This window comes from Hyperoodon ampullatus (genome assembly GCF_949752795.1).
Source record: "Hyperoodon ampullatus genome assembly, chromosome: 2".
NCBI lineage: Eukaryota > Metazoa > Chordata > Mammalia > Artiodactyla > Ziphiidae > Hyperoodon > Hyperoodon ampullatus.
The window spans coordinates 2,289,895-2,430,062 of NC_136915.1; the positions used below are offsets into that span (position 1 = coordinate 2,289,895).

The following is a 140,168-nucleotide window of genomic DNA, read 5'->3' on the forward strand; positions in this document are numbered from 1 at the left end:
CGGGGCAGCTCCTCCCCCTGAGGGGCCCCCTGCGCAGGGCACCCCCCGCCCCCGTGAATGGCCGAGCCCCTTTCCACAGGGGTGCCCACAGTCCTGCCCAGCACGCCCGTCCCTCCCCCAGATGCAGGGAGAGCACGCCGTGACCGACAGAGGCAGGGACCTGGAAGGAGGCAGCTACGAGGAGGAAGAAGGCCTGGAACGGGAGGCCGAGCAGGCGGCGGACGAGGGGGTGAGGGCCAGTGCCAGCAGGAAGGAGATTCTGCAGCAGAAGCCAGGCGAGGAGGAGGAGACGGCGATGGTGGTGGCCGCGGAGGGCGCCACGGAGGACGCCGCGGAGTGGGAGGCCGCGGGCGGGAAGAGGGCTGCCTCCGTGGCCCACACCTTCGAGGGGGAGCTGACAGCCCAGCTGGAGGGGTACGAGCAGCTGGTCCAGGAGCTCCAGTTCCAGCTCGAGATCACGAGGACCAGACACTCCCTGGCAACAGGTGGGAAGTTGGAGGATGATGAGGCGGGGCCAGCAGCGGGCGTGCCCAGCTCTGCCGGCTTTGCCCCATGTTCCTCTCAGCCTGGACCATGTGGCGGCAGCGCTGGAGCCCCGGGCTGGGAGCCAGCAGCCCTCAGCCTGCAGTCTCAGCCTGGAGCCCTCGGGATGACGCGGTGACCAGCGCCCTCTCCTCCCCTCTTGCTCTCGCCTCACCCAGGAGCCATCATGTCTTTACAACGACAAGTGGAAATCCAAGAGTCCCAACTGCAGAGCTTCAACACGGAGAATGAGGCGCTGCAGAAGGAGCTGCGAGAACGGAAGCAGCAGCTGCGAGCCATGTCCGACAAGGTGGCCGTGTCCTCTGGCACGTCACAGGCGTCCTCCCTCTGCGGCTCTGTGACCGGTGCCGTCCGTCCCATCCCCCTGATGGAGGCGCTTGACTAGGGAGCCGATAGTGGCGGAGCTGGGGTTCACACCCTGCCCCGCCATGCTCTGCACTGCCCTGTGTCCCCAGCAGTCATCTCTGTGTCCTGGGCCACTGGGCTCCTGGCCATTTCTCAAGCATCTCCTGGCCCCTGGGTCCCAGGGCTGAGACCCCCACGGACCTTAGGGAAATCGCCAATGCACTGAAGCATTTGTATTTGTATTTTTAAATTTGATTTTATTTTTTGGCCACGCTGAATGGCTCACAGGATCTTAGCTCCCTGACAGGGATGGAACCCAGGTTCTCGGCAACGAAAGCATGCGTGGAGTCCTAGCCACTGGACCGCCAGGGAATCCCCTGAAGCATTTTTAGCTTTTATTTTTATCCAAGTTTTTCGTGCACAAAGCTACATAGCTTAAGGAACCAAACAGTTCCACAGGCTTATTGTGCGAAACAGGAGTCTGACCCTTCTCTTTCTCATTTGCCCATCCCCCAAGACAACCGCTTTCAACTCTTCTAGCTGATTCCTGAAGGCTGGCTCTTCGTATCGGGATTGCATGCTTACAATGCCCATTCTAGACGTTTCTCCATCTTGGCATCATCTAACGCTTCCCTCTTTCCTCGCTTGCCTCCCCAGCCTGGGAACTCCTCCCCCTCCCCATACTATTCCATCACAGCGTCAGTGAGTGGACGTTGCATTTACACCATTGAGACGGTTATCAGGTGCACACGCACGTGACTGAAACACACGTTTTGTGAAAGAGTATCAAGATCCATAAACCACATTTTAAAGCCGCTGCCATACACATCTTTTCTCTTTCTTGACCTACTCCCATATTTTTACTGGAGCACATCCTTCAGTAGTTTTTTGAGAAAGATGAGTGAAGGTAAAATTTGGGGGACATCATAAGGACATTCTGCCAATGTCCTTCTTCTACACATTAATAGAATTTGGTTGGGATAGAATTCCGGTATGGCAAGCACTTTCCCTCAGCAGTGTGAAGGCATTGCTCCATGTGTCCAAGCTTCTAGGGTTCTTGGTGGGAAGCCCAAACTCATCCTGACTCTTGTGCTTTCTTACAACATAGTTTTTGGTGGTGCTTGGTTTCTCTCTGGAAAGTTGCAAGATCCTGCCTTTGTCCCTTGTGTGCAGAAGCTTCCATAGTTGGCTCTTATTAAGGGTCTGTTTTCATTTGTCCTGGGCGCTCAATGGGCAACTGGAAACATGTGTCCTTCAGTTCTAGAATTTTTCTTTGTTTATATAGTTTTTATTTCGTTCTCTCTGTTTCCTCTGAATCCTCCTTCTGGCATCCCCATCAATCAGCCAGTGGACCTCCCCTTCTGGTCTCTTTTTTCCTTCCTGTCTGTTCCCTCCTACCTTTCATCACTTTGTCTTTCTGTTTCACTTTTAAGAGATTTCCATAACTTTGGCAACAGCCCTCCTCCGGAGCTTTAATTTTGCTCATTTACAGTTCCCAAGATCTTGCTTTCGTTCTCTGAATGTTCCTCCCCCGCTTTTTTGGAAGCATACTCTCCTTTTGTTTCTCAATTGCAGTATGTCTCTGACCTGGCTGAGAGTGTAAGTAAGTGATAATTATGGGTTTTGGCTTCTTGTGCCATTTCTATCTCCTATAAGCTCCTTTTGTAAGTCTGTTTTTGGTTTCTGTTATTCCTGCAAGAATCTTGCTCCAAGGTCAGAGCTGCCTGGAATCTCTGAGCCCTTGAGTGATAATTTTGTGCTTCACGGCAGAGAGCTGGTCTTGGGCGTTTCAGCGGAGAGTTAGTTCAGTGGGCATGTTGTTGGGTCTCTCCTCTTGGTTTGCCCAGATTCTCCTGGAATCTGGGAAACGGAAAATTCCTTTCTCGGAAAGTAAAGTCCCAGCTGCCGGTGTTTTAGGACCAAGTCGGGCAGAGGCTGCAGTCTCCACATTCAGCCCCCACAACCTGCACCTGGAGCTGGGGGTCTCCACCAAGTGAGCCTGGCATCTCCCAGGCCAGAGACCCCCTGCGGCCCCCCGGCATCAAGTCTCCTGTCAGGTGGAAAAGGGGCGGGCGCACGGCAGCTCCCGGTCAGGGACGAGTCTGCGGCTCCTGGTTTCTGAAACGAAGTGCCTCGTCGTGTTGGTCTCCGCGTCCCGAACAGCCCAGCACCGCCAATTTCTGAGATTCCCAGGGACCCTGACAGCTCTCCCCACTGCTGGCTCTGGAGCCAGCTTCCCAAGTGTGTTTGGTGCCGCCTCACCGCCCACCCCCACCCCAGTCCAGAAGAAACCAACCGCGGAGCTTTCGTCTTCCTGAGGTTCAGGGAGGGGGCTGTCTCGCCCCCCAGCCCCTGAGCGAAGCGCCCTCTGCCTTGCAGTTCTCCAACCTCCGGGAAGACAAGAAACACGAGCAGATGATGGGACTGATCGAGAAAGACAACCTCCTCCTCCGACAGGTGCCCGCGGGGTGGCCAGGGGGCAGCCGCAGGCCCGGAGGGTGACGGTGGGGGCAGAGGAAGCTGGCAGATCCCTCACCGCTGGGCAGCACCCCATTCAGCAAATCCACAAGCACAAACACCCACAGGGGTCCCTGCCACGGCCGGGGCCGGGCTGACTTGAGGAGCTCAGGGAGAGGTGGCCGTCTTCAGGGGAAGGAGGTGGGGGCAGGAGGGCCTACTGCTCTGTCTCTCCGCCCCCCAGCAAGTGTCAGAGCTGGAGAAAGAACTGGTCAAGCGGGAACGGACCATCTCGGAGTTGGAGGCCGAGGTCAGCCAGCTGCAGGCCCAGGTGAACCAGAGCCAGGACCATCTGCAGAGGCGGAAGCAGCTGCAGGAGGAGATGCAGAGCAAGAACGAGATGATCCAGGAGGAGAAACAGCAGGCCCGCGTGGCCCTGGAGAGCGCCCAGTCCAGGGTACGCCCGGCTCCCCGCTCCTGAGGCCCTGCTCCGGGGCCCTCACCCAGCGCCGCCCACCGCCCACCCCGGGGACTGTGCACGGGTGCTCTGGCTCACCCCCACCCCTTGTGTCCAGGAATGCTGGTGGAGGTGGGGGCAAGGCTGCAGTGGGCGTGGCAGCCTTAGACGTAGGAGCCGGAGGGCGCCGGGTGTCGGGGCTTTGTCTATGGAGGAGCCCCTTGGGTTGTGCTGTGAAAGGGACCCAGGGGTGAGGGTGGCCAGCCAGGAAGGAGAGAAGCAGTAATAATGCCATCCACGTATAACTTAGAGAGCACTTGCTGTGGGTCAGGTGCTGTTCTGAGCATTTATTAAGGCATTCAACCCTGTTAACAAAGCTGGGCTGTGGCTTTCATGAGTGTCCTCACCTGATAGATAGGAACCCGCAGCAGAGAGGGTAAATGGTCCATCCGAGGTCCCAGAGCTGCGTGGACGTGGTGCTAGGGTGTGAAGGGCAGGGTCCGCATTCTGAGCCCCCCATTAGATGTGAGCAAAGGCATGGGCGGGGGATTTAGGAGGGACCCGTCAGAGAAGATCTGACTTGATTTAGATCCAAAACCAGCAAAGGTAAAGGCCCCGAGCGTGCAGGCTTTTGAAATAACATTTTCCCCACTCACCCACCAGGAGTGCCACCTGTAACCAGCCGTGTTCTCCGTCCTGTTGGGGCCGGCCTCCTGCTGGCCAGCTGACAGCATCACTGAGCCCCTCCCCCTTGCCTGTTATCTTTTATAAAACTGTGTTTCCCATCCAACAGCATTCCCAGCTAAATCGCTAGATGGGTGACGGTGTATAGATGGTTCCATTTCTAGTGGGTTTGGTAGAGCCCAGAATGCTGTGTTGAGGAAGATTCTGAGGCTCAGTCTGGGGTTGGCAGGAAGTAGTGCCATGACCGGTGAGTGATGCCTGAGACAGGCCCGGGTGTGGGGCACTGTGGATGGTTGCCCCAGGTGACTACCACCCCTTACCCAGCAGGAGCCACCTCTGGTACAGAGGGCAAGCCCCCGTTTCCCTCATGAGCCCTGTACCTAGCGTGGTGCCTGGCACAGAGCTGGCATTAATCCATGTTGGAAAGAAGGAAAGGAAGCCCTCTGCCCCCTCAAGGTCCAGGGGCTTGTGGCATCCCTGTCCCAGAGGCAAAGTGGACTGACTTGCATGGCGTTAGGCAATGCCACATCTCTCCAGTGTGGCTCTCCCTCAGCATTTCTACATCGGCAGGGCTCCCGGACACTGAGGGTGAGAAGCTGGAGCTGAGCTTGTCACTGTGACTTGGGGGACACTGTGTGAGGGCTTCTGGGGTGCATATCGGAGGAGTTTATTCTGAAATTACTGGGAGGCATGATTCGCTCACCTCTGGGGAGGTGGGCTAGGGCCCTGAGCAACCACAAGGATGCTGATGGCAGAAAAAGACTAGACAGCCTTAGTGGTCCATTCTGCTTAACTGCTGGTTAACGCCTGGTTAACGCCTGGTTAACGCCTGGTTAATACAGATGCCCACAGCATGGAGGAAGGGAGGGAGTACAATGACCAAAGGGGGGCTAACGGAGTCTGCAGGACGTTTTCTGCGCCACTGACAGTCTCCTGGGGGTCAGCAGGAGACTGTGGCTGAAGCTCCTTCAGGGAAGGGGGGAAGGTCTGGGGGTCATTTGGAGCTTTTGTTTTGTTTTGTTTCGACCACATGCAGGTTTTGCTTTTTCAATTAAAAACAAACGAACAAACAAAACTTGGTGTGGTAGAAAGTCTTTGCACTTCGGTGTTAAGCTTCCTGGGTCCAGGTTGTGATCTGGCACCTTCTAGCTCTAAGGCGACCACGCTGACCTCTCCCACCCTGATTCCAATTCCTAAAGCCAGGAAAAATGAGGCCAGGTCTACCTTCCCTAGAACCTCAGTAAGGTGGCAGGTGTGGAGGATGCTGCCTTCCTCCGTTAAAGGCGAGCTTGGTTATTTTCCCTTTGCTCACAGCTCGAAAGACTAAGGAACAAGATCATCCAGGCCACCTTCAACACCATAGGATTCAAGTCCTTGGCCACCGAGATCTCTGACAATGACATCCTGGAGGCCTTGCAGGTATATCCAGCCTCCTTGTCCCCGGGGCCATGTCTCCACGCCAGAGCTCCAGGGTCTGCAGCTGGGGGCAGAGGGGAGAGGCCTGGATGGGAGGCTAGGGACCCCCATTCTTGTCCTGGTGGTGTCACCCTTTTACTGTGACCCCAGAACAGTCCTTTCTCTCTGCTTAGGCAGAGGGGACTAGGTCTTCCTAACGGGTGGCAATGTCCCCGAGCTGCTCTCAGCATTCAGCGCCCAGCAGCAGCTGCTGCAAACCCACCCAGTGCAGTAGCGAGGGGACCAAACTGCTGGGTCCTGGGCATGTTCCTGCAGCAGGAACCCATCCCCAGGCTCTGCCCAGCTCAGCCTCCTCCAAGGATGCTACTTTGCACCTCAGCCTGGCCTCCGCTGGAATCCCTGCGGAGCCAGGAGTCTGGCACGGACCCTCTCCCCGGCCTTAGTCCATGCCAGCTCCTCACTGACAGGCAGAGGCCTCAGAGGCGCAGGGCGGTGTAGGGGCAATAGTGCAGCTTTGGGGCGGCAATAGTGAGTCACCACCTCCTGGACCTTAGCTTCAAAGCTGCGGGCCGGTCACTTGACTTCGCTGAGCCATAGAGCTTCCCTCTGTACCCGGGACAGCGTGCCTGCCTTCCAGGGGGCATCACGGGGCCCACAGCTCCGGGAGGAAAGCACCTGAAAGACAGGTGCTCCGTGCGGGGCCTCAAGCCTCCTTCGACAGCACAGCCTTAGACCCCAGCAGCTACCCATGACCTGCCACCGGCCCACATTTCCCTGGGGCTTGGTTCCTTCCCTCTGTGAGGTGGGGCGGGGCCCTAGTCAATGGTGCTCTTGTAGGGTGGCCACAGTCCTCAGGGCAGAGGGGACCTCCGCATGGGGACCTGAGGAGAGGTCTCTGTTGTTTGGGACCTGAGGCCTGGTTACTGTTATTTGTGGGAGGGGAAGAGGGAGGAAGGAGAGAGAAGGTGGGAGGGAGACAGAAGGTGGGAGGGGGATAGGAGGAGTCATCACCATCACCATCACCAAGTAGCCAGGGAAAAGCCCCTTCCTTTGCCAATGCCCTACTCAAACCAGCAATGGGCCAGGGAGAAGGAGGCTGACGAGGGGTGGGACAGCTTTCCCTGCGCCCAGGACAGAAGGGATTTGAGGTTAAGACTTGACGGCCTCTGAGGTCTCTGGGAGTCTGGGCTCCCAGCAATTCCCAGAGGACTAAGAAGTGCATTTGGGGCAGACCCCAGGGGTGAGCTGACCTGGAGCTGGTGGTGGGCATCTCTCCCCAGCTCCGAGTTCTGTGGTTCCACCCCTGTGCCTGGATCAGCCGTGGTGGGAGGGATTTCGGAACAGAAATTGGCAAATGCTACAAACCAGAGCTTTTTATTTTCCCCTGGAGAACAGGTTGTAAATATTCACCAGCACAGCACTGAGGCAGCAGGCTCTTCTCGGGGAGGGAAGGGTGGTGTCCCAGGAGCCTGCAAGGACTGGGCTCATGCTGCTGCATGTCTTTTCTAGAGGATCATCTCAGAGAGAACCGACTACTACAACCAGTTGAAACAGAAGGGGGTCAAAGTGCCCCCCCTGCAGCAGTCGGAGATCTTATCCTCGCCCAGCAAGTCCAAGAAGATAACCTCCAAGTAGGCCCAACTAGGACCCCAGGCGCAGCCAGTCCAGCGGAGGCCAGGACCCAGCCTGGGTGTGCCCTGTGTGCCCCCGCTTCCCCTCCGTCAGCCCCCATGGCCTCACCCTTGCGCCCAGATTCAGAATTACACCTGCTGTTGGCCACCGTCTCACCTTCTCCTTCACTAGGACACACAGGGGAGCTGGGGCTACATGGACACCCCCATTCCAAAACTCACTCGTGGGGGGTCAGCACAGCAGTCTGCACCCCTGGCTCCTTCCTGGGAAGACCCCACGCTGAGCAGGGTGCCCTCTGGTGGTCCCAGGTGTAGGAGGCCTGAGACGGCTCCTGTCCACCGCATTCGGTTCAGACCCCACAGCGGTCCTTCTCTGCCGCACACACCTTTGGGGGTTCCCCTGTCAGGGGCTCCCCAGCTGGGGCACTGTTTTGCTGGTGCGACCCCGTGGAAGAAGATGGGTCGGGCTGTGGCACTTCTGTTCACATCCATCGCTCCTGAGATGAAAGATCTGCGAGGACAGGCACGCTTGTCAGTGTCGTTCACAGAGACCTGTGCCCGGCACACAAACACGTGGTGCACCTAGTCAGGCCTCGGCCTCTTCCCTTTGCTCTCCACCCTCACCTGTCCACGCATCCTTTCATCCTTTCCTTCGCGCAGCGCCCGCTCGCGCATGGCCGCCCCGGCCAGGCCTCTGGCCGCTCAGAGCGAGCGGAAGGCCGGCTGGCGGCTGGGGAACCCGATGACTGGGCGCCCCCGAGAACAGTCCGGTGTCTCGGTTCTAACCAGGCGCTCTCGCCATCCCCCCTCCCCGCACTGAGCCCGCTTCTGCGCTCGAGCCCGGTTCCCGGAGGGGAAACTGCCACAGTTGGGAGGGGTCGAGGCCCTGGAGAGAGGCGCGCTCTGCGGCTCCGGCGGCCCCGGCGGCCCCGGCGGCCCCGGCGGCCCTTGCTGCCCCTCGCCCCTGCAGCACGCACCTCCTGGAAGGCGTGGGGACCTTCCTCTTGCTCCGCCCCTGCCACGCCCCCGGGAACGGCCCCGCCCCTCCACCAGGCCCCACCCCCGTTCCCGGAGTCCGGCGGCCGCCGACCCACGGCCCCAGGCCCCGCCCCGTTCGTGCCCGCCCATCGAGCCCAGGCCCCGCCCCGACCTACCTGCCCGGCCCCTTCCCCGGGCCCCGCCACCCACCGCCTAGCCCCGCCCACGCCAGCCCTGCTCCGCCCCCGCTCAGGCCCCACCACCCACCAGGCCCCACCCCCTCCAAGGCCCCGCCCCCCTCAGGCCAGGGACACGTCCGCGGCGCGCGGAGCGGCCAGGGGCTGTCGAGCCAGGTGAGACACGGGGTCGGGGTGCGGTTTCCTCGAGTAGAAGGAGGTGGTGGGCTTGGTTTCGGCAGCCCCCCGCCCCGCTAGGCCGCGGCCTCTGCGAGCGGCCGGCCCGGGAGAGAGGAGTTGCTGGGGTGCGGGCGGGGTTGAGGCTGTCCCGGGCCCACAGACCCTGAGACTAACTGCCTTCGCCGCTCCTGCTGGCCGCCCGGGACGCCCCAGGGCCCCTTTCCCTTCCCTGCCGCTGGCAGCGCCGCTCGCTCCTCTTCACCTTTTCTTTATTTTCTGTCTTTCTTTAAGGTTGGAGGCATCTGAGGCTCCTCAGATCCCGAACTGCGGGCTGGGAGGAGGTGAGATCCACTGGCCGGGCTCTGACCATCTTCCTGGACCACAGAAGCTTCGACCCCCAACGCCAGGACTCTCCCCTTGTAAGCTGTGGGCTCCTTGGAGGCGCATTGGGGGTGAAGGGGTCTAATGTATATGCAGCCCCTGTGTGCCAAGGACTCTCTGTCCCCACACACTCCCAGGAGGCGGTGGTACCCCTGAGGGTCCCAGGGCTTAGCAGGTGTCCCTGCCAGGCAGCACAGCCCCAGGGTCCTGTGACACTGTGTGACCGTCGCGTGTGGGTTGGACAGACCATTACAAGCAAGTGAATGAAGCCCTCAGAAGCTCAGCTCCAGCACCTCACCACCTTCTGGTGGCTTTCTCCAACCAGGACTACTTGAGGGCCACCATCCATGTCAGTCAGGAGCTTGTTCTGCTGCAAATAACAGGAACCCACTGTCCCAGGCTTGAACAGATTGAGCTTGACCTCCTCAGATCGAGAAGCCCATGGGTGGGCAGTTGGTGTGGATTTGGAGACTCAGCACCATTGGGCTGGTGTGGCAGGATATCCATATTGCAAAGTGGCTGCTCAGCTCCAGCCATCACTTCAAGGCAGGAAGAAGGAAGTGGCTGTTCTTTTATTCATGAAAGCAAAAGCCTCCTGCCCCCCGCTGCACCCCAGCACCTTGCTCACATCTGGGTGACATGGGAAAGCAGGGGTCAGAGTATTAAGCTTGTCTTAGCCCATGACTGTCACTTTGGGCTGGCACACTGCTGCCTGGAACAAGATGGGGACTCTGGCCACCGGAGCGGGGGGGTGGACATTAGGTAGGTAGCTAACAGAGTTGGCCCTTAGCCCCTTTCCTGGACACACCCTGGGAAAGCAGAACCCACGCTCAACAAATGCTTGGCCTCCCCCAGGCCTGAGACCCGGCCTGCATGGCTACCCCAGAGCACAGGATCCCACAGGAAGGACAGGCTTTGTGGCTTTGAGACAAGCTCCCTTCCTTTGTCCCATGGGCCTGGGATTTGGGAAAGGGCAAACGTGGAAGCATTTTGGAGGTTTAAGAACTGCCTGAGTTCCTGAGTTTCTGGGTTGGCTTCTTGCTAAGTGGCTCACTGTGCTTTTTAAGCCTCTGTGTCCCAGATTCCATGGACAAAAGGTCAGGTTTTCCCAGGCTGGCGGGAGCTGAGCAAAGTCTCAGCCCCTGGACTCCCAGCAGGGCACAGCAGTGGGTGAGGCAGGGGCTGCAACTCGGACAGGCCAGAGGACACAGCTGCTGCTGCTGCGCAGGCCAGGCAGGCCGCCTCCCCCTACTGGACAGGCCGTACCAGCTGCCCCCGGTCCGGCTCCCCCGGTCCGGCTGCCCCGCTTGCCCCGCCGCCTTCCTTCCTAGCCTCCAGGGATGGCTCTGGGGCCTTATCTGGCAGGAATGGGAGGAGGGAAGGCCGTTAGTTATCAGGCTTGGTGACCTGGCCCCAGCCAGGGGCCCTCCAGGGTGGCAGCAGCTGTGCCTGGAGGGCCCCCCCGCCCCTGGGGGAGCAGGCTGGGTGGAAAAGCAGCCTCTCGCATTCCTGAGGGCAGGGTTTGCAGACTTTCAGACTCCCGGTTGGAATTCCCTCTTGCCTCCTCCCACGTGACCCTGGACAAGTGGCCTAACCCCTCTGCATCCTGGTCACCTCCTAAGCTGGCTGAGAGGATGCGGGCAAAGAGCCAGCCCACCTGGCCCGTCGCGGCCCCCAGGCAGACCCTCACCCCAAAAGCAGGGCCGCACGGAACCCTGCCCCTGGCCTCACCGGAACAGGGTGTCTTGGGAGGCTCAGCCCACCTTCTGACCCTCCCGCCAGAGCCCCGTGGCCCCCAGGATGCAGCCCCAGGAGAGCAGCATCCAGTACAGTAGGTGGGAGGACAGCAGCCGGGATGAAGTCAGCATGGCCAGCGGGCCCGGCGCAGAGGAGGCCTCGGGCTGTAAGAGGTGAGGGGCTGGGGAGGAGGGGCCCCCCTGGCCCTACGCAGGCCCCTCCCATCCCTCCTGCCAGCCTCTGCTCTGCGCCCACTGGGCGCCCACCCCAGGCGGTCTCGGCAGACCCGGGCCCCACACCTTCCCCGGTGTCTCCGCCACTCCCCTCCCTCCTGTCTTCCAGTCCAGAGAGCCCGGGCTGCCCTCCTCTGCAGCCCACCTGCCCGGGGCCCACTCCTTCTCCTCCCCCAGCCCCACCCCCGTCGCCCCGCACGGGGGGCCACCTGGGGGCTCACGTGCCTGCGGTTCTCACTCTAGGGTCTCCTGGAAGCTGTGCTCGGGCAAGCTGGGCATCTCCTTGAAGGTGCTGGGTGGAGTGGCCCTCTTCTGGGTCGTGTTCACCCTGGGCTACATCACCGGCTACTTCGTGCACAAGTGCAAATGAACGCTGCCCAGAGCACGCGCCCAGGGGCATGGGCTCGGAGGGACACCCGTGTGCGAGAACCCCTCCATGTACACGGACCCACCGGTGTACACGGACCTCAGTGTACACAGCCTCCCATATTCACAGACCCTCCTCTCTATGCACAGGCTCCCCTCTGTGTACACAGCCCCTCACCATGCACACAGACACTCTCCCCCCGACCAGTGCACAGACTCCAGGGGCACACGGGGCACACATATTGGCCTCAAGCTCACGGGGACACCACTGTGCACAGCTGTCACAGGCACCCACAGGCGTACAGCTGAACAGGGACACGGGTACACAAGGACACACACGTGCACGCCTGGCACACACAGCCACCCAGGGGCCCACATGGCTGGGAGACCGGGCCTAGCCTGAGCTGGGGCTGCAGGACACACCCAGGCTAGGCCCTCAGTCCAGGGCCCCGAGAGCTCCGCTTCTCCCCCCAGCCAAGGGCACAGGCCCGGCAGCCCCAGGGTGGGGTCCTCCCTGGGTGGGCATCGAGCGGAGCTGTGTGGCCCGGACCAGGCCCCTGCCCTCTCTGGCCCTTCTGACTCCCGTTGTGAACGGATGGCTCTGAGGGGGTGTGTGTGTCCCTCCGTCCATCCACCCTCCCCGGGGGCTGAGTCATTTCCTGGGTGGAGTGGGGAGAGGGGCCTTAGCCCTCGTCCCAGACCCACCACTGCATCTTCCCTCCAGGAAGGTGGACACGCTCCCCGGGGCTGTCCACCCCACAGAGTGGGCCCTGCAGGAGCCCTGCCCTCCGCCGGCACCCTGTAGGAGGCCCAGACCCTGCACACGGAGGTCGTCATTAAATGTCTGTTGAATGAAAACACGGATGACGGTGTCTCCTGTGGGTCTCCGTGGCGAGGTGTGACTCACGGCCCCCGATGTGAGGGCAGCTGGAGGGCATCTGGACAGCGGCCGGGAGGCCTGGCAAAGGGCCTGTGAGCCTCCTGCTGGCTCCGGGCCTTGGGATGTGCCCAGTCCTGGCCAGGCCCTCTGCCGGGAGGTGGGAGCACAGGGGCCAGCCTGCGGGCCCGCACGTGGCTGGACCTGCCCCTCCTGACCACGGACAGCGCCTTGCCGGCTCCCATTCGATTGGCCCTCGCCTGCTGTGAGCTCACGCCCCGGGCCCCGCAGACCCTTTGCCAGAAACACCTTCCTAGGGAATTGGTCCTCACCCCAGAGCTGCCCAGAACTGAGGGCAGGAGATGAGGGACAGTCAGGGTCCCTATGGGCTCACAGCAAACCTGGGTGTCAGAGGCCGAGCTGGCAGGGAGGGCAGAGACCCCCCGGGACTGGCCTAGGGCACGGCGGGCCCACTCCAAGTCTGCCCGGGCCGGGCGGGCGTGAGGTGGACTGCACCCCCCGGGTGATCCCTGGCTCTGAGCCCGCTGCTGGGCTGCGGTCTCCCAGCAGCGGTGCTTCAGCAGGGCCTGCTGCGGGGCAGGGGGCAGGGGAAGCAGGTTAAGGGGCAGTGGTGGAGGGTCTGTCCCAGCCGCCCTGGTCTCTGCGCCTCAGCACCCGTCTCCGGAGAGACTGCCCCCACCTGCTTGGCCACAGGCAGGGAGGGGCCCCAGCGGGCCCGCACCTGTCTGGCCTCAGCCTGGCACCCCAGTTGGAGTCCCCTCTGGCCATCTCAGGACGGGCACTGGGGTGGAGGGTGTGGGGAGGTGGGCAGGGGCCACTGGCCTGGCATGTTTCGGCTGTGTGGCCTCCGGGGTCTCTCGGCGGTCGGCGGTCCTCGCTGGAGGTGCGAGGGCTGGCCCTCCCCGAGGCCCAGTGCAGCCTCGGCCAGGAGTGGGGCGACGGCGCGGGACAGAGGGAGGAGGGAGGAGGGAGGAGGGAAGGGCCCCCGCTGCCCCTGCCCCCCACCCCCTCCGAGGCCTCTTTGGCTCCAGGGTCGCATTCCCCGAGTAGCCCCTGGTGAGGGGCAGGTCTGCGGATGGACAGGTCAGATGTGACTGGCCTGGGGCAAGGCAGGGAGGCGGGACCGGGCAAGGAGGGGCGGCGAGCCGGGGGAGAGGGAGTGACCTCGGAGCCTGTACGGCTCGGTCCGGCTCGGTCCGGCACCGCTGGGTGACGCCCAGGGTCCTCACGAGGGCTGCTCCCCAGGATCGGGGCGAACCTTACGGGCGGCCGTGGACGGCCACGTGGACGGGGCTGGGGTCTGGCTTGGATCTGGCTGGCCGCGCCCTGTGTGCCCCACGGCCAAGCAGGTCTTAGTATGGAGAGCTGGCTGCACCGGCCCGGAGCCTGGGGGAAGCACAGCACCCCCTGCCCCAGGCTCTACTGGCACCGGATGCCTGGCCCATGCAGGTGGGGGGCTACAGGCAGAGGCACGCGGGGCACACTCCTCCACGCGGGCCACCTCAGAGACGTGCCCCGGGGCCCCAGTGGGACCCGAGTGGCCGGGGTGGAGGTGGTGTCCCGACAGCCCTGGGAGGGTTGGGAGAGGACGGGCCAGGACCCTGGGCCTCTCCTCCCGCAGGAGGTTCAGGATCGGGGCGGCCGGCTGGAGGCGGGTCCCAGGAACTTGACCCCTTTGGGAAGGCCCCGGGGTGGGGTCCACCTGGTGGTGCTGCAGGAGCAGGTGCCCAGGGGTCAAGGGCGGCAGCTTCTCTGGGCCAGGCCCGAGTGACAGGAGATAACTGCCTCTCGCTCTCTGCTGGCAAGAGGGTCCCAGGTCCTCAGTTTCCCCATAGACACTTCCAACACGCACCTCCAGAAATCCCAGGAAGGACTCACAGGGAAGGAGCCGAGATGTTCCTTCTAAATGTTTTAATTAGAGGGTCGGGCTGACAAAAAGAAATGTCAGGGGGGTTTTCTGCTGTAAGTTGAATACGTTTCCAAACCCCGCACGGAATCAAACGGCACCAAAGAGCAGCAGGGCCGGCGGCTTCCCCAACATCAAGGAGGCCCCCCACACACCTGGTGCCACGCGGCCGCTGAAGCCATAGCCTGGTGCCAAGAGGGCAGCTCAGCTGCGGCCCAAACCTGGAGCTCCCAGCAGGCCTTCGCCATGACGCCCACGCCATCAGCCACAGCATCTGCGGCCTTGATGGCCCGAGGGTCATGACGTGACAACCTGGAGCCAGCGATGCACACAGATGTCAGGTAGGTTTGGGGAACACCGCCACCTGGTGTCCACCTCAGCCCAGTTAAGCACGGCCGCCCCAGGGCCGACGAAGGGCAGTCCTGGCAGTGGCCAGAGAGCTGGGTCAGGTGTCAAGGCAGCCCCACCATGTCCTTCGAGGAGGGCTGGCCGGGCCCTGGAGAACCCACGTGGCTATACAGCAGGCCCAGCGCGTGGGGTGTGGGCCTCACGAGGGTCTGGCTCTGACCGCTACGCGCCTGGGTCCGGGGGGGGCTCTCGCACACGCCTGCCAACCGCCTGTCATTTTGACAAAACACATAAACTGTCCTTTGCAGGTCAAAGACCACGGAACACACGTCACTCCACAAGAAAAAGCTGGTGGGTCAGTTTTTCCTGTGCCGGCTGCTCCTGGAGCAGTGAGGTCAGTGGAATGCCAGATGCTGAGACCCCCTTGTCCGGCACATGCTCCGTGATTCCTGGCATCAAACTCCCCACGCCTCCTCCAGTCACCGCCACCCCCGTCCTGGAGCAACGTGACGACGGCGGACCGTCCTGAGTGTGGAAGCCTGTTCTGCAGTGGGAAACCTGCACACTGACCTCCAGACGCAGATGTGACACCTCACGGCCCTGGTGCTGGCTGACAGATGACTGGCGCCCCCGCCCTCCCCCAGTCCGGCCAGTGCAGCAGGCAGGCTGGGCGGTCGCTCCCGGATGCCCTGCCTCCCACCCCCCAAAGCATCCTACGGCAGCAGTAAGAAAAATGATTTTGCCAATCCTAAGTTCACGTTAAAAAAAAGTTTTTATAAAAAGATTACGGTTTACAACAACTGGAAACCATGACATCCCACATTTCTAAGCTGCAGTGCTGGAACCGTAGGACTTTAAAAGATATCGTATTGTAGAAAAATAACTGTGCAGCTCAGTAAGATGCATGTTGTTCAGCTTCTCAACTTAGAACTAAACATTCACACCAATTATATTGTCCTTTCCCCCTGTGAATACAGTGATTTGCTGTGTGGCTACATGATTTCAGAACCCTTTGAGCAGTCAGTTCCAATATTCAAGTGATTTCATTAAAAGCACTGGCAGAGTCAATTCGGTGCTGTAAAGGTGAAATGACTTCAGCGCATGTCAACGTGGCACCCCCTACGACACAATCGACTGGAAAACTGAACAAAGAATGCATGTATCTTAAAAACTACCGAGGTGAAGGAATAATTTAATGTCACCACACGAAAGCCCTGCAGAGCCGGTGCGGCGGACAGTGCCTCCCTGGGAGCCTGGGGCAGTGGCCCGGCCGTCAGCGGAGCACGGTCACGTGGGCGGCGGCAAGGTCCAGGTCCGTCTTGGACGGGTACACCACCTTCAGGTGGCCCTCCTCATCCACCACCCGGACCTGCTCCACCACGAGCGGGGCGCTCCCAGCCTGTTCAGCACCGGGAGTCGCCCTGGGGCCCGGGACTTGTCCAGGAATGGCATCGACTTCGTGGTCGGAGAGGGAACCTTCGTCTTTGTTTTCCAAAGTATACTTGTTGATTTCTGCCATTTTCTACAAATGAAAAATATCTTTTCAACCAAGAGATTAGAGGCAACCCAGGGAAGACAGGCTGCCGTCACCCAGATGGCAAAGGGCAGCGGACGCGCCGTCTGTCCCGCGGGGCCAGAGCCTCGGTGGGCAGAATGGGCGGGCAGGACGCTCACCAGGATGAGGGCGTCCATAATGTCCTTGCAAATCTGCAGGCTGGCGGCGCTCGTCACTTCCAGAAACAGGTCACAAGTGGTTTTCTTAATCTTAAACAGAAATTAGAAAGATTTCAGGAAAGAATCAAGTTATCACAAGCAGACACCAGCAACTGCAAGGTCTAATCTGCAGAAGACCCTGTAAGACGGTGTCACACAAATCTGGACTGTCGTGCTCCTGAGGGGAGAGACACCGGGGCGCGGCACACGCGGCGAGTCACGGGCAGCAGCGAGCACACACAGCCACATGCGTGAACACGACACGTGACGCGGTCTCAAAGGTGCCAGACACTGGCAGACACCGCCTACCTTCGTCTTCTCGCTGTTTGTTATGGGCGGGAAAGAAATCACGTCGCCGTTTGCATCCACGAGGCACGGGTAATGCTCCTTCCCATCCAGCAGGTGAAGGTACCTGGGTGGGAAGACAGACCGATAACAGGCATAGCTGTGAAAACACACCTGAAGGTGAGTGGACGAATCGCAGTTCTCTGGACACAGTAGGTGTCACAGGTCAAGGGCACGTGACACAAGCCAGTTCAGAGGAGATGTGTGCAGGGCCTCCTCAGTGCCCGAGCCAGCCGAGCCTGGCCTGGATCGAGCGCAGCAGGCCTGGCTGCCCCTCATCCGTGGCGCGCTCTCCCTGTGCACCTGGTGGACATGCCGAGGGCCCCCCTCTGAGACAACACAAGCCCTGCACTCCTGGCACCTGCTTCTCTGAAGCCACGCGACACGGGGCTACGGCGGATCCTTCCCCCCCACCTGAGGACCCGAGAGGAGAGTGAAGGAAAGCTGGGGAGGTCTCCGGAGTTCGGGCAGCGGTGGGCGCGCCCGCGCCGGCACAGGCTGACGAGAGGGGCCCCACCTGTGCAGGCCCGACACGTTCTGCCTCTTCTTCTGCTTCCTGTGCTCCTCCGCCTCCAGCTGCAGCTGCCGCACCAGGTCCTTGGCGTTGACTTCCCGGCGCCCCAAGGGGACGATCTACGGGGTGGACACCGCACGTTGGCCTGTCGCTGGGGGTCCCAGCGGGAGGCTTCTGAGAGCTGACAGTCCTCCAGGCGGACATCCAGCGGGCTGAGGATAGAGGCTGTCCCCACGTCACGAGCAGACATACTGTGCCTTCAGAGGTCACCCAGGCGGCTGAATCTGAAACCCTCCTAACGCACCGCCGCGGCTCCACGCCTGTGGCTCTGAGGAGGCCGAGGGAAGAGGTGGGGCCAGCGGCCGGAGCCAGTCCCCTGGGAACCCTCCTCCGCCGGGGGCCCGAGGTGCCTCACGCGGAACCCGAGAGACCAGGAGCGGGGTCTCGGCAGAACTCACACTGCGGTCAACCCCAGATCAGGGGGTTTGCAACTGGGATATAAACCACAATTTCTGGTTAAAAGTTAGCGAGCAGGTGAAGGAAACCACTTTCAAATCACCACCTCCTTTGATGAGTTTACTTTTGAAAGTAACTGTCAGCACAACCTGTTTTATTTATGTTCCTGCTGGGAGCAGAAAAGGGTCAGATTCTACCCAAAATGCTCTGACTCAACCACCTGCACATGTATTTTTTGAAAAACACACAAGGAACACTCAAACTGCAAACACCGGGATGCGTGGCCTCACCCTGAGGTCTTGCGGGGGGCGGGTGGCATACAGCAGGGGCCCCCGGATGGCTCTGAGGTCGTGGGTTGCGATGGTGGCTGCCGTCCTCTTCTCACAAAGGTCCTCGTGCAGCTTTGTCTGCAATACAAGTTCAAGGACAGGCAGAGCTCAGTGTGCCAAGGCCAGAGGGCAAGCCCCCCGCCACCCCAGCCCCCCCGGAGCAGCCTCCCCAGCCAAGTATTTATTTCGGGGAACCTCCGCAGGAAAGCTGGTATCTGCTTATCAGCAGAATTTCTTCTCGCCCTAACTCTACTGTGCAATGCTTGAGACTTCAAAGAACCCACCTCGAGCTAAAATTTATGACTGAATAAACAGAAGTGTGACTTAAAAAGAAAAACCACCCCAGCAAAAGCTTTTCCTCGAAAACACTGATGTTCGAGTTCTGAGCTCCCGGCTCGGCTTCCTCCCTGTACGTACAGCCTCAGCCCCGCAGGCCACGCTCGGGGTTGCCCACGTGCAAGGATGTGCTTTTTGCTTTAAAAGCTGGGCAGACTTCACAGAACAACGAACTCTGTTTGCCTGGCTGAAACTTCACAAAAACTAAACAAGTCACCCGAGAACACGCTGGCAAGAGCTGACGATTTTAACTCTCTCTCATATCAGACTGGACATGTCACCTACTGTGGAAGTCAGAGACCCACCCGCACAGCAGAGACTCAGGGACGCTGACTGCGCCGGGTCCCCTCCCCACCCCACCCGGGCCGGTCCCAGGCGCTCGCCCTCGGTAGGAGCGGTGGTCGCCCCGCCCGCCCACGGCCCGTCCTCCCCGCCCCCATCGCGGCCGCGGGCACCCACCTGGGAGGAGAGGAACCGCTTGAGCGCGTTCCCGGGCTGCAGGTCCATACCCCGCACCACGGCGCCCACGATGAAGGGCCGCACGTCCCCGACCCCGGGGCTCACCCTGACCATCAGCGGGGCCGGGTTCTCGGCCACGTGCAGGACCCGCAGCAGCAGCCGGCTGGCCTCGTCCACCCACGCCTCCTCGCCCTCGCCGCACTCCCTCTTCCTCCGCTCCCGCCGCTTCCTCCGCGCCTCCTCCCTGTCGGGGCCCTCGGCCTTGCCCCGGCCACGGCAGCACCCGCGGCCCCCGACGCGCAGGTACTCCAGGATGGACCTGGTCTGGCAGCCGCTGACCATCTTCTCCAGGCGCTTGTCCCGCAGCTTGTTCCCCCGGAAGTTGATGTCCTTGAGCTTGGGGCAGTCGGCCAGCTCCGCTGGGATCTCACTCAGCTGGTTGTTGGACAGGTCCAGCGTCTGCGAGGGAGACCGGGACGCATCAGAGCCCCGGGACCCGCCCTCCTGCCGCTTGCCCCGCCTCAGCCCCACGCCTCTCCCCCAGCCCAGCGCCCAGCACGGATGCAGTGACGGGGCTCCTCGGAGGGGAGGCGCGAGTGGACTGCCAGTCGCCTCTGTGAAGTGCTGGTCTTGCTTGTGCTGCTTGACCACCGTGTCCCCGTAGTAACAACCACGGTAGAATTTCCCATCGATGGTTAGGTTAGAGGGAAAAAAAGACAACAAGGAACGCGGGGAATGTCTGGTTATAAATAAGGACTTTACAGGAGAAGTAGGTTCCCCACAAAGTAGCGCTGAGATGTCTTTAATTAAATGAGCAAAAAAGCAAGAACAGAGCAAGAGTAACACAGCACGATGCTCTCGTATCCTGCGTGGGCGACAGACAGCGAATCAGCGTCAATGCTGGGACGGTCCTGGGCCCTCGGCGGTGACACGGGAGGAGGGAGCGGGGGCTACTGCTCCTGCGCCACCAGGAGGTTGGTGAAACCCTGCGGCCCGAGAGAAGGAACCTTCTATGACTACCATTGAGGCTGCCATCAGTGTCGCTGACGCGGTGGAAACGGGCCAAGTGGCCACCTCACGTGGTGGGCAGCAGGCAGGGTCCTGTGCCGCGGGAGGGACTCGGCTGGTGGTGAGGAGGACAGGGCCCCTCCCGGGAGGCCCAGGCGGCGCGCAGCCCTGCAAGTCAGCGGCTTCTTCCTCGTTCTCCTCCAGGGCCCGTGGGAAGCTCTGGATGGGCCCCTCTCGGCTTCGCTTGGACCTGACACGGGGCCTGGGGAGAAACCCTATAATCTGGTTTGGTGGCGGTAAGCACAGGGGACCGACATTTGGACAGCGAGGCAGTGACGGGCGGCAGGGGCCTCCCCAGGGGCTGCAGATCCGCGAGCGCTCGGGCAGGCCCCTCCTCGCGCTCAGGGAGCAGCGCCCACAGCAGCGTGGCCAGCGAGGAGTCCTGGTCCTGACGGGGACACCACGGCCCCGAATGACCACAGCTGGGTCACAGCGGGTGGCGGATTTGTCACCAGCTGGGAAGGGGGGCAGGGGCCCTGACTATCCACAAGATGCTGTCTGCTGTGGCTGGCACAGAGAGGGTGGTTTTTAGGGGAGCTTCACAAACCCCGGTTATGAAGGAAACTCTGGCTCATGCTGCGAGGCCGCAAGAACCAGGGTGGAGGAGGGGTGTGGCAGGTGGGTGCCCGACAGAGGGTGACAGAGGAGCCTCCGCGCGCAGCAGGCCGGAGGCTCGGGAGGGAGGGAGCAACTGCAGAGCAGACTTTGATCCTGCAGTCGACCCAGAAACGGAGAAAGAGAAGGTGAGGCTGACACAGTCTCCAGTCACCACTGGGGACCAAGCACTCAGTGGTCACGCGGGCTGTGGGTTAACCGGACGTCACACACCTGTCACCGTTTGGTGCCTCTCCAGGCCTCTCCCCGCTCTCAGGTGAGACTGGACAGGCGGGTAGATGGGCTGAAACGTGGCCCTTCCAGGCTTCTCTATGTCCTGCCCGCCCCCCCACCATGCTCACGCACACACACACACCCGTGCACAGGACTTGGCGGTGCCCCTGTGCCCCAGCCTGGGGTCCGCTGGCCTCCTCACTCACTGCTAACTGGCAGCATCAGCAACAGCCAGTGCCGAGCCCAGGGCTGTGGAGCTGCTCGCCCAGGACACGCCCAGGTGTCAGAACACACCTGGACGGGAGGACGGGCCGGGGCCACCTAGACCAGGTAACCCTGTGTGCACACTCAGCCTGGCCTGGGCCAGAAGAACCGGGTCCCCGCCCACTGGCAGGCTGTGAACAGCAGACAAGGGCTGGCGTTTCGAGGTCAGGTTTGGACCTGCACACCCAGCCTGGGGGTCGCAACAGCTTGAACTCCACTGGCAACTCTGACTGCAGCATGAAAACACAGCCGCCGCGAGTGGAAGGTCTGTGCCTCCACGAGGAAGAGACCCACAAACAGCAGCGGAGGAAGGGCCGGCAAGAGTCGGGGAGGGTGGCCTCCAGCCCCGACCGGAGCAGTGTCAGGCCAGCAGCCCGCTGAGGTGGTCTCCTCGGAGGACAGGTGCAGGGGTACTGGGGCGGGGGTCTGTCAGGGGCAACAATCGCCAAACACTGGGCATTTCGGAGCAGAGGGCAGTGGCAGCAGCCAGTGCCACAGACAGCAGCCCAGGACCTGCCCCGGGGCCCTGCGGGAGACAAACAGGGGGCAGGGCAGGCAGCCGACAGGGCTCTGGGGGTGCCATATCCAGCAGAGGCGGGGAGACCACCGACGGGTTCAAAGCGGCCCCCACAGCAGGACACGCCACCCGGCGTCAGGCACGCAGAGCCGCAGGTTCGATGGCGAGTGGAGTCCACGGGTTTCACGGCCGGAGCGTGAGTGGCGGAGGGAGACCTGCAGCTGAAGTGATGTCTGGATGGCGTAAAACTGCGCAGGGCAGGGGGCGGGGGCGGGAAACCCACAATCGCCGAAGGGAGAATGAAGTGAATTGAGTGCACGTGGAGGGGCCTCCAGGCACCTGCCCAGAAGACACCCAGGCACTCCCTCCCTGTAGGTAACACAATAGTGACACTGGCCAGGCAGGGCCAGCCTCTGACCCTAGACTGTGACTCGACTGCTGGGCCGAGCTGCGGGGAAGGGACCCTAAATCCCTGGTTGTGAGACCCTACAGACACACACGCTACCCCTGGGGGTGTGGAAGGACCCCTCTGTTCCAGCTGATGGTGACCAGGCCGAGGGGACCTGAACCCACCATTTCCAACAGCAACTGAGAAAATGATAAGATGGAAGGATTTTTTTTTAACTTCAGTTTTTCGTCACTGGACAAAGGTTTCATGGTCAAAGTTCCACTTCTCTGTGAAACGTGATTACGGGAGGAGTCCCCTAAATGAGCGACACCAGACGACATGAGTGGGCATGAGTCCTGGCAGGGCTGGGGAAGCCCCGAGTGCCGCGGCTGTTCAACTGATGAACGTGCTGGCCCGGAACGGTTCATAAATCTGGGGGCACATCTGGCCTGCCCGTCCCTCCAGCAGTCCCCGGTGGCAGTGCCATGGGCCTGGGTAACGGTCACGTACAACAAGGGCAACCTTGGAGCATCACAGCCCTGCGGCTGAGCCCCATGGGTAACAGAACCCCAGCGGGGAGAAGCCCAGCTGAGTGGGTCCGAGGTCAGGACAGTGATGAAGCCGGCTCTCCAGGCAGAGTTAACTGGGGAGGGAAAGGACAGCTCTCCCTTCGGCTTCCTTGTCCCCAGCAGCTGCAGTGGGGAAGAGGGTCCGACCTTCATGGCTCCCAGGGGAGTGGGCATCAAGCAGCTCTCATTTGCTGGCTCCCGATTGGGAGGTGAGTGGGACAAGCAGGGGCCTGTGTGCTGTCACCGTGGTGGCCCCCACAGAACCACGCCTCCAGGTATTCACCTCCTTGTGTGGCATCTCCCACAACTCTGGACTGAGCTTTACTTACTCAATCAGCAGGATGCAGTGGATGTGGCGGGCTGCTAGGTCCAGGTCTGTGCCTCAGGAAGGCCTGGCAGCTCCTGCCCTTGTGCTCTAAGGAGCCCTGAGCCGCCATGTGAGAGGTCAGACTGTCCGGCGGGGACGGGAGACGTCCCAAGATGACGTGGAGACAGGAGTCAGCCACGCCGGCCGAGCCTGGCCCTGAGCCCACGGCAGCTGACCGTGAGCAAATAAAACGACCACTGTGTTAAGCCACAGCCTTGGCGTGGTGATGCGGCCACGGAGGACCTGCACCAGTGCCATCACTGCGCTTTCTTCATGGCACCGTGGTCATCCTCAGAGGGGAGGAGATGGGCAGGAGCCCAGGGCGCCGCTACAAGACACTGAGCTGAACCCACACTTTCTGGTTCTAAGCGCATCTGTCCGACTCCCACTGTCCCCCCACCTCACAGGAAGGACAGAGAACGCCTCTGGCCTTGGAGCGCCAGGGTGTGGAGCGATGCTGCTTCACCCAGTTCTAGCAGCTGTTCCTCGTGAAGGCATCATTTTAGGAAAGGCCCCAAAAGGACATCTAAGTCCAAAAGGAATTCCAAGTAGCTCTGACATGATACTCTCCAAGAAACAGGTCTCTTCAGGTGAAGGAGAGCAATGGAAGTCTAAAAATGGGGAACAGGATGGACCGGGCGACGGGGGACTGAGCAAGCAAGACTTTCTCTTTCACCTGAACGAGGGTGTTCTGGACACAATAAGGGCTGCTTTACTGGGCGGGCAGCCAGAGGCACTACAGAACATTAACAAAACAAAACGAAACCCAAAGCTGAATACTGCTGAGACATTACAGATTTGAAGAAAAATATAAAAACTGTACACTCACATGATGCTATGTTAAGCTACACATTTGGTACATCTACCTTCTGGGAAACCAAGAGATGTATGAGATGGGTGATGGAGTAGAAAGGGCTTATATCATGTGTCACACCACAGCCCTGGAGGGAAGCTACAGCCCTGGGACCAGCATCCCAGGAGTCGTGCCCCACGGCTTCTTCCTGGAAATGCCAGTTAGCGCGTGTCACTCGGCAGGGTGGCCTCCTGTTTTTCTTAACTATAAACACACACACGTACACATGCACACAGATACATCCTGACATAAAGACATTTGTAAAATGAGTTGGCAACATCTTAAGAGTAACTCCCGCTGCTAAGAGGTCAGTTGCTAAACTGCACACACGTTTTATTGTTTTAAAAGTCTGCAATGGGAACCTACCTCAACATCATAAAGGCCATATACGACAAACCCACAGCAAACATCATTCTCGATGGTGAAAAACTGAAAGCATTTCCTCTAAGATCAGGAACAAGACAAGGATGTCCACTCTCGCCACTGTTATTCAACGTAGTTTTGGAAGTCCTAGCCACGGCAATCAGAGAAGAAAAAGAAATAAAAGGAATACAAATTGGAAAAGAAGAAGTAAAACTGTCACAGTTGCAGATGACATATTATACACAGATAATCCTAAAGATGCCACCAGAAAACTACTAGAGCTCATCAATGAATTTGGTAAAGCTGCAGGATACAAAATTAATGCACAGAAATCTCTTGCACTCCTACACACTAACAGTGAAAGACCAGAAAGAGAAATTAAGGAAACAATCCCATTCACCATTCCAACAAAAAGAATAAAACACCCAGGAATAAACCTACCTAAGGAGGTAAAAGACCTGTACTCAGAAAACTATAAGACACTGATGAAAGAAATCAAGGAAGACACAAACAGATGGAGAGATATACCATGTTCTTGGATTAGAAGAATCAATATTGTAAAAATGACTATACTACCCAAAGCAATCTACAGATTCAATGCAATCCCCATCAAACTACCAATGGCATTCTTTTTTACAGAACTAGAACAAAAAATCTTAAAATCTGTATGGACACATAAAAGGCCCAGAATAGCCAAAGGAATCTTGAGGGAAAAAAATGGAGCTGGAGGGATCAGGCTCCCTGACTTCAGGCTATACTACAAAGCTACAGTAATCAAGACAGTATGGTACTGGCACAAAAACAGAAATACAGATCAATGGAACAGGACAGAAAGCCCAGAGATAAACCCATGCACCTATGGTCAACTAATCTATGACAAAGGAGGCAACACTATACAATGGGGAAAAGACAGTCTCTTCAGTAAGTGGTGCTGGGAAAACTGGACAGCTACGTGTAAAAGAATTAAATTAGAACACTCCCTAATACCATACACAAAAATAAACTCAAAATGGATTAGAGACCTAAATTTAAGACCAGACACTATAAAACTCTTAAAGGAAAACATAAAAGAACACTCTTTGACATAAATCACAGCAAGATCTTTTTTGATCCACCTCCTAGAGTAATGGAAATAAAAACAAAAATAAACAAATGGGACCTAATGAAACTTCAAAGCTTTTGCAAAGCAAAGGATACTACAAACAAGATGAAAAGGCAACCCTCAGAATGGGGAAAAATATTTGCAAACGAATCAATGGATAAAGGATTAACCTCCAAAATGTATAAACAGCTCATGCTGCTCAATATTAAAAAAAACAAACAACCCAATCAAAAAATGGGCAGAAGACCTAAACAGACATTTCTCCAAAGAGGATATACAGATCGCCAAGAAGCACATGAAAAGCTGCTCAACATCACTAATTATTAGAGAAATGCAAATCAAAACTACAACGAGGTATCACCTCACACCAGTTAGAACGGGCATCATCGGAAAATCTACAAACAACAAATGCTGGAGAGGGTGTGGAGAAAAGGGAACCCTCTTGCACTGTTGGTGGGAATGTAAATTGATACAGCCACTATGGAGAACAGTATGGAGGTTCCTTAAAAAACTAAAAATAGAACTACCATACGACCCAGCAATCCCACTACTGGGCATGTACCCTGAGAAAACCATAATTCAAAAAGACACACATACCCCAATGTTCACTGTAGCAATGTTTACAATAGCCAGGTCATGGAAGCAACCCAAATGCCCATCAACAGAGGAATGGATAAAGAAGATGTGGTACATATATACAATGGAATATTACTCAGCCATAAAAAGGAACAAAACTGGGTTATTTGTAGAGACGTGGATGGACCTAAAGACTGTCATACAGAGTGACGTAAGTCAGAAGGAGAAAAACTATTATCGTACGTTAACGCATATATGTGGAAACTAGAAAAATGGTACAGATGAACCGATCTGCAAGGCAGAAATAGACACAGATGTAGAGAACAAACGTATGGACACCAAGGGGGGAAAGTTGGGGGGAGGTGGGATGAATTGGGATATTGAGGACTGACATATATACACTAATGTGTATAAAATAGATAATAAGAACCTGCTGTATTAAAAAAAAAAAAGTCTGCATAAAAGGATGGCAATGAGGAGGAAGAAACAGGGGCCTGCCTCTTTAAGGACAGGGGCCTCTAGACTGGATTTAGGCCATGGTTACGGCAACTCCTGCCCTCTGGTCTCTTCCTCAACAGACTTACTGGGCCCTTGTTCCGAGTCAAGCATTCTGTTGGGACCTGGGGTCCCCGGATGAATAAAATAAACAAGACAAGAGAGCCTAGACAAGAGAGCCTAGACGAAACCCCAACCTATTTGCTGCGTACTTTGGGCAACTCCTTCCGGCCTTCTGTAAGACAGGAATAACCACCCCTGCCTTGGAAAGCCGTTGTTGGGGTCAAGTGAACTATCACATGTGAGATCACACGCGTGGCCTTACGCAAATTCCAGTCATTTCACATCTCCACGCCCTGCCTGGGTGGCCCCACGCACAGGGCTCACCCAGTCCTTTCACAAACATTTGGAGATGCAAAAATTTAGATACCCGTACCCGCTGTTAACCTGGTTCCGACCTGAGCGGGAAGCCCAATTAGTCCACGATCACGAAACAGTGTGTTGCATGTTAAAGCCCAGTTGTGAGCAGAGTGTGTGGGGCGAGCCGAGAGGACCACCCGAGGACAGAGGCAGGCTAGTTCGAGGGGACCCGGGGGTGGGCCGGCTTCCCAGAGATACCGACGCTGCGGTGGCCCTTCCCGGCCGAGTTGGGACGGCTCGGCACCGGCAGGAGACCCCCATCCGTGGCTACCACAGGGCCCGCCCCGCCCACCCCGCTGACCGCTGACCTTGAGCGAGGCCAGGTGGGCGATTTCGGGGCTGAGCTCCCGGAGGCAGTTGTCGGCAGCAGCCAGTTCGCTGAGCAGCGGCAGCGCGCCGGGACTGAAGAGCGCGGCGGGGAAGGCGTCCAGGCGGTTGCCGGTGAGGTTGAGGGTCTGCAGGCGAGGCGCGCAGCGCGCCAGGTCGGCGGGCAGCTCGCGCAGCCGGTTGCCACTGAGGTTGAGGCTCTGCAGCTGCGGGAGGCCCGGCGGCTCGGCGGGGCCTAGGCCCTGGCCCGGCGGCAGCGCCTCCAGCGCGTTGCCTGAGAGGTCGAGCACGCGCAGCGCGGGCAGCGGGCCGAGCTCAGGGATCAGGCCGGGCCCCAGCGCGTTGCGCCGCAGCACGAGGCTGTGCAGCTGCGGGAGGCCCTGAGCCAGGCCCGGGCCCGGCTCGCGCAGGCTGCCGCAGCCGCTCACCTCCAGGTAGTGAAGCAGCGGGAGAGTGAAGAGCCGCGGCGGCAGCCGCCCGCCCGCCGCGCGCACCCGCTGCTCCAGCCCGGGCCCGGTCAGCAGCAGCTCCCGCCGCCGCTCCCGCTCCGCCAGCTCCAGCTCCGGCCAGGCCTCCGACACCGCCGCAGCCGCCATCGCGCCGCCACTCCCGCAGCCCCTACCGGGGCGCTTCCGGGGCACGCGGCGCTACTTCCGGTATGGGCCGGAAGGAGCCGTCGAGAGCTGCGCGGACGCTAGAGCGCCGCAGCGAGGGCCATAGAGGAGCCCGGTGGGGCGTGGCTCGAGGCCGTCGTCGGCGGGGTTCCGGTCCTCACCGTGGGCGTGTGGGTGGGCTTCCGGAGTGCCTAGGCCCACGTAGGGCCGTGAGTGCTGGGCCGGAGATGAACGGTCCCCGAGAGGACAGACGGGCGGAAGGACCGTGTGACAACGGGTGTGTTATCACTTCTAGTCCCTCCGGGGATGAGCCCGTCTTCTCTGGACGGTTCGCTCCCGGGAGGGGGTCTCTGACGACTGAGTTCCTTTGGGAGGATGTGTTTAGGCAGAAGGGGAGTTCAGACAAACCTCTCCCTGCGTTTACTGATATCCAAGAGCACACAGCTCAGAACAGTCAGTATACCGAGGTGGTACATTTCGGGGTGGTATGACCTGAACTCCTAGTCATATTTCGGGGTGGCATCGTCTGCTACCCTTCAAAAACCTAACCAGGCTCCTCTTCATAATTTCCCATCCGCTGGCTCCCTCTCCCTGCCCTGTGGCTATAACCCCCCAGCCTGTATTCAGAGTTGAGTTCACTGTCCCCTGCTGCAGCCTTGCATTGTCTTCCTTGCTGGTTTTTAACAAGCATACAGTGCACTTTTTTTTTCTTTCTTTTAGAGGTTAGTGATTTGTGTATGGAATCACCAGGAAGTTACAAGTGACTGATGCCCCAGTCCCTGGTCCAGAGATTCTGGCCCAACAGTGTGGGCTGCAGCACGGGCATGGTTTTTTTTTTTGCGGTACGCGGGCCTCTCACTGTTGTGGCCTCTCCCGTTGCGGAGCACAGGCTCCGGACGCACAGGCTCAGCGGCCATGGCTCACGGGCCCAGCCGCTCCGTGGCATGTGGGATCTTCCCGGACCGGGGCACGAACCCGTGTCCCCTGCATCGGCAGGAGGACTCTCAACTACTGCACCACCAGGGAAGCCCGGGCATGGGGGTTTTACAAACTCCCCGGGTGTTCTGTTGGGTAGGCAAGGTTGAGAGGCTGTTAGGGATCAGATCGTTTCCATGTGTTAGGACCCACTCATCAGGGCTGTTTGGAGGAGGAGGGTGGGAGGAATAGTGCTGAGGTCGGCTGTCCTATTCTCTGCCCCTGTTTTTAACTCCTCACCCCAGCAGGGTTTTCAGTTTTATTTTGTTTTGAAATTCCTGAACATTGTATTGAAGGGTGATGTACATCCAGAAAAGTGTGCACGTAGCATAAGTGAATTTTGTCCAGACTGAACACATCCGTGTAGCCATCACGCAGAACAAGAAACCAGTGATCACCAGTCCCCCCAGACCCCCTTGTGCCCCGATATTGTGGTTTTGCCAGTTTTTGCACTTTGTGTATAACATGCAGGGCCGGCTCTCGGTGCCTGGCCTCTTTCGCCCCATGTCATGCTTCTGGGATCACTGTGTGTGGGAGGTACTTGTGGGTTGTTTGCTGTCTGGCATTATACGTGCGTTGTGACTGTACCATGTTTATTTCTAGCAGGGCCTTTGTGCTGCCCTGACTTCGCCCCCGTCAGCCCCAATGACCCCACCCAGGAAAGACAGATTTTTGTCTCGGTTGCTGTTGTGACCAATTCCATCTGTGAAGGGCAGGCAGTGACTGTCCCCAGGCAAGGCCGGGAGAGGTGAGAATGGGCCCCTAGGACCTCTTCCACCTCTGCCTTCTGAGCCGGCTTCCGCTGCCCCCTGCGTGCTGCTGGGTCTCCTCAGTGATTTTTGGAAGGTTGTACACACATGCATGATATCAGCGGCTTTCAGTTCCTGGGACCTGGGTGTTGTCTTGCTTGCTTAGTTTCTCGTGGTAGATTTCTGGGCTGCTGTCCAGCAGCTCATGCTAACACACATCATCTTGACAGGCTACGAGAGTAGTAATAGTTTTACAGTAGCCAACACTGGAAACAAACAATGACCATCAACAGGAGAATGGATAAATAAGTTGTGAGACGTTTCTTCAAGTGGATGACCCCATGGAGACCGTGTCTGAGCTGCACGCAGCAGCAGGAATGGCGGACAGTCAGGGTCATGATGGGGAGGGAGGAAAATAAATCACACAGTGATGCACGCGGTATGATTCCACGTGCACAGCTTAAAGATATGTCAAACTCGATTCTTTTGTCTAGGGATACATGCCTGTGTGGTGTCTGTGAAGACAGCCGAGGTTGATACTGCAGACAGTGTGGCCAGACCCCAGTGCCACCGCTGTCTCTTCTCCAGCTGTGCCGAGCTGCTTGGTCGGCCTGCAGGGTGCAGCCGGTCCATCCAGACCCCCTCTCCATCCCCTTCCCTGCCCCAGTCCCAGTCCCCATCGCTGTCCCCGCCCTGGTCCCCGACCATGTCTCCACCGGCTGAGGCTGGGAGCTGGAGGCCCTGGACACCTGGCAGTGCTTGCCCTCCTGCCACTGTCCCAACCTCCGGGGTAATTTGATTGAGGATCCCTGAATTTGTAAACTGCATTCCCAAGCGTTGTCTCCTTACCCCGTGGCGGGAGAGAGATCTCGATCTAGAACCCTAGCAGTGGTTCCAGCAATGCCTCCCACCTTCAGCAGGACACTGCTCCCCTCCATTGCCAGGACTGGTCCCGGGACACCGGGAGGCACCAAGAAGGGGTGGCCAGGTGACCGGTGTGGAGGCAGCGCTAGGACACTCCTGGGGAGTCCTCAACCTTCAGGACGAGGGCCATGAAAGGGGGCTTTAGGGACGAGCTAGGCCCCGGGACGCCTGCTCACAGGGGCACCCACCCTGCTGCTCAGTCTGACCTCACTCTCTTCCCCGCTTTCCCTGCTGGGACATCTCTTGATGGGGAAGGGGCCGCACGCCTCCCCTGCACCTGAGAGCTCAGAGACTGGGGGTGGGGAGGGTGGTGGTGGTGTCCTTCCTCCTGCGGCTGGATCCCCGCCCCCCACCCCCCCACCCCCCGGGAGGCACCCCTGGGGACCTCAGAGGCCAGAAGGAAGCTCGGGAGATTTTGAGGCCAGCCGGGCAGGTGGCGGCGCCACACCTTCCGTCTCCCCCCACCCCTGCAGGCTGATCACCTTCCCGGCCTGAGATGAAGGGGTGGAGGCTGCCTGGGCGGAACTAATCTGGGCTCGGGCGCAGGCGCAGGCGCACAGAGGGCGTGTGCTGGGAACCAGGCTCAGCACCTCCCCCTCAGCTCCATTCCGGGGTGTTGGGGGAAACAGAGGCAGAGACAAGCGGATCTTGCCTCCAGTACCCCGAACCTGCTCCCAGCAACCCTCACCGCAGGGTTGACAGAGGCGCAGAGCACAGGGTTCACATCTGGGCACGCTGCCTTCCGGTGGTGAGGGCTTGGGCTCTGAGCCAGTTTCCCTGCCCGCAGTGGAGGGTAGGACCAGCTGCCCTGCAGGTCCTCTGACCCTTCCAGAACACGCACGTGGGGGCGTGGGGCGCTCCACTGAATTGCTCCCGTCCGCCCTGCAGCAGCCGCTCCGGGGGTCACCGCCCCAAACCCCGACCCCAGACCCGGGGGGCTCAGCCCCTGCCCAGGGCTTTCCTGCCCCTGGTGGCAGCAGGCTGGGCGGAAACCCCAGCGCTCCGAGGATTCGGGGCACACGCTGCTCCACCAGGCTCTTGTTTTTTTTAGCACTGGGCTAGTTTTTAAGAGCAAATAAGCAATGGCACTAACGAACACCTAGTTGAAAGTAGCGCACTGAAATCTCTCGGGGTGTCTGACACTAGCAGGTGGAATCACACTCTTCCCTTTGGACAGCGAGCTCTTTCCTCCCACGTTCTCCAGAGCACACACTCACGCACACACCCCACCTACAAAGTAAGATAAGTAATTTTGCTGTTTAAACTGTAATGCTAAGTTTTAAGTTTATATATGTGTGTGTGTGTATATATATATGTATACATAAGGGAAAAAACTATAACTTCAAAATGGAAACTTATAAAACCATCAAAGGTAATAAAAGCTTAAAACCACTCTACAAATCAACAGAGAAAATACTGTATTTTTACTTATTTGAAAAGCAAAATAGCTTTGTTGGCTGGTAAAAATGCCCTCTTTCAAAAGGGATAAAAAACACAGGAAGAGACTAAAGTATAAACCTCTGATGGGCACAACTGGAGCATTTATAAAATATTCTCATTTTATTCCATGGGATAAAATTGGTAAAGAACTTTCTCTAATTTATATGTAGCTTAAAATCGTTTAGCTTCTTCAGTAGTAAACCCACAAATAACTTATTTTAGAAACCATACTCTCTCCTGGCAACTTAATACCCACTGCCCCTTTCTAAGCAAATCTCAGCAATTCCCTGGCATTTCAGGGCTGAGCTACACCTGCATGTTTACGAAAGGAAATGTAACTTACCGATTGCTTTTTTCTTTTTGCGGTACGTGGGCCTCTCACTGCTGTGGCCTCTCCCGTTGCGGAGCACAGGCTCCGGACGCGCAGGCTCAGCGGCCATGGCTCACGGGCCCAGCCGCTCCACGGCATGTGGGATCCTCCCGGACCGGGGCACGAACCCGTGTCCCCTGCATCGGCAGGCAGACTCTCAACCACTGCGCCACCAGGGAAGCCCTGATTGCTTTTTAATTATAATTTTAAAATAAAAGTGACAAAACATTTAGTAATCTTTTTATTATATTCATATACTCAGGGTGAATTAACGTCTAAGCCCTCAAACAACAAAAATATATTACTTATTTTATAATTTTGGTACATGAAATAAAGACAAATAGAAAACTATGTCAAAACATTAAAAAGTTGCAAATTTTCATTAAAAGTATTTACGCTTGTACTCCAATGCCAAATTTATAGATACAATTCTTTTAAATTAGAATATTTTGAAATATGAAAGTAATAGAAATAAATATTAAGTATCCACAACATATTCATGAGTGAAATTTCAGTTAAGCACTGTTCCAGGTTTCGATACTTATGAATGGCTGAGGGAGCTTATAGTTTCCTTTTTAGTGTTTTATCCTTTATTCTTGGTTCCTTAGTAGTATATAACTCTGTAAAGATTTTAATTGCCACTGATCACTGCCAGGAATCATCTGAACAGAAACACATGATTGTTCTGTAACCAGCAAGACTGATCTGTTTTTAATGCACTCAATTTTGTTTGTCAATCACTAAAAATTAAGTAATTTTACAAATATCTTCTTTATGTTACAATACATAGAAAACATTAACTGTATATTTCTTAAAAGTTTTGGAGAGAAAAGAATACTTTCTTGGTTAACTTTTTTCATCGTTCTGTTTAAAGAAGAGTTCTATCTGTACTTCACTCTCGTGGGTGAGAGACCATGGCAACACCTTTTTGAAACCAGGAAGGATCACTTTATAATTATCTTGGCATCTGTACTCTGCTCTCTCTAGTAAAGTTTTATGTTATTTCTCCCCCCATACTTTTACATTTTTTTATAGAGTATATTTTTGAAGGTAATTCTCTTGGTCACTCTTATTCCGGCTCAGTATTTTGAGTCAACCATATGAGAAAGCATTAGCTTCCCAAAAATGGAAATTGATCGACTGGTACAAATTCATGGTCACTAACATACCCAGGGAGCACACTGCTCAAATAGCTATTAGTTTTTAAATAAATATTTTGTTATTTTACACAGTTGGGAATTAAAAATATTCTTACACTAACGGTGTAGTACAAATTTCATCAATCCCATGCATTTCTAGCCGTCATCCTGGAAGCCTGCCTGTATCATGCTCAGGAGGAAAGCACACCCTGGGCACGGGGCCAGGTGGGGCGGGGAGGGACATCTTCTTTCGGTCTCTTGTGGGCTGGGCGCCTGGGGACCCCAGGCGTGGACGAGAAGGCAGCCTTTCCAAGCACATTCTGGACGGACACTGGCTCCCCCACAGCTACCTGGCTCTGAAGCCAGGTGAGCCACTGCCACGGGCCGGGAGGGTTGGTTGGCGGCTGGTCAGGAGACTGGATTCTGAGGTTTGGTTTCATCATTTTAAGCGGTTTTTGGTGTTGAAAGTATCATACAAAGTGTTTGAGAAAAGTGAACATACAGTTGCAATTCCCACGCGGATCCGAGCGGGACAGGATGACGGGCTGAGCAGAGGCTCGGAGGCTCCTCTGAATGTTACACAGAGTGGGAGTCGCTCTGCCTGCCCCAGGGGTTTAGGAAAGGGCTATTTCGACAGACACACCTGCTCAAGTGAGCGCAGGATCATCGGGGAATGTCGTCTCATATTTTTCTAGGGCTTCATGCGTGTAAAGAACTTGAAGCCCCGAGGAAGGGCCTGACGTGGAGCCGCCAGCATTAACCTCCACTCCGCCTGGTGTGGGCACCGATGCGGGGGTCAGGTGGGCTGCGCTCCGAGCGTCTGGCAGGTGAGAGCCGAGGGGGCCGGGCCGGGACCTTAACTTCTTGACCTCGACCTTACTTCTTGCTGCCGTGGACATGCAGGCTTTGCAGGCCAACGGCCCCCCTACCCTGGGGAGGAGGGGCACAGGGTGACTGGCCCCCCCATCCCATCCCATCCCCCGGCCTGGCGAGCCCTGCAGACCTTCCACCACGGCTGAGAGAGACCCACATGCAACAGGTTTGGAGCAAGGGCTTTATGGAAACCACTCCAAGCAGCTGCGGAGAGAGGGCGCTGTGCTCAGCCAGTCCCTCCGCAAGGGCCGCCCGGTGCTGCTCCTCCAACAGGACTGTCTCCTTTTTTGGACCCCGGGCTCTGGAGGGCAGAGACCTGCGAGCCGGAGCCACGGGGAGATCAGGGCCTCACTCCGGACGCAGGGGCCACGGTCGGGACGGGCGCAGCCAGGAGCCTGGGGGCAGCAGGGGTGGAGCGGGGGTTGCCACGTCTAGAGATGCTTTGAGGTAACACGTCCACGGCCGGGGAAGCTGCTCGGTCCCTTTGGAAACGAGGGAGCAGATGGGGTGTTGTGTCACCGCTTTGTGTACGTCCTGCTGGAGCTTTTACTCAGGCCCCCCTTGGGGGTGGGGATCTTGCTTCCGACCTTGGATCCCGAGGTCCCTGACTTGGTTGCGGCTGGGCCTTTACCTGCAGTGGACACACAGAGCACGGGGGACAAACGTGAGCCAGGGTGCAAAGCCGCGGTGACAGTACGAGCGGCCCGGGGTTGCCACACACAGGGAGGATCTGAGCACGAGGGGCTGGGATGCTCCCGGTCACCCAGCCCACAGGTGGCCGGGCTGGACCGGCAGATGTGAGAGGGGGCTGGGTGGGCCACCCTCGAGGATGCATATGCGACGGCAGGAGAGGAAGAAGGAAGAGCCAGAGGAGGAGCCTGACACACGGTCAGAGGAAAGAACTGAGCCGCTCGCCTAGTTTTTAGTTTCAAACAGTTAGTTCCCAAAATGAAAGACCAGCAGCCACGTGACCAGGGCCGGTTACCTGGTTAGGAGGCCGGGGCGGCTCCCCCAGCACCTCTGGTCCTCACACACGTGCGTGTGCGTGTATGCGTGCGTGCGTGCGTGTGTGAAGGGCACAGCCCCTGCCCGTGCCTGGCGCTGAATGAGCATGAGACACGTTTCCTCATGTTCTCATTGATCACAGGGCCCCAAAATAAAGTCATGTATCCAAGTTCAAGAATAATTTTCTAATGAAAAATAACACTTTTCTGTAAGGCATTCTAAATCCTACAGAAAGCAGCCAAAACTGGGATTCAGAAGTCAGGTAGTGGCGCCACCTATGGGTCTCCTACTGAAACTCCTGTTTCTGGACACTGGTACCCACGGCGTGGAGGGACACCGAGACCCGGGGTGCGCCTGCGAACACCCGCGGTTTGGTTTGTCAACTCTGTGAGTGCCACCGCGGAGCCTGGGGAAGCAGGGCCACGTGGAGGGGCTTCGGCCAGAGCTGGTGCTGACGACACGATCGCCCTGCTTGTTTGGGACCCAGGGACAGGGCCGAGGCCGGGGCGGATGCTTACCTGGTGGCAGTGTGGGCGCCTTGCGCAGCACGTGCGTCCGGCGCAGGTTCACTGTGCAGCCCGCGGGGCCCATGAGGTGGGCCTTCCATGCCTGAAACGAGAGGCAGGTGGAGTGGGAACCAGGCCGCCAGAGGGGCCACTGAGACGACCGAGCCAGAGGTGGTGACGCGCTGCGGCTGCGGGCGTGGGTCCTGAGCTCTGTGCGTGTCCCGCCTCGGAGCCCCCTGTGCTGAGTGCACCGCCGGAGCACCCACGTATCTTGAGATGCTGCCTGCACTTCACACCTCTCCCAGTTCTCATCACCGCTGAGCAAACACGCCAAGACCGCTGTCCCGCAGGGTGCGCAGTGTGCGACGGTCCAGGGGCACAGGGTGCAGGGGCTGAGGGTGGCCCTGCTGGACAGCCAGCAAGGAAGCAGGGCCCTCGGTCCGACAATGACGAAGAAAAGAATTCTGCCAGCACCCGCGATGGGTCAGGAAGTGGCTCCTTTCCCTGCCGAGCCACAGATGAGAGCGCAGCCTGGCTGACACCTCGAGTGCAGCCCTGGGAGACCGCAAGCAGAGGACCCAGCCAGGTCATGCCTGGACTTCTGACCCACAGAAACTGTGGTAGAATAACGGGTGTTTAAGCTGCTCGGCGGGTGGTGACACGTGAAGAAAACATGGAGAAAACAGAGGAAGAGCAGCACAAGCCTGCTAATGCCTCTTTGCAGTTGACTGTGAGTCAGATGCCATCCCCTCAAGGCAGACGCTGGGGGACTTGCGGGGAGGGCAGGAAGGGAAGGGGCCACTGCCAACGACAGCGCTGCTCAGAGCAGGGAGCCGCCTGGTCTCCAGAAGGAGGGCCTGGTCACGTACGACAGAAACAGTGTAAAGGTGACAACGACAACAGAAGCTCAAAGGCTCCTAAATTCTAAAAATACACAGGGAGAGAGAAAAAGGGGGGGCATGTGAGAGCAGTTCATATTTAAGACTAAAATGGATCAACCATAAAAAGCCCCTCGCTCTGTGAGAGGAGGGGTAGTGGGCAGGACAGCAGCTTCTGTCGGGTCTTCCCTGAGTAAGTCGCATTTGACAGACTTTGGAACCGTCTAATTATCTCATGTAATTGTAGAGCCTGAGTTTGAAAACCCCTGGGACTTGAATACAGACTGAAACAATGAGGCTGACTTGTTAACAGCTGGCGACACAAGCACGTGCAGCAGCTCCCGTGACCGAGAAGCAGAGACGCTCTTGCCCCCCGTCTCCAGAGGGAGGCCCGGGAGGGACACGAAGGGCTGTGACAAGGGACCCCGCAGTGGACGCAGTGGGTGGACCGCAGGTGGCCGCGGCTGAGGGGCTCAGGGCAGGAGAGGCTGGGCCTGCCGGGCCCCGCGGGAGCTCAGCATGCAGGGCAGCGCCGGCGTCGTGTGAGCCAGAGCGAGCGGGCCGACACCAGAGGACGGGGCGCGTGGAGGAGAGGGTGGGAGACCCTGGCGCCCCCCAACTAGGCCGCTGTGTCACCTGCATGGCTCACGCTGGGGGCAGGCGGAGCACTGGGCACCGGACACCAGGTAGGATTTCCAACTTGGACGGGGCTCGGCTTTATGCATCACAAGGGACCAGAGTGTTACAGAATCTGGCCAGGAGGCCAGTTTAGGCCCCAACGTGGAGATGAAAGCCAAGCCTGGAAAAAGTGAAACCACTTCACGCTTCCATCCCAAAGAGCCGAGACGCTCCCCCTTCCCAGGAGATGCCACAGGCGTGCCGGGCAGGGAGCGCAGGAACCCTGAGACAGAGCCTCACCCCACCCCGGGGGTCAGCCTCCGCCCGACGCCCGCCGTCCCTCCACGCGGCCAGGTCGCCCCCACGTCAGCCCCTCACCTCTTCTCCGGGGGTGAAATTCTTGTGGCACAGAGGACACCGGTTCGCCAGCTTCTCCGCTTTGGCAGCTGGAACGGTTTCAATGAGACAAGATCTAGTTACTCCTGGGGGGCGTGAATGGGGGTGCAGAGGAACGGGGGCGGGCAGGGGCACCGGCAGACGCGGGACCTGCCCCCCGAGCCCCCTAGCCGGGCCTCCCGGGGACGGCGCGAGGGTCTCGGGGGGCCACGGGGGCACTCACGGTTGCAGTCTCTCGTTTTTATGTGTCTGGGCAGCTCTTCCTTTAAAACGGCCTCGCTGCAGCGGTAACACTCCCCAAAGCCGTCCTTTTTGTCACACTCCGTCAGCAGGTGCTCCGTCAGGCTGGAAATCTCTACCACCTGGAAGCCACGACGGGACACGTCACACGGCTGAGCGCCCCGAGGCGCGTGCGGCCCCGGCCCCTGCACGAGCGCGCGCTTCCTGTCCCGCCAGCGCCCCTCGGGAAGGGAGGCGCACACCTGTTACCTCCGCAGTCACGTACACGTGGCTGGAGACCTCACATCCTGCTTGCCATGCTACCTCAGGCGCATCCAGAGGCCACGGCTAAGCGGGGAGGGGAAGCGACGGTTCACCCACAACACTAACCCTGACCTGCACCCTGAAGAGCTCAGGGGTCTGCGTGGCCTTGGGTTCAATCCCGGCTCCCGGCCATTTCTAAGAACGTGCCCGGAAACGGGTCACAAGAAGAGACCCTTTCACCACTGTGACATCTTTGCCAGGAGGGGCTTGTACACATCCTAGAGCTTCACGCCGCACTCTCGCTTGCTGCCAGAGGAGCCAGGCCACGCCGGGTGGAGGAGTCCGCACCGCCAGCCGGGGGGTAGTTGCTCAGAGGGTGGGGCCTGCCCACCCCACCCCTGCAGGCCTGAGAGCCCCCAGGACAGGAGAGAAGGTCACTCCCCTTCTGGTTCCCCTCCTCTGTCTAAAGGAGGGCCGACTGCATAGAGGAAAGGTGAACAGCTGGGGTGCGGGAGGACCCCTTCAACAGGATGCCCAAGCATTAACCCTAGGACGGATCAGCAGGGAGGACAACGTTAAAATGAAAAGCTCCTGCTCATCAGTGAAAAGGCCAGACACAGAGTGGACACCACACATTCAAGTGGCGAAGGACGCACACCTGGGTGTGTCAAGAACGACTATACGTCAGCAGTAGTGGGACTGGCGCCCGATTCAAGAGACGGGCGAGAAACCAGAAGTGCTTCGCAAAAGAGGGCAGCGAGAGGCCAGCAGGGGGACAGGGCTCCAGACCAGCATCATCAGGAGAGCGTGGCGGGCGCGTGGCAGGTGGCAACCGCGAGGCTGGCGAGGATGGGGAGCGGCTCCCACCTGGCACCAGGAGCGCTGCTCACACTGGCCCTGCAGCTGGACGTGAGCCCACCCAGCCATCGTACAACGGGGTGTGCACCCAAAAAAGTGCATCTGCACGCGCGGAAGATTACACAAGGGTGTCTGTAGCAACGCTATTCCTAACAGTCTCAGCCCAAACCCAGACGCGGTAGAAAGGACTGATAAATTGCGGTACATTCAAACAATGGAATACTGTAAAGCAAACCCCAAACGTAGCATATGATTCCACTTCGGTAAAACTCACAAAGCAAGAAACAGAAATGAGGACAGTGATGACCCTGAAGAGGAGGGTGGGGTGCCTTGGGGTATGTGGCCTGGTGGTGGTTACATGGATTTGTTTGTCTTGCAATAATTCAGGAGCTGTAACACCTATGACTTGTATACATTTATATATATGTTATACTTTAATAATAAAGTAAGAGAAATCAACCCCAACAAAACTTGCCCCATAACTTTTCCTCTGAAAATGCTAAGATTTGGGACATTTTTGTGATTCGGCCTTCAGGAACTGCGTGTCCAGCTCGCCTGCCTGGGTCTGGCCCGCCCATGCCCAGCACCTGACCTGTTTGCAGTAGTCACATCTCGTCAGCATAAGACAGTGCTTCCAGTAATGGAGGTCCAGGCCTTCTTCTGTGAAGGAGTCGCTCCTCTCCCCACAAAAAATGCATAAACTGAAACAAAACAGAAAGGTAAGAAATGAAGCACAGACCCAGTTTAGCCATCCCATTCTGCCGGCTGCCGGGGAGCTCTGTGACGCCCCCCATGCCCAGCCTGCGGCCACCGTCCTGGACCCACTGAGTGGGCTTCAGCTTGACCTGGAGGCATGGCTGCCCCTCACAGAGGGGCCTCAGGAAGGGCTGGGTAGCTCCTCTATCAAAGGGCATAAAAAAGAGTCTTTACCACGTAGGGGTTTGAGATAAAGTAGCTTAAGATCCCTTCGAATTCTAACTCTGTCAGCGTCACCAAGCAGAAAGGATATTTTAAATCACAAGAAAAGATTAGACTAAGACATTTCCCTTAAATTCCTTGTAGATTTGTCTCAGCCACAGCACAGGAGAAAGCATTTTGCTGCTATAAAATTTGAGCCTGACCATATTCAATATCCTGTGATAAACCACAGTGGAAAAGAATATGAAAAAGAACATATATATGTATAACTGAGTCACTTTGCTGTACAGCAGAAATGAACACACTGTAAATCAACTATACTTTCATAAAACATTAAAAAAATTTTCGGCCTGTAACAGGACTTTTGACAAACAGCCTGCTCATTTCTGTCGGGGAAGAGAGAAAGGTTATCTTGACTCACAGCTGATGCTGCCTGGTTTAGAGGGCAATTTCCTAGCTTTCAAAATCACTGAAAAGAGCCAATTAGTTCACGTAATCCTAATGAACCGGGAGAATATATTTATCTGACAGCATTTTTATGTGGTTAGTCCCTCTACTTGTTCTACAGTGGGTTAGAGACAACTTTACTCACTTATCTAAATAGTGATTATCTGGAATTTCTGGAGCGTTAGGTGGGGCCGCTTTCCTTCCTTGAGTGTCTAAAGAAATTAAAAAGAAAGCTATTTAAATAACCTTTTGTAGAAAACTATTTTCAAAGTTTTAGTAACCAGTTTTTTTTTTTTTTTTTTTTTTTTGTGGTACGCGGGCCTCTCACTGTTGTGGCCTCTCCCGTTGCGGAGCACAGGCTCCGGACGCGCAGGCTCAGCGGCCACGGCTCACGGGCCCAGCTGCTCCGTGGCATGTGGGATCTTCCCAGACTGGGGCACGAACCCGTGTCCCCTGCATCGGCAGGTGGACGCTCAACCACTGCGCCACCAGGGAAGCCCTAGTAACCAGTTTGATGGGAAATACAGTTTAAAAGCTACAAGTTAGTAAAGGTAGTATTTTGCATTCAGCCCTGAAGCGTCAGAGATGCAGACATTCGCCGCGTGAATAAAAGTGGTTTCTACGCAGAGCTTTCACGACGTGCATTCTACATACCCTGATTCTTGGCCTTTGCAGCTTCACTCTCTTTTTCCTGAAACAGAAGAACAGAAAGATCAGAGACAAATGGCTGCAGTGTGAGTGAGAGTCTACCCAGGGTCTACTGTGATCCTGGAGGCATGACCTTAGGCTGTGTGGTAGAATCTCCATCCGCAAACAACACATTTGTCTGAAAGTGTCGCCCTCTCAATCGTGGGCAGCCCCTCCCTCGGGCTCCTGCCCGTTGCCCCTGTCTCCATGGAAACCACTCTTCGTCAAGGCCACCTGCACCCCCACCCTGGGTCACCTGCCCATCATCAGTGTCTGCCTGCCCGAAGGACGCGCCACGGGCTCCCGGTGGCACGTGACTCTCCTCACCTGTCTCCTCCAGGCCCTTCTTAGTCGGGCTCCCAGGGCGCCCCCCGCCCCCCCGTTTGTCCATACAGACCCTGACGGTGCTTTCGCCCAGGTCCCAGGCTGCACACCGATCTCTGTGCTCATGATCCAAACATTTGTGCCATCACCTGGGCCTCTCTGCTACCCAGCATGTACTTGGGTCTTAATGTCACTTAAATGTGACTTAGGGGCTTCCCTGGTGGCGCAGTGGTTGAGAGTCTGCCTGCCAATGCAGGAGACACGGGTTCGTACCCCAATCCGGGAAGATCCCACATGCTGCGAAGCGACTGGGGCCGTGAGCCATGGCCGCTGAGCCTGCGCGTCCGGAGCCTGTGCTCCGCAACGGGAGAGGCCACAACAGTGAGAGGCCCGCGTACCGCAAAAAAAAAAAAAAAAAAAAAGTGACTTAACCAGACCAACCCCCCCTCCCCCGCCCACAGGCTCCCCCTCACACGCGCCCCTCACAGCCTCTGGCGCAGAGCCCAGAACCGCCAGTCTTCCAGGTATTCAGGCCACGAAGCCTGGAGACCCCAGCGGCTCCCACCCCTCCCTCCTGTTCCAGGTGTGGCCTGTCCCCGACCCATCAGTGAGCCCCACAGGCTCTGCCTCAGCACCCCAGGAGCCTGACCTTCCCACCACCTGCAAACACAGTGGCCAGGGCGGCCCGTTACTGCCCCTGTAAAGGGACCCCTGGAGGCTCCACAGGCCATGGCACCGCTGCCCCGGGGGCCCCTCCATGTGGTGTCACATGGTGTAAGGAGGCGTCAGCTGGCCGCCTCCCTCCTCTGGCTTCCTCTTCCCCTGAGCGGGCACCACACCCTCACGCACCGCGCGTATCTGCCTCGTGGGTCTTGGCTGCTGGGCGTCACCACTGTGGGAGGTGACAGCTGGGGGCGCACTGCTGACCGGAGGAAGGACAGGGTGCGGGGCCCTGTGTGTCCACGGCGGGAAGCTGCCCCTCTGCACCGAGCTCTCCTCCTGCTGCTCAGGGGGCTCCTCCTGTCACCAAGCCTTCCTCCCTGCACTGGCCAGTCTGCCCCACCTGAGCCTGCTAGACCCGCGTGGCCTGGGCTGCTGGCCACTGGTGGGGGAGGCACGTCTGGGACTTGCAGTTTCAAGGGAGGACAGGGACGAGCCAGTCCCCTATCCATGTCATTAAGTGACGCAATACGTAGACACCGTCTACTGTGATTGTAGAAAATCAAAGCTTACACGATAGGAACTTCTCTCCAACCCAAGCTCTGAATACAGAAAACACACGAGAATACAATTTTAGGACTGGGGAAGCAAGTGACAGACTGATATTAAGCTTGCAAATAGGGTTCACGTGATTTATACACCCACCGACTAAAGAAAGCAAACTTACACAAATGGATTCTGGGCATGAAAAGCAATTCTTATTAATGAGAGATGGGTTTGTATATCTTGCAGGGAGACAAATGGACAATGCCAGAAGTTAAATTTTAGTTGTAAAATCTACCTTAATCTATGCTCTGAACAGATTAGACAACTGATTAGTAATTTAAAAATCTTTTCCTAAAACTTGTGAGCAATCGGGTGATTTAAAAATATTCTGCTGGGGCTTCCCTGGTGGCGCAGTGGTTGAGAGTCCGCCTGCCGATGCAGGGAACACGGGTTCGTGCCCCGGTCCAGGAAGATCCCACGTGCCGCGGAGTGGCTGGGCCCGTGAGCCATGGCTGCTGAGCCTGCGCGTCCGGAGCCTGTGCTCCGCAACGGGAGAGGCCACAGCAGTGAGAGGCCCGCGTACTGCAAAAAAAAAAAAAAAAATTCTGCCGTTCTCAAAAGTTTTGGAGCTGGATGGTGGTGGTGTCTACGCAACGATGTGAATGTCCTCAATGGCACAGAACCGTACACTTAAAAATGGTTAAAATGGTAAATCTCATGTTATGTATATTTTATAATAATAAAAAATAGAAAAAAAGGTTCTGTCATCCTCCTGTGAGCTGGCGTCAGTGATCCTCTCAGGACGAGGACAGCAGGCCGGCACCCACCCTCCCGAGTGGCCGTGCCGTTTGGTCTCTCCTCCTGGAGCAGCGGCCCTTGTTCCTGCCGCATCTCTGGAGCCCTGGGCAGGGCTGGCCCAGTGCAGGCGCTCAACAAACCCTGAAGGATGAAGACGAGCCGGAGGACAGGCCTCCATGCCCCGCACCACAGACGCTGCAGGGATGCACAGCCTGGTGACCTTGGCAGCCCCCAGGCCGGGCACGGCTCCCGCGCTGCCCCGCCGGTCCCCCGCCTCCTCTCTTCTGTTCCTCGGTGGCCGCTTTCCCGCTCTTCTCACAGGCATTCTGACACGCCAGCGTCCAGCGGAATCGTCACTGTCACTTTCTGTCACAGGCACTTCGACATACATTCGGTCGTATTTTTTTTCTTTTTTGCCATTTTTAGTCACTTATACTTTTTCTAAAAAGCAGTGGTCAGAGCACTTCCCAGGAGACTCACCCTCATGAGCACAGCCGGCCTTATGCGCCCACGTCCTCTCCCTTTTACTATCAACTTAAGGAACTTAATCACAAAAACCAGAGTGATGGCACAAATTTAAATCACAGAGGCGGGGCCCTTCAGAAGGGACACGTTTCATACAACCAAACACCATCTGATGCCCCCTGCGCACTAGGGCTCAGTGCGTCCTGATGGGCAGCATTTGCCCCAAACCTTCCTTTCTTAATGCACGGAAATCAGATCTCCATATTCAAGCTTCCTTTCCTCCTTTGCCTCTGAAGGAGGCGAGAAGCTGCAGAGAGGACTGCTGTTGTCTACGCCGTCCCCGCTCCGCCAGCTCCTGCAGCCCCGAGCGTCCTCTCTGAACACGGCTGGGCCAGCAGCGCACGTCATCCCCGGGGAGAATGACGAGCATGCACATGTTACTGCTCCTTTTTCATTTCTAATTCTATTGACTTGAGTCTTCTCCCTTTTGTTCTTGATGAGTCTGGCTAATGGTTTATCAATGTTGTTTATCTTCTCAAAGAACCAGCGTTTAGTTTTACTGATCTTTGCTATCGTTTCCTTCATTTCTTCTTCATTTCTTTCTGATCTGATCTTTAGGATTTCTTTCCTTCTGCTAACTTTGGGGTTTTTTTGTTCTTCTTTCTCTAATTGTTTTAGGTGCAAGGTTAGGTTGTTTATTCGAGATGTTTCCTGTTTCTTAAGGTAGGATTGTATTGCTATAAACTTCCCTCTTAGAACTGCTTTTGCTGCATCCCATAGGTTTTGGGTCGTCGTGTCTCCACTGTCATTTATTTCTAGGTATTTTTTGATTTCCTCTTTGATTTCTTCAGTGATCACTTCGTTATTAAGTAGTATATTGTTTAGCCTCCATGTGTTTCTACTTTTTACAGATCTTTTCCTGTAATCGATATCTAGTCTCATAGCATTGTGGTCAGAAAAGATACTTGATACCATTTCAATTTTCTTAAATTTACCAAGGCTTGATTTGTGACCCAAGATATGACCTATCCTGGAGAATGTTCCATGAGCACTTGAGAAGGAAGTGTATTCTGTTGTTTTTGGATGGAATCTCCTATAAATATCAATTAAGTCCATCTTGTTTAATGTATCATTTAAAGCTTGTGTTTCCTTATTTACTTTCATTTTGGATGATCTGTCCATTGGTGAAAGTGGGGTGTTAAAGTCCACTACTATGAATGTGTTACTGTTCATTTCCCCTTTTATGGCTGTTAGTATTTGCCTTATGTATTGAGGTGCTCCTATGTTGGGTGCATAAATATTTACAATTGTTATATCTTCTTCTTGGATCGATCCCTTGATCATTATGTAGTGTCCTTCTTTGTCTCTTCTAATAGTTTTTATTTTAAAGTCTATTTTGTCTCATATGAGAATTGTTACTCCAGCTTTCTTTTGATTTCCATTTGCATAGAATATCTTTTTACATCCCCTCACTTTCAGTCTCTATGCATCCCTAGGTCTGAAGTGGGTCTCTTGTAGACAGCATATATATGGGTCTTGTTTTTGTATCCATTCAACCAGTCTGTGTCTTTTGGTGGGAGCATTTAATCCATTTACATTTAAGGTAATTATCAATATGTATGTTCCTATTCCCATTTTCTTAATTGTTTTGGGTTTGTCAGTGTAGGTCTTTTCCTTCTCTTGTGTTTCTTGCCTAGAGAAGTTCCTTTAGCATTTGTTGTAAAGCTGGTTTGGTGGTGCTGAATTCTCTTAGCTTTTGCTTGTCGGTAAAGCTTTTAATTTCTCCATCAAATCTGAATGAGATCCTTGCTGGGTAGAGTAATCTTGGTTGTAGGTTTTTCTCCTTCATCACTTTAAATATGTCCTGCCACTCCCTTCTGGCTTGCAGAGTTTCTGCTGAAAGATCAGCTGTTAACCTTATGGGGATTCCCTTGTGTGTTATTTGTTGTTTTTCCCTTGCTGCTTTTAATATGTTTTCCTTGTATTTAATTTTTGATAGTTTGAAGGGAGAAGACTCAAATCACTAGAATTAGAAATGAAAAAGGAGAAGTAACAACTGACACTGCAGAAATACAAAAGATCATGAGAGATTACAAGCAACTCTATGCCAATAAAGTGGACAACCTGGAACAAATGGACAAATTCTTAGAAATGCACAGCCTGCCAAGACTGAATCAGGAAGAAATAGAAAATATGAACAGACCAATCACAAGCACTGAAATTGAAACTGTGATTAAAAATCTTCCAACAAACAAAAGCCCAGGACCAGATGGCTTCACAGGCGAATTCTATCAAACATTTAGAGAAGAGCTAACACCTATCCTTCTCAAACTCTTCCAAAATATAGCAGAGGGAGGAACACTCCCAAACTCATTCTACGAGGCCACCATCACCCTGATACCAAAACCAGACAAAGATGTCACAAAGAAAGAAAACTACAGGCCAATATCACTGATGAACACAGATGCAAAAATCCTCAACAAAATACTAGCAAACAGAATCCAACAGCACATTAAAAGGATCATACACCATGATCAAGTGGGGTTTATTCCAGGAATGTAAGGATTCTATGATATATGCAAATCAATCAACGTGATAACACCATATTAACAAATTGAAGGAGAAAAACCATATGATCATCTCAATAGATGCAGAGACAGCTTTCGACAAAATTCAACACCCATTTATGATAAAAACCCTTCAGAAAGTAGGCATAGATGGAAATTTCCTCAACATAATAAAGGTCATATATGACAAACCCACAGCCAACATCGTTCTTAATGGTGAAAAACTGAAACCATTTCCACTAAGATCAGGAACAAGACAAGGTTGCCCACTCTCACCACTCTTATTCAACATAGTTTTGGAAGTTTTAGCCACAGCAATCAGAGAAAAAAAAGAAAGAAAAGGAATCCAAATCAGAAAAGAAGTAAAACTGTCACTGTTTGCAGATGACATGATACTCTACATAGAGAATCCTAAAGATGCTACCAGAAAATGACTAAAGCTGACCAATGAATTTGGTAAAGTAGCAGGGTACAAAATTAATGCACAGAAATCTCTGGCATTCCTATACACTAATGATGAAAAATCTGAAAGTGAAATTAAGAAAACACTCCCATTTACCACTGCAACAAAAAGAATAAAATATCTAGGAATAAACCTACCTAAAGAGACAAAAGACCGGTATGCAGAAAATTATAAGACACTGATGAAAGAAATTAAGGATGAAACAAATAGATGGAGAGATATACCATGTTCTTGGATTGGAAGAATCAACATTGTGAAAATGACTCTACTACCCAAAGCAATCTACAGATTCAATGCAATCCCTGTGAAACTACCACTGGCATTTTTCACAGAACTAGAACAAAAAATTTCACAATTTGTATGGAAACACAAAAGACCCCGAATAGCGAAAGCAATCTTGAGAACGAAAAACGGAGCTGGAGGAATCAGGCTCCCTGACTGCAGACTATACTACAAAGCTACAGTAATCAAGACAGTATGGTACTGGCACAAAAACAGAAATATAGATCAATGGAACAGGATAGAAAGCCCAGAGATAAACCCACACACATATGGTCACCTTATCTTTGATAAAGGAGGCAGGAATGTACGGTGGAGAAAGGACAGCCTCTTCAATAAGTGGTGTTGGGAAAACTGGACAGGTACATGTAAAAGTGCGAGATTAGAACACTCCCTAACACCATACACAAAAATAAGCTCAAAATGGATTAAAGACCTAAATGTAAGGCCAGAAACTATCAAACTCTTAGAGGAAAATGGTGGCAGAACACTCTATGACATAAATCACAGCAAGATCTTTTTGACCCACCTCCTAGAGAAATGGAAATAAAAACAAAAATAAACAAATGGGACCTAATGAAACTTCAAAGCTTTTGCATAGCAAAGGAAACCATAAACAAGAACAAAAGACAACCCTCAGAATGGGAGAAAATATTTGCAAATGAAACAACTGACAAAGGATTAATCTCCAAAATTTACAAGCAGCTCATGCAGCTCAATAGCAAAAAAACAAACAACCCAATCCAAAAATGGGCAGAAGACCTAAAAAAACATTTCTCCAAAGAAGATATACAGATTGCCAACAAACACATGAAAGAATGTTCAACGTCATTAATCATTAGAGAAATGCAAATCAAAACTGCAATGAGATATCATCTCAACTGGTCAGAATGGCCATCATCAAAAAATCTAGAAACAATAAATGCTGGAGAGGGTGTGGAGAAAAGGGAATACTCTTGCACTGCTGGTGGGAATGTGAATTGGTACAGTCACTATGGAGAACAGTATGGAGGTTCCTTAAAAAACTAAAAATAGGGGCTTCCCTGGTGGCGCAGTGTTGAGAGTCCGCCTGCCAATGCAGGGGACATGGGTTCGTGCCCTGGTCCGGGAAGATCCCACATGCCGCGGAGCGGCTGGGCCTGTGAACCACGGCCGCTGGGCCTGCACGTCTGGAGCCTGTGCTCCGCAATGGGAGAGGTCACAACAGTGAGAGGCCTGCGTACCGCAAAAAAAAAAAAAAAAAAAAAAGAAAAAAAAAGAAAAATAGAACTACCAGCAATCCCACTACTGGGCATATACACTGAGAAAACCATAATTCAAAAAGAGTCATGTACCAAAATGTTCACTGCAGCTCTATTTACAATAGCCAGGAGATGGAAGCAACCTAAGCGTCCATCATCGGATGAATGGTTAAAGAAGATGCGGCACGTATATACAATGGAATATTACTCAGCCATAAAAAGAAACGAAACTGAGTTATTTGTAGTGAGGTGGATGGACCGAGAGTCCGTCATACAGAGTGAAGTAAGTCAGAAAGAGAAAAACAAATACTGTATGCTAACACATGTATATGGAATCTAAGAAAAAAAAATGTCATGAAGAACCTAGGGGTAAGACGGGAATAAAGACACAGACCTACTAGAGAATGGACTTGAGGATATGGGGAGGGGGAAGAGTAAGCTGTGACAAAGTGAGAGAGGGGCATGGACATATATACACTACCAAACGTAAGGTAGATAGCTAGTGGGAAGCAGCCGCATAGCACAGGGAGATCAGCTCGGTGCTTTGTGACCACCTAGAAGGGTGGGATAGGGAGGGTGGGAGGGAGGGAGACGCAAGAGGGAAGAGATATGGGAACATATGTATATGTATAACTGATTCACTTTGTTATAAAGCAGAAACTAACACACCATTGTAAAGCAATTATACTCCAATAAAGATGTTAAAAAAAAAAAAGAGCATGCAAATGATTCAGTGGAGGATTCCTTTTACTTACCCCTAAACTAATTTAAAAAACAACAAAGAATAAGGATACCCATTTGGAGAACCCCACGAAAAGCAAACCAAGCATGCTGTGCGTCTACATAAGGAAATAAACGGTCACAGGATTTTGACCGAGACATGAGGGTGAAAGACAGTGAACCTTGCCAACCTGGACTTCAGCCTGCATCTCCTTTAGTGCCGCCAACTGCCCTTGTAAAGTTTTAATTTCTTCTTTCTTGCGTTTTTCTGCTTCTTCTGTAGCCGCTCTTTTCTGTGCCTGGTATGAAATGATTTTCCATTAGAATTGATTTTTAGGGTAGTGTTGGAAATTGTGATAAGTTATAGCATATAAATTATGTTTCTTATGTATTATAATCGTCACTAAGACTAATACTATAGCTAGGATTAAAAGAAAATCCACCAGATTCATCTAATAAATGTTTGCTGGTTGTTTTTTTTTCTTTTGGAATTAAAAAACGTTTTTAAAATTTTATATTGGGGTATAGTTGATTAACAGTGTTGTGTTAAATGTTTCCTGTTGATAAACACTGCAGGTGTCCTCCCGGCCATCAACATCCCTACACAGACAAGGTGAAAGAGCCAGGACGCGGGCTCAGGGACCAGTGTCCTCCGTGTGCTGTGTTTCCCGTCCCCATAGCCCCGTGAACGATGCGTCAGTTTACTCACGTACCAAGTCACTTCTTAAACCCGGGACCAGGTCATAACTTCAGGGAAGTTAACTTACCCTAATTTCAGCATCTGTAGGTCTGCCGTCTATCGTAGCAAATCCCTCAAAAAGTGTCTTATAGAGGACGCTCCTGCGGGTGGCACTCTCCTCGGGAGGGAGGCACTCCAGGACCAGAGCCCGGTGCTGCGCGTACAGGTCCAGGATCATCCTCACCGCCGAATCCCGCACCTTGTGCTCCCTGTGCTCCAGGGCCCGCACTGCGAACTAAGAAGAGGGTCGGGACATGCTCTTGTTACTGGGTCTCAAAATAGCCACGTTTATTTCTTCTGGCATAAAAGAAACATAGGGACATCATGGACATTTGAAAAACATAGACGACAATGCCCACGGAATTCCAGCTATTAAGATACAGAGTTTTCCTCACTTCCTTTACTTTACATGTGCAGCTGAACTCATGTTGTATGTACAATTATTAGTGTTTTGCTTTTTCCTACATCAGGTATTAAATAGCATTTTTAAAGTTACATCCCCCCAGAAACTTCATATTAAGTATTAGATAATATTTCAATCATAAAGAGGAAATATAATAAACTGCATGCCTCCACCATCTAGATTAACCAATGTTTATCATTTTTGCCATGTTTGCTTCAGCTCTTTCTAAGAAACAGAACCCTAGGACTACCGTGCAAGTCCCCTTGAAGTCTCCCTGGCCCCCTGTCCCCTCCCACCCTCCTCCCCCCTCAGAGGCATCAGTGGCCTGAAGCTGGAGGGCACACGCCCCCCAGACGTCTTCACTTGCTGCACAGTGTACGTGCCATGTGCATGTGTATACACGTAGGATTTTTGTTTGACATTATAAATGATTCACTGTGCTTATCATTCTGACACTTTATTTCTTCTTATTCAATGTTTCTTTTTCAAGATCTGTGCATGACCTTGATGTAGGCAAATGACCCACCCCATCCATTTTAAGCACTTTAGTGTCATCCGAACACTTCACAATACCCCGACGTTCCCACGTATAGTAAACCCACGTCCCCTCCTGGTCCTTTGGGCGCCGGCCCCTCACTGGCTGGGCTTCCTCACTTCCTGTGCCTCCGCCTGCCACACACTCAGGTTTAACCCCAGACCTTGTCCTTCCCAACCCCTGCACCAGCTCGAGAAGTTCTGACCGTGAGGATCCCCCGGAATGATCACCTCCTGCCTCTCCAGCTCACCTGTCTGCACTCCCTCCCGTCTGCCACCTCCTGCGAGTCTTTCCCGCCCCGCGTGTCCATCACCAAGTCACCCCCGGCATCCCTGCAGGCCCTCAAATCTGGGGCCCCTCCTCCTCTGTGTTCCCAGGTGAAGCAGAAGGTGCTGTGGGCTCGGGAATTGTGCCAGCTGGTTTCATGCTGGACTTTGGGCCATGGCGACCCTGGGGTCCTTGGCATCATGCAGTAAACTGACCCGTGACGTTTCCTGGTCGGTTTCCCTGCTCAGAGGTCAAGGGCAGCATCTCATACTTCCTGCTTGCCTCTCAAACCTCCCCATCCACTCTCGGCTTTGAGCCAACGCCCTCCTGTTGAGAGGCTGGCTGGCAGCTGCCCAGCTCTGAGCCGAGCCATCCGAGCGAGCACTGCAGCCCCATTCCGTCGGCTGCTTGGGGGCTTTGTTCCTTCAATTAAAGCCTCACCCTCACCTCCAACTTTTACTCATTTCTCCTCCTTCTTAAACTCTCCGTCTGGATCAAGCCCACTGCATGTAGACGGACCAGCACCAGGTGACGTGCTCACCAACCCAGTTTCCCCACTTCCTTGGGGCACAGTTGTACACGCCTCCCGGGCCCTGCAGTGAGGATGGGGCCACCTCAGTGGATGGAAATGTCTGAGAGTGGCTCGGCCTGTGGACACCTCCACTCACAACCTCTAGTCACCCTCCTCCGTTCAGTGACCTTGGAGGTCAAGTGTGAAGCCGTGGGATCACACTGGGAGGAGACGGAGCCCCCGAGTGCCCACAGAGCAGAGCGGCTTCTGTCCCCACAGATGGCACCAGCCACAAGAGACAGCAGTGAGCCTCTGCTGTGTCACTGCCCTGAAGATTGCGCATCTGTGATGGCGGCACAGCTTACTGGACCAAAGCTTACGCTGGGATCCTGACATGGGTGTGGCCCTAACAAGGATGTAAGCATGTGGGGCAGGCTTATGGTCTGTGCTGGGGAACGAGAAAACTGACGTGGAGGCAGGACAGACAGTGGCCACGTGACGCAGGGCAGGACAGGGGACACTGATCCATACTCAGGAGGAAGTCCAGAGGCTATAAGTGAACGGACACAATCAGTGTTCACTTCTGGGGCTCATGGGGTTGTCCAAAGCACAGAACATGCACCTCCTTCCACAGATCTGCCACCCCCTATGACACGGCGTCATTGCTTGCAGAGCTTGCTTCCCTGGGGACATGGCTCTGCACGGCTCACGTCCCGACACCATGGTGCAACCGGCAGCGCGACTCCAGCGCCCTCATGTGTCAGAGGAAGCGGCGACGTTCCGAAATCGCCCCCCACCTCTGCACGCAGCCAACACCAGCCAGACGCTTGCCATGCTCCGGCCACCAGCTCGGGGCCCAGGCTGCGGCGGCCACCCTGGGGCACTTACCCGCATCACGCTGTCCACGGTGAAGCCCATGCCCTCCATGCCCAGGTCCCGCAGCAGCCGGGCCAGCAGCGCCATCTGGCTCATGGCCAGGTGAGCCGAGGAGTTGGCTTTTAATGGCTGGACTAGGTAAGATGGGATAAGCTGGAGAGACTTCACTTCCTTAAACAAGGCCATTTCCTATAAAAACCAACATCATTTGTTAAGTTTTACTGGAAAATGCTAAGGGCAACTTAGTGCCATCCGCAAAGTAATCACTGAAGGAAAAAACAGGGAACAAAAAATGACAGTGACAAATGGCAGTAAAATCACTGATCTATAAGCTCGTATTTCTATTTAAGATGTAATAACAATTAAAAACAAAAACCAAAAGCATCAGAAATAAAAACCACGATCACTTGGAGATTAATGAAATCTTTACAGCAAATGTGATCGGTAACTTAAGGTTTCTCTTCTCAGGATTTCACAACCTGAAGAAAAAGGTTTTCTAATTTCTAAAATTCTGAAAGAAATTAGTCCTGCTGCGAGAACCACCATTTCGGTATTTATTTAATATCAGCCAAGCATGTAAACCACGCACAATACTCCAGGTGAACAGACCCCTGATGGGTTTAGATGAAGGAGGGTAAGTACCTCCACACAGTCCAACGTCTCCAAGTGAGCAAGTCTTCCCATAACTAAGATTTCATCATTTAATTAGCCAGATGCAGAAAAAGAAAAAAAGGTAAAATATTAAAGAAAAAGATGGAAGAAACAATAACATATTGATAAAATATGAGATGTAATATAGAAAGACGTCTGTTTTTAGCAGGCCTGCAGGCCACACTACCCAAAACACCCTCATTTTGACAGTACAGTTAACTCTCTCTCTGGGCCCGTGAGTAGCTCTGAACCAAAGGAAAGAAGAAAGAGGAAGGACAGCCCCTCAGAGCAGCATGAACAGTGAACTCACACATGACACACAGGTGCTGAGGACACGGGGATGGAGGGTCGGTTGCCCAGATGCTGGTGCAGAACGAGAACAGCTCCCAAGCAGAGGACACTCAGCACCACCACTGTCTCAGAGGTGAATGTGGCTTGAAAATAATTAGCTGCATATTCAATGCATCCTTTGAAAGATTTCCCCCAAATAGTATCACTTACTTGTTTTCTCTGAAAATTTAAGTTCATTAAACAAAACAAGATCAGTGGTTCTTCATGTTGGAGAAACTATGGCAGCTTTGGGTTCCTTCCCTAGAAAGCCGTGCACACTCGCAGCACTGTGTGTGACATTCGAAGAGCTCGCAGACTTTCTGAATCTTAATTTGAGATCTCCTAGACCAGATGGAGTCACTAATTTAAAGAGAGCAAAGCATATTCTCACACTGCTCGTCTAAGCGTGTGCCCCAAACTCTGTTTTTTAAACTTGTTATTGGAGTATAGCTGATTTACAATGTTGCCTTATTTTCTGCAGTACAGCAAAGTGAATCAGTTATATATAAATACATACCCACTCTTTTTTATTTTCCCATATAGGTCATTACAGGGTACTGAAAAGAGTTCCCTGTGCTATACAGTAGGTCCTTATTAGTCATCTATTTTATATATAGTAGTGTGTATATGTCAATCCCAATCTCCCAATTTATCCCTTCCCCCGTGCTTCCCTGTTTTCTATGTCTGTGACTCTCTGTTTTGTAAATGTTCATTTGTACCCTTTAAAAAAATTCCACATAAAAGCAATATCATATGGTATTTGTCTTTCTGTGTCTGACTTACTTCACTTAGTATGATAATCTCTAGGCCCATCCATGTTGCTACAAATGGCATTATTTTGTTCTTTTTTATGGCTGAGTAATATTCCATTGTATATATGTACCGCATCTTCTTTATCCATTCCTCTGTTGATGGACATTCAGGTTGCTTCCATGTCCTGGCTATTGTAAATAGTGCTGCAATGAACATTGGGGTGCACGTATTGTTTTGAAATATGGTTTTCTCAGGGTATATGCCCAGTAGTGGGATTGCTGGGTCATGTGGTAGTTCTATTTTTAGTTTTTTAAGGATCCTCCATACTGTTCTCCATAGTGGCTGTACCAATTTACTTTCCCACCAACAGTGCAAGAGGGTTCCCTTTTCTCCACACCCTCTCCAGCATTTATTATTTGTAGACTTTTTAGTGACAGCCATTCTGACTGGTGTAAGGTGATACCTCATTGTAGTTTTGATTTGCATTTCTCTAATAATTAGCTATGTTGAGCAACTTTTCAAGTGCTGTTTGGCCACCTGTATGTCTTCTTTGGAGAAATGTCTGTTTAGATCTCTTGCCCACTGTTTGACTGGTTTTTTTTTTAATATATATATTGAGCTGCATGAGCTGTTTGTATACTTTGGAGATTAATCCCTTGTCAGTTGCTTCGTTTGCAAATATGTACTCCCATTCTGTGGGTTGTCTTTTCGTTTTGCTTATGTTTTTTTTGCTGTGCAAAAGCTTTTAAGTTTAATTAGGTCCCATTTGTTTATTTTTATTTTCATTACTCTAGGAGGTGGACTGAAAAAGATCTTGCTGTGATTTATGTCAAAGAGTGTTCTGCCTATGTTTTCCTCTAAGAGTTTTATAGCGTCTGGCCTTACATTTAGGTCTTTCATCCATCTTAAGTTTGTTTTTGTGTATGGCATTAGGGAGTGTTGCAATTTCATTCTTTTACATGCAGCTGTGCAGTTTCCCCAGCACCACTTACTGAAGAGACTGTTTTTTCCCCATTGTATAGTCCTGCCTCCTTTGTCATAGATTAGGTGACCATAGGTGAGTGGGTTTATCTCTGGACTTTCTAGCCTGTCCCATTGATCTGTATGTCTGTTTTTGTGCCCGTACCATACTGTTTTGATGACTGTAGCTTTGTAGTATAGTATGAAGTCAGGGAGCCTGATTCCTCCAGCTCCATTTTCCTTTCTCAAGATTGCTTTGGGTATTCAGGATCTTTTGTGTTTCCATACAAACTAAAGATTTTTGTTCTAATTCTGTGAAAAATGCCATTGGTAATTTGATAGGGATAGCACTGAATCTGTAGATTGCTTTGGGTAGTATAGTCATTTTGACAAAATTGATTCTTCCAATCCAAGAACATGGCATATCTACCCGTTTGTGTCTTCTTTGATTTCTTTCATCAGTGTCTTAGAGTTTTCTGCATATAGGTCTTTTGTCTGCTTAGGTAGGTTTATTCCTAGGTATTTTATTTTTTGTTGCAAAGGTAAATGGGATTGTTTCCTGAATTTCTCTTTCTGATCTTTCATTCTTCGTGTACAGGAATGCAAGAGATTTCTGTGTATTAATTTTGTATCCTGCCATTTTCATCAAATTCATTGATGAGCTCTAGTAGTTTTCTGGTAGCATCTTTAGGATTTTCTAGGTATGGTATCATGTCATCTGCAAACAGTGCAAGTTTTACTTCTTCTTTTCCATTTGGATTCCTCTTATTTCTTTTTCTTCTCTGAATGCCATGGCTAGGACTTCCAAAATTGTGTTGAATAAAACTGTTGAGAGAGGACACCTTGTCTTGTTCCTGATCTTAGAGGAAATGCTTTCAGTTTTTCACCATTGAGAATGATGTTTGCTGTGGGTTTGTCATATATGGCCTTTATTATTTTGAGGTAGGTTCCCTCTATGCCCACTTTCTGGAGAGTTTTTATCATAAATAGGTGTTGAATTTTGTCAAAAGCTTTCTCTGCATCTACTGAGGTGGTCATATGGTTTTTATTCTTCAGATTGTTAATATGGTGTATCACATTCATTGATTTGCATATGTTGAAGAAACCTTGCACCCTTAGAATAAATCCCACTTGATCATGGTGTATGATCCTCTTAATGTGTTGTTGGATTTGGTTTGCTAGCATTTTGTTGAGGATTAATTCTATGTTCATCAGTGATGTTGGCCTGTAATTTTCTTTTCTTTTTTTGTAGTATCTTTGCCTGATTTTGGTATCAGGGTGATACCAAATATCACCCTGGGAGTGTTCCTTCTGCAATTCTTTGGAAGAGTTTCAGCAGGATAGGTGTTAACCCTTCTCTAAATGTTTGATAGTATTAGCCTATGAAGCCATCTCATCCTGGACTTTTTTGTTCACACTGCACAGCATGTGGAATCTTAGTTCCCCAACCAGGGATGGAACCCATGCCCCCTGCAGTGGAAGCACAGACTCATAACCACTGGACCACCAGGGAATTCCCTGTTAGAAGTTTTTAAATCAGTTTCAATTTCGGCACTTGTGATTGGTCTGCTCATATTTTCTATTTCTTCCTGGTTCAGTCTTGGAAGGCTGTACCTTTCTAAAAATTTGTCCATTTCTTCTAGGTTGTCCATTTTATTGGCATAAAGTAGCTTGTACTAGTCTTTTATGATCCTTTGTATTTCTGTGGTCTGTTGTAACTTTTCTTTTTTATTTCTAATTTTATTCGAGTCCTCTCCCTTTTTTTCTTGGAGTCTGGCTAAAGGTTTTTCAATTTTGTTTATCTTCTCAAAGATCCAGCTTTTAGTTTCATTGATCTTTGCTATCTTTTTCTTTGTCTCTATTTCATTTATTTCTGCTCTGATCTTTATGATTTTTCCTTCTACTAACTTTGGGTTTTGTCCTTTCTCTAGTTGCTTTAGGTGTAAGGTTAGGTTGTTTATTTGATATTTTTCTTGTTTCCTGAGATAAGACTGTATTGCTGTAAACTTCCCTCTTAGAACTGCTTTCGCTGTGTCCCACAGGTTTTGGATTGTTGTGTTTTCATTGTCATTTGTCTCTAGATATTTTTTGATTTCCCCAGTGATCTCTTGGTTATTCAGTAGTGTATTGTTTAACCTCCATGTGTTTGTATTTTTTAGTTTCTTTCCTGTAACTGATATCTAGTCTTACAGCATTGTGGTTGGAAAAGATACTTGATACAATTTCAATTTTCTTAAATTTACCAAGGCTTGATTTGTGACTCAAAATATGGTCTATCCTGGAGAATGTTCCATGAGCACTTGAGAAGGAAGTGTATTCTGTTGTTTTTGGATGGAATGTACTATAAATATCAATTAAGTCCATCTTGTTTAATGTATCATTTAAAGCTTGTGTTTCCTTATTTATTTTCATTTTGGATGATCTGTCCACTGGTGAAAGTGGGGTGTTAAAGTCCACTACTATTATTGTGTTACTGTCGCTTTCCCCTTTTATGGCTGTTAGCATTTGCCTTATGTATTGAGGTGCTCCTATGTTGGGTGCATAAATATTTACAACTGTTATATCTTCTTCATGGATCGATCCCTTGATCATTATGTAGTGTCCTTCTTTGTCTCTTGTAACAGTCTTTATTTTAAAGTCTATTTTGCCTGATATGAGTATTGCTACTCCAGCTTTCTTTTGATTTCCATTTGCATGGAATATCTTTTTATGTCCTCTCACTTTCAGTCCGTACGTGTCCCTAGGTCTGAAGTGGGTCTCTTGTAGACAGTGTATATATGGGTCCTGTTTTTGTATCCATTCAGCCAGTCTGTGTCTTTTGGTTGGAGCATTTAATCCATTTATATTTAAGGCAATTATCAATATGTATGTTCCTATTGCCATCTTCTTAATTGCTTTGGGTTTGTTTTTGTATATCTTATTTCTTCCCTTCTTCTTTTACTGTCTTCTTTTGTGGTTTGAGGACCATCTTTAGTGTTGTATTTAGGTTGTTTTTTCTTTTTTTGTGTGTATCTATTGTAGTTTTTTTGGTTTGCATTTCCCATGAGGTTTAAAAAATATATTTATTTATTTATTTATTTATTTATTTATTTATTTATTGGCTGTGTTGGGTCTTCGTTTCTGTGCGTGGGCTTTCTCTAGTTGCAGTGAGTGGGGGCCACTCTTCATCGCGGTGCACAGGCCTCTGTCGTGGCTTCTCTTGTTGCGGAGCACAAGCTCCAGACGTGCAGGCTCAGTAGTTGTGGTTCATGGGCCTAGTTGCTCCGCAGCATGTGGGATCTTCCCAGACCAGGGCTCGAACTCGTGTCCCCTGCACTGGCAGGCAGATTCCCAACCACTGCGTCACCAGGGAAGCCCTCCCATGAGGTTCTGATATAGCAGTCTATATATAAACAAGGTTGTTTTAAGTTGCTGGTCTCTTACTTTCCAATGCAATTCCCATTTCCTGCATTTGTGCTCTCCTCTTCTCACGATTACTGGTTTTGATGATCATATTTGTGTGTGGATGATTTGCTCCTTTAAGTGTACGTTTGCCTTTACTAGCGAGCTTTCCCATTTCTTAGTTTTCTTGTTTGTAGAAACAAGAATATTTCCCCCCCATCCCTCCACCTAGAGAAGCTCCTTTAGCATTTGTTGTAAAGCTGGTTTGCTGGTGCTGAATTCTTAGTTTTTGCTCGTCTGAAAAGTTTTTGATTTCTCTGTCAAATCTGAATGACAGCCTTGCTGTGTAAAGTATTCTTGGTTGTACGTTTTTCCCTTTCATCACTTTAAATATATCCTGCTATTCCCTTTTGGCCTGTGGAGTTTTTGCTGAAAAATCAGCTGATAACCTTCTGGGGATTCCTTTGTGTGTTATTTGTTGCTTTTCCCTTGTTGCTTCTAATATTTTTTCATTGTATTTAATTTTTGTTAGTTTGATTAATATGTGTCTTGGCATGTTTCTCCTTGGGTTTATCCTGTATGGGACTCTCTGCACTTCCTGGACTTGGGTGACTATTTCCTTTCCCATGTTAGGGAAGGTTTAAACTATAATCTCTTCAAATATTTTCTCATCCCCTCTTTTTCTCTTTTTCTTCTGGGACCCCTATAATTCGAATGTTGGTGTGTTCAGTGTTGTCTCAGACGTCTCTGAGAGTGTCCTCAATTCTTTTCATTCTTTTTCCTTTATTCTGCTCCTTGGCAGTTATTTCCACCATTTTATCTTCCAGCTCACTTATCCATTCTTCTGCCTCAGTTATTCTGCTATTGATTCCTTCTAGTGCATTTCCCATTTCAGTTACTGTGTTGTTCATCACTGTTTGTTTGTTCTTTAGTTTTTCTAGGTCTTTGTTAAACATTTCTTGTATCTTCTCCATCCGTGCCTCCATTCTTTTTCTAAGATGTTGGATCATCTTTATTACCATCATTCTGAATTCTTTTTCAGGTAGACTGCCTATTTCCTCTTCATTTAATTGTTCTTATAGGTTTTTACCTTGCTCCTTTGTCTGCAGCATATTTCTGTCTTCTCTTCTTTCTAATTTACTGTATTTGTGGTCTCCTTTTGCAGGCTACAGGGTGGTAGTTCCTCTTGCTCCTGGTGTCTGCCCCCTGGTGGGTGGAGCTGGGTCTTGTCCCTCTGGTGAGCAGGGTTGTGTCAAGGGGTGTGTTTTGGGGTGTCTCTGAGCTTAGTATGACTTTAGGCAGCCTGTCTGCTAATGGGTAGGGCTGTGTTCCTTTCTTGCTGGTTGTTTGGCCTGAGGTGTTCCAGCACTGGAGCCTGCAGGCTGTTGGGTGAAGCTGGGTCTCAGTGCCAAGACAGGGACCTCCAGGAGAGCTCACGCTGATTAATATTCCCTGGGGCTGGGAATTCCCTGGTGGTCCAGTGGCCAGGACTTGGCACTCCCACCACGGTGGCTTGGGTCTGACCCCTGGTTGGGGAACCAAGATCCCGCAAGCCGCACAGTGCAGTGTGCCCCAAACTCTTAAACACTCACTTCTATCTTAGTTTCCCCCAGCGCCCAGGCTAGACGAGGCGTGTTTGCTGAAAGAATAAAAATATTTAGATCAAGACCATTATACATCTTTTTTTGACCCCATTTTTCTATTCTGATTTAATTCTCCATATATTTTTATTTATTTAAAAAATTAATAGTGTACGTTGAATAAGAAAAACACTAGAAAAAGCAAACTGTACATTTTAATCATGTTTAAGGCAATATTTACCTGGTTTAGAACATAAGGAAAATATGATGGTGAATCACTAAGGATAATCTATGATGCTCTTGGGTAGACAGGATCTTGTAAGGTATTAAGAAAGTCAAGTATCTGTAGTTATATTTTTATTATTTATGGTTTCAAATTCTGTGGTGAAGTTCATACCTGAATAAAATTGGAAGCTATAACACGGAGGCGAGCAGAAGAATCTCCAGTTCTCGTGAGCAGAACAGGAATGGTCCTTTCCACACAGTGAGTTGTTTCAAGCTTACCCAGTTTATGTTTAGGAATATATTGTGTGATTAACATTTTCAACAATTTCAAAGATGCCTGAAAGACCTAAGAAAAAAGTGATAAAAACAGATGAGCCACTCTAACTGAATTCCACCAACAGAAAACATGAAATTTACTATTAATTATAAACACGAACGTTACGCTGAAAACTACATGCTGTCTGAAGGACTGCAAATGGCCAACTGAAAACTTCCCTGTGAGCACAGTGCCCTGCACACGGAAGGCATGGGCTCTTATCTCCCACGTGTCATAAAGTCCCCGATATCTCTCCATGAGCCAAATATCTGACATTACTGCTGAACTGCATGGGCTCCTGTGTGAATGCAGACGACAGTGTAATTGTGGGATGTTCATTCTTAAGGCCCTTTCAGGGTCAGGAGAAGTCAGTGGTAACTCCCAAGCTCCTCAGGTGTCATGAAGAACAAAAACATAAAGGGGCATGTATCAGTCGTGGTGGCCAGGGCTCTGTGCACGTGGCACCAGAGGGCACGGCCCATGGGGACAGACCTCAGACTCCTCAGCGACCACGTTCCTTCCTAGAGAGCTTCATTCCTAGTGACACCACATGCTAGGTGACAACAGTACGGGGGACCAGGCTGCCTCTCAGGCTACCCTGACCTCCTGGGGACATCCCGGCAGCTCTCTGGCAGACACGGGGGCCCCTGAGGGGCGGGCGGGGACTCACTGGGGTCACGATGTCTTGGATGGCTCTCCTGATGAGGAATACGGCCGCCCTCAGCGTGCTCTTCAGGTCTTCCTTTGGGGTTGCCGCCGGTGCATCCATCAGCTGTTTATACAGGGTGAGCAGCGCGTCCTCCCGGTGCGACCATGTTTTGGAATAGGCCCCGGCCACCTGGGAGGGTGGGAGCCGGCCCCTCAGAGTGGGCACTTGGCCACAGCCCCTCCCCAGCAGCCCCGGCAGTCCCAGCAGCCTGCACCCTGCACCCCCGGCCTTGGTTTGTTTTAAACCAAGACACAGCTTTTCTAATAACAGGACCTCCACCCACTAGGTATGTGTATTTGGAGAAATACTCCTCCTAACGTGGGAAATTTAAGTTTATGTTAAAACATGGAATGCATTAAAAGTTCCAGCACGAGAATCTTTTGAGGCTGGTGACATGCTCATGTTTTGTTTGCTCTGCTGTCCTCTTCCCTGGAGCTGGCGGTGCTCTTAGGCGGAAGCTGGTGTTGGACCCCAGCCCTGTCAACGTCACAAAGAAGGCCCAGACTTAAATGGATACTTGTCATGAAATCTGAAATTCTAGCTTATGCTTGTGCTGCTTCACATAAGGAGTAACTATCAAAAGACTTTTCCATTGAACAGTGAGGACAAAGGGCAGTTGCAGCATCAGGACCAGCAAGCCTGGGAGCCCTGTGGAGCCGCCCGCCCCTGCCTGTTGTTTGCAGGCTGTTTATACGAGCTTCTGTTCTTACCAAGGCCTCTCCCAGCACGTCCACGGCAGAGCTGGCTTCGTGCAAGGCCTTCTCTGTTAGAGGCTCAGGCTCGCCCACAGTGCCCGCTCTGGGAGGCTCGCCGCTGTCTGTGTCCCTCTTCTCTGGCTCCGTGGCCACTGCCCCAGGCTGCTTGCGGGTCGCAGGAAGGGGCCGCTCATCGTAGGGCAGGGACTCGAGCTGCGGGAGGACAGGGTGGCTGCCGGGCTCAGTGCAGGATCCTCCCCACGTACTGACCCCCCCGTCTACACCCATGGGCTGACTGCTTGGGACCTACCTGGTCAGAATGATGGTATTTTGCTAAATATCAGTCTCATCAAGTTAGAATAATTTATACCATAGGGTGTAATTGAAAAAAATTAGATCAGGGGTTTTATTCCCTTCTAAACTTATTACAGACCTAATAAACAAGCAATGTAGATTCTGCCGCAATTACTATTTACAACTAGTGATTTCAGTTCAGCTGACAGTAGGTCACTAGAGTAAAAGTCATTACAGTTTTTTTCTGGCAAGACCCTTGGCATTTTCTTAGTTTATTAGTTTATTTCTGAGAAATAACTATCAAGCCTCATTTTAAACGCATCCAGTATCCAGCAGCCTTGAACTAACACAGGCAGCCAAAGCTCCAGATCCTTATCCACCTCTGTTTGCACCCTTCAGCAGACATTTCCCGGGCTCTGTTCTTGGTGACCCACGTAGAGCAATGGGAAGACAGACTCCCCGCCCTCGACGGGCCTCGTTCTCAGAGGGAGACAGATATACATTAAACAAGTAAACACGTCACAGACTTCCAGGTAACTGAGGGCAGAAAGAGCGATTCCAGAGTCACTTTCTGAGGCAGGTGTCACGGTGACACTGGACAGACAAGGAGGACCGTTTATTCATACTTAATACTTGCTGAGGTCTTAACTGGGTGTACAACACATGTGAAATTCAGTTTCTCATCTTTTAAAATGTACTCACACTTGTAGAACAAAGCACATTGAGGTACTAAAAAAGGAGAAATTAGAGTACTTTTAAATTGAAGTGTGAAACATAACAATTAAGTTACAGACAAGATATCACTGGAGGGAGAGGGAGGATGGCAATGCTCACAGACACGCCCTGGAGAGCCAGCGGCACGAGGGCGTGGAGGCCGTGTGGCAGCTGTGGGCCTCTCCGGCTTTCCTGGGCCTCTGGCTGCCATTGGCACTTGCCTGTGCCCGCCTGGCATCCTTCCTTCCTCCCCAGGGTCTACTGGCCACATGGCCATGCACGGCAGGGGCTCCAGAGAGGCCCTAACAGGACAGTTGGCACCTTTGCCCCCTCTGGTCCTCGTCACTGCTCCTGAGGTGGCAGGTGACTGAGGCCGATCTAAGCAGGGTTAACCCGGGGACTCTGCTTAGAATGGGACGCACACTTCCCCCCAGATGGCACAGCGTACAGACCTGAAGCTAAGGCCACGTGACGAGCCCAGCCTTCCGAGAGGGCGTCTCAGAACCATAGAAAACAGACTCGCAAGACAGAAATCAAACCAACCCTGGAACCCAAGTGACCTCTTAAAATTCTCAGTTATAAATGCCAATAACCCCCAGTTTGAACCAGGTTTTCTGTCCCCTGCCACACAGGAGGTTCTAACAGGTACGGTAACTGTATACGACTTGTACCGAGGCTCTACTGAGGTCACGCCAGGGTAGGAACCTGACGAATATTGTCTCATTTATTCCTGGAAACCACCCTTTAAGAAGACGTCTGTACATCTTTGCAAAGAGAAAAGCAGAGACTCAGAGGATGAAGTGTGTCTCAGCCATTGGCCGATGTTCCGGCCACAGCTTTTTTGCCCCTCTCCTTGACGCAGCGTGGGTAAGGCTGTCACTGTTTTGTACCCTGATACATCCCTTGCCCCGGGAAAGCACCCGGCATGATGCGGGTCCCCACTACATACATGTGGAATAAACTGCCCACAGTGTGAACATGAGTTACCTACATGGGCCTCGGGAGGAGGATCTGTGGTGGGGGGTGACCAGTTCACCACGCAATGCTGAGGAGAAATGTCCAGGGGATGCGATGAAGGCTCCTCCTGAAGGAAAGGGTCTGCAAACCGGTTTTCTGTCCCCCTTTCTTCTGGCTGTGGCAGTGAGAGTGCAGGCTGCTGGAGGTGAGGGCTGCTGGAACGGACCAGGGGCTGGAGGGGCAAGTCCAGAGGCCTTCGTATCTGGGGAGAAATGGGCCATTCAATCCCCAGTGTTACTGCCCCACCAGACACACCCCTTGTTCCCCCAGGGTAGCACTAGTTTGGGAAGGCAGAGGGGGAAACCCACACTGACGAGGTCCCATAGCCATGTCACTGCCCCCGACTGTCTCTGGATGGTTACTGTGTGGACCACTCAAAACACCAGCGTGGCTGTGAGCCTCCGTGCACGGGGTGCTATGGTGGGGAGGCCACAGGCGGGCTGGACCCGAGAGGCCTGTGCTGGTCACTCCGTGTCTGCAAAGCAGGCTACTTCGTGTCACCTGAACGAGTGCAACGGACTCAGTGGTGGTCACGTGCTGGGCCAGGAGCAAGTGCTCCAGGCAGACAACCGCATCTGAGGCTGCCTGTTCTCACCCCCATGGATGGGATGGGGAAACTGAGGCACAAAGAGGCCAAGGAATGAGTCCGAGACCACAGAGTTGGACGGAGGAACGGAGCCCGGTGTCTGGCAGCGAGTGCCAGAGGCGGCACTCCATGCACTGCCCTCTGGGTGCCGGGCCTGTGTCCCAGCCTGGAACGTGGGCTCCAGACATGAGACCTGCCCCCACCCAGCCTGAGCTGTCAGGGTGGTGCTCTCTCCCTGCACTCCCAGGGGCTGCGTGGGCAGGGCTGCCAACAGAAGAGATGCAGTGGCCCACCGGGAAGCCTTCCCACCCGGCCTGCCCTGTCTCCGCCTCTGCAAATCCTCCTGCAAGAGTGCGTCAAGGCCAGGCCTACGACACCGGCCCTCGGGCTTAGCTATCTGTCACCGCTGTCGCCTGAGCCTGACAAAGTGTTCCGCTTTGCAAAACACACAACCACCCCTGTGGACCCCACGACGGCTCTCCAGGGCCCCGGTCCCAGCTGCGGGCCCCCCGCCACCCACCAGCTCGGCGTCCACCAGCCCGTGCAGCTGCAGCCGCTCGTACACCTGGCTGCGGTACCGCTCCATTTGCTGTTTCTTCTCCTTGGCCAGGTCGTAGTCCTCCTTCTCCACGGCACAGCGCTTCTCCACCTCGTACCTGCCCAGCCGCTCCCCGACCTGAAGCACACGGCGTTGGCTTTGGCTTCGCATGTGGACCGACTCACGCGAGGTGCAAAGACGGTTTTAAAGTAACGCTTTGAGGACAGTGTGGGCGACCAACTCCGTGCCGGGGGGAGAGGGGAGCGGCACGGGGGATGGAGGGAATGGGCCACCGCCACCTGCGAGCTCACAGTCCTTTAAACATCTTACACTTCCTGCAGCCGCGGGCCGGCACGCGGCCCCGAGGAGGGCTCTGCAGGAGTGTGTGCTCTTGCTGTCCTTCATGTGCTGACGCCCCTGAACCCACACTAACCCCGCAGCCTTCAGAGGCCTGCCGTTTGCTGAGCAGGAACCAGGGCAGTTAGACACGGAGCCGCCGCCTTCCCCGCAGGCAGTACCTTCTGCAGGTCGGCGATGGCCTGCTTGAGCGTCTTGGCGTCATCGTAGCGCTCCCTCTGGGCCGCCTCGCGCTTCCTTTCATCTAACCTGCGGATAATCTGTGCCACTTCCGGATCCTGGTACATGTCAAAGGCCAGGTCATCTAGTGGGGAAATATAGTCAGACTTCCTAAAGGAAAGGAAAGGAAAGGGTACTTTAGAGCCAGTTTCAATCTACGTGACACTGCAGGGGGAGAGTGGGCCCCATGCTCAGTGCTGAAGACACACAGACAGTCTGGAAAGGTCCCACCCACACCCGTTCTGGAGCATTTCCTGCTGAGAAAGCAGAGGCTCAGAGAGGTCAGTAACGGGCTTCAGGTCACACGGCAAGTGTAAGCAGGGCTTGCTGACCCCACAGTTTATGCTCTTGGCCATGAATTATATGCACACGGGGCATCTGAGCCTTCAGTGCGTTCATCCACTCGTTTGGCAGATATCCCGAGTGCAGACCGTGCAGGGCTCTGCTCTGGGTGCAGGGACAGGACAGAGCATGTGAATCATCTGTAGACGTGGGAAAACCAAAACCAAAGCCAGCCATGAGCAGGCCCCAGCTCTGCAGAGGCTGGCTTGGTGGCCCAGGCCATGTCGAGGGCTGTGTTTCACGCCACAGTAATGGTGACGTGCATTAAAGATGGAGAACTGCTACCACTGGGCTTGTACCTCAAAGTGTCCGATCGTATGACATCACCATCCAGTCCTGCAGGAGATCAGAGAAATCCTTCCCAGAATAAATGACCTAAACGTGATCTGAATAACCTGTTTCGGATTATGCATCGCCTCCCTCTTTCCTCCCAATTCCATAACCGGCCAGCAGCTTTCTTCTGGGCCTGACGTTTAGAACCAGGACGCCGTTCTAACTACTCGACAGAAGCGTTAGGGGACACGGTCCAGAGCCTCCCAATCTGCTGCATCAGAGGCAGGAAGACGCCTGCTGTTAGCTTCGCCTTGGTGTCCTTGCACACAGGGAGTCTCATTAAAGAGATTATTTGTCATAAAAGTTTGGTTGATTAACAATATATTCAAACAGGACAGGGGACCAAATCACCTTTCAAAAGCAGCCAGGACCTCCTTTCCCCAGGCCTTGACTCAGGCGGCTGCGGGCACAGCAGCGGGCACACGGCCACGGCGGCTGTGAGCATCTCCGTTCATTTCAGTGATGACTGAACCAGAGCACGTTTCTGTGCTTCCAAGATCCGTTGACTCTTTTTACCTGAATACACACCATACTCTCAAGTCTAACTCACTCTGCCTTGAAGTTCCAGAGGTGAAACCAAGACTTCATTACAGTATAAAAACCCTATGAAGAATGAAATGATGTTGCAATGCCCGGGCATCAGCAGCGCCCACTTTCCACGATGCCCCAGCGTTGCCTGTGGACTCAGCCTTGGGCGCTGCCCACAACTTTTCAAGACCTCCCTCTACCTTCAGGAAAACCCTGTCGGGAGGTGCGGTGGGTGAGGCAGGACAAGAAACTGCAGTTTACCATCCCCCATGGCTAACTTGATAAAGAACTGATTTAAATAGAAACCACAATTCCCCAGAGGGCTTTTCTGGAGATACTAAACCCGGTAAGTGAGCTTAGTCATCCCTGTTCACCAAGGGCAAAGCGGGGGGCGGCACCTCCACGACGCTGAAGGAAGTACCTGCCGTCAGTGCTCCCCGAGCTCCTCACCCCGACCTGGCAAGGTGAGGACTCCAGCAGGCGGCAAGGATCCAGGCTGAGGACTGAGGCGGAGCTTGTGTAGGCGGGAGGATGGGTCACCCTGCACCCGTGACTTTTTATACACCGTAAGCACGGCCTCCACTCCAGTGTGCCATACTCAGCACCACCAGTGGCTCCGAGCAACGGCACAGAGAACTGACCCAACGTTTGATGCAAACGGAAGAGCCAGCAGTTCTGGCCGCGTGTGTGTGAGCGTGGAAATACACCACAGGTCATGGGCAAATGTCAACCGTCTACTAACATCTAAGCATCTTATCCCTTCGCTATTGGGAAGTTGCCAGCAGAGAAGGGGACCTGGGTATTGTTTTGAATCCCTTTCTCTTTAGGCCGGGCGCCTGCGGAAGGCGTCCCCCTGCCTTAGTAAACAGCAGGCACATGACAAGGGTGCTGAAGGGATCTGTCCCAGAGGGGCACCTAGGGACAGAGGGTGTAAAGTGCTGTGCCCTCGGCCTTGCCCTCCACGCCTGACTTGCTAAAGAGTCAGCAAGATAGCAAAGTCTGTATAACTGTCCACGTGAGGAGCGTGGAGAGGAACTTACAGAAACTGAAGTGACATGCAGTTCTCACTCCCTTAAGGAATGAGGTTTTAAAGCAGATATAAGATGAACTTTGGGGTAACTGGTAATCTGGGTCAATTAATACTTCAATTCTTACCTATGAATTTGCCTGTGCCACCAAGATATCAAAGGATGGCTGACAGATCTTTTATCTGATGCAGTTGAGGAACTGTCTAGTAATACCAGAACATACAAGAAACGAAGTCATCTCTAAAGGGCAGTGAATGAAGATGTGCTAAATAAAACTGTGACCTTAATCTGCAGGGTATTTAAGACAATCCCATCAGTGGCTTATTTGGCTCCAGGCTGAATGTAGAGGCCCCCAGGTCCAGGATCCTTTTTTTGGAGCTGACTTGCACTTTCATGATTCCAAGGAAAGTTACAGAAATGTACTGCCTCGGGGGGGTGGGGCTCTTACCCAGAACAAGTTCCTTCGAGAGCTGGGTCCTCTGTGTTGTGCCCTAGATAATGATCAATCAGCTTCTCTCTAGAGGTCTTTGGGGGAAAAAGTTATGCTTAGTATCTCAGAGGGAAAAGGAACAACATAAAACAGAGATGATTTGACATAACGGTGCCAGTCAGGGAGCTTCAATGATCCTAGTGTCCTGGAGGGACAACTAAAATTCTCGAGTAAAGTTTAATACAACAGCTGCTGAAAATTATCTGCTAGCTGTTCACCAGATAATTTTGTGAGGATTTTTAGGATGATACTTTTGTGACAAAAATAAACGATCCCCTCTTGTTGGATACAAATGTCCCTCTTAGGAATGAAACTTCCCAAACTTACAATATTGCTTTCATCACTGAAATCTGCAGGGTCTCCAATGATATTTACTGCAACCAAAGCAACCTAAGAGAGTTAATCAACAGAAATTAAGGATAAAATGTTTGACATGACTTAACCCCTTTATAACAAACTCTGAGCCATACTGTCATAAAACAGGATGATGTACAGCAAAATGCTTTAATTGTAAAATCTCACGCTAATATAGAATTATTAATGACTTTTATAAATTATATAAGTTAATATTCTAATGCTGAACCAAGAGGGTATTTTAATGTTTAAAGGATGCTAAAACAATACAGCTAAAAAACCTCCAAAGTTTTAACCTAGCTTTATATTGAACCATGCACCCAAGGTTAAGGATGGTGTCACATCTACATGATCGTGGTAAATTAGACAATGAAATGAAAACCTACGTTAACATAGCTTGGTTTGTCCAAGGCACTGATTCTCACTGGACGGGGAGGAGCCGCCTTCCCGTACCTCCTTCCTTGAGAATCACAGTTGCTGAACTGAAAACTGAGGAACTACTACAGATGGGGTGGAGGAGGGAAAAGGCTCAGAATTCTGCTGTCAAATACGGACCAGGCAACGCGACTCTGTCTCAGAACTCTCCAGCTCACTTGCTCAGCATAAAGCTCTGACTTGTTGGAATGCTTGCATTCCACTTGGAGGGGGCAGGGAGTGCTGTAAATACTTGTGCTAATTAACAAGACTGCTCTGGACACAGTTGACTTCCACTATATTCTTTATGCCAAAAAAATAAAAAGAAAGGGAGGGAGGGAGCTAGAGAGATTCCGGACTGCATGCATCATGAAACCGCACTCTCAATCTCCACCAGGGGATTTATCTTGTAAAAGTGTAGGGGGTTTATGTAGAACAGTGCTGTCCAACAAAAATAATGGGCTGGCCAAAAAGTTCGTTCGGATTTTTCCATGAGCTGTTACAGAAAACCCGAACAAACTTTTTGGCCAACCCAATATAATGCAAGCCACATATGTAATTTTAAGTTTTCTAGTCGACACAATAAAAGAAACATTTAAAATTGATTTTTTGATTTTAACAATATATTTAAAGCTAATGTACCCAAAACATCCTCCTCTCCTTGTGTAACCGAGCCTGGGTCACACATGCAGCCCATGCACTTGGACCAGCCACGCTCCCAGCGTGCATAGCCACACGTGGCCGGTGGCTCCGAATCGGAGCACGCAGCTCCAGGGAGCTGTCCCACAGACACCACCTTAAAGGAGGAGTCTCAGATGCCACAAAGCAGGGGGCGGGGTAGGGGTGTCACCAAGGGGGGGGCCCATGTGTCTCACCTGATTATATACATTGTACTTGTTGATATGGTTTTGGTGAAAAATCAGCTTAAGAAACTGTCCTACTGCATCCACATAAACCGATTTTAGTTCCCGGGCTTTGCAACCTGTCTTTTCATTGTCACAGAGAGAGACGTAGCTGAAAGAAAAAACACAACTCTGGAATCACGTTGATGTGGAAATACGCTGCCTTCGGTGCCCACTGAACTCTGCAGGTTTCAAGGAAAGTTGTTAGGTTTGGAATGAAAAACCCTAGGGAATAAAGCCCAGAAGTCAAATTCTAAATAGGTCTCTTAAGATAAGCTCTGCACCTGAAAAGTGGCCTGAATATGACTGATAGGAACCCTGCTCAGTAAGCACGCTCAGCACCAGGTGGGTGTTCAGAAGTGGTGTGACCTCCACCCGCACACAAGTACGTAAGACAGCGCCAAGGGCAAGGGCGAGTCCTTAGTTTTTAATTGCTTTGAGGTAGAATTCGGCTAAAAGTCCCCACCATACACGTTAACTTTCATTCTCACCCAAGCCTTCGAAACCGCTCTGCTTGATACGGTGAGAAATATTCAGGCAGGCTCTCACTAACGTAGAACTCGATTTTACTGGAAATCATATACTGATGAGCAAGCAACTGTAGTTTTCTTATTCGACATCTCTCCACCATTTGAAGAACAATTTCTTGTGGAAACTGGCAAAATCTGAAAGCAAACACATTTTTGTTTTATCTGCAGGATCTCCGTAGAGGGCTGAGGGCTGTTCGCAGCCACGCTTCCACGTACGTGTCAGGTCTGTGGGTTCTGACGCTGCTGGGTCCCCGGTGCTGTCCCCGCCCTCTGGCCTTCCAGGCGCAGCTCAAGCTTGGAGTGAAGGTTTGATGGGGTCTGCCGGCCCCCCAGCGTGAATCATACTTGGAGCAGTTAGTTTGTGGTTTGAAATGAAACCCAAAGTTTATCAGGAGATAAAAACATCAATCTAAAGATGCTGTACTCGTGAGTCAAAGGATTTTCCACCAGAACCTGAACATTTCAGGAAACCCCTTGCTTTACAGAATCCTGAGCGGAGTGAGCAACACTCAGTACTTCAAGAGTGCCTCTCACGCTCGCTCAGCGGCCTGGAGAAGCCTACAGCTGTCCACACTGGAGCTTCTAATTCTGCCCAGAAGGGACACAGAGCATTAGAACGTCACACTGCACTATATGATCACGACTTGGTGGGGGGCAGCACGATGCTTCGACAGCGGGCAGCGTGTGCGCCAAGCTGGCCATCACTGGGTGCGCACGACAGTGGGCATCGAGGGCATCTAGAGCCGGGGAAGCACCGAGGATGTGACAGTGGGAAAGGCCCCTCCAGCACGCGTCACGACCCTCCTCGAGTGCAGTGGTGACCTGGCCCCTGGCCGGCCTGGCCCCTCTCCCGCCTTTCCTCCCAGCAGCCCCAGCTGAACTGCACCAGAGCCAGCATGCCCCTTCTCTTGACCCGATCACCCCATCAACACACACGCACACTCACTCACACTCTCACACACACACTCACACTCTCATACATACACTCACGCTCACACACAACTCACACACACACAGTCACTCACACAGTAACACACACTGACAGACTCACACACACGAACACTCATACACACTGAAACTCACACACACGCACACACACACACATACTCACACCCACTCACACACATATACACCCACACAAATACACACTCAATGCTCACACCCACACTCATGCACACACTCACTCATACACTCACAACACACACACGCAAACACATACTCACACTCAGAGTCACACCCTCACACAACACACACACACACTCCAGAAAAGCCTGAGGAGCCTCCCATGACCCTGCCTCTGTCTCCAGCTCCCACCCAGTTTCTCAGCTGCCTCCTTGGCCAAGGTCACAGGCCATCACTGACCTCCACGAGGCTGAGTGCAACGTACACCTCATGGTCCTGACCTCCTGGGCCCCTTCCTGCCTTGGGCCGCCTTCCCGTCCGGCCCTGACTGTGCCCTGGGCTGGGTTCCAGGTTCCCTTCTCTATCTAGACTCACTGTGAGGCATCCCACCTGCCCCATGGCTTTGAAAACCTCCTAACAGGGAGGAACCCCAAGTAAATACCATCCTGTGTCCGAACTTGCACATCTCGTTGGTGACTGACATTGAGTGCCGGCATCCTCAAAGCACCAGATGTGATACAGACAAACGCACCCCTGACCCAGCTCCCCAAGCCGCCTCCTCCCCCAGCTTTTCAGCATCAGCACCGCACCCATCCTGGGGCCCGTGCCTGTCCTTACGCTCCTAGCAGAAGGATCACCATCAGTGGATAGGACAGAAAGGGAGAGCACAGGAAGGATCGTCAGGCTGAATGGATGGGACTCTGGAAACTTTTGTGTTTAATTGAGGGACGTAAAAGGGTGAAGGTAAAAGGGTGAATGGGGAGAGTGCTGCTGAGAAAGTGGGGCCAGTGACTGCGGATGGAACAGATTCGTATTCTGGGGGGGTGATCCCTGGGGTTTCCTAAATGCTAAGGTTGTAAGAGAGAGGCAGGTGGGGCAGGAGGGCAGCCAGGAAACTGGGAACTTAGCAATTCGAGCCTTGAATACCCTTCGGTCAAGCACTGCTTTAGACATTTAAGATATTTACTTTTTTTAAACGCAGGGTATAGACATTATAATTGGCAGTGAGATCATTCTAGACGTAAGGACACAGTAATCTCATGTGGAAAAAAATTCTTTAATATTAAAAAAAAAAAAACCTCCAAAACTGTTTAAGGAAAACTAAGATGACTGACAAAAGTTTGAAGCTGTATATTTTAAAACCCTTCAAAAAAAGGGCTATGGGAATTCCCTGGCGGTCCAGTGGTTAGGACTCGGCGCTTTCACTGCTGAGGGCCTGGGTTCGATCCCTGGTCAGGGAACTATGATTTAGTTATTCAAAGGTAGCTTATTGAGAGTTTATAGATGAATCAAAAATATCCCTCAAACTGATTAAAAGAAGGGACAATACACTGTGCAAATCAGTGAAGAGAACTCATCTAAAATGGAGCTGGAGGCCCTGCAGGGAGGGTCTCAGGCATGAACTTCCTTCATCCGGGCAGGGAGCAGCAGACTCAGCTGCCCCAGCAGCAGAAGGGAGACTTTCTCCTGGTCCAGTAACAGTCCAGCCAATGAGATGCTGTGACCACCCCAAACCCTGGCTTTCCTCCAATGGACTTAGGTTCAAAGCAGCCCCTCCCAACTGCCCCTTTTCTCTGTAAAATAAGGTTTCTCTCTCTCCTTTGTCCTCAGACTCACCTATGCTTTCACCCGTTTGCATGTCCCGAACTGCAATTCCTCTGCCATTCTGGAATAAGCTCATTTTGCTGGCAAAAACAACTGGCTATTTTATTTTTAAGGGTGACATCGCATGGTGTCCAGAAGTGGGCTCTGGAGGAGACGGACCCTGGACCCACGTGTGACAGCCGCCCGTGCCCCGTGCCCCGCTCCCCTCCCCTCCCGGCAGCGAGTCCTCCTCCTTCTGGGCCAGGAAGCCTCCTCTCCGATCGAGCTCCCTCCTTCTGGTCGAGTGCTCTGACTTCATTTGGGATCTGCTTTTTTTCTTTTTGGGGAGGCTTTGTCCTTTAGGTGAGTACTCACTCATTTGTTCCCCCTGTTGGAAGTGTGCTAGAATTTTGGTAAAATTCCACTGGAATCAGGCTATTTAGGGATTTTTCTTTTGCTTTTGAGAAAAGCTCTAAGAAATGGGACCCCAGTCACCTAAATGCTCTAAGGGCACCCTCCTTCGGGGACCCTGGCTGGTTTTATGTTTAAAAACTATGGTCCTTCCTCATGCACATTTTAAACTAAATAGACTGACTTAACCCCCAATGCTTCAGAATACCAAGGGCCATTATGGGGAACTTTCAACCTCTCCAAACTTGTTTCTCGCAGAACCAAATTAGAAAGCCACGGCTCTAAAACTAAACAGACTGAATGGGATGCTTATTTTAATTGGTACCTTGGAGCTTCCAAACACATCCAGGACTCTAAAACTGCCTCTTTACAAAATACCATTCCTAGACTAACAGAGGAGAACAAACTGAAAGAAGACAAAACGGCTTCTGAGGCCCCCCCTGCCTTGTGCCCCTGCGCCACCTTCCTTCCCCTTCTGCCCATCCTCACCGCCTCTGCGCCCTCCACCCACTCCTAACCCTCTTGCTGAACTCCCCTTTTTCTCCAAACCTCTCCCTGTTTCCCCCTCCCCTGAACTTATTAAGTCCTGCTCTTTTAAAGCTAAGCCTTCTAGGGGTCTAGATGCTAAATCCCTAGTTACTTATGTTGCCTGGACTAAAGCTGAACTTCTAGCTATAGTCAAAGATTTTCCCAAAGTAACTGAGGACCCCCATGGATTTGCTGAAGAACTTATCCACTTACAAACTTATCAACCTGGCTTCTCAGATTTATATCAATTAGTCCACATGCTTGCTGGTGAAGCTCAGGCCCAACATTGGATGAAACTGGCCTGATGGGAAAATCCTGAAAGGGAGCTGGAAAAACAAACCCTGACTGTTAGCAGGAAATCCAAGAACTTGCTAGAAATTTTCACTGAAGAGTTTCAAAAGGTTTTCCTAAGTATGATGACTGGAACAAAATTCAGGATTTGCATGCAAAAACCTATAAAACCTGTTCACGACCATTGTAGTTGTCTTCAGACTGTGTTTAAAGAAAACTCTGGTCTTCTTTTGGATGTTGAATCTGCTTGGGTTGATTTTAACTCTGTGTTCATTAACGGGCTGAATGGGGATTCTCTTTCAGTTAAAAGGACCAGGATGGGGGGCTTCCCTGGTGGCGCAGTGGTTAAGAATCTGCCTGCCAATGCAGGGGACGTGGGTTTGAGCCCTGGTCCGGGAAGATCCCACATGCCGCGGAACAACTGAGCCCGTGCGCCACAACTACTGAGCCTGCGCTCTAGAGCCTGGAGCCACAACTACTGAGCCTGCGTGCCTAGAGCCCGTGCTCCACAACAAGAGAAGCACCCCAGTGAGAAGCCCGCACACCACAAGGAAGACCTTTACTCGCTCTGTCTCAGATGCATCAGAGGTGATTTCAAGGATACTCACTAGTCACTTGTCACCAATGGATCAGCTACCACTTTCCTTATGGGCAAAATCTCCAACTGAAATACACAGAATCCAGTGCTCCTCCTATTAAGATTCAAACATATCCCTCAAAACTTCTCCCCAGGGCTTCCCTGGTGGCGCAGTGGTTAAGAATCTGCCTGCCAATGCAGGGGACACAGGTTCGAGCCCTGGTCTGGGAAGATCCCACATGCCGCGGAGCAACTAAGCCCGTGAGCCACAACTACTGAGCCTGCGCGTCTGGAGCCAGCGCTCCACAACGGGAGAGGCCGTGACAGTGAGAGGTCCGCGCACCGCGATGAAGAGTGGCCTCCGCTCGCTGCAACTGGAGAAAGCCCTCGCACAGAAACGAAGACCCAACACAGCCAAAAATAAATAAATAAATTAAAAAAAAAAAAAACTTCTCCCCAGAATTAATCAGTACCTTATAATTAAATAAAGAGGTCCTTCAAGGCATCAAGCCCATAACAGAAGATTTCAAAGCCGCAGCCTCATTATCCCTTGTACTAGTCCCTGTAACACCCTGCTTTGCCCGTGAGAAAACCCAGCGGCTGAGGACGGAGGTTTGTTCGGAAACCGGAATAGGTGACACTATTATCCCTGGCACCCTGTTGTTCCTAACCCCCATATGCTACTAGCATCCATTTCTACTAAAAGCAGAATCTCATTGTAATTGATCTATGCACTGCATTCTCTAGCATTCCTGTTGATAAAGCTACTCTGCATCTTTTTGCTTTCACTTGGGAAAGAACAGTACACCTGGACAGAAATGCTTAAGGGTTTTACTGAAAGTCCTTCTTTTTTTTTAAATTTATTAAAAATAAATTCTTTTGGCTGTGCTGTGCAGCACGTGGGATCTTAGTTCCCTGACTAGGAATTGAATCACACCCCCTACAGTGGAAGCATGGAGGAGTCTTAACCTCTGGACCACCAGGGAAGTCCCTGAAAGTCCTTCTTACTTTTCAAACCTTAAAGGCTGATCTGGACAATACCTACTTTATTACAATATATGGATGGTTTGCTTCTCTACTCTCCTCTAAAACTTCACAGGAGGACAGCATTCACCTGTTAAAACCTTTTAGCCTTAAAGGGACATAAAGTCTCCAAGGAAAAGCTGCAGTTTGCTCAAACTCAGGTTCAATATTTAGGGCACCTGATCTTAGAATGAGGCTACCTTGAGATACATACAGGTAGGCTTCATGGTACCCTCAACTTCCCCAAGTCTAAAACTCAGCCCAGTTACGAGGTGTTTTGGGCTAGCTGGCTACTGTCAAAACTAGATTCCAGATTTTTCTCTTATGGCCCAGCCCCTGCATGTTTTATAAAAAAAAACAAACCGGACCCTATTATTTGGGGCGATCAGGATGACATAACCTTTGGAGCCTTAAAGAAAAGCTTAATAAGGGCCCCTGCCCTTAGACATCCTAATTGTCAGCTTCCTTTCTTTCCCTTTGTATGTGAGAAGGAGGGGAATGCCCTTGGAGTACTCATCCCAAACACAGGGACCATCATCGACCCATCGGCTAGTCGAGTCGACAGCTGGACCCTTTGCCATGGGGACAGCCCCCTGGTCTCAGAGACACTCCTGCCACTGCCCTTTTGGTTAAGGCCACCAAAAAAAATAATCATGGGATTCCCTCTAACTGTCTTTGTACCCCATGCGGTAGAAGCTCTCCTGAATTTGCATCACACTCCTGTGAGACCCTCTGGCTAACTGTTCCTCACAGAACTCTCTCTTGGTGTAATAACCTCAACCCTACTGTTCCTCTCCCCCCTGCTCTGACAGAACTCTCTTCCAGACTGCTTAACACTGACAGATCACTTTTTGACTCCCTGCAATAGTTCACAGGAAATTCCTCTAAGCAATGTAGATTTTTCATGGTTTACTAATAGTTCCTATCGAAAAGATGAGAAAGGGAAACACCGTGTGGGGTTGCTGTCGCAACTCCTCTTGAAGTCGTCAAGGCAGTATACCTTTGGCTACCTCAGCCCAAAAGGTGGAATTACATGCTGTCACTAGGGCTTGTACTTTAGCCAAGGGCAAGACCACCAACATTTATACCCACAGCCGGTATGCCTTTGGGGTAGCCCATGACTTTGGGACGTTATCAAAACAGCAAGGTTTACTTACCTCTGATGGGAATAAAATTTAAAATGGCTCTCATGTCTAAAATTTATTAGGTGCCATACTTTTGCCAGCTGCTCTGGCTACTAGCAAGGTCCCTGGGCATTCCAGACTCGAGTCCCTGTAAGCTAAAGGAAACCATCCTGCTGACATTTCTGCCAAAAAATGCTGCTCTCAAAGGAACCAATGGCTAACCCTCTGTCATGGTCCGAAGGGATATCCCCCACATCCCCCAGATGATAATTTGGAAACATTGACTAGAAATGTCCAACAATTGGCCCCAGAAAAGGAAAAACAATATTGGAAATTGAATAACTGTTGGCTTGATAAGAAGACAGAACTCTTGGTTTGGGCCAAACAACAATCTGGTCCTACCAGAAATTCTAAAGTTCCCACTACTGACCACTGCACATGCCTTAAGCCACTGGTCTACTGGCAAAATGACAGAGTTCATGAACCAATATTGGTGAAGAAACACGAAGAAAGCTGTGAAGAGCGCCCACCGTGCTTGCCCCATCTGTCCAAAACACAACCCGGGAAAACCTGTCTGCACTGCATTAAATTGCTAATGGGCCATTCAAGACCTGGCAAAGGGATTTTATTCAGCTGCTCCCATCTCAGGGATAGAAATATGTCTTAGTCATGAGTTACATGTTTTCTCGCTGGACTGAAGCTTTCCCTTGTAGACAGGCTACTGCCTCTTCTGTGGCTAAGATCCTGTTAGCAAAGATCATCTCTACCTGGGGAAGGCCCCCGCCCCTGAACTCCAGTGGTTGGACACTTTGACAGGTCTGTGCTGTCTGGCTGGTTTTACACTTTCACTGTCTTACCATCCTCAATCCTCAGGGCTAGTCTAACGCATTAATGACGTCATTAAGACCCAACTGGCAAAATTTGTAGAGACCCTCCAAATACCTTGGCCAAAAGCATCACTGTTGGCCCTTCTAAATCTCAGATCCACCCTTTTGGGAACTCACAAACGCTCACCCTCTGAGACAGTCACAGGAAGCCCAATGCACCTGGTTCTCGCCTCCTTTGATCCACAGCTGATAAACGGAGATATACGTCAATATTGTAAGGGCCTTACTGTTTCCATTGAAAGTCATCACACTTTAGTAATGTTTTCACAGCATGCTCCCAGGAGATGAAGACCTTAAGTATCACACCATGCAACCTGGAGATTTCACCTACTGGAAGGGACACCGCCAGAAGGATTCCCTTCGACCTCACTGAAAAGGCCCCTATCAGGTACTGCTAACCAACCCTTGTGCTGCTAAGCTCCAAGGAATGGACTCCTGGATTCATGTCACCTCTAAAGAAAGCACCAAGCCCTGAGTGGACCTGCACACCAACTGGCAACTTGAAAGCAAAGATTTCCAGGAATTAAAGCAGACAGCATCTGATGAGACAGCTTTCCCAAGATGGACCAGGCCCATATACCCTTTTCTCACTATTGCTTCTTACCTTATTTTCTCCCTCTCTACCTTGGACAGACATTGCTTTTATGCACATTTCCTGATCTAGGGCAAAAGAGGGAAACCTCTCTGATTGTTGGATTTGTCACCAGAAACCTTGATCCGTCCATGACAGCAGTGACCCCTACTCACACTATAAGTAACTTCTCTGGAATCCCAAATGCCACTCTGTACCTAAACTGTTCTGCAGGTCCCTTGTATAAGGTGAGACTACTAAATCCACATGCCCTTGTTCCCTGGCTTAATTTAAGCTCTCTTGAATATATATACAGAAGACACTGGAGCAGTCAATTTGAGTCAGACCATTTGTAAGCTGGCTGTCATGCCCATATATTTAGGAAGACTTTTTTTTTTTTTTTTTTTTTTTTTTTTTTGCGGTACGCGGGCCTCTCACTGCTGTGGCCTCTCCCGTTGCGGAGCACAGGCTCCGGACGCACAGGCTCAGCGGCCCTGGCTCACGGGCCCAGCCGCTCCGCGGCACGTGGGATCTTCCCGGACCGGGGCACGAACCCGTGTCCCCTGACTCGGCAGGCGGACTCTCAACCACCGCGCCACCAGGGAAGCCCTAGGGAAGACTTTTAGTATGTGATAACCTCATACGTGAGTCTTGGTTGAATGACGCCAAGTCCTTGATACGGACAAATGAGCCCATAAATGCTACTACTGATGAGGGGGTCCTACGTGTCCCTCCCCGTTACTCTTCTATACGTGGAAGCCTCGGTAATGGCCCCCAGCTTGGGCAGCTCATCATCTTGACAGCTGGAGGGTAAAAGAACAGTGTGCTTTTGCTGTATTCACTGTTCTACTTTCTCTTCATAACAGATCAGAAACCTCCCGTTGGTCTATTGCGGTAAATCTCCTTAGCTGCCTTACATGGGAACTTCCAGCAGGTGTATATGACCCCAGGTTTGCCTCTGTAGGGAGAGCCGCCCTTCTCCCCCCATCAGAGTAGGTGCCAATGAACACATGATTAGAAACCTCTTCCTAACATTAGAAGAGCTGGCCAATGCCACAGCCGAAGGAGTAGCGGCCCAACATCATTCACTTAACTCATTAGCTAAAGTAGTTTTAGATAAGTGCATAGCCCCCAGTTACCTATTTGCTGAGCAAGGAGGTGTTGGAACAATAGCAAATACCATCTATTGCACATGGATAAATGTCTCGGGAGAGGTAGAAATCCAATTACACAAGATCAGGGAGCAAGTGCACTGGTTGCAAAAAATTTTCACCTGATATTCCATGGTCCTTGGATTTGTTCAGCTGGCTACCTTCAGGCCTAGGGTCATGGGTCAGAACTATCATAAAATTTGGAACTGTCACGTTACTTTAAACTTTGTTTTGCATAATTATTTTTAACCTTTGTACCTGTTACATGTTAAACCTTTGTAGAAATGATGTACGCGATAGCGTGACGTTGGCTCAATGCTTTGAGATCTCCAACGTGCACAACCTTGACAAGACGTACGCTTTAGATAGGAATGCTTGAGAGTCTTCCCTTCTAACCTTCCCTGTTACTCAAACATGGCCTTAAATGGTTTCCTACTGCTATGTACTTTCCCTCCGACTTTGGATGTGACAAACTGGAAAGGTCCTTCCTGACACTGAAGGACAAAAACCACTAAATGCGGAAAACCTGACTCTTGATCAGTGATACTTTTGGAGAACGTTCTTGTTCAAAAGAGGGAAATATGACAATTAATAAAAGGAAACCTCAATTAAGATGGAGAAGGGGAGCCCTGAAGGGGGAGCACTCAGGCACGTATCTTCCTTCACTCCTGAGCAAGAAGAAGCTGACGTTACTGCCCCAGCAGGAGAAGGAAGATTTTCTCCTTGTCCAGCAACAGCCCAGCCAATGAGACACTGTCACCACCCTGAACCCTTGCTTTCCTCCAATGGACTTTCACTCAAAGCAGCCCCTCCCAACTTCCTCCTTTTCTCTATAAAGCAAGGTAAAGTCAGGTTTCTCTCTCTCCTTTGTTCCCCACACTTGCCTATGGTTTCACCATAGCTGGCATGTCCCGAATTGCAATTCCTCTGCCATTCTGGAATAAGCTCATTTTGTAGGTAAAAGAACTGGCTATTTTATTTTTAACGTCGATTATTACCTAAAAAGGTATGTGTCTCTTCAAGATAAACTGACAGCTCTAAATTTCTTTCTTTTTTTGGCCATGCCGTGCGTTTTGCAAGATCTTAGTTCCCCGACCAGAGATCGAACTCGGGCCCGTAACAGTGAGAGCACTGAGTGCTAACCACTAGGCAACCGGGGAATTCCCTAGATTTCTTTTCGAATGAATATTATTTGACAATAAAAAATTCATGCCCAGAGGCTCTGATCATTGGTGTAAACTTTGTGTTCTCTTGGAGAAGTGTGTCTCATGCCCTGAAGATTTCAGGCTCTATGAATTCCTAGGTCATAGAAGGTACTGGAGAAACTTCCCTTGCACCCGTGTAAAGACCCCCAGGACCACCTCCCACTGGAGCTATATCTATCAGTGCCTGAGCACTCCCTCTCTGACCTGGGCTAACAGAGCACCCTGTCCTCTCTTTGGGAGACTTGGTTTGAGGTTACTTTCCTTTGCCTTCCTATGAGGTGCTTGACCTCAGAGAACACTGTTGAAGTCAGGAGACCCCTGGGCCAAACCCAGCATGAGTCTGAATGGAGATCAAGGCACATATACCCTTTCCTTTGAAGCAGTCTGAAAGTTTACTACTAAAACAAGTATAGGTCATGCCTTAGAAGAAATACCATGTCAAGACGTGAAAGAATCATATTAGTATTACTTTTATAAATATTACAAAAAAGCGGCCCTGTCTGTCTATTTAAGTACCTTTAATTCATGCATAAATACTGAATAAGTGCATTTAGTAGAAAGGACCTCTGCTGAAGGGAAATGCAGGTGTGTGTGTGGGGGAATGCAAGTGTATTTGCATAAAACCGTGGCCGAAGCTCACTCCAGGCCCCTGGGCTTGGGGAGAGGCAGGACTGGACTGATTTGTGAGTCTGGCGGGCAGCGGGATGTGACTGAGGCTGCCTGATGGAGGTGTTCCTCCAGCCCCGTTGGACCTGGTGAGGCTGCCCTGGCTGGCCCAGTCCTGGGATGAGTACCTGCGCCCAGATAAAGCCCTTGTTCACTATCAGCTTCATCAGCCTTAAAGAGGCTATCTGTCCCCATCTGCTCTACCCTTTTGTTTCATTTCTCAGTTCATTGAGAATGGAGTCTTGTTTGCTGGGTTCCCTCAGAAACTCCAAAAGGAAAATATATTTGAATTTTAAATGGGATTTACATTCAACTTTTTAGCAATATATCATCTGAATAAATGTAAGTCACAGTATATGACTGAATGTAAATGTCATACAGATTTACATGTTCATGAATAGGAGCAAATAGTAAGCCTTCTACTCACACCTGGAAAACAAGTCATGAGGAGTGAGATTTCCCGAGGAGGTGACTGGGACCAGGAGGTGAGTGGCCTCAGGCGGCCGACACTGACTAAGTCTGGGAAGCCTGATCAGGCCCTGGGGCAGCTCAACAACTAACCGCCCCACCTTTGGGGAAGAAAGAAGGTTTCTCAGAAAAAGACTTAAATGTTTCAGAAAAATACTCACTGGTATTACATCACTCAAGTAATGAAGACTTTTAAAGGTGTACAAATATTCCAGATGAATCTGAAAGAGACTTTCTTGGTTAAAGTCCTGTGTTACAGGAAAGCAGTGAGATGCAAAATCCTTACCACCAAAAGCACAGAGAATGCGGGAATGGCCCTCAGTCAGGGAATTGGGGGAGGGGCAGTTCTCCTTCCTCTCTTCCATATTTGCACGCTTCTTAAGTGAATGTGGGTTAATGTCAGAGGGGAAAAGGTTCAACAAATTTTCTTTAAAAACAGAAGGAAAAAAGTCCGGCGCGTAACTAGATGGGTGAGTCTGCAGCACAAGCCGACCCTCGTGTGGTTCTGCCGTCTGAGTTGTAATAAGACTAGCAGCTGAGACGGAGAGAACCCATGCGCCCTTGAGGACCCACCGCCCTTGGCCCCCCGTCTGGCCCACCTCGGTGACCTCCACCCGCTGACAGTCGGTGCATGGATCATTAGTTCCCGGGCACTGAAGCCGTCTTCGTGTCCAGATGAGCTGACAACTACGAATCCAATCTTGTGGGGCATTCTGCATGCTGGGGCTGTGTATGAGAGCAGGAAAGACTGCTTTAAGGGACTTAGTACATCGTAACATTGAAAGTGTTATTTCCTGCCTTGTTAATACACAAAGTAATTCCCAACCTAGTCAGGACTGTCGCATCACTTTCAAAGAGTCTAGTTCTCATTACACAATTTTTAAGCTGCCTCTAATACCACATAAGGTGTCATTCAAGTTACCTTGGCTTTTCCCAAATATATGCCAAAAAGTTTGACCAGCGTTGTGGGTTGAACTGTGTCTCCCCAAAGCTATGCTGAGTCCTAACTCCTGGTGCCAGTGACGTGACCTCGTTTGGAAACAGTGGGGACGTAAGCAAGTTAAGATGAGGTCATACTGGAATAGGATGGGTCCTGCTCCAACAGGACTTGTGTCCTTATCAGAAAAGAGACAGGGACACACACACAGACAGGGAGAAGCCAAGTGACATGGCCAAGCAGCTGGAGCACTGCATCTACAAGCCAAGGAACGCTGAGTGCTGTCTGGAGGCAGCAGAAGCTGGAAGAGGCCAGGAAGGAGCCTTTAGAGGAGGCGTGGCCCTGCACAAGTGCACCTTGATTTTGTACTCCTAGCCTCTGGGATACATTTTTGTGGTTTTAAGTCATCCAGTTCGTGTTACTTTGTTATGGCAAAAACAAGGTCTTTTGCTACGATATGAATATAAAGATTTTCAAATTATTAAGGAACTAATAAACCAGTGTGTTAATGAGTTATACAAAAATAAGGGGAAAGGGGGCAGTTTAATCAACAGCATAATCACGCTAAATGAAAATGCTGATCTGCAGGGAGAGCAGGACCACGGACGGCGCCTCAAGCACACAGGTGTCCCCTCCCGGAGCCTCCAGGGTGGCTGACTCTGGGCAGGTGCGTCAATATCGGCCGCATGATTTTCCTGTCATGATGTTTTAGCAAACCTGGCTCGGCTCATAGCTACCTACCATGGTTCTGAGGGTGGCTGTAGGGACGCCCAGTGTTGCCCACTCCTTTGAAAACAGCACCTCAACCCCAGCCTCCCTCGGCGCTTCTGTCCTCCCCACACCCGGAACTGCGGGGCTGACGCCCATCCTGCCCCCCACAGATCCCCGCCTGAGGGGGCACGTTGCCCAGGCTTGGGTGGTCCATGGGTTCCACATCCCTCCTCAGGAACGGGCTCAGGGATGGAGACATGAGGACAGGACCCAAACTGGACCGAAGCCACTCAATCCCAGGACCCTGAGGAAGCTGTGGCCATAGCATAGTGTCTGCGGGGGGTGGGGGCGGCTGCTGGAGGCCACCAGCGGGGGGATCCAGGCAGGGAGTGGGGCTGACACGGGGAAGCAGTGCTGAGAGAGGCAGAGACACCCTGTGAGCCTCAGGACTTAAAGCCCGAGCAACTCAGGGACTTCCGCTTACTCTCCAGTGACTAAGCCTGTCGATGCTCTTCAGTCGGCCAATTTGAGTGAAGTATGCAACCAAGCGTCCTCACTAACACAGAGGATAAAGACTGCTCCAGAAAGTTCTCTGGGGTAGGACATACTATTAATGGAGATTTTCCGGAGGAGGTGACACACAAGCATATCCCACATGAAATATGTTTGTTTTAACATGCTTGATACATGATCTAGATCTTCCTTTGACTTTTACTGAGAACCTGCAGAGGACCACGTCAATAAATTAATTTTTGGCTGGCACTTGCTAATGTTTCTTGGAACATACGAACAAAAGCATTTAAAATAGAAAGAGAAACCACTATTAAAGATCCCAGTTATTTTTTATACAAAGCTCACTGCAGGATATCACAGGAGAGAAAACCAAACTAACCCAGAAAGTAATAAAATGCAGGCACAAAAAATGGACAAGTGTGATTTAACCCACGGCAACTGCACAGCCTGGCCGGTGTGCCAGCTCCCATGCCAGACGTGGACTGGCCTCGCCCAGCCTGTGGCTCCTCCCACATGCCCGGGCTCACAGCCTGGACTGACTCTCCCCTTGGCCTCCATACCTCCCCCTCCCCCGTCCCCTCTCCCTCAGGGCCAAGGCTCACTGGTCCCACCTTTGGAACAGTGACTGAATACGTCACCTCTTCTGGATCCCACTGTGTCCTCTAGAAAACAACGGCCAGGTTTCCGCACGTGGAGTACCGCCCCCACCGGAAGAACCCTCCTCAAGCCCAACCTGCTGTTCTAACCCCCGCTTTCTGCCATGGATTCTAAAGTCCTTCCAAACTTACGAAAGCTCAGAGTTAGATCCCTGTGTCCTTCCATCATCTTTAAGAGCAGGGCCTGTTACTTTCTATCCCACCTTGAAAACAGTAGGTACCTATGAAATATTTTCAGCTGAGTGTGATCGGGTATCCTGAAATCCCAGAGATCTGAAATACTGTTTATTCATCTTGCTGACCTGTGTACTGACCCACTCCCTTACACCATACTTTTGTGTGCAGATGCATACATGTTTATACCTTCATCACAACTCTGACACCCCAGCTGTAGAGACGAGGAAACTGAGGCACAGAGAGGCCTGGCCCAGGGTCATCCGGCTATGAAGCCACACAGGCCAGGTTTGTTCTAAAGCTGGTCAGGTTCCAGAGCCTGGTCTTGACCAACACCCTCGGTTATGGCCATAAGAGTTAGAAATGGGGCCCTTTAAATCCGAATAAAGGACGTGTCCACTATACTGTGTTGCCTCAATAAATCCAACACACAGTCCTGGCATTTAGGAACCAGACAGGAGAAGTGCCTGGGAACCGCAGAGGCAACGCTATTACCTCGGTTTGGGAATTCGAACAGGATTCCTTTATGGCCACGTCCTTCCGCCTTGTACCCTAGGGTCCCCTTTGTGTAAACCTTCAAGTCTTCCCCAAGATACTTGGGGTGTCACTAAGGACACTAGTATTGGGCTCTATAAAAATCACACTAACATTTTGGGGAGAACCAAAGCTCTGTTGAGTGCGGGGCCCCGGTGCACAGCGGTCCTCGCCTCAAAACGAGCGCCGGTTGCATCTTCCCCAGCAGCGATCACTCTCCCCCGCGCCGCGGGACGAGCTGGGACCGTGGGGAGAAGGTAACTCGACGGTTCCTCCTACGAAGTCTGCTTTTCACTATGCATCGGGGTAGTGAATCTCTACGTTAAATCGAAACACTTTACCAACTTCTGAACATCTTGCTACAAGACTAGGAGACAGACTTGTATCCAGTTTCCTTCTTAGGAAAACCTAAATGTTACACACTGAAATGGTTTTTTGGTCAAGCAACCTCAAGACTCGAAAGTGCCCCTGCGAATCCCCGAAACAGACGAGGTTGAAGAGCCAGCTCAGCACCGAGTCGGGGTCGCTGAGCCCGCACCGCCGCCAAACGCGGGGACCAAGTGCTGGCGCCGCAGGCCGCCCGGGGCGGTGACGCAGCGCGCGGGCCGCGCCCCCGGAGGCCCCGACGCCCCCGGCCCGCTCGTGTACCTGTCAGGACGTCCGCACGACCCGGGCTCTCCGCCGGCCCTCGGCAGCGCCGCGCCTCGGCGTAACTCAGGAGGCGCCTCCTCCGCCGACCCGGGCCGGCCGGCACCCCCAAGCCGCAGCGGTGGTGGCAGCCGAGGAACAACCCCGGCCGCCAGCGCTTCTCGCCCGGGCCGCTGCCGCCGCTCTCATGACAACCAGGCCTGCCCGCCCGGACCTCCGCGCGTGCGCGACCCCGCCCCGCTGCGCCTGCGCACAAAGCGGGGTCGCACCACCTCTTCCTGGGTCTTCTGGGTAATGTAGTTTTCAGCGAACGGCTCCTGCGCACAAGGCGGGGTCATGCCGCCGCTTCCCGGGCCTTCTGGGTAGTGTAGTTTCAGGGGTGGGCCGCGCGGGGCCTTGATTCCCCTCCGTGGAAACTCTCAGGCGCGGACCCACGGCGCGGCCCGCCGCGTAGGCGCCGCCCGCGGGGCCGGAGGCTCTGAGGATGTCTGCGGTGCTCCAGAAGCTCAAGAGGTTCAAGCTGCGGGACTTGCACAACCAGAAGAAATTTGGGGTGGCGGGCAGGAGCTGCGAGGAAGTGCTGCGGAAGGGGTGCCTCCACTTGCAGGTGCCCCGGGGTCCGGGGGGCGGGGGCCCGCCGCTTGCAGGTGCTCCCTGGGCCGAGGAGCTGGAGGCCGATGGGCTGGGGGCCTCTGCTTGCGGGCGGCCCGGGCCGCGTTGAGTTGGGGGTGGGCTGGAGGGGTGGGGCGAGTCTGACTGAGCGCGCCTGCCCAGAGCACTCTTTTTGAGCTGGGAAGATGTTGCCCCGTCGTCCTGCACTGTCAGGACTGGCCGAGCTCAGGCTGCACCGAGCCGCAGTGCGTCCCCGAGTCCTGACAGTCGCTGGGAGGGGGCACTGTCCATATCCCCAGGGCGGAAAGCCTGAGCCTGACCACTGCCGATGGCCACGTGCCCGACCCCGGGCTCCATCCTGGCTCCTTACGTGGGCTGTCGTGGAGTCCACCTGTCGCCCTGTGAATCGGGCGCTAACACCCCCATTTCAAAGATGAGGAAACTGAGGCACCGAGCGACTAAGCAACGTTCCATAGCCACTGAGGAACGGCCGGTGTTTAAACCCCGGTCTAGCTACGCCGGAACCCTCTTAGCCCAGCCTCTGCGGGTGCGGGGGCTGCAGTCGGGGGGCGGGGGAATTGGGGTCCTTCCCGGCTTCTGGGTCCTGGTGCCGCATCTCAGCAGATGGCCTGAGTGAAGCTTCTGCCCCAGCGCTCAGGAGCCCACCCGCTTGGGAGAAATTTGGGGAGAATAGGAGGTGCTGCTTTTTTGCCTCAAAACCAGGGAGTGTGGGAGACCTCTGGGCCCCAGGGAATTCCCATTTCCTGTGCTGCGGAGAAGCCCCCAACCTCCTCTAACTCCTCGGCCCCGTCAGAGCAGAGGGACTTTGTAGAGAGGCCTGGGAAACTTCCCCCTTCTGACTGTGAGGATCACAACAGCTCTGGCCTGAGACCCAGGGACCTGGTTCCAGTGCTGGTAGGCTCAAGTGCTCCAGGGCACAGGCCGTTCCCTGCCTGGTTTCCCCTGGTGTAAAATGAAGGGTTGGGCTCAGAGGCCTCTCAAAGCCCTTTGGCTCGAATATTCTAGGTATTTCAGCCATTGTTCTTACGCTTATTGAATTAATTTCCTGTGACTGGGCTTAGACCAGTGCTGGGTGTGTGTGTGCATGTGTGGGGTGCGGGGGGGAGGGGAGGAGTTGCTATTAAAAATTCATAAAACTGATTGGTGTCGAGCCACAGAGGACGAAACCTCAGCAAGTTAAGAGTCCCATGTGCTGATCACTCTTCCGTGGACAGAGGCGGTGGGTCCTGCTCAGTAAAGATTTCTCCTTAACTAATTGGTGCCCAGGGAGAAACCCGAGCGGTAGGCGGTATGTCCTGGCACCTGTCAGGCAATGAGCCTCATTGATGCGGATGTGTTTACAGGCTTAGTGCAAGCAGTCAAGGGTCATTTTTGGAAACAGGCTTGGATTTTGAAGTGCCCTGGAGGAGCTCGGTTTGAAGGGTCCGAGTGGTGAATCCTGCAAAGCGGTTGTCACCGTGTATGTATTTCTATGACTTTCCAGGTCTTAGAACGACCTACAGTAGGTGCCCGTGTTTGGACGTGCTCTGTACATGCAGACTGCATCTCGAGCGGGATTCTTTACAGCGTAGTAGTTCCTTCTTGTTCTCCGTGAGGGTTGCAGATGGGAAGACCTCAGGTCGCCACCCCAAGACTGGGCCGCCCGAGATCCAGGAAGTAAGCATTCCACCCTGCTCTCCCCTCCCTCCCATCTTCCCAGCTCCCCGTTCATGGCTCCACCCTGTGTCTCTATGAGGATGGCACGGAGCTGACTGGAGATTACTTCTGGAGTGTCCCCGATGACTCGGAGCTCGTGCTTCTCACTGCGGGGCAGACCTGGCAGGGTTGTAAGTGGCGGGGACCTTGGAGATTGGTGGGGAAGCTGGTGTGGCTTTGGAGGTGCAGAGCCTGCCTGAGGGTGCCAGCCCCGGGAGGGAGGGGTCCCCCTTACTCTGGACTCTGAAGGAGGAAGCCCCCGGAGGCAGAATCAGATGACTGTGTTGTCCATCCTCTTGACCAGGAGGCCAGTTGTCCAGCTGGTTGTTCTAGTGTCTTTTTAAGAAATTCCTTTAGTTTTATTTACGTGCATTTGAAGTGTCCTAGTAACCCCTAAGGGCAGAAGGGAGAGCTTGGGGGGTGGGAGCCTGCCCAGTTTTGCGGGTAAGGCAGAGCCAGAGAGAGAGGCTGTCCTGTTCTGCTGGGCTTTGTTGAGGAAAATAATCAATAACCAATCAATAATAAGAATAGAACAGTTTTATTTGAGCCACACTGAGGACTATAGCCCAGAAGCCCTCTTCCCAGGTTACTCTGAGAAACTGCTCCAGAGAAGCAGGGTTTTCAGCACAGTTTTATGTCTTGTCAGAACAAAGACCATTAAACAAGTCAGGGATGCATTTCTCCGAGGTTTCAAAAAAAACCAGACCAGCACGTACACAGTGAGTCAGCATGGGCTTGGCATCTGGGAGGGAGCTTATGATCGAAGGAGTAACCAGCATTGGTGTCCCAGGAAGAGGGGCATTTAATTTTTATTTTTAACATGGATGTTCTTTACTTCTGGTCAATGCGCCCTTTTCTTTAATAATTAAAGCAGATGTGCAGTGTGATCAGCCACAAAAAGGCTGTTTCAGTTAGCATCAAATTCAAGTTAACTCATGTAGAAGCCAGAACAACGTCCCTGTATCTCAATATGTAAACATTTCTTTGATCAACTTTCTAAGGGATGGGCTGGTGGCTGATGCTGTGCTCAGTGTCTGGTCTCTGTCGGGTTTGCGGACACACCGTCCTTAGGCTCCTGTCGGGGCTGCCTTATTGGAGCAGGTGCTTTTGGAGTTGGTTCTTTAGGGGAGTCTGTGCTGGATGACAAGTGCTACTCTGGAGCCATAGGCCAGTGGCCAGGTGTGTGCCCTTTCCCTGGGAGGGTCGTCTGGCCCTTGTGCAAAAGGGCTTCCATTTCAGGAGATGTTTCTGGTGCCTGGGGAAGCAAGTGGAGCTCTGAGGACCGAGGTTGTCCTACCTCCTCTGCCGAAAGGGCAGAGAGAGAAGCCTGAGAGCTGTGCAGCTGTGGCCCCGCCCCTGGGTTGGGACTCTGCTGTCAGCAGTGAAGGTGACATGTCTGCTGTGCGCTCCCATTGGCAAGCCTCATTCCTCCTTGTACTTCTAGAGAATGAAGTCTCAATAAAGTTGTTAAAAAAGAAAAGAAAAGGAACTGCACGCTGCTTGCCAGAGCTGCGGTCCCATCTCATCTCCACAGCAGGGACGAGAGCGGCCTCTCCAGCTCTTGGCATTGTTGCTCTTTTCACTTTAGCCATTCTGGTGGGTGTGCGATGGTGTCTGGACTTGCATTTCCCTCCTGATGGATGGTGTTGACCATCTTCTCCTGGGCTGATTTACCATCTGTAAACCTTCTTGTGAAGTGTCTTTTGTCCATTGTCTAATGGGTGTTTTTTACGGTTGAGTTTTGTGAGTTTTTTCCTAATGTATTCTGGATGAGTCTTTGTCAGATGTGTGGTTGACACTGATATTTTCTCCCAGTCTGCAGCTTGTCCTTTTTTTTTTATAAGTATGTTCTTATGACCATTATGCTTTTATTTCAGTGAGAAAGATTCCGAGGAGTAGAATTGCTGAGCCAAAGAGTATATGTGATTTTTTAAAAATAAATTTATTTATTTTATTTTTTTTGGCTGTGTTGGGTCTTCGTTGCTGTGCGCGGGCTCTCTCTAGTTGTGGCGAGCGAGGGCTACTCTTTGTTGCGGTGTGCGGGCTTCTCCTTGTGGTGGCTTCTCTTGTTGCGGAGCACGGGCTCTAGGGGCGCGGGCTTCAGTAGTTGCGGCACTCGGGCTCAGTAGTTGTGGTGCACGGGCTCTAGAGCACAGGCTCAGTAGTTGTGGCACGTGGGCTCTAGAGCGCAGGCTCAGTAGTTGTGGCGTGCGGGCTCTAGAGCGCAGGCTCAGTAGTTGTGGCACGCGGGCTCTAGAGTGCAGGCTCAGTAGTTGTGGTGTGCGGGCTCTAGAGCGCAGGCTCAGTAGTTGTGGCACACAGGCTCTAGAGCGCAGGCTCAGTAGTTGTGGCGTGTGGGCTCTAGAGCACGGGCTCAGTAGTTGTGGCACACAGGCTCAGTAGTTGTGGCTCGCGGGCTCTAGAGCACAGGCTCAGTAGTTGTGGCACACGGGCTTAGTTGCTCCGCAGCATGTGGGATCTTCCCGGACCAGGGCTCGAGCCCGTGTCCCCTGCATTGGCAGGCGGATTCTTAACCACTGCGCCACCAGGGAAGTCCCTGCAGCTTGTCTTTTCGTTCTGTTAACCGCGTCCTTCATGGAGTAAAATTTTTAACTTTGATGAAATCCAGCTTGTCCCTTTTATCCTTCTACGCGTATGGCTTTGGTGTTCAGTCTGAGACCTTTTCACGAAGCTCTAGGTCTTGAAGATTTTCTCTGTCTTTCTGCGCCAGTTGCTATGATCATGTGACTCTTCTTGGTTAGCCTGTTGAGGGTGGATCACACTGATTGCTGTTTGGACCCCGAGTGGCCCCATATCCCTGGAATGACCCTCGGGACCGTGGGGCCTGTTCCTCGCATGCGTCTGGACTTCTGTTTGTAGGACGCTGTGAAGCCCTCGGTCCCGAGTGCCTGCTCGGAGGGTTTGCTGCTTTCGGGTGTGAGCGGAAAGGCCCCGGGAGCCAGCAGGACAGTGAAGGGACGAACCTGGAGTGTGAGAGGTCTCGAGGGAGGTCCCAAGACGAGGCGATTTCACTTGGAGGAAGGAAGGCTGAGGGCAAGGGCGGCAGCTCGCTCGAGTGGCTTTCGTTTTCCAAACCGCGTCCCGTGTCCTCCCTGTCTGTCCTCACACCAGCCGGGCGCTGGCAGCCAGGCCCAAGGGCCGGGACCCTGGGCTGGTGACTGTCGGGGCAGGGGTCTGGCTGGTCCCGGGGGAGGAGGTGGTCTCCCCCAGGCAGTGCTCCAAAGCCTGGTGGCCTCTCTGTTCCCTTCGGTGGCAGACGCGAGTGACATCAGCCGCTTCCTGAGCGTGTTCCAGGAGCCGCACGCAGAGCTCATCCGGGCCGCCCGGCAGCTGCTCTCGGGCGAGCAGGCCCCGCTGCGGCAGAAGCTCCTGGCCGACCTGCTGGGCACCGTCAGCGAGAACATCGCGGCCGAGACCAGGGCCGAGGACGCGCCGTGGTTCGAAGGTGCCTCACGGATTCGGGCCTGGAGGGGGCGGGTGGGGAGGGCTTCCTCCGGGCCAGCTTGCTGGGACACGGGATCTGTGTTGGTTCCCAGACCCAGGGGCTCCCCAAGCGCAGGGCCAGGGGCCAGGCAGCCCTGGGACTGGCCGTTTTATTTTTATTTAATTTTCAATTGTGGTCAAGTAGGCATAAGATAAAATTCACCATCTTTACCGTTTTCAGGCATATAGTTCGCTGGCATTAAATATCTTCCCGCTGTTGTGCAGCGTCACCACCATCTGTCCTCAGACGTTTTCATCTTCCCAAACTGAAGCTCTGCCCACATTGCACATCGCTCCCCACCCCTCCCCCGCCCCGGCCCCCAGCCTTCTTCCTGTCCCTGTGACTCTGACTCCTCCAGGGGCCTCGTGCGAGTGGGATCAGGCATCTGGCTTACTTCACGCAGCATTTAATGTCTCCGTGGTTCATCCATGTGGAAGCAGGTGTCAGGATTCCCTTTCTCTTTGAGGCTGCGTGCTATTCCATCACCTGGGCAGACCACATCTTCTTTATCCATTCACCTGGGCTGCTCCCACCTTTTCCACTGGCCTCTCAAGCCAGGCGGAGGGAGCCCTGAGCGACTGCAGCCCTCTTGGGAAAGGGGCTTCGAGGTGCCACCAGGCAGGAGCCCCTCGGTGGCCTTTGAGATGCTCCGTGCTGGTGGACCAGACTTCTCCACAAATGAACAAAATCCAGGGATAGCGTGCAGATCCCTATTAGAACATTGCTAGATGGAGCCGAGCAAAACGGCCTCGCCTTCCGCCCCTCCTGGGAGAGCACGGGCCCTGGGCTCCAGGCGTCTTGTCTCTCCTTCCGGCAGGTTTGGAGTCCCGGTTTAGGAACAAGTCTGGCTACCTGAGATACAGCTGTGAGAGCCGGATCCGGAGCTACCTGAGGGAGGTAGGTCCGCACTGATGCTGGGTGTACCAGGCGGGTTTAGGAAGCGGGCTCTGCTGTTGGGACTCTGCTCGAGGGCCAGCGTGGATGTTGGAGGAGCGCACAGGCTGGCGTGGGTGCAGGTTCAGGGGCAGGTGCTGCTGTGGATGCCAGTCTGGGTGCAGGTGGACGTGAGCCAGCAATGGATGGGCCACTTGCCCGGGGAGCCCCCAGCATGGCCGACATCTGGCTTCCACTTGTCAGAGCTCAAGCTGGGTCCGGGGTTGCAGGCTTGGCCTCCCTGCACTCTGCGGAACTCTCCCTACGGGCTGTGAGTAGAACCCACCTTTGAACGCCTTCATCTGTCGGGCGGTTCGGTTTCGACGTGAACTCATCCCAAGTAGCCGTCTCCGTCCACCGTGAGCTTGGATGGACGCCCACACGGTGGGTGGGGAGGGGAGGCTGCTCTACTGTCCCCAGCGCTGCCGTTGACTTTCCCGTCTGTGCGAGGCGCAGCTGTCTGACCTCCAAGAAGCAGCAGGAGGGGCTCCGAGTCGTGGTGGGTCCAGGCTCTGACTCCGGGCTCCCCTCCGGGAGGCGTGAGAAGCAGGTTGACACAGGTTGAGAGCCGAGACGCTCCCGAAGGAGACGCACTTCACTTCCGACGAGAAACGGGTCCTCGGGCCCAGTGCACTCTGTCCCGCTCCCTTTCAGCAGGGAGGTGACCCGGCTGACAGATGACCTGCAGCAGGGCAGGCCGCGGAGGGGGCTGGTGCCTTTGGTGCCTCGGGGCTGCGTTGCCCCCTCTCTGGAGGATAACCTGGGTGCTTGACTGGCCCCTGAGGCTGGGTTCTGGGCGGCTCTCTTCCACCCTTCGTGGGAGGACAGGCGGCAGGGGGTGGGTTTGGGGGCAGCGGCACGCAGGGGTCCTCAGGCTCGGCCCTCTGTGCCAGCTCCTCAGAGAACCAGCGCTGGGGCCCGGGGGTGGGCTGGGCACTCCCCGCAGAGGCCCGCGGGCGTTGTTGCCCCTGTGCTGCGTGGCCGGACATCAGCCGTGGGGCATCTTGTTCGTCCTTTGCAGACACTCCCCCACCCCTCACCTGCACCTGGCCGCACGTCGCTGCTGCAGAACTGCCCACACGCGCTCCGTTGAGATCCCGTTACACAGAAGGAAACCTCAGGACTGGAGTGTCTGAGGTCCTGGGGCCTGGTCCAGCTCCCCCTCTCCCCCTGCCCCCCATCTCTGCCTGAAAGCGGCCACCCTCGGGCTCCTTCTGTTGCCGAGGACGCGCTCCCTGCACTGGCTGGCGGGCGTCTCCAGGGCATCATTCCCAGCCCCTGCTGGGTGCAGCCCCCTGTCCCGTGATGACCCATCTGCTGCCCTGCGGTCACTCCCACTGGGCCAGGCGGTCTCCTCGCTTCTGCCCAGCGCTCAGTTTGGGCCCAGCTGTGCCCATGGGTGCGACTCTCCACCTGCGCCCCAGTGGGCGGCAGTGCGCTGGTCACTCCTCACCTGCACACTTCCTCTCGGGTTTCTTGCTGCAAAGCAGTGGGGAGTGCTTGGGAGACAGGGCAGCCAGGATGCCTGGAGCTTGAGTTCTTATCTGATTGTGACCAAAGCTCCATCTCATGGGCCCAGAGAAATTTCCCAGGGTCAGACAGGCACAGTCGGTGTGAGCTCAGACCCCCAGACCTCAGGGCCATGCTGGGACCCCAGGGGGCGGAGGCCAGACCCCCGACCTCAGGGCTGTGCTGGAACCCCAGCGGACCCCCGACCTTGGGGCCACGCTGGGACCCCAGGGGGCGGGGGCTCTGAGGGCTGTGGCGTTGGTGGACCAGGACCCCGGCAGCGGTGGGTTTTCGGGCACATGGCCAGCGTTCAGCGATGCCCCTGCCTCTTCTAGGTGACGTCTGGCGCCTCCCTGGTTACGACGGAGGCTCGGGAGGAGTACCTGCGGGTCGTGGCTGCCATGTGCCAGAAGCTCCAGGCCGCCCGGTACAACAGCAGCTACTTCGACAGGGGGGCGAAGGCCAGCCGCCGGCTCTGCACGCCTGAAGGCTGGTTCTCCTGCCAGGTGAGCCACGAGCCTGTGCCCTGGGCCACCCCGGCCAAGGCCTGGTGAGCTGGGGCAGCCCTCGGGTGTCAGCTCACGTGGGGTGAGGGAGGGTCTCAGCCAGTGGCTCCCAGACGTCAGTGGTGTCAGAACCCCCTGCAGGGCTCGTGAGCCCCCTGGGCCCCTCCCGGGGCTTCTGTTCCAGCAGCTCTGGTGAGGCCTGAGAGCCTGCGTTTCTGACACGTTCCCCAGTGATGCTGGTTCAGGGCCTTCACTTGAGAACCGCTTTGGGGGGCGCGGGCGGCAGGACACACCTGCTCATGAGCCGAGACCCCACCCTGGTGTGAGAGGAGGGATGGCATTCGTTTGGGTGGCTGATGTGTGTTTTGCTCCCCTGGGAAAGCCTGGATGAGAGAGCATCCGGATTTCAGGGTGGTGGCTGGACGTGACATTTCGGGCTCTGGCTGAGCTTGGCACCGCGGTGGGTGGCATCAGCTGGAAGCAGCATTCTGAGCTGTGGAGACAGCTAAGGGCACATCTTGCTCTTTGCAAGCTGTACGTTGCACTTCCAGTAAAATCCCCTCCTGCCGCTGGCGCTGGGCCCAGAGTGGGCAGGGGTGGGCGCGGCCTCCCTCGCACAGGCCCCCGTGCCTCTGCGCCCACCAGGCAGCCCCTCCCAAACGTGACGGGCCCTGAGCATCCAAACGCTGCTCCTTCCCAGCTGGCTTCACGTCACACCTCACACACAACTGACCTATCCCTCCTGGGGGAGTGTGACTGGAGCCTGGCGGTGTGTGTGATGGGGACAGAGACCAGACCCTTCACCCCGGCCTGGGCAGGCTCTGGGTCAAAGGCCTCTAAGCAAGTCGGGCTGTAGGCTTCCCTCAGGGCGGCTGAGAGGGCCCTCGGGGCCGGAGGGGGGCTGGGGGCTTCAGGGAGGAGGAGATGTTTTCACACGTCTCCGAGGCCCAGCCTGTGCAGGGTCTCAGGGAAATGCCGGGAAGCCGAGGAGGAGACAGGAGGGAAGCAGTCATGTGATGGGAGCCGCGTGGGGAAGCTGGCGCCCCAAACGGCCAATAGGCTCACTTGTCCCCTTCACAGACGCAGAGCATCACCCCAGGGTCGTGAGGGAATGGGGTGCCGTTCCAGGGCAGGATGCTTTACCTCCTGAACAGAGGCTCTTTATAGGGGACTGACCCCCGCCGAGGGGTGCCTCCGTCGCGGGTGGAGTGGCAGTGAGATGCTCCTTGGCTTCGTGGCCTTTACCTTCTCTCTTTCGGCCCAGGGTCCCTTTGACGTGGACGACTGTGCTTCCAGACACTCCATCAACCCCTACAGTAACAGGGAGAGCCGCGTCCTCTTTAGCACCTGGAACCTGGACCACGTGTGAGTGCGTGGGGCTGAAGGCCACAACCACAGACCCGGAGTGCACCTGCGACCTGGCCCTGCCCGGCCTCCGTGGCTGGCGGGCTGCCTGGTGCGCCACGTGCCCAGCACACGTGTCACGGACCCACGGACGTCATGAGCGTGTGGCGTGGAAGGGGTTGCCGGGATCGTGCGGTGCTGACGCTCCTGGGCCGCGTGGCGGGTGTCACTCAGTGCGGTGGGCTCGGATCCCCGTCCGCACCTGTGTGACCCTGTGCGTCCCCTCCCACCACCAGCGCCCCACCTGTGGGCGGAGTCAGTGGTCGGCAGCCGCGGGCCCGGTCGTCGTGGCACAGGCGCAGCTGTATGGGGTCACTGCCTCCCCAGGGAGCGGGAGCTCTGCATTGTGACGTGTAGGGAGTTTCCTGCTTCAACCAGGGTGAGCAAGTCTTGGCCGGCAGGAGCATTTTATGTATTAGCTCATTCTAAAAAAAGGGCAGAAATGGAAAATTTTATTATTTTAACTAAGATGCTTTTCTTGCTGACCCCTGAACAACTTGGGGTTTGAACTGCATGGGTCCACTTACACGTGGAGTTTTCAGTAGGAAATACTAGAGTACTGCTCCATCCACATCGGTTGACTCTGTGGATACTGAGCCGTGGATACAAAGGAACCCTGCACGCAGAGGGCCTCCTGTAAAGTTACACGTGGATTTTTGCCTGCGTGGGGTGCTGGCTCCTAACATCCCCTGTCTCCCCTCCTGCGTGTTGCCGGGTTGCTCTCCAGCGTGGTCCCACCGACACCCTCACCGGCTGTGAGTTCACGCGCCCCAGGCTTCACCACCTCTTGGTATCAGTACTCTTTTTGTGTTCTCCCAGTCGGATGGGCGAGAAACAGATTCTCCTGTTGCAGTTCATTTGCCTGATTACTAGGAAGGTTGAATGTCCGTGTGTTTATTGGCCACTTGTGTCCTGTGAAGTGGCTCTTGCTTCCTCTGCTCATGTTTTACTGGGCTTTGGTTTTCTAATTAATTTGTAGGAATTCTTTACACGTCCTGGTTACTGATTCTTTGGTGGCTCTTTGTGTTACAGGTATGTTTTTACAGTTGGGCTTTCGCTTCTGGGATGTCTTTGATCGTGACGGGTTTAAATTCCAGTGTACTGAGATATGTCTCTTCTTTTTTGCGTGAAATCCTTCCCTTCCTGTATCATGAAGATATCCTAGTTTTTCTCTTCTGGTTGGCTGTGCTGTTTCTGACCTGCCTGGAGCACCCCAAGATGATCTCGGGGCTCCAGGCCATCTGTCTGCTCCTGTCTTTTCACGGCCCACTAGGGGCCACCGCCAGCATCTGACGAGGGAAACAGGCCGGCCTAGAAGACAACACGGATGAAGCAGCAGCGTGCACGCCAGACCCTGAGTCATGTCTCCTGAAACGTGCCAGTTACATTGCCGCTCTTCTTTTAAATACACATACGTCCACATAGATACACGTACTGGCTTTTAATTTAAAATGCAGTTTTGACAGCAGGCAGCAGGGGTTTGAAAACACTGGTCTGATTGTTTCCCTGAGACATGGCCACAGGCCCACCCCGACTCTGGTGGGGCTGAAGCCACAAGCCACGTGTTTAAATAGTTAAACACTAAAGAGTAACAAGCTCTCAGTATAGCACGTGCTGTCCTCCCCCCTGGACCGTGTCGCCACGGCCCAGGCCAGGTTCCTGGTCCCAGTCGGCGGACTTCTCAGGGCTCCGGGACGTGGCTGCAGTGGCCTGCAGTCCGCAGCCTGCCCTCTTCTCTCACCCCTCGGACCCCCTCACACCACAAGGGCTGCACCACGCATGTGCAGGCTTAGGGGTGCACGTACGGGGCGCAGCCTGTCCTGGGAGGATGTTCCGCGCCTGAGTTCCGGGTGTGTGGGCTGGGCGGCGGGGCAGGGGTCCTGTTCCCCAAGGGCTAAGGGCACCTCCTCCAGCACCCGGTGTTGTGAGAGGTCTTCCTGTCTGGGACCAGCGCTTCCCTCCCTCCTTTCAAAACCATCCTCAGCCTTTTCCTTAACTTCATTCATTTGGCTTTTATTTTTTATCCCTTCGTTTTACTTTTTTGGGTTTTTTCTTGCTTATTAGTTAATTTGCATCTCTCCTGTTTTCTAACATGTACATTTCAGGCTATCAGGTTCAGCTTTAGCTACCACCTTTGAGTTCGGTAATTTTTATCGTTATTCAGGTGTAAGGATTCTGTCATTTCCATCGTGATTTTATCGCTGCTCCGTGAACTGGTTAGAAGTGGGCATTTGTTTTCAGTTGCTGCCGGATTCCTAGTGGCCCCTCTTGGTGCCCGCTCGCTGCTGTGGTCACTCACGCCTCCTCTGAGCCTCAGTGGCGGGGGTGTGAGTGCGAGTGGCCTCAGACCCACGTGGCCTCAGATTTGCATGGCTGGATTTAAGCCGCTCTGCCGGCTTTCCGCCCCTTTCTTGTCGACTTTGCGTGTCTCCAGGTTTGGGTGAGTGTCCCACTGGCCGTGTTATTGCTCTTGTTCCCATGGGGTCCGAGATGGTCCCGTCAGAGCTGACGGCTGCCGTCCTCTGCCTGTGTGGTGACGGCCGTGCTCCCCGTCAGCATCGGGCTCTGCCACGTCAGTGGTGTTGGCACGTCCCCAGCGTCCTTCTGCTGCCGGGACAGCGTCTGGCCACTGTGGCCATTCACACAGTGTTGGTTGAATAAATAGGAAATGTGTTTGGACTTCTTTAGCCCTCTCTTCTGGGTTCCCAGTCACCGTTCCGGTCCTTCCCTTTTGGGTCTCCTTTGTGCTTTCTGTGGGTTTCACCGAGTTTTCCTTTTCCCTTGCCCATCACCCCCCCCTTCGGTGGTTTGGGAAGTAGATGTCTGCCTGTGTTGCCTCAGTGGGGCCCCTGAGGGAAGCACGTCGGAAGCAGAATCACATCCCCCTTACCCCCAGGCCCCGTGGAGTCGCCTCGGTGTCACCCCCTCTGCTCACCGTGAGCCCTGCACAAAGCCTGGGCGTGTTCCCGGGGTCGGTCCTCGATTACGCTCACCCACAGATCACATGGCACTCAGGCGCACTCCCTGTCGCCGATGAGGGTCAGGGGGTCGTAGAAAGGGCCTGAGCGCTCGCTGAGCTGACGTGACTCCAGGCCGGCGGCCACTCGGCCCGCAGTGCTTTGGAGACACGACGCCTCATCTTCCGGCGTCTGTTCACAAGGCTGCCGTCAGTGTCCTCTGCCTTTTCTGTGGCAGCTTGAGACTTTCCCTTTCTCTTTGAAAAGGATGTGTATCTAGTACAGATCTCTGATTTAAATGCTGACCGGGACTCGTAGTCTCTGCTCTGAAGACGTGTCTGGCTTTGAATTTGGGAAGCTCCTCAGCGCTGGTCCTCGGACTCCCCCTCCCACACCTGGACCGGCTCCTCTTGTCCTCCTTGTTGTGCTGCGTCTGCTGTTACACATTCCCGTTCCCGGGGACTTCCTGCCACGGGCTGCATGGTGTCCCCCAAATTCATGTGCTGAGGCCCTAACCCCAGGGTGACTGTGTGTGGGGATAGGCTCTTCAGGAGGTGATTAAGGGTAAATGAGGTTGGAAGGGAGGATCTGATAGGGCTGATCTGATAGGACCGTGGTCTCGTAAGAAGAGAGGGCTTGCTCTCCACCACGTGAGGACGCAGCGAGGGGGCGGCCGTCTGCGAGCCGGGAAGACACTTCTCACCCGAATCCAACCGCGCTGGCCCTCTGATCTCAGAATCCCAGCCTCCAGAATGGTGAGAAAACTGATTTCTGTTGTTTAAGCCGCCCAGTCTATGGCATTTTGTTACGGTGCTCCGAGCTAATACGCTTCCTATACGTTCAGTTCATGCATTCTCTCTTCAGCTCTGATGCTTTCAGTCTGTGCATTCAGCATTGAGTACGTATTTCCTTTCTACAAGTGCTTTTGGGTTATTTTTAAAAAACACGCCTCTTCATGCCAGTCTGCTTTCATTTTTATTTCATTTTCATTTTAAATACACTTATTTTATGGTTGTGTGCAAAGAGAGGTCTGGCCTTTGCCCCTGACCCCTGGGAGGTCACCTCTGAGCCCTCGGAGTGTCCTGCCTGCTAGTGTCTCTGTTTCCCTGGGGCCGGGGGTCACTGGACAGCCTAACAGTGTGACCAAGGTGGGGGGTTTGGGTGATGTGGTTTCAGCTTGCCCTCTGGGGGTGCTGGGGATGAGGTCAGCCTGTGGGTAGTCAGCTGTGCCCACATGGCAGAGCCCCAGTAAAGACTCTGGATGCCGAGGCTCAGGGAGCGACCCTGTCTGCTGATTCTCCATGTGTGTTGTCACCCCCACTGCTGGGAGCACTGTCCCTGACTCCCTGGGGAGAGGACGGCCGCAGCTGCCCTGGACTCCCCACCCTCTGTGTCCCTAACCTTGGATGATTTTAATTTGCATGCTTTCGTGGCTGTAAACCGTAAGTGTGAAGGCTCTCAGGGCCTTTCAGCGAACTGTGGACCCTGAGGGTGGTCTCGGGGCCCTGAGCTCTGCAGTTGGCGGCAGAGGGAGTGGTCTGTGTTAAGATCCCTGGGGGTTCTGGGGGCGGCGCCGTTGGCTGCATCCTCCTGTGCATTGCAGTGCATTCCTTGTGCTTTGTGTGTGTCTGGGCCGTGAGTTCGTCCTCCGTGGGAGGTGTCTGCAGACGGCCCGTGTGTCCCCACCGAGCGGTTCTGCATGTTTCCACCAGGTGCCCGGGGCTTTCAGCGGGCCTTCCTTGCTCACAGGTTCCCTGCCGCGTGCAGCCTAAAGTTGGACGTGTGAGAGGTGGGCTGAGGGTCCTGGGTTTCCAGGTGACTGGAGGATGGTCACACTAGTGGTGCCCTGTGACCAGCACCTGCCGGGTGTCCTTACCTTGTCCCCCCACTGCATCAAGCAGAAGGGAACCCGGGGGTGCCTGGCAAGGGCTTGCACATTCACCACGCCGGGGAGCCTGACTTGGCCTCCTGGAGGATGAAAGACCCCGCGGGGAGAAGGGCCAGCCCCTGGCCAACCCCCCAGCAGAGTGCAGCCCCGTGACTGGGCCAGGCCAACCCACAGAACCGCTAGGTTTTGGGGGGCTGGTTATGCAGCAGTTGGTAATTGATGCAGAGGCTTTTCCTTCCCCTCCTAAAGCCCTGGACCCCCAGAAGCACCTGTTCCTCCCCTAATGGCTGGGGTGGGAATCTCGGCCCACCCCTCCTGGCTCTTGAGGGCCCCTGGGGCCTCCATCAGGACCGGAACCCTGTTGCAATGTGGAGTGTAGCTCAGTCCTGTGGTCCAGCATTGGTTTCTGTGTCTGCAGAGGGGATCCGCCTTCTTTCTTTTACTCTCAGATACTTATTTATTGTTACTCACCTTTTCTGTGTCATGGGGGACAGGATTCTATGTGCCGGTTTAGTTGCCGCCAGCCCCCCGAGCTGTGCTGTTTCCAGTTCCATCTTGTCAAGTTTACAAGCTTCTAGGCTGGTTACTTAGCGAGGTCTTTTGAACTGTTGCTTATAAGTGAAAGCAGTTTACACAAAGGTAACATCACGATTGTTTTAAGTGGACACACACATGCATATGAAAGTACAGGATGACATTTGGAAAGACAAATGTCAGACCCTTAATAGTGATCGTCTCTGGGAAGGGAAGGCGGGAAATGAGAGCGAAGGCTGTAGTTGGAGGTGACTGTAGCTTTATTTGTAAGATTCTATTTAAAAATGTTCATACAGTGTCATGTAATTTTTTGGTAACTCTGCACACAGCTAAAGTGTGAACCAAGGAAGCCAAGTTGTTGGTGAGTGAGTGTGATGGGACTACGGTTGGCTCTCATTTTTCTCTGTGTACTTTTCAGTATTTAAAAAAATACGCACTACCTACTTTTATTTACTTATTTTTTTAATTTGGCTGTGCTGCGCAGTTTGTGGGATCTTAGTTCCCTGACCAGGGATTGAACTCGCACCCTCAGCAGTGAAAGTGCTGAGTCCTAACCACCGGACTGCCAGGAAGTCCTCCATCTACTTGTAAAACGTGAGAAGCCCCGGTGGCCGGCATCAGGCTCTGCCAGGCTGGCTGGCCCGGCGGGCGTGGCCGCATGCGGCGATGGCACCCCCGCCAGCCTGTGGAGGGATGTCCCCAGTGCTCGTTCGATGGCCACAGGGTGAGCCCCTTTCAGCGCCCGCCCTGCTCTGTCTGGGACGGCCTGAGTGCAGTTCCTCTGCCGAGTTTAACCATCTCCACCTGTCTCTCCTGGAAGCAGCCAAACCTGGATGGATGTCTCAGCCGAGCAGACACCACATTCCACCATCTCTGTGGTTTGACAGAAAACGAGACCTGGCAGGTGCCTGGGGGATTGTGACAAATTGTGACAGCAGAGACGACGTCTCTAACCTTGCTTTGCAGGATAGAAAAGAAGCGCACGGTCGTCCCCACGCTGGCCGCGGCCGTCCACGACGCCGAGGGGAGAGAAGTGGACTGGGAGTACTTCTACCGCCTGCTGTTCACCTCTGAGAACCTCAAGTTAGTCCACATCGCCTGCCACAAGAAGACCACCCACAAACTCCACTGCGACCCCAGCAGGATCTACCGAGCCCCAGCGGTGCCCCGGAGGAAGCGACGGGCTCGCCAGCGCCTGTGATGCAGGCCGGACAGCACATGCATCCTTCCAACAGGTGCTACTTTTTCTGGGTTTTTTTTGCCACTCCAATATTCCCGGAAAACACTTGAAAAAAATCTTCCTACAGATTCTGGTTTGAGCACATTTCTGAAGCTTTCTTCTGACCTCTGCAAGCCCAGCTGCCAGAAGACAATTCTGGTGGCTCCCGGGACACCCGGGGTCAGGAGTGGCCTCCCTCCGGCTTCACCCATGTGTGCGTGCAGTGTCCCCAGCCAGGCGGCTCCCCTCTTCGCCTGGCCACTCGGGCTTCAGGGAACTTGTATGAGCTCCACTGGGCCTCCACGCCCCAGGCAAACGCGGTGCTCCGTCCTCTGGTCTCTTCTAAATGCTCGAAAGAGTCGTGACCCTTTTGGGGTAAAATACAAGGATATTCACTGCTGTATTATTTCTAACTGCAGAAAGTGGGAGACCCTCCAAACGTCCGTAGCGCTGCTTGTAGCATTCGCTGAACCATAGGAAATTGCTGTTTTTATGGGTCCAAAATGGTCAGATAGATAGCATTAATTTCATGATTCAACCTGACACATCTACATAATGCACAGCTCTGTAACAGTTTCAGGCATTTATGTGAGACGTGGGAAGCTGGCTGTTAAGTGCACGAGGCAGGCAGGTGGCTCGGCCATGCCCAGTGTGACACGGGTGTGTATCACACGTACGTGCCGGTCATGCAGAGACCGTCACTGCATGTGAAGAGCAGGAAACCTGGGGGGAGGGGGTGGGGTGACTGGATCACAAAGGACTAATTTTCTAAATCATGCATTTTGTAATACTTGAAGTTTTGAAATGAGCATTTATTTCATAATTTTTTTAAACTTACTTTTTAAAGTCACATTTTGTAATACTTGAATTTTTACATGTACTGTATAATCACAAAAGCAATAAAGATTTTTTAAAAATAGACACGTCAAAAAAGTTTGCCCTCATTGAGAATAACGAAAATGAGGGAAAAAATGAGTCAATTGACTTTTAGGAAGCTGACCCAAATCATTCTATCTTCGTCACTGAAATATACACACATTTTAGAAGGTGCCAGTTCAGTGTGGGATTTGAAGAGTGCTGTTTCAGTTCATGGCACTGATCTAGTCTGATGGGAAGTGGGGATGTGGGAGAGGCTGGACGCCCCAGAGCGTGGTGGGTCCCATCTGTGCAGTAAGGAGGCTGGACCAGGCCCGGTGGCCCCCACCCCGTCCCTCCAGCTCCACGGCTGCCTGTCCAGGGCAGGGCTGCCTGCTCTCTGCTGCTGGAGTGCGCCTGTTACAACCTCTTCGTGACATGTTTCTGGAGGGCAACTCAGCAGAGTTGTCATAAGGACCCCTTCCTTCCCCCGCCCCCTGCCTCTGGCTGTGCAGGGCTGCCTGGGCACCGGGCCTCCCCAAGAGCCGACTGGTCAGGGCTTCTGCTGCCCACATCGTGCCGCCTCGGTGCGACTGCCGGGAGAGGTGTCCGGAAGCTTGTGCCGGTCTCTCCTGGACTTGGCCCCGTGCGCCTTTTCCCTCTGCTAATTTTAATCGGGGTGACCAAGAGTGCAACAGCTTTCCCTGAGTCCCGTGAGCTCTGAGAACTGTCGTGCCTGAGGCCGGTCCTAGGTCCCCTGCACAGACGTGCGCAAGGAAGCGGGATGAGCGGTCCATGGCAGTCGACAGAGTCGCAGGAATGCTTGCAGGACGCACCTCACACCCCTACTGCTCTGGCACCGGTAGGTCATTTTGTGAAGATTCACGTAGAGTGTTTCTAAAAATCGGCATGTGTCACATGGCCTGGCCTGCGGGTCGGGTGTTCATTTTAAATGCTGGCAGAACACATCCTCGGAGTACTCCCAATTAGAGCAATTTTAACACGCGTTTTAATACGCTTTTTGAAACTTTATTTCGTCCCCTGGGCCTGATCTGCATTCCATCTGTCTTGCTCATGTCACCCTGGGCTGGCCTCACGAAGTGTTTTCTTTGCGCTGTCCTTGCACGTGTGAGCACAGAACAGGTTCCCCAGATGCACCGCCCTGGTCCCAGCCGCCTCTTTACGGGGACACCTGGTGTTTTCTTTTGGTAATGTCTCACTCTCGGGAGTAACCATCAGGGACATGGACTTGCCCACCCTGGCCACCTTCAACGCCCAGCAGGTTCCACCGGGCGTTCCCTGCACTCAACGTGATCCTCCAGTTGCCACTGGAAACCACAGAGCTGCAACTTAGTGGAGCCAGCTGGCGCCGGGGAGGCGGGTGGGTGGGATGATGGCCCACCACACTGTCCGTCATCAGTTAGAAAAAGGCCTGGAACACGTGGGAAGCTTTCTGTGGTTTAGCTCAGCAACCTGGGCGGCTGGGGAGGAACCTCTCCAGGTTCCATGCAGACCGCAAGCCAGCGGGGCTCAGGCATCCAGGAGTGAGGTTTACATTTCGCATTTTGGTGGGAACATGCCGACGCATCTGTCCTGCAGGTGGGCTGTGATTCAGGTTGATGCTTCTCTTGGGAGCCAGTGGAGGGGAAAGACAGAATCCCCTGAAATCTGATGCAGCTTGACCCCCAGTAATCTGAGTGCCGTGATTAAGTCATTCCTGCAGAATCTCAGGTTGTAAATTACTCTCCCTGGATGCTGCCAAAAGGCCTTAGAAGCAACATCGTCATGTTATCAAAGTAGTTTGTTGACCAATAAATCACAGAATGATTCAGAGCAGGGGAAGGTCACAGCTGCTGATGGGACAATGACCACATTGAAGCAGAGAGTGACTGTGGGGATAGGTGCTTCCAGGCGGCACTTTGGGTCCATCAAGGACAGTGGGAAACCTTACAGGGCACTTCAACTATATTTTGCCCCCAAATGATGTTATGTAAGAAACTTCCGTGGTTCACAGGACATTTTAGGGGAAGGGAAGTCTAACGGCTGTTGTAACTAAACCAGAAGTGTTTGCTAGCGCAGCAACAGTAGGACCGCTGCTCACTCGTGGAAACCCAGCACAGCCCTCCGGAACTGCAGGCAGCTCTCCTCCTGTGCCTGTCACCCGGGGACCAGGCTCCCTCTTGGATGCTCTCCTAGTCCCCGGCCTTGGTGTCCTCTGCCAGCAGCTGGTGACAGGAAGGGGCAGCAGACAAGCAGGCCCACATTCCTCTCCGGAGCCCACTGGCAAGAATGTGTCACCAGGCACTCCTTGAGACGGGGGGAGTGGCAGCGTAGCTCCGGCAGGGCAGCTGCACCAGGTAACGCTGCACCACGGAGGAGAGCGTGGCTTCGCTGGATGGTTGGTCCCCACAGCACACAGCGCGAGGAACGTGCCGAACACCTAGCATCTCAGAAATCCCCCGGCCTCAAGAGGGGGGCCGTGTCCCTTCCAGCTCACAGCCCTGCGCTCTCAGCTCTTAACGCTGGTTAACGGGTGCAAAGCTGAGCCAGCCTTGCACGTGTTAAGACAGGACGGGATCTGTTTTCTCCACTTGGCTGTCCAGCATTTTAGAAAGGAATACAGCTCTAGGGACATAAGCCTTCTTTAAAAATATTTTCAAAATATATTTTATTTCTTTTCCATATGGATTTTGCTGAATGTCCAAGGTACACATGAGCTTCATATACAGAAATAAAGGAGAGTTCTTTAAGAACTGGGATTGAATCAGTCACAAGAATGATCCAATTTTGACTATGGAAAATGAACGTGCACATTATCAAAGCTAAGCTTAAGAGTTTCCTTTATAGAGATATCTCGTTTACGAGAGAAGTTAGCTGGAACCACCACCACGTGGGTACAGATGGGAGAAAATGCATCCCTGCGGAAACAGTAGCTTTGCACGCAAAGGTCTTTCAGGTCATGTGCGCCAGTCTCCCCGCGGGTACATGGCGTTCTGCGCAGCTGACCTTTGTGGGTCAGTTCTGAATTCTGATTAGAAGCGTGGACTCTTGGAGACAGGTTTGGTGTAAGTGTCTAATGTGCTGAACTGGGAAGCGGTCAGCGGTACTGAACGTGCAGAGGGTCAGTGTGTGCGTCTCACCCTCTATGTTTCTGCACCGTCGGCGTCATCGTCGTCGTCGTCTTTGGCTCTGAAATGCATTTTCCTGAATTCGCGTCTGCTCATCGAAGGGCAGGATGACGATGCTGGCGGGAGGTCCTTGGAAGGAAGAGAACACCTGCTTCAGGCACGGGTTGCCCAGCACGAGCACCCGTCTCCAGGCTCTGGTCCCCCCCCATCATGGGAGCGTGCTCCCCACCGGCGTGATGGAGGGAGAGAGGAAAGACTCTGGGTTAAAGGCAAAAGCAAGCCCGGCAAATGCGGGGGAACTGCCGAGAGAGCCACAAACCACGGCCACGACTTCACACCCCGCAGCAGGGACCAGACTCACGTCGGCCAGCCGGCCCACACCCGCGCTCGCTATGGCAACCGTTCTCAGCTCCGTGCGGGGGATGCCCCACATCAGCACCCGTTTTGTTCTCTCCTCCCGCGTTAGAGCTCTTACTGTGTTTGATCTGCATCGGGCGGCACTCACACGTGTGAACTGGGGCTGTGACCAGGCGTGCAGTCTGCTGGGGGCTGCCTGCCCAGGGGAGAGGCCACAGGCCTTACCTGCATGAGCTCGACGTTTCCGAAGAAGCGGCTCACTGGCATCGGCTGGTTGCTGTCGTCGTCGAGAAGGACGCTGTCGTCCATCTGCAGTGGAGGCGTGTGGCTCTGCCCCAGGTCCGCCGCCGCCCCGTCCCTCTCGGGGCGGCCGCCGTCCGACTCTCCTCCCGCAGGGGCCCCGCGTCTCGGTGGGGGCGGCCTGTCCTCAGTCTCTACCGGGCAGGCGTCACTCATGGCTCCACAGTGCCCCCGGGGGAGTCCTGCGGTCCCCTGAGGAGCGGAGCTGCTGGCTTCCTTTCCCGGAAGCCTGGCCCTGTCCTCGGCCGGTGCCAGAGGCTCGCGTTGATCCGGGGTCTCGGGGGTCGCTGTGGGCGCAGCAGTGCTGTCACTCTGGGGGATGGGTTTCTGGAATTCTGACTTCACAAGATGACCTTTGTCGTACTTGAACTTCTTGGTCGTTCGCCTGTCGGTGGCTTTGTGTGATGAGGAAGGCTGTCAGGAGAGAAAATGCAAGGGAAGACCAGACACGCTGAAGGTTACGAAGCAGATGGCAAATAATTAACAAGCCTCAACCCCAGGGGCGGGCAGTCCTGCTCACAGCAAACGACGTCACTGCTGGAGCCACAACTTACAGGACAGGGTCCTTTCATTGTCTGCCGCCAAAGGGGCGGAGTCCAGACTGACGCTGTCCCCCGAGGGGTGCCCTGACATGTAAAATGATGACCCCAGACCCAGCTTCCATTCGTTTCTGCTGGGCCGTGAGCTCTGGCGAGGCAGGACTCTGTTCCGCGGCAGGAGCAGGCGCTCAGCAGGGCCGTGAACTTGACTCAGCGCAGCTCTAACAAGTGGCACCCCAGGAGGGAAACCAGGCCAGTTGCTGCTGTGAAACCAAGTCTAGCCAGACCGCCAGGCTGCGGCTCAAGGGAGCAGCTCTGGAAACTGGGACCACCGGGCCACCATGGCTGCGTGCCCCTGGCTGCAGACACAGGGTCCCCTGCCTCCCCACCTGCCCTTCGGGGTGAGCAGCATGGCCTGTGCCAGCGTCGCTCAGGCTGCCCAGCAGAGGCCGCTGAGCTCTCGGTGGGTGGGGAGCATGTGCACCAAGGGCAGGGCCTCCTCTGATGGTGACAGCGCCGTGACCTTGCCTCTGGTCTGTTCGCCACACTCAAGGCTTTCTAACGTGACATGTTTCGTGGAAAGGCGGACACTCAGTCCAGTCCTGTCTCTGAGCGGCTGAGGCTCACCTGACATGCCGTCCGGGCAGACGTGGCGACGCGGGCTTCCTGGGCCGAGGCCGATGTGGCCAAGTAGCTCCGGGCTCGGAGGCGCGCCGAGGACCGCACTCCACCTGCCAGCTGGGCCAGACCAGAGGCTGGTCAGACACCCCGAAGATGGCCCTCCCACCCCCATGTTTTTATCAACCATGGAAAGACAGACACCGTGGCCTCTTTTTTTTTTTTTTTTGGCTGTGCCGTGTGGCTTGTGGGATCTTAGTTCCCCAACCAGGGGTTGAACCCAGGCCCTCACAGTGACAGCGCCGAGTCCTAACCACTGAACCGCCAGGGACTCCCGACGCCGTGGCCTGAATGTGCGCATCTGCACAAAGCTGGGTGGAAGGTGCTGGTCCCCCACTTCCGTGATCCGGGAAGCTTGCCTACTCTGTCCCTACCGCCCATGTGTTTAGAACCTCCGTTTGTGAGAGAACAGATGTTCAGTTGACTTCAGGTGTTTAGAATAAGCAGCCTGTATCCTTGCTCAGAAGCTTCTTGATAGAAGGTGAAAAAGCAAAAGCGCCCCCACCACGCGCAAACCCTCTCTTTGAAATCACAGGGGAGCCAGGCCTAATCCCATCAGCTTCAAGGAGCTCTAGCTGCTGTGGGACAGGCTGCAACACTAACAAACCGCCGCTGCCATCTCACGTGGAACGCAAAGGCAAGTCTTCTAGTGGCAAGAAAGGGATTAATTAAAACAATGAAACTGACAATCATTTTATTTAGGAATAATTTTAGGTTTTCAGAAAAGCAGCAGAGATGGGAAGGGAGTTCCTGCCCGTGCCTCCCTCAGCTTCCCGGCAGCCAACAACCTGGTGCATCTGTCAAAACTAAGCTCAGCACTGATGCGACAATTCACGAAACTGGGGCTGCATTTGCATTTCACCTCTCTACTGACTGCTCTCTCTGTTCCAGAATGGGGAGCACAGACACTTAGAAAATAACACATTAAAGTGCAAGGGAGAGCTCGAAAGTAAGAGAGGTGGGGCATAGTGAGGAGGGCAAGCTTGACAGCGCTGTCCCAGCGGCCGAGACCTGGGGGACGAGGACGGGGCCGGATGGGGGGCAGCATGCCCGAAAGTGGAGAAAAGAGATCAGGAAGCACACAAGCTAGTTTAGAAACCTTTACAGCAGCATCTCATCCAGAGGCCCTTGGAGGAGGGCAGGTCACCGAGGCTCCGAGGCGCGTGACAGCTTGCGGAGGACACTTAAAGGGAAGGGGAAGGCAGCTTCCACAGCGAGAACAAGGCACTCCAAGCCAGGCAGGACCCGCTGATGTGGACGCCCCGGGGCTGGGCTTTGCTCAAAGAGCCCAGGCAGCAGTGTGGCTGGTCATACCCAAGGAAGTAAGCCTAAGAGGTTACAGAATATCTCCTGTGGGGACGGCACTGCACCACCCAGTCTCCCTGGAGCTCCAGCGCTGCCATAGTTGGGAACAGACATTCTCAGCCCCAGAAAGCCGCTGACTATCCTCTCCTTCCTGTTACAGTCCAACTCCAAACGTTTTGATGCCGGGTCGTGCCAGGCTCCCTCAGGGGGGACTGGCGCTCGTGACAGCGGCCACCATCCCTGAGTGTCAACACACAGGCGCTGTGCTCGTGCCGAGCGGCTTTAAAAGGAGCAGCACCCCACTGCAGATGGGGACGACTCGGGAGGGGACCCTGCCAAGGTCACACAAAGTGATGTCTGGCTTCAGAGCCCCTCCCCCTGCTCTGTCACCAGAGCCACCCGCATGAAAGCCTTGGCTGCTTGCAGAGGGACTGAGCAGAGAACCTGCCGTCCGGCTCTGGGGCTGTGTGCCGTGCAGGCCCTCTGCTGGCAGCAGGGCACTTCTAGATGCTTTGTACTGTAGTCCTTGAAATCTCGGGGTGCAACAGCTCCTCGGGTGGGCTTGTCACCTCTCAGCTTTCCAGACCCCTCTGCAGAGGTAAAGTCGGTGAGGGTCTGGCTGAGGCCCAGGATGTGGTTACAGGCACCTGAGCAGGCCACCTGCCATCCTCACTAGATTTGCAAGAGTCAACTCCAGTGGCGTTGTGGCTTTAGTTTAATCGTGGGTAAAACTACCTCTAAGGCCCTTGCTCCAAAATGTCAAAAATCAATTACATTTTTTTCTAACTTGGAGAACCGTTGCCCTTCAGTTAGGCAAACTGGTTGCTTCCACGTAAACAATCCCTAAATGAAAACGTCCCCATCAAAAGACTCAAAGGGCTGGAAGAGATCAACAAAACAGCAAGAGGTGCTCCACTAACCCTCCCCCAGTGCAACTGGTGAAGAGTATTAAAAACAACCGTTGAAAACCTTTGCAAATGGTCCTATAAGCAAAGAGCAAAAGGAAGAAACAGTTATTCTGGTGTCCCACCTCCAAGCGGCCAAGGTCAGCACACAGGACACCCTCTCCCCGCTCCCAGGCAGAGGGCTGTCTTCCCAGGGGAGCAGGATGGCAGCACTGCTCATTCCGCCCTCACCCCACCTGCTGTGAGGCTAAGTCTCCAGCAAGCACGGCTGAGAGGAGGGGCTCCCTTCGGCCGAGGCCCCCCTCGTGGAACAGAGGTTCCTGCCTGGGCAGGGCACTGAGGAGACGGGGGCCCCATCCCCCTCACCCCTCCTAGTGAGGCAGTGGTCCCAAGGCCAGGAGAGGCAGGTCCGGGGGATCTCAGGCTGCTGCCCCCCTTCCCTCCCCTGAGCACTCAGCTCTGAGAGCAGGGGTGTCACACAGAGAAGCCTGTCACTGTCCCCAGCTGGGGAGCCCCGGCTCAGATTCTGCCTGGAGAAGAGGCAGGCATCGAAACAAAGGGCTCTTAATCTCTTCCAACTTCATTTACAACAGCGTGTGGAGAAGTTCATGCCTATGGGGTCCTCAAGAAGAGTGGAAGCTGTGTGATGAAAGGCAGATGGGAGAAGAGTCAAGATAAAGTGTAGGCGTATAGTCTTCAGGAGACGGCCAGGGAAAAACACAGCAGGAGGATCCCTCCTGGGGTCAGAACAAACATCAAACACTGATCTTAGAAACTATTCCTTCAAAGAAGCCAGAATGTGATTGGATTCCTTTGTAGAAAATTCATGCTCCAGGTCATCGCTGAAAACGACTGAGCGATCAGCTGGCAACTAGCGGAGTTTACGAGCTGGGTGTGGGGACTTCCCTGGTGGCACAGTGGTTAAGAATCCACCTGCCAATGCAGGGGACATGGGTTCGAGTCCGGGAATATCCCACGTGCCACGGAGCAACTAAGCCCGTGTGCCACAGGTACTGAGCCTGCGCTCTAGAGCCCACAAGCCACAACTACTGAGCCCGCGAGCCACAACTACTGAAGCCCATGTACCTAGAGCCCGTGCTCCGCAACAAGAGAAGCCACCGCAATGAGAAGCCCATGCACCGCAAAGAAGAGTAGCCCCCACTCGCCGCAACTAGAGAAAGCCCGCGCACAGCAACGAAGACCCAACGCAGCCAAAAAAAAAAAAAGAAAGAGCTGGGTGTGGTCAGAGAAAGAGGATGACAGCCCCCCTGAAACCAGTGAGACCCAGGTGACTGTGGGCACACCCAACACTGCCCCTGAGGAGCATCATCACAGCTTCAGCTGTGGGAAGGGAAACAGACTCTACTAGAATCCACCCCATCACTAAACAAATAAAAAGAACATTTAACAGTAAAAAGCCTCAGGGTGGGGGTGGGAGACCAGTACCCAGAGCTGCTACAATATATTATCTAACATGTCCAGTTTTCAACAAAAAATTATGAAACATGCAAAGAAACAGGAAAGCAGACCCATACACTAGAATAAAAGCAGGCAACAGAAACTGCCTGTGAGAGTGATCAGATGTTGGATTTATCAGAAAAGGACTTCAAAATAGCCATTATAAACGTGTTCAAGAACTAAGAGAGACCATGATCAAAGAAAGATTTGATGACATCACATCAAATAGAGATTATCAATAAAAAGATAGAAATTATAAAAAAGAACCAAATGGGGATTCAGGAGTTGAAAATCACAATAGCTGAAGTAAAAAATTCACTGGCAGGGGTAGGGGTGTGCTCAAGAGTAGATATGAACTGGCAGAAGAAAGAATAAGTGAACTTGAAGATAGATTGCTAGATTACACAAGCTGAAGAACAGAGAGAAATAAGAACGGAGAAGAATGAAGAGCGCCCCAGAGACATGGTGGAGACTATTAAGTGCGGCAACATACGTGTAATGGGAGTACCAGCAGAGGCACGCGAACCCCGGGCTGGGCAGCGTCAGGGCACCAGGGGTCCAGACCAGCTCCGGAGAGGGAGCCCCCCCCATCCCAGGACCTGATCTGGGAGCCCCCTTCCCAGGGGCGTGGCCTCGGAGCTCCCCTAGCCCGGGGGCGTGGTATGGGGGGGGTGCTCTTCCAAGGGCGTGGCCTGGGAGACCCCCTTCCCGCGGACGTGGTCGGAAAAGGGGGGGGTCCGCTTCCAAGTGCGTGACCTGGGAGCTCCCTTCCGGGGGTCGAGAGCCAGGCAGAAATCCCCCACCTCCGCCCGAGGCGTCCCGTGGCTCCCCCTCAGCTCCCAGAAAATTGGCGGCGGCACCCCGCACCGCGCCCGGCGCAGCTCCCGCCCGGCCTCCGGCCCCTCACCTTCCGGCTCCTCATGAGTGTGAGCGGCGCGTTGCCGCCCCCAGCCCCGCCGCCAAGCCCCAGCGCCGGGCCTAACGCTCTCCAGCAGAGAAGCGACCCGGCCGCCCTCGGCTCGCGCCGCGGCGTCTGACGTCACCAGAATGCTGGCCAATCACAGCCAGGCGTCTCCAGGCATGTGACCCAACAAAGTCGGCGTTTTACGTGCTGGCGCGTCGGACGGCAGTGTTGTGAGGAAAATCTCCCTTGCGGGCTCTCCGCCCGCCATGTTTGAGCGGGGCGGAGGCCATATTTATGAGGGTCGCCCCCCTTGGTGTCTCTGCGGCCGCCATGTTTAAGGGGGTCGGTGGCCATATTTAAGAGGGGCTCTTCCCTTGAAGGCTCTGCGGCCGCCATGTTTAGGCGGGGCGGCGGCCATGTTTATGAGGGACCCCTCCCTTGACGGCTCTGCGGCCGCCACGTTTAAGCGGGGCGGCGGCCATGTTCGTGAGGGGCTTCCGTTGCAGTCCCCGGCCACGCGCGTGGAGGCTGGCTGGGAGGGCCTGCGCGGCGTTTTCTTCCACCCCGGTCCGGCAGGCGATTTTCCCGGGCACCGGCCTTAGCTTCTGTGCCCCGGGAGCGATGCTGGAGGTCTGGAGGTGGTCGCGCGAGGCCGTTCCCCGCCCTGGCCGCACTGCCCGCCGATGCAGTGCTGGGTGGGCCGGGCCCGGGGCTGCACGGCGAACCCGGCCCGCGTGGGAAGGGACGGCGGCGTCTCCCGCCGCGAGCCCCGGGGGCGGCCGCCCTCGGGTGGATCCCCCGCGCTGGCCCGCACCTCGTCTCAGGCACGTGCGTCGGCGCCACGGGACCGAGGTCCATGGACGAGGCTAAAGCCCTCCCGGTGCTCGGGGCTCCGGGGCCAGGGCCGCAGGACCCTTTCGGGCCGGGGGACACCAGCCTCCGTGCCCGCGGTGGCCCTCCTCCCGGAACCACCCACTTTCTCATCAGGGACGACGCGCTCTTCACAAATAAACGACAGTGCTGTTTCCTTTTGTTATTACTTTTTTTTTTTTTTTTAGCAGATGAGAACATTTAAATCAGGCAGTTTTGTCAATTACTTTTTAAAATTAGTATAAAGGTTGAAATGTGTACCGCTCGAGGGTCCCTCCGCGCGTGGTTCCCTGGCAGAGGCGTGATTCACCGTCTCTTCCAAAGGCTTCATGGTCTCTGCTCTGACGGAATGATTCCCTCGAAGCCTGCAAATACAGCCTGGAAATACAGTCGATGCCTCTTTTCAGTGCATAAAAAATGTGGGTCCTTCAGGATCCCGCCAGAGCGCTATGCAGACTCTCCTCTCTAGACATGCGTCCTTAGGTAATTAGGGCTGCACGTGGGGTTTTGCTTTTGGCAGTGCGTGAAGACATGTGCAGTCCTAGGGTACACACGCACACACGGACACGTGCACACACGCACTGCACACAATTGCACACACGTGCACGTGCATACATGTGCATGCACAGGCAAACACCAGCGCAAGCTCACCTACCTGGCTATCCTATCCATCTTCCTTCCCAGTCCCATGCTTTTCACCGGGTTGTTCCCCATGGTACACACCTAAGGGAAAAGACAAATGTGGGCTGGCAGGAAATCCTTTTGAAGGGGAAACTAACATAATCACTTTCAGCTGTTAAGAAAAAAGCAAAGTGATATGGGTGTTAAATACCTAACCTGTCCCATTTTCGTTGAAGTCGGTTTCATAATGAGCTGGGTTTAGTGATTTTATTTTGGACTCCTGAAGAGCTCTGAGTTCTCAGTTCTCATTTACGAGGGGCTGATCGCCACAAGCCAGTTTTGGGCTCCATGGTGGTTCACGGTTAATATCAACTGAGATACACACTGCACTGCTTGAGCGCGTCCTACTGTGGCCGGATCATCTCAGTGTCATCCCGAGTTTAACGTCCCAAAGGAGCGCTTGATCTCTTGTCACAGATACGCTCTGTTCCCCCCTCACCGCTCCCCCGCCTCCAGTTTACATAAGGGGTATTTCCAGCCTCCCAGCTGCTCAGGCTGGGCCCCCAGGGCCATCCTTGACAGCCAGGGCACGCTCACTGCCCGTGTCCCATCAGCGACCATCCCTGGTCCGCCTTCCCCTCTTGCCAGTGCTGCCCTTGGCAGTCAGGGTGATCGTTGATCAGTGCTGACCCACCCCACTGCTAACGCTCTTCAGCGCTTCCTCACCGCTTCTAGGATGGAGAGCAACAGTCCTAATACGACCTGCACAGCCCAGCACAGTGCCTGGCACAGCGGCTACTCAATGAATGATGGTCGAATGAATGCTCAGAAAGCCCTGTGAGGTTGCCCACCGCTGCCCCTCGTCCGGACTCATCTGGCCCTGCCACCCCCTCCCCTCCCCCTCTGCTGTGCTCCCCGCTCCCCTCTCAGCCCCCACCCTGCATGCACTATTCCCTCCGCCTGGAAAACCTGCCCCCCAGCCCCCCACCCATTTTGCCTGGCAAGTTCATTCTACAAATCTCAATGCAGCTTCAATTTCATGTCCCGGCTGAGGGGTGAGTGCATTACCAGATGTTCCCCCCAAACCCCCAAATTCAGCCTGTCAATTGTTTTTTAGCATCCTGTACTCTTCCCCCAGGGCGTGGAGCCAGCTGGCTCTCCTATCCCCTCTCTCCTGGAGCACCGCAAGCCATCCCTTCACTCGCTCACTCCATGTGTCTGCTGAGCTGTCACGGACGTGCTGAGCTGGGCCTGGGGTCCCAGTGGTGGTGAGCTCATGCCAGTCCTGCCTTTTTAGTGCTTTAGCCCCACAGGGGGATGGGCGTTGCTGGAATAATCACATGAGGATCAATCAATCTGCATTGGTGGTAAGAGCCACAGGGGAGAAGCCATAGCACCCGGGGTGTCAGACCCACTCAGGGGAATCAGATAAGGCTCCTTGGCCAGTGGAAGTGGATCAGAAGTCACCTCTTCTCTCCAGGACCCAAGCCCTTTTCAGGCTCCCCAGGAGGAAGCAGGCAGGAGCCCCTGCCTGGGCAGAAGTTCGCCCCTCCTGATGCAGCGGGAGGTCCTGCCCTGGTGGAGCAGCCGTGCTTGGATTCTCCGCTCTGCACACCTCCCAAGCCGCCGTGTCGGGACGCGATCCACCCTGGAGGGCACACAGAGGACATGGAACCAAAATCACGCCTCTGCACATCCCTCTGGGTTCCTCGGCGCCCTTTGTCTCTCTTTTTCTTCCTGAACGGCTGTACTCCCTACCCTTCCGGGGTTAGGGGCCCAGAGAGGGGCGTCCCCATGATGGCAGGACGTTGGTTCTCGTTGGCGGTTGGTCCCCCAAGTGGATTGAAAGCTCCCTGAAGGCGGGGACTGTGTTCTGCTCAGAACCCCGTCCCAGAACCCAGCCAAGTGTCTGGGACAAGCAGGCGGGGGCTCGGGAAGCACTGATTGAAAGAAGGTTGGTGATGATGACACACAGGAAGAAACTGAAGATGGAAGATTCTGAGGAAACTTTGTATTCCTCAGAATGCAAAGGTTTCCTTCATAGCTCACCTCTCCTGCCTGACTTGGCTGGGTAGTCACAACCCTACAGCCATGCAGCCATCGAATTCCTCTCATGAGTAATCCCACGCAAATTTGCCAAGGTCCTAGCAGGAGCCAGGCGTCTTCAGGACCCAGAGGTCGACAAGGACGTGCAGGCTCAGAGCCTTGTAGGGCACACGAGAGGCGCACAGAGCTCCTGCGACCCAGAGAAAGTGCAAAGAAGTTCCAAAGGGCCACTGGTGTTGAGCAGGAGACAGTCTCTGTGGAGGGAGGTTGGTCAGGGAAGGCTTTCTGGAGGAGGTGGTGCTGGCCTTGGGCTTTAAACATATGTGAAGTGTCAACACTGAGGTCGAGGAGAAGCAGGTAGAGGGAATTTGTGCGCTGACATCTGTGGGTGGGTGGGAGCCCGGTGCCGCTCTTCGCAGAATCTCACCAGTGGTTAAACATCAGTGCAGTTTCCGTAGGCTGCTTTGCAGGCTAATCAAACAATCTGTGACATTAAAACATTTGAGAACAATAGGTCATTTTCTGCTTCAAATCTCCTACAACCTGCTGGGAAGAGGGGCCAACTGTGGGTCTATTAGACAGGCTCGTGTTTCAGCAAATTCACGATCAGCAGAAAGACCTGTGTGAGGGTGCTCTCCTCAAGCGCATGGCTGTTCCCACCTCCTCTTGGCCTCCCTGGCAGGAGACTTGGAGGCGGCCTCATTCAGAATTTCCTGGTCTTGTTTTTCCTGGTTCGCTTGGCTTTCCATTCTGGGCTTCTGTTTTTTATGTGCAATTAATCGTGTGTGTGTGTTCTAAAAAATCTAACTGTGCTTCTGTTTTTATTGACAGCAACTCCGAATTGTTTTGGGCAGTAGTCAGGATGTAAATGTATACGAAGCAAAATCCTCATAAAGCCTTCACGTTCCACTGACATTGGACAGGTAGAAATTCACCAGAATCAGCCTTCTGGCTGCACTGTAACTGTCATCATTATCCATTCGTTTCATTCATCAAATATTTATAGAGCTCTGTGTGTGTACTGCGCTTCATCACTGTAAGAAATATTGCAGCCACATCACACAACTCGGCTGACAGCTGTAAGGGGGGCTCCCTCAAAGGAGGGGCTTGGGATCTGGGGGACCCACAGATGTTTACTCGAAGCCCATGGAGAAATAGTGCCAGGCAGTTGAACTTTGGGAACTGCCATGGTCCCCGTTTGCCCTGAAAACACAAGAAACAGACCCTGCTTGGGTATTACGGGGACCCCAATCAGAATGGTGCGTTCAGGACATCATCCTGGCCTAGAAGCTCTGAGTGGTTGGCAATGTTGGGACAAAGCTACTCTCTGGGTGGGGACATCGCAGTGATCGTGTCCTTTGAATGAAAACCCAGGGATTTGCATAGCCTGGAAAAGGCTAAATTTCCAGCGAGATGGAGAAATTGCCATTTTATGAGGACCTTTGGGCTGGCAGCAAGAAAGACCCAAAGAAGAAAAGCTCTCTTCTGAGAGCTCCTGGGCCCCGGGCTGGTGGAAATTGGCTTGTGACCCTCTTAACATGGAGCGAGGCTCAGACCGTGGAGCGAAGGTATAGATTAGTCTCTCGCAGCAGATTTGCTTCTGCCTTAATTCACAAGCGCCAGCGTCTTCCATGGCCCTCTCAGCTCCTTTGGCTAAAAGTCCGTGACACGTTATGGACGGCCGCCAAAGACGTGTATTTGCCTGTAAATGAGGCATCGTTAACTCGGTGCTTTCTCCCTCTGAGGCCGTGTGGTGGCCCACGGGCTGAGCGTGGGGACCATACCCTCTTCAGGCTCTGAGTTCTGGGCATAACCTGCATCCGAGCCCAAGCATCACAGGACCCTGCCACCCCCATGGGGGGAAGGCCACCCGGAAGAGACGGACGTCACCGTTGGATGCAGAGTCAATTAGCGCTGGGAACAATTGACCTCGAGTCTAGGTCCATCCCTCCCGGGGCCTTGCGGGGCTCATCACCAGATCCCAGATCCACTGAGTTTCACCTGGGCTGCAGAGACGGTTCAAGGTGCTGCCCTCCTCCCCCGCTGTCGAGAAAGGTGATGAAGACCCTCTGGTGGTGGTGGTGGTGGGGCGCCGCAAGGCGGTGGGAGGGCTGACGTGGCAGACGGGAAGCACGGGAAGACTGCAGTGCCCACCCGCCCGCCCGCCTGGGAGATCACAATGCGCTTAGCCTTCCTTCCAGACACCTTTCCACCACCTGAAAGACTTGAAAGTCATGAATATGCAGTTTTGCTCTCAGAGATGTGGGACAGGGAGATTTTGCACCAGCAGCATTTGCTTGGAAACAAGGCAAGGTCGGTGGACCCCTGTCTGTTTCCCCGTCCCATGTGGCAGGCGGCTGGCTCAGAGAGGGAGAAAGGTACTCGATAGGGGAGTTGGTTAATTCACAAAAACAAAACCTGCGGGAGCCCACAGGTGAGCCGGGGTCCTAAGGGATGCTGGAAGGGCCCCTACCCCACATCGGTGAGTGGGGTCTGCCCTGATCCGCCGGCACAGGCAGCAGAAGGACAAAACGGCCGGCCTCTGCCCGCGGTGCCTGGCTTCTCTGCCCACAGGAACCCCGTGTCCTTGAAGGGCATCTGTCTCCTTGCATCCCCACGCTGGCATCCCCGTCATGCTGCTTCCTAAGAATGCAGAATAGATTCAGGTCAGTGCGTTTTGAGGCAGCTAAATGCTGGATAAATGTCACCGTACGCAGATTTAAGTGGCACAGCCAGGGTTACCTCTGGTCCCTTCCCAGTAGCTAACAGATGTGAGCTAATGTCGCGGATGTAACCTTGCTCTCGGGGTGCCTCGCCAAGGCTGTCTGACTGCCTGGTTGTCTGTTGCCTCACCTGTCTCGCTCAGGTGTGGGCTCCCCTCCCGCCTTGCTCCAGTCTTCTTTTCAGTCCGGGCACAAAACAGGAAGCAGAACCTGCTTTATTATCTGGTCTCCACGCACATCTCTCAGTTTGTGGGGCGTTGGCTCATGGACAGGGGGCAGCTCACAAGGTTTGTGCCTTATTGGGGCTTTCATGACCGAGCCATCTGGAAATCTTGGACAGTTTCAAGCTAATGCAGTTGGCATGAGCTTAGGGGTGAAAAGGTGGGGATGATCTTTTCCATTGGATTTGCCAGTCCCAGGATCTCTGACCTCAGTATTCTGGAAGACAGATTTATACCAGAGCAGGGGTTGGGGACAGACACTCATTCTCTCCCTCTCTCTTACACGCACACACACACACACACACACACACACACACACACATGGGGGCACGTCCTAGAGAGTTCAGACCAACTACAAAGTTAAAGGACACAAGACCTCATTCAGTTGCAAGTTGGGGATCCCCAGGACCACCTCAGAGTTACTAATCCTCTGGAAGGACTCACAGATCTCATGAGAGCTGTTATCCTCATGATTACGGTTTCTTGCAGGGAAAGGATGCAGATCAAGATCAACCAAAGGAGGAGATGCGCAGGCAGAGTCCCGGGAAAGTACCCAAAGCAGAGTCCCCACCCCATGGAGTCAGGACACCTCACCGTCTCCGTGCTGACGTGTGATAACACACGTGGATGACTGCCAGCCAGGGAGGCTCTCCTGAGCCTCAGTGTCCCATGCCTCCATGACAGAGACATGACTGATGATCGATCAATTGATTATTGATTGATGATTGATTTCCCACATCATTGGTCTCAGTCTCCACTGATACCCATGGCCCCCACCCTAAATCGTGAGGTTGGTCCTTCTGGCCTAGCCAGCCCCACCTTGAGCCTTCCAGGGGAGGCTGTCTCCTACCTTACATCACATTATTGACCCATTCAGTGTGACCAGAGGCCCCCCAGGAAAGCAAGGACACTCCTATCAGGCTGGACATCTTAGGGGTGACTGCCCGGAAGTGGGAGACAAAGGCCGGATTAAATTCCCTAACACACACAGGCAGGGGAGAAAATGAAATAAAATGGTGCTCTATGGGTCTATAACTCCTCCTTTCATAGGCTGGTTGGAAATTGCTTATCTCTTTTTTCCTGATTTCTGTTGAATTCCCTGGAACTAATGCCTATTGTATGCACCTGATTACAAAAGAAAGGGTTTTATAGACCATTTTTCCTCTCAGGAAAAAAAGAGGCACCCTGCCTTTTTCTCAGTGAGAGAGAAATGTGTTTTTGAATAATTTTTTAATTTACTCAATTTTTTTTTGATACTGTTGCTTCGAGGATGCAATCTTCCAGCAGAGAGGCACGCAGATAACGATGTTTTAATATTGTGCTGCTCCGGAGGGTGGCTGGTGATGGCCCAGGGGTCGAGGTACTGTGGTGACTTGTAAAACAACTCCCGTCATCTCGCCGTGACCATGAAAATGGGACCCCGGGACGCCTAGCGCATCCTTGTCCCTCCCCAAGACCACGGGGACCGAAGCGAGGCTCCTCTCTCTGGCCCGACCCAGAATGACCCCAGCTGCTCTTCCAGACCAGAGGCCAGCCTTCCCTGACTGACGAGAAGTTAATTATCCGTATCCCCAAAGAGATGTTGTCGTCTGCTGTTCATTTTCTGCCTGGAGTTTTTAAAAATAATGTATTTTAAGGTCAGTATAGTTTTGATGGTTCCATGCACGGTGGTACCTGAGTCAGTGGTTACATCATGCATCATGCACAGGGCAGAGCGCTGTGTCCAAACGGTGATCTTTTCCACTTGAGATTCTCAGCCATTGCTTTTTAAGCTTTGCTGCCAGGATGCTCAGCATCAGGTACCGCTGACTCTTGGAAATAGCAGTGCTGCAGCGCAGGCCCTGTGGTCCAGACCTGGAATTCCCATCTACCTCCCAAACCTTCCTGCTTGGGAGGCTTTTATGCTGCAGACACTGAACCGTGGGGTCGGCGTGAAGAGCCCTGCCGAGACTGGGGCTGGGGCTGGGGCTAGAGGTGCTGAGCGGAGCTGGGGGCCGAGCGGACGCCGAGGTCTTGCCGTGGATCCTGAGGAGGTCTTGTGAGGATGGCAGGGATGCAGAATGTGCAGGCATCAGGAGGGGCCTGGTGCCCCAGCTCTGCAGACTCGGTCCCCCCAGATTCTGACCTGCATGAGAGCCTTACCTTTGCAGAGAATATGTGTCCACATGGAAAGGCAGCTGACACCGGGGGGGACGTGCCAGGAAAGGAGAGGGGTCCCTAGCAGGTACCCCGAAACCATTGGGTGAATAACCAAGTCGTGGTGACATTGGGGGTGTTCCGGCGTCTGAGCCCCACGCTGACGGGACAGGCCTGGTGAGGCTCCCAAATGTTTCAAGCACGTCCGTGGGTGCCTGGCCGGCTCTAAGCCTCTTCCGTGGATTTACCCGCCCTCTTCTGACACCACCACGAGATAGCTTCTCACATGGCCCCATTTACACCTGGAAACCGAGGCCTGGAGACGGGGCGTGACTTGCCCAAGACCACAGAGCAAGGAGGTGGTAGGTCAGGATCTGGACCCGGATGCCCCCAATTCACCACCACCTGGGGCTCTGCGGGGGAGGGGCCGTGCCCCCGGGGAGGGGCTGGATGCTGAGCACGAGGCGGAGGAGGGAGGGCCGCTGGGAGCTGCCCGGGACCTCCTCACCCACCAGGTCTGGTGTCTTGGGTCCCCGACACCAGGGGGCAGGATGACACAGGGAACGGAGGCGGTAGCTCCCAGCTGGTCCTGCTCTCAGGAGGGTGGAGGGCGCAGGCGGGCAGGTGGGGCAAAGTGGCTCTTTTTCTGACGACCTTCAGAACCCTCTGGTGGACCAGGAGCAGACCGATCAGAAGCTACTTCTGCAGAAAATGTGCCTTTTCGGCCTCTCAGGCTCCCAACACCTTGACAAATGCCAGGGAGTAAAATCAGTGAATTAAAAAGGAATTAAGGAGAAGTGGCAGCTGCCTTCAGCACGGGGCTGTCAGGAGACGAGGTGGTCCGCCGGGCGGCGCCTGCAAGGACACCCGTGCCACCGCTTTCCCTCTGGTCCGGAGGTGATGTGGATTCCCTCGGGGTCCCTGCAGGTTCTGTGCCAGGTGGGGTTTTCCTGGTGAAGCAGGTGCCGTTTTCCTGCTGCCTGGAGTTTTGCCTCTGGCCCAGGGCTGGCTCAGCCCCTCTCTCTCCCCTTTGCTGGTCTTTTTTTTCCCTTATACTTTTTAAAAATTGAAGTATAGTTGCTTTACAATGTTGTGTTAGTTTCAGGTGTAGAGCACGGTGATTCAGTTTTACATACATATATCTATTCTTTTTCAGATTCTTTTTGCATTATAGGTTATCACAGAATATTGAGTAGAGTTCCCTGTGCTATACAGTAGGTCCTTGTCTATCTGTTTTATATATAGTCGTGTGTGTATGTTCATCCCAACCTCCTAATTTATCCCTCCCCACCCCCTTTTCCCTTTGGTAACAATAAGTTTGTTTTTGGTTTCTATGTCTGTGAGTCTATTTCTGCTTTGTAAATAAGATAATTTGTATCTTTTTTTTTTTTTTTAGATTCCACATGTAAGTGATCTCATAGGATATTTGTTTCTCTCTGTCCCCTTTGCTGGTCTTTTCACACATGTTCACTGCCCAGGGACCTTCCTGTGTGGAGGTGGAAGCTCAGACCCTCCCCTCAGCTCGTCAGTGCAAAAGGTCCCATCTGGTGGGTGAGCTGGGCTCCTTGCCCGTGGGCCTTGGCACACCGGGACCCAGGAGGCCCTATGGAGACTTAGGACTCAGGTGGAGCTTCATCTGTCCCTCCCTCCCCAGCCCTGCACTCCCCTGGACTTCTAGAAACACCTACTCTTTTGTGGGGTCACCTGGGGATCTGCTTGTCCAGATCCCTCATTCACAGGGTGGGAAACGGGGGCCAGGGTGACTCAGGCCCTGCCTAAGCCCTGGAGCCCTTCTGGCTCCTGGGGTATGTCTGCCCCACTGTCTCCCCATGGGGGGCTGTGCTCCCCTCGGGGCATCGGTTCTGGGCACCTGTTTGCTGCTCCAGCTACTGTTTATTCCCTTTTCTCTCCCAGTTTTTCCTTTCTCTCCTTTTGTCCCAAACCTTCCTCTTTCCTCTGCTTCTTGGGGGCATGCATCCAAGCCCCCAGCCCAGCAGGAGGAGGGGTTTCACCGGCCCCATTTGCATTGCAGTGGTGATAGGTTGGGGGATGGGGGTGGGCTAACGGTTCTCAGAGTGTCCGGAGCTGTGTGCCTCCGAGCCCCCTGGAGAGGCCTGTCTTGATTGGACAGGGACAGTCCCCACAAACGCTCTGTCTCGGGAGTTTTCCGGGCATCCTCCCAGGATGCACTTTGCTGCCTTGATCCCAAGTCTTCAACTAACCCTGGGCCAAGAAATTGCTGGAACTGAACACGTGGATGAACTGTCAGATAATCCAGCAAGTGCTGGCTTCCTCCCGCCCAAGCCTGTCGGGGTGAGGTTCTGAGCTGCTGCCGGGTCACGGGACCCGAGAGGGAGACCATCACCCCGGTGGTGGCAAGAGCCCTTCTGGCTGTCTGCAGAGACTTGGAGAGCTGCCTCTGCCTCTACTCTCCCTGGGCCTGCTGCCAGCGTGGGTCCAAGTGCCTGGCTGCCAGTGCAAACCCAGATGCAGCCCGCAGTTCTGTGGCCGGGGAGTGGCTGGGACACGTCACTGAGCCCCCGATCCAGACCTGGGTCCGGGTGGCCTTCGAGGTTGTCTCGACCAGGCGGCCTGTGTGCAGCTCATCCCACCACCCCCCCACCACGCCCCTGCGAAGCAGAGCCCTCTCCATCCTGACCAGAAACGCAGCCCAGGGTAACTTTCTGTTTCTTTGGCTCCCACGAGCGCCCTGGGAGGAGAGCAGTGCTCCAAGTCGGCCAGACTCAGCTGTCTTGAGTCTTCGCTGGAGACCCGCCACCGGCTCTGGGCCCTGGTTCCCACTGGGCTGAAGAGGGATCCAGGCAGGGAGAGGTGGGACTGCTCAGCCTTGGAGGCCAATGTGGAGGTCCGTGCCGGCCTCTGCAGCATCTAACTCCTGGTCTCGACCATTGCTCTTCCTTGAGGGAGAATTTCTACTCCTTCTTTTCAGACCCTCCTCCCCGAACCTGCCCGAAACCCCGGCAAACGGATCTCTCCTGCAGCCGTGAGCACCGTGACGCAATGTTCATGCCTCTGCCATTGGACTGTGTCTGGGCCTCCAGTCACCCCAGGTGGTCCCTTCCCTGTGGGAAGTGGCCAGGGGGCTGCAGGGGGCCAAGGAGCAGGACAGCTGTGAAGCGGTCACTCTAACTCTTTGAAGTTTGGTACAATCTCCTCTCTGACCCCAGCCTTACTTACCTGGGCCTGACCTCTGACCTCCAAGCTCCAAGGCCCAGCGGGTGAGCAGGCAGCTTTAAGAAACACAGCACTTGGCTCCTCGGTGTGGACCACCCAGGGGGTGTGGGTGGCGGCTCGTCAACTGCTCTTCTTGCTGGAATCCTCTAGAAGTGGCTCACAAACCCCTTGCCCTGGTCTGTGGACCCTGCCCGGAACCTCCCACCAAGGATGCCCCAGCAATCCAAGCCCAGCTTCTGCTCTTCAGGCTTCTAAAAACTTTTGGGGACAGTGACAAATGACACTGAGGGAAGGACTGGCCATAAAACTATGTCAGTGTTGAGGTTTGCAGACAGACACATGAGGTCATTGTTTGGGGCCTCAATGGGACAGGCTTAGGTTCGAAATCGATTTTGAAATATAGGTTATCCGTGCGTTCACTTAGCACTTACTGAGTGTCTATTATGTGCCTGACGTGATAGGCACATGGGGACACCACTGGCCCCAAATGCCTGCCCTTGTGAAGGTTGGGCCCTAGGGAAATGGAAAATAAGTAATACATAAGCAGCTAAGCAAGCTACACGGCACGGGAGACCACGCCAAGGGCGACGGGAGACAAAACGGGATGGGTGGGGGACGTGAGCGCTGGGGAGGCCCTGCCACGTTACCCACGTCAACACAAAGCTATCGACACAACGGAAGCCAGCAGCCTGGGTCCAGTGTGGGCCTGGGGATGACCTCCATGACCCCTGCAGGGACAGGAGAATCAGCAAAGACTGTGTCTCCTGTGGGTCCTAGAGCTGCTCGGTCCCTGAGAGTGCTACTGGGGAATAAGGGAGAAAGGAGTGCAGCCATCCCCACCCCTGTCCGTCCTGCAGGGTGTACGGTCTGATTCCTGGCCGTGACAAAGAACTGGCAAGGATAGCTGGGCACTATCTCACGACCGACTGCAACAGTGCATTTCATGTGTCTCCTGGGATGGGCCCTCGGTGCCCAGACACGGGGCCAACTGTTATTCTGGATGTTTCTGTGAGGGTGTTTCTGGATGGGATTGACATTTAAATCAGTGGCTTCTGAGCGAAGCAGATTGCCTTCTATAGTGTGGTGGGCCTTGTCTGTTCAGGCGAAGCCCTGAGTAGACCCAAAGGCTGACGTCCCCCCAGCAAGAGGGAGTCCTGCAGCAGATGGGCTTTGGAGCTGAACTTTGGCTCCAAAGCAGGTCTTCCTGTGTCTCCAGCTGTAGGTTTTGGGCTTGCAGCCTCTGTGACTGTGTGAGCCAGTTCCTTGGACTAAATCTCTCTCCATGTTATACACATCTTTTTGGTTCTGTTTCTCTAGAACCCTGACTCATACACTAAGGCAGGACATGCTTGGGTTTTCTGAGACAGAAGAAGGGAGAAATGTCCGAGAAACAGCATCCAGAAAGGGCTGAAGAGCATCCCTCACGGAGTTGGGTGAGGTCTGTGCGGTGAGCCCAAGAACACGACCGAGGGTGAGAGTGTGATGTCACGGTTTCCCCGAGCGAAATGTTTCTGTCCTTAGGCCACGTTGCTGATGGCTGTGCTGTCAGAGCCTCACCATCCCCAGGAAAACCTCCCTTTAAAGCAGGGGTCCACAATACGCAGGTTGCAGACTGGTCCGTGGCCTGTTAGGAGCTGGGCCTCACAGCAGGAGGTGAGTGGCGGGTGAGCGAAGCTTCATCTGCCGCTGCCCATAGCTCGCTTTACCGCCTGAGCCATCCTCCCCCGCCCCCTGCCACAGGTCCATAGAAAAACTGTCTTCCATGGAGATGGTCCCTGATGCCACAAAAGTTGGGGACCACTGCTTTAAAGCACAGCATGTAACCGTGCCCTTTCCTCCTGCCAGGGAGGCCTCCAGCCCCCAAAAAGTTGACCCGCCCTAGGCCCCTGCCCGGGCGGCCGGCCATCTCCTTGGTGACTGATGCTGCAGTCACTCTATGGAGGTCTCGGCCTCCTTGACTCATGAATTCCCCTGGAAAGGGAAAAGCTGAGAGGATCTCACTGTCGTCTTTCTGAAGCATCCTGTGGTCCTTCCGTCCGTGCTGGGTCCTCTATGCCTCTCTCCCCTCGTCCCCAGCCCGACACCACTTTGCAGTACCCACAGTGGACTCCTCACCGTTCCTGAGGGTTCAGACCCCTCATCTTTCACCCCAGCCAGAGGGCTGCATCGTCTGCTGTCAGCTCGCTGCCTCTGTTCCTGCGAGGCTGCCAGCGAGAGGAGGGCCGTGAGATCTGCGGGGTGGGCCTGGCCGTGGAGCAGCAGCCGTGACCTCGGAGGGCCCGGCGGCCAGGAGTGGCGGTGAGATGGCGGTGAGATGTAGCGGCTTTGGGAGAGCGGTGGAGGCAGGGGCTCGGCTAGCCCTCCCTAGAGCCCTGGCCGTGGTCCCACTTGGGGACCTGACTCCCCTCCTTCAGGCTGGAAGGGTAGTGGCCTTTCTCCCCCATCCCTTCCAGACCTCACTCTCTCGGCCACCCTCACATTCACAAAAGCCTCAATTCCCATAGGAAACACCCTTTTCCTAAAACGTGAGGGGTCCTCTGTCTTCTTGGCTGGACATGGACTGGGCTGCATCACGTGCTCTTGGTGGGGCCCGGCTGTCCACGGGGAGGAGATGGCTGGGCACTGTGTATGGCTTCCCTGCCCCGCCCACCCCCTGGCCTATCACACAACCCGGTGGCTCCAGGTGCATCTCTGTGCCACCAGACGGCCTCTTGGTGAGATTTCCCCACGAAGAAGAAGTGGGTGCTTCTGGATGAAACCCTGACATCCCAGGGCACAGGGGACAGACGCAGGTGCCGGGTGCGTTGCCCGCCATCCGCCCCTGACGTGCCCTTCCCTGGGAGGGACGTCCGTCCTCGGGAGGCTCCTGGCCTCTCACCCGGCGTCCTCTCCTGCCTCTGCAGTGGGTGAACCTTCATCTGGGGGGCAGCCCGTGGCCCCCTTTGCTCACTGGAGGCGGACAAAGCAGGAGGTGTCCTGAGCTGAAGGGTGGGTCCCTCCTCGCCAGCGTCTGCCCGGATCAAGAGAGGCCGTGACCCAGGCCCTCCCGTCGGGGCGCCCCCAGCTCTGCTCTGGGGCAGGGACCCTGCCTGGCTTGGCCACGCAGCTCACCCCCAGCCTTTCACGACAGCAGTGAGATTTTTGTTCTCCACCCGCTGACCCATTTGTCTGATTTCTTACTTGGTTCTGACAACAAAAAAAATGTTTGCCATCCGGCTCTAAAAGGGCTGAGTCATTGGCCACTGCAGTCACTGACCTCCAACACACCCTGAAAGGAGTCCAGGGTGGAGATCAAGAAGGAGGCGCTCTGTGCTCTGGGGAAACTGGCAGAACAGGCCTTCAGGTAGGTATTTTCAGGAGAAAATCTCGTGAACCCAATTTCTTGCATCTTCTTATACCTAGAAAAGCACTAAAATCATTGACAGAGATGTCTGCTCCTCGAGACCAGCAGCCACCTTCTACCGAGATGTGTGCTTGGTTGCAGGTACCCCTTCTCCAAAATCACACATATACTGACCTCCCTGCCTTACCTCCTCAGAGCAGTCCCTCAGAGCTACTGAGAGGCTGTCTCCCAAGCTATAGTCCTCAGTAAGTCCCCAGATAAACCTGAAACTCACAGCTCTCATTTTTTTTTTCAGTTGACAGTTCAGGACTAGGGTATGAAGAAGGGTGACATTATTTGGGTCCCCCAGAGACCTGGCCAACTGGTGACTGTACAAATAGCATCTCAAAACCTCTAATGCTCTCTCCTCCACCTGGATGCTCCCCTCATGCTCTGGACCCAGAAAGCTTGAGCTGGGATCCGGGATCTGCCACTTACTAGCCGTGTGGCCTGGGGACACTTCCGAATCCCTGGTCCTCATAGTAAAATGGAGATGAAAATACTTCTCGTCGATAATTTCAGAATCAGATGGGATGGATGACGGATGAGCAAGTTCTCTGCAAACTGCCCAGAACCACAGACAAACCAACTAACCGCATCTAACACACATTCTTTCCCAATCCAGGAGCCTCGAGACCCCAGCCATGAACCACTCAGGGACCATGTGAGAAAGGAATAGGGGTCCTGATTGTGGCCAAAACCCTTCCTTTGACTCCTTCCAGCCCTTCCATATTTTTGTTATGCATGTACACGAGGGACATATGATATTAAAACAGCTCTAAATAAGTCTGAAAAACTTTTTTTCAAGAATTCTACAATCAAATGATAAGTGATAAAAAATCACTGTGCTGAGATACAGTTGGCAGCAGTTTTCAATCTTTCCTGGTGGTTTATAAAACAAGGGTACGCCTTGGAGCTGATGAAATGCATAATTTATTTCAGGCAGATTCAGACACATCTGAGTTAAAAGCTTAGCTCTGCAACTAAGCAGCCATGTGAACTCGACCCTGTTACTTAACCCCCGTTGCCTTGTCTGAGAGTGAGGATAACATGGGTTACGACTCTTTGGGGTGCAGGTGATAAGGAGAAACCCCCCACAGTGGCTCCAACGTAAGAAGCGATGCAGGTCCCGGAGCTGCAGATCCTAGACTTTGCCTCAGTCTTGGGTTCTCCTCACCTCATGTTGGACGTGGGGACAGGACAACAGCTCAGAGGCCCTCTTCCCAGATTCCAGGCACCTGGGAGCATGCCAGCTCCCGTGCTGACCGGGTCCCAGACCCTGTGTGAACCAGGGGGTGGCTGGAGCTGATTGGCCAGGCCTGAGTTACGTGCCCCTCTGGAGCTGGGATGCCCCAGCGCACCCCAGACGTGAAAGGAGATGGGGGTCCCCAGGGCAAGGGACCGTGTTCTGGTGCCCAAACACCAGAGACCTGCACCTGTTTCTACGCGGACAAGGCGCCCACCACGCTTGCACAGGGACTGGCACACGTCAGGGGTTCCACAGACTCAGTTCTCTTTTCCCTCCTTCCCTCCCATCCAATCATCTGCTCTTTGAGGCTGACTGGGGCTGGGTCAGAGGGTGCAAAGGGGAACTGGGGGTGTCAGCATTCTGAAGGAGGCCCCCCGCCAAGCCCGACAGAGCTCCAGAGGAGGCCTTCTTTGTGCGGGGCTCCCCGTGAAGGGCACACAGATCACATCATGTCTCTGCCGGCGAGCAGGGAGTGAGCACGTCACCAGCTTTTTCGGAATCAGCACATGTGTTTCTTCCCGGGGCAGGGGAGGGGGCCGGGGGAAGGACGGATGAAAGACAGACTCCGGGGGCACCTCACGGACACTCATGCAGCAGATTTCCTCCGAAATTCTTGAACTAATTCCAGGTGGAATTCTCATCCAAAATCACCTGCTGCAAACAGCCCAGCCTGCTGGAGCGATGTCAGATCGTGGCCAGACAACTGAGGCTGAGAGCACCTCCCCCTGCCCCAAAGGGCTGTTAATAGGGTCGGGGGCTTATTTCCAGGATCACGACCGCTGGGACTTGCCAAAGAAGAGCCAGAGGGCTGTTCGGAGCGGCTGGCACAGAAGATGGGGTGCCCACAGGATCGTGATCCTCCTAGCAAGATGCCCCTGATCCGTCCCTCCTGCCTCTGGACCCCCGTCAGTCGATTCACGAGCTACAAAGGGCTCGCCCTCTCCTGTGCTATTTGTGGCTTCGCTGCTCACATGGGTCTCCTACTCAGTTCAGAGGAAGCCTTTGTGTGCCAGGAAGGCCAGCTCCTCCTGTCATTCAGTCCCAGCCCACGGACATCAGCAGCTTTTGCAGGGACAATCTTTTTCTTTTTCCAAATAGGGCATAAAAATCACCTGCATCGTGACACCCCTTCTGAACCGTGGCAGCGGATGGCGAAGCTCTGGAAGTGGGTGTGGGTGGGGAGCGGGGGGACAGGGCTTACCCTGAGGACCCCCCCAATTCTCTTTAGCCACTTTACCTTGTGATCAAGGCGAGTGATGGTAAGGTGACCAGCTGGACCCCAGGAAGCAGAGGAGAGGTGACCTCCGGGGACTGTGTCTGCTTAAATTCCAGGGATGTTTTGACCAAGAGACAGAACTACTGGAGACAGAATCAAACATAAGCCGCCTTCCGTGTACTGGAATGGGCTGCTTCCAGCGCTCTGCCCCTGGGGCGCCCGGGAGAAGGCGATAAAGACTCCCGGCTTGTCCAGTCCCAGGGGCACTTTTGACCACCTAGGAACGGCATCCTTGTCCCCTCCCATTCCAGAAATTGCTCTGGGTTCTTCCCAGCCTGTGGCCGGGGCTGAAGAGGTTTCTGGGCCCTCATCCCTTGAATGCAGACAAGCTCCGTGAACTCTGCAATTCTGAGGGTGACGTGGACCTGGGTGTCATGCCCGCCTGCCTCCCACCCCCAGGTGTTCACTGCCTGGCACTTCCTCCTACCTGTTTCTGCAGGTTTGGGAGTGACAAAGGGCAGTGATGCTCCAAGGACCTTGGAGACAGCAACAAGCCCTGGCCTCTCCTTTAGGGAGAGACGTAGCCAAATGATGACAAAACGGCTTCTTAAAACCGCCTCCATCAGGTTTTCACAATATAGAGGTCAAGGCCTCTGGGGGAGAGGCGCTGGGCTGGAATGGGGCCCCAGGGAACTTTCTAGGGTGATGCAAATCCTACTGCAACTCCTCTATGGGGCGATGATTGCATGCATGCGTATAATTGCCAAAACTCTTGGAAATGAGCACTTCAGAACTGTGCATTTTTGGGGGTATGTAAATCATATATCCGTTAAAAATTTTTCCAAGCACCAGCTAGCAGTTCTTTCTGTTTTTTGTTTTTTTTTCCTCACATGTAAAATGGGGATTGTTGTGAAAACTAAACGAGATATCCATGCAAGGCTCTGGGTAGAGGGCTGGCCCAGGACATGGTACTTGGGCAATAAAGGCTAGCTGTCTGCATTATTACCACTTTTTTTTCTTATTCCCAATGATTGGTCTAGATCTTTCCACCGAAGTGAAATGCATTCTGTCTTTGGTGGAGATGGAGAATGTCCATCTTTCCTGAGGCTTCATGAGCTCACCTCCCCCCCGACTCATGCAGACCACGCTGGATCAATGCAGTGATTGTATGATCACTGCATGCACAGGGGTTTACCTGTCACCCCATACCTGCCTGCAGTGGTACATTTCATGAGCACAGGGGAGCAAGTCTATGTTGCGCATCACTGAGTGCTCAGCATACGGCACAGTCCTGGACACAGGGAGCTCTTCAGAAACATTTGTGGAATGATTTAAGGATAATGAGGTGATGATGATGATTTTAATGACACCTATAGTAGTTAACTTTTAGAACCTTTTCATTGTAAACTAAAGCACATGCATGGAAAACCATAGAGAAATGTTTAGTTCACTGGATATAAGGCAGACGCCCTTGACACACCACCCACATCAAGAAATGGAACTTGGGGGAATTCCCTGGTGGTCCAGTGGTTAGGAGTCGGTGCTTTCACTGCCGTGGCCTGGGTTCAGTCCCTGGTCGGGGAATTAAGATTCCACAAGCCGCGTGGTGCGACCAAAAAAAAAAAATAAATAAATAAATAAAAAGAAAGAAAGAAAACTTGTGAGACTATGAGACAGAGGAAACTATGAGAGAACAAAAAACCATAACAATCACGTGCTCAATTTCCAGGACAGTCCTGATTTAAAAAAAAAAAAAAAAGAAATAGCAAATAGCACTTGATTTTGTCTTACCCATTAGGTTAAACCTGATGTATATCTGAGTCTCTTTTAATGGGCAGGTCCCACATGTATCCCTTCTTTCCCCTACACTTTATCTGCTGAAGTCCCTGGGCCACTGGAGGGTGGAGGTGCCCGCACTCTGGGTTTGCTGATTGCATCCTCGTGGTGCAAGAGAAAAAGGTGTGGAAAAATGATGTATATCGTGTTCCTCTGTCCTTGGGACTTCCTGGAAGGAGGCAGCTGAAACCAGAGGCTCAATCCGACTCTGGTTTGGTCCCCTTGGCAAGGCAGCGTGTAATGTCTGGTTTCACTCCTTTTAGATGTTATCCGCTGTCGTGCGGTAGCTTGTGCCTCTCCCAAAACACATGTTCAAGTTCAAACCCTGGTACCTGGGACTGTGGCCTTATTTGGAAAGAGGGCCTTTACAGATGTCATCAGGTTAAGATGCGGTCATCCTGGATAAAGGTGGGTTCTTGTCCAATGACTGGTGTCCTTAAAAGGAGAGGAAATTTGGACACAGAGGCACAGAAAGGAGAACGCCTGTGAAGACACAGATGCACACACACAGGGAAGAAGGCCATGTGGCCACGGAGGCAGAGACCAGGGTGATGCGTCTATAAGCCAAGGAACGCCAAGGATGACCCACACCCACTGGGAGCTGGGAGGGAGCCTCCATCAGGAAGCAGCCCTGCCCACACCTGGATTTGGGCTTCTGGGTCCCGGAGCCGGGGAGCTGCTGCTGTTCTCAGGGTCAGGGCAGAATCCAGGTCGTCAGTCAGACGCTTGATGCCGGTCCCGTTTCTGCCACTGAGGACAGGCCAGGGACCCAGCACAAGCCAGCCAACCTCTCCGTGGCTCATGTCCTTATCAGCAACAGCCGGGCAGAGTTCACACCATCTCCTGTGGCTATGTGAGGAGAAGATGAACAGACAGCCCCGAGGCCTCAGGAATGTGTCTGGCGGGTAGGAAGTCCTCACCAACACAGGCAAGTGGGTCCCCCGTGGTGGGGGGAGCAGCATGCCCAGGCCACACGGGTCCCAGCCTGGATTCAGGCCCTGGCACTGGGCGCTGGCCCCGCTCCCTGGACCACTGACCTTGTTGTATCTTCTCAAGATCACACACCTGGAGACGGCGCAGGACCCCAGAGTCACACCAGGCGGGCCCCCCGGGGCCTCAGTCTCCCAGTGACAGGCTAGGAATGCTTCCATGTCACACAGTGTGGGTAGGTGGGTGGGCTCGGTTGGAAGAATGAGAAACCGACACAGGCCCAGAGCTGTCAGAGAGGGTGTGCCAGGCCTGGTCTCTGTCCCAGGGGAGGGACGGTGCCGCTGGGCACCCAGCTTTTTACTGGGCACGAGAGGAATCAGCCTTGTCCATGTCTGGAAATGCCAGTCGCCCAGCCCTTGGGGCCCCCGGGGCCGAGTTGTGGGAAGCGGGTTTGGGAGCCGCTTGCCGGCCGGGTGAAGGGCTTGCCCTGTCCCGGCTGTCCTGCGGTCCTACAAGCGGGTCATGTGGGGACAGGCCTGCTCATTGCACCACATGCTGCCCTGGTGATGGACGGATGGATTATGTAAGACACTTGCAGAGCTGGAGAGGTTAAGAAAAAGTTTGAAAACGTTACAGATACTCTTGACAGCTCCTGGCTGAGCCTCCAGACGGTTCCCGGTTATGTCCTTTTTGAAGTTTGCTGTCCTGAGGGTTTTGCTGGAGAGACTTGACCTCAGGGCAGCTTCGAGGAGCCGGATGGGACGCTCCAGCCCCGCCCCCGGACCCTATCCTCCTCTGTCTGTGGGTTCTGCATCCCACTGTCTGGCAGGGGCCCTCAGCTTGCCTGCACCCACCGCCGGGGGTGATTTCTTAAGCAGCGCCTCTGTGCCTGGCGCTGCCCTATCACTGTGGGCAAGGGTTTGACAGGTAACGTCCCTCAGCTGTCAGCAGCCCGGGAGGAGGGAATTTACTGCCCTTGGGGGGACGGGGCCTCTCTTTAGAGAGACGTCTCCATTCGTCTTGTTCTGACTGCTGGTGGTCTTCTGAGCAAGCCCCCCGGGGCAGCTGCCTGCGCCTCCACGCAGAGGTTCTTCAGGACCTCTAAGTCTACAGCCCCAAACAGGCTCAGGCCCTGCGTTCATTCCCCAGCCCCGCCCTGACGGTGCCCTTACCTTGGCCGATGGTCCTTTGTCCTCTGGCCACCCAGGCTACAATAGCCGAGTCACCTTCAACTCCCATTGCCTCGTGGCTCCTCAGGGAATCGGCCTCTCAATTGGCATCTGTTTGTCTCCTAAACGGTCCCTGCATCTGCTTCCTCCCAGCAGCCTCCCATGGATTCCTGAATTACAGTGAGCTGTGGACACGCCTGTCTCCAGGCAGATGAAAAAGGCCCTTCCCGGCTGGGACCACCTGGACCAGTTGGTAACCAGGTGCTGCCTACACAGAAGACACTTTGTTCCCACGGAGCCCCGCTCGCTCTCCTCCGGGAAGCCCTCCAGCCCTCAGGAGACGGGGTCATTCCACGGGACCTTGGTTCCTTGCTCAGCCCTTTCCCTCTGTCCAGACCCAGGCTTCCGGAGGGTGGGGACCGAGTCTGTTCCTTGTGCCTGAAGGGCTCAGAAGGTTGGACACAAGAGTCAGAAGGACAGGGGAGCTGGGTTCTCTCTCTGAGGCGGGCGCTGGGATTGGAAGGGAGGTGGGAGGCGTTCTCAGCCTCCTTCTGGCCTCCAAGGTCACCTTCCCAGACCTGGAGTCTCAGAGCCCCGAGTGGGGCTTTGTCGGCCAAAACCCTCCTCCACCCACTGCTGAGTTGGTACCTTCAGCCTTAATTATTCCTAACTGGGCCGTGGGCGTTCCTTCCTTCTTCTCTCCTGGAGGGCACAGCCTCAGATGGCAGATGACACATCTGCTCTACGAGGCTCTGTGGTCAGCACTTCCTGAAGGCAATGTGTGTGGCTATGCCGTCCTCAGGCAGCTCGAGGGGCAGGGCCGTGGATGCACAGCCGCTCACGGTCAATGCTGTGCTGCCTGGGACACACTGTTGTCCCAACTTCAGTGAGGAGAACTCAGGCACCTGCCCAAGGTCACGGGGCCGGGAAACAGCAGGAGGCAGGTTTGAAGCTGAGTGTCGGGAGAGCCCAGGGGGCCGGTATTGACCACGTGTTTGGGGGAAGTTAAAAAAGAGATGCTCATTGAAGTAGTTTCCTGTCGCTGCTATAACAAATGAGCACAGGCAGTGGCTTAAAGCCACACCAATTTGTTCTTTTACCATCTGGAGGCCAGAACTCTAAAATGGGTCTTAGGAGCTGGCCCCTCCTGGAGACTCCAGGGATAATCGTTTCTTTGCTTTTTCCAGCTTCTAGAGGCACCGGCATCCCTTGACTCGTGGCCTCTTCCTCCATCCGCAGAGCCCACAGCCCAGCATCTTCCCTCTGACTGTGACCCCCTCCCCCACCGCCTCCCTCTTATAAGGCCTTGGTGATGACACTGGGCCACCCAGGTGTTGACTGAAAAGAAAATGCACAACCTGGAAGTTGAAAACTATGTTTTAATCGTCAGACTTTCTGAGGACTCAGGCCTGGAGGCAGCCTCTCAAAAAAGCTCCGAGAGACTACTCAGAAGAGACAAGGGAGGGGCCAGGATACACTGGAGTTTTTGCAACAAAAGCCAGTTTGTTGGAACATCAAAAGATTACTGTTAGGACTTTCCTGGTGGTGCAGTGGTTAAGAATCCACCTGCCAATGTAGGGGACATGGGTTCGAGCCCTGGTCCAGGAAGATCCCAGATGCCGTGGAGCAACTAAGCCCGTGCGCCACAACTACTGAGCCTGCGCTCTAGAGCCCGCAAGCCACAACTACTGAGTCCGCGTGCCACAACTACTGAAGCCTGCGCGCCTAGAGCCCGAGCTCCGCGACAAGAGAAGCCACCACAATGAGAAGCCAGCACACCACCGCGAAGAGTAGCCCCCGCTCGCCGCAACTAGAGAAAGCCCGCGCGGAGCAAAGAAGACCCGATGTAGCCAAAAATAAATAAATAAATTTGTTAAAAAAAAAAAAAGATTACTGTTAATTAAAGGAAACCAGACATCTCAAATTAATGAATTTAGCGCTTTACTATGTACGGGGAGAGGCAAGAGCCTGGGCTCATTGAAATCATTCCTTTGATTTGCGCCTCAGCTCTCTGGGGCCAGTATCCTGCTTCTCTCCATCCTGAATCCCCTCAGGGTGCACAGCTGGGGGCGGCTGCAGTGGATGAGGGCTTGTGGCCACAACAGCCTTTGTTTACCGATAGGGCAGGCGACGTGCTTAGTCCACACAGATAATCCAGGACAACCCCATCTCACGACCCTTAACTTAACCACCTCTGCAAATTCCCTTTTGCCGTGTAAGGGGACACATTCACAGGTTCTGGGGACTAGGATGGGGCCATCTTTGGGGGCCATCTTTCAGCCAACCACAGCCCCTGTGGGCTCTGCTTAAGTAGTGATGAGCGTCCTTGGCTTTCGGAGAGTAGAAGGAGAGGGGAGGAGACACCGACTCTGAGCCGCCTGAGCAAACGCGGGGTTTGTCTAGACTGAAAGGTCGTGCTCCCCCAGCCTTGGGCCGGGCTTTGGCCAGTGTGGTGCCCTATTCAGCATTGTTTGTGGAGGGAGATTAAGACGGCATCGGGCTCCGGCAGCTCCCTCTCCCAGCATCTGACAGTGACAGAAGGGGCTGTTTTACAGAAGGTTCATGAAAAATGAAAACATGATGTTGATCTCCAGCAAACCTAAATGACTTAGGCTCGTGTAAGCGGATAAATATTTCAGGCCGCAGATTATTAAGCTTCCACCAACAGCATCTCTCCGAATGCCTCCAAGGGGTCTCGGCTGGGAGACTAAGACCCCCCTTCCTGCCCCAGCCACAAGTTCCCCGGGTCATCCTTGGGGCCAGCCGCAAGTCACCGGGGTCCCGGGGCTGCCCTCTGATGCGGCTACCGGCACAAGGGTAATTACAGGAACCAGAAAAAAGTAAAAAAGCGGAGAGAGTAGCCAGAGAGCAATTGCCTTGGTGACGCTGCTTTTCTTGGCGAGGGAAGTTAGGACACAGCCAGTTTGGAAACTCAGCTTCTTCTCTGCTCACACCTCCTCCCCCGAATGTGTGCAGAAGCCGGCGGGGTGCTGGCGGTGGGGGAGCCCCCCTGAGCCCCACTTGTAATGTGTCTGGATCTGCTGGCTGCAGAGATGCCTGGACACGGGATGGCCGTGGCTGACTCTCCACTCCCCTGTCTGCTTGGCTTTCTCCCCCAAAACTGCAGGCATAAGAGCGCCCGCTGCCCTACAAAACTGTACTGAGGACTGTCTCCCCCTCCCCCTGCCAGTGGAGCAAGAAATATACACACGAGGCAGTTTGGGGTCACTAGACACCAACAGTGCCCTTATGGCCCAGCCTAGGCCACCTCCTCCTCCACTGTTAGTGCCACCTTGTGACAAGAAGGCCCCTCTTCACGAGCTCATGGGCAGGAAAAGGCATTAACCCGAGAGGGCCGGTTATGTGGTGGGTTGTGTTCCTCAAATTCATGTGCTGAAGTCTTAGCCCCCAGTATCCCAGACTGTGGTCCCATTTGGAGAGGCCATTAGGATGGGCCCTAACCCAAAAGGACTGGTGTCCATAGAGGGGAAATTTGGGCATGGGAGCATGCATTCAGGCAGCATGCCTGTGAACATGAGGACAGCCACCTACAAGACAAGGAGAGGAACCTGGAGCAGATCCTGATCTCAGCCTCAGAAGGAACCAGCCCCGCTGACACTGAGTTTGGACTCCAGCCTCCAGACTAGTGAGAGACTAAATCTTTGTTGTTGAAGCCTCCCAGTCTGTGGTGCTTAGATACGGCAGCCCCAGGAAACTAAAACAGCCATATTTTGTTCCTTCTGGGAGGGAAGGTGGGTGCAGGGGAAGTTGTTACTGGTGGCAGTGGTGGGGAGGGGAGAGCTGGCTTGTCCCTGAGGGGCACCTTGGGGCATCTCGGTCAGTTGCCTTGATCAGCACTGAGCATTTTCATTGTACCCAATTGTCCAAAGTGCTTCCTTAGCTCACCCAGGACTCAGACCACCTGGCTGATGCAGGCACTGCCATTTTCCCCACCTGCCTGACAAAGAAAGGTCGAGAACTTGCCCAAGGCCACACAGCTGGCAAACGGCAGAGCTGGGATTTGAAGGCAGGCTGTCCGACTCTGGGGGCCCTGCTCTTGCAGGAAAGAGGGAATAGTGTCCCTGGGAACATTTATTGTGCTGGGAGGCAGAGGCGACTCGTTAGCTCTGTGGTCCAGATGGTCCCCAGGTTCACCTGGAGAGTGGTCCAGGGCAGCGTGGACAACACTGGGTGCAGAAACCACTTATTCCTGCCCCGAGGGTGAGACCACGTTGGGGCCCCACCCACATAGGCTCTAATTCCTTCCCTGCAAGAAAGATGACCAGTAAGTGCCTTGGTCTGGAAGTCCTGCCCGTTTCCAGGCCAGGTCATTGCATTCTGCCTGGGGTCTCTCTAGCAGTTTCCATCGTCCGCATGGACGGTTGCCCACCCTCGGCTTCTGGAGGAGCCCACCCAGGAGCACAGGGCTTCCTCTGCCCTTCCACTTCCTCCCCAAGCTGGAAGCGAACCCCTCCAAATCAGTCAAATTGTGGGGGGACAATTCTCCACGACTACTTCACAGTCTGCACAGGTGGGGGCCTCTGAGCAGAGGATTTTGGCAAGTCGACAGAGTAGCCCACACAGCTCTTTTCAGATACACCTGCTTACACTCAGGGCAATAAACCTAGAGGTACCCCTCTTCCCCCATGCCTGGGGAGGGTCTGTCCACATTCCAGAGTAGAGACAAGGTCTCTTAGGAGGGAGGGATGGGCAGAGGCGCCAGCTGCCCTGTCGAAGCTCTGAGTCTCATAATTTGGGGCTCCTCTCCGGGTCGTAACCCACTGCACGTGCAGCCAACAGCTTGCTCAGCTGCGTTGCCTGTGGGATTGGGGCTCAGAACTCATGTGAAGGTGGTGCTCTGGCAGCTGTCTCTGCTGTGAGCAATAAACATCCCGTTTCTCCAACCAGGGGTCTGTGTGTCTCTGCCAGCATATCTGGCAGGTTGACCTATTAGCTTGCAAGTAGGGTAGCATCTCAGAACCGTCGTAGCTTTTTTTTTTTAAAATAAATTTAATTAATTAATTAATTAATTGGCT

General features: G+C 53.7%; 6 protein-coding genes across 6 annotated transcripts in view; 3 read left to right on the plus strand and 3 right to left on the minus strand.

Moving 5' to 3' along the window:
- Positions 1-7,537, plus strand: part of CCDC27 (coiled-coil domain containing 27) — a gene marked incomplete at both ends in the record, with an annotated part of 14,177 nt that extends 6,640 nt beyond the window's left edge. The window contains 6 exons of the mRNA XM_079698543.1: positions 80-485; positions 702-832; positions 3,268-3,345; positions 3,590-3,802; positions 5,801-5,905; positions 7,412-7,537. Of these exons, the coding sequence (XP_079554669.1) occupies positions 80-485; positions 702-832; positions 3,268-3,345; positions 3,590-3,802; positions 5,801-5,905; positions 7,412-7,537 (1,059 nt within the window). The remainder of the gene's footprint in view (positions 1-79; positions 486-701; positions 833-3,267; positions 3,346-3,589; positions 3,803-5,800; positions 5,906-7,411) is intronic.
- A 3,511-nt stretch (positions 7,538-11,048) lies between these two features.
- SMIM1 (small integral membrane protein 1 (Vel blood group)) lies at positions 11,049-11,588 on the plus strand (the record flags this gene model as incomplete). Its single annotated transcript, XM_079728510.1, has 2 exons — positions 11,049-11,158; positions 11,462-11,588. 2 exons carry the CDS (start codon positions 11,049-11,051, stop codon positions 11,586-11,588), a joined length of 237 nt encoding a protein of 78 aa, XP_079584636.1.
- A 3,901-nt stretch (positions 11,589-15,489) lies between these two features.
- Positions 15,490-27,636, minus strand: LRRC47 (leucine rich repeat containing 47). Its single transcript, XM_079696873.1, has 7 exons — positions 27,007-27,636; positions 18,889-19,347; positions 18,055-18,171; positions 17,312-17,427; positions 16,759-16,861; positions 16,411-16,500; positions 15,490-16,258 (listed from the first exon to the last, which is right to left on the minus strand). Exons 1-7 carry the CDS (start codon positions 27,619-27,621, stop codon positions 16,010-16,012), a joined length of 1,749 nt encoding a protein of 582 aa, XP_079552999.1. The 5' UTR covers positions 27,622-27,636; the 3' UTR covers positions 15,490-16,009.
- A 6,757-nt stretch (positions 27,637-34,393) lies between these two features.
- On the minus strand, positions 34,394-82,889 carry CEP104 (centrosomal protein 104). The gene is made up of 21 exons (XM_079697589.1): positions 82,753-82,889; positions 70,507-70,680; positions 69,989-70,127; positions 68,673-68,735; positions 68,304-68,380; positions 65,567-65,735; positions 65,031-65,186; positions 63,899-64,126; positions 61,915-62,112; positions 61,166-61,333; positions 60,352-60,525; positions 52,312-52,488; positions 49,736-49,942; positions 49,160-49,267; positions 40,873-40,909; positions 40,364-40,430; positions 39,446-39,554; positions 37,736-37,874; positions 37,495-37,562; positions 35,633-35,723; positions 34,394-34,740 (listed from the first exon to the last, which is right to left on the minus strand). The coding sequence occupies exons 1-21, from the start codon at positions 82,863-82,865 to the stop codon at positions 34,625-34,627; spliced, it is 2,778 nt and encodes a 925-aa protein (XP_079553715.1). The 5' UTR covers positions 82,866-82,889; the 3' UTR covers positions 34,394-34,624.
- A 3,921-nt stretch (positions 82,890-86,810) lies between these two features.
- DFFB (DNA fragmentation factor subunit beta) lies at positions 86,811-103,334 on the plus strand (the record flags this gene model as incomplete). The annotated part of the gene is made up of 7 exons (XM_079697656.1): positions 86,811-86,933; positions 88,659-88,785; positions 91,932-92,120; positions 92,977-93,056; positions 94,937-95,107; positions 96,372-96,472; positions 102,857-103,334. The coding sequence occupies 7 exons, from the start codon at positions 86,811-86,813 to the stop codon at positions 103,089-103,091; spliced, it is 1,026 nt and encodes a 341-aa protein (XP_079553782.1). The 3' UTR covers positions 103,092-103,334.
- Positions 103,335-106,658: 3,324 nt separating this feature from the next.
- LOC307048427 (UPF0688 protein C1orf174 homolog) lies at positions 106,659-113,556 on the minus strand (the record flags this gene model as incomplete). Its single annotated transcript, XM_079697508.1, has 4 exons — positions 106,659-107,221; positions 107,675-108,163; positions 108,916-109,026; positions 113,542-113,556. The coding sequence occupies 4 exons, from the start codon at positions 113,554-113,556 to the stop codon at positions 107,108-107,110; spliced, it is 729 nt and encodes a 242-aa protein (XP_079553634.1). The 3' UTR covers positions 106,659-107,107.
- Positions 113,557-140,168: the final 26,612 nt, after the last annotated feature.

Excerpts from the sequence above, each read along its gene's own strand:
- CEP104 (XM_079697589.1), bottom strand. The coding sequence starts at position 82,865 with ATGCCCCACAAGATTGGATTCGTAGTTGTCAGCTCATCTGGACACGAA. Across the intron at positions 62,113-63,898 it reads ATCCTCCTCCCGAGGCCCAT|CTCGAGTCCCTGCCCTACGA; the intron begins GTAGGTAACTCA and ends GTCCTCCCGCAG. Across the intron at positions 49,268-49,735 it reads CTACAGATGCTGAAATTAGG|GCACAGAAAAGAGCGGCTAC; the intron begins GTAAGTTAACTT and ends ATTTCATACCAG.
- LRRC47 (XM_079696873.1), bottom strand. The coding sequence starts at position 27,621 with ATGGCGGCTGCGGCGGTGTCGGAGGCCTGGCCGGAGCTGGAGCTGGCG. Across the intron at positions 17,428-18,054 it reads GCCCCCCGCAAGACCTCAGG|ATCGTCCCCTTGGGGCGCCG; the intron begins GTGAGGCCACGC and ends TCCACCCCGTAG. Across the intron at positions 16,501-16,758 it reads CAAACAGCGAGAAGACGAAG|ATTAAGAAAACCACTTGTGA; the intron begins GTAGGCGGTGTC and ends TTTCTGTTTAAG.